Source organism: Aythya fuligula, chromosome 3, assembly GCF_009819795.1.
Source record: "Aythya fuligula isolate bAytFul2 chromosome 3, bAytFul2.pri, whole genome shotgun sequence".
In the NCBI taxonomy this organism is placed as follows: domain Eukaryota; kingdom Metazoa; phylum Chordata; class Aves; order Anseriformes; family Anatidae; genus Aythya; species Aythya fuligula.
Window position 1 is genome coordinate 82,001,960 of NC_045561.1, and position 144,179 is coordinate 82,146,138.

Genomic DNA, 144,179 nt, shown 5'->3' on the forward strand with positions numbered 1-144,179 from the left:
ATTACTAAATATTAAACCAAAGTTCTCTGTGTGTTCTCATGGTAAATCTGTAATTGTTTTTCAAAATTCATTTCAGGAATATTTAAAGGTCATTAACTGAGCTTTACAATTATATAACTCTGGCTGATCATCTGGTATAACTGATAATAAAAAGTTTGGAAGGGAAAATAATTTGAAGTGGTTTCACATGAACAGAGATTCTGTATGTATTATATTTATTTACACACAAAAATATGTATTCTCATGTACTTGCATGCATGTTTGAACAGTTCTTTTTACCGGGGGTTGCTTTTTGGATAATAGTACCTAATATAATAATTTGGATAATAATATCTAGCAGTTAAGTTTTTGTGGCACTTGAAGTATTTGTGCTGCTGGTTCAGGTGAGCTCTGCATTCAATTAGAGTCAGAACTGAGCACCAAATGTATGTACTCCTCTGAGCGCCCAGAGTGTTCGCTCCACTGAAGCACAGTTTAACTTGATTGATACACGGATTTTAAAGCAAATAAGGACTAATTTTTGCCTGTGGCAAAAGATCTTTGAAGTTTCATGCCTGCGCTGAGGCCAGATTAGTGAAGCGGCAGGACTGTGGCTAGGACTGTGACCCTGTTGTGCTTGGCAGGTTGTGATGAATGGGGGAATCTTTCTTAACCTTGTGGCCAAAACATTCCAGTATCACAGGTTAGGGAGGCAGGAGAGAAGGGAAGGGGGAGTCAAAAGATGCAGAAGCCTTGGCACATTCAGGCAGGAGACAAAGGACACTTGCTTGTTTGTTTGAAAAAGGGGCAAACATGCATTTCCATTGAATATGCCTGGAAAGGATATGGGAGAGAGTATATAGCAGATGCTCTGCAATATACTTTATTGTCATTTCTAACAGTTGACCTTGGTATATGAAATTTATCCTTTGCTGTTAATCTGTCTCCTGCTTTTGCTTTGAGTGTTTTCAGAGTTTAGAGAAGCTTGCTTGTTATATTCTCCTAAACAAAAGAGGTTTTCATTTAAGGCTTGAGATGTGTATAAAGCCATCCAAAATAAATTGGAGGAATGCCTTATTCCAAGTACTTGCCTGTTGGTGAATTTTAAATTTAATGTAATGAATATAAATATAAAGAGTATAAGCAAAGTTGTATGAATTTGAAAAAAATAAAATAAAAATTAAACACCAAAAAAAAAACCACAAAACAATTAATTGCTTCTGGAAAGCTGATCTTACTATTTCTATTTATAAAGCATTTATTTTTAAAGTAAAATACACATTTTAAAATAGCAGTATAATGAAAAATCTAAAAAATATTTCGGGTATGGTAGTGTAAAGTAGTATATAGTGGTATGAACCAGTCAAACTTTCAAACCTGAAAAATGAGGCAAAAATGGCTTATATATGAAGTGAAATATGATCTATCAAGGCATCTTGTGATTCTTTCTGTGGCATTTTAAGAGCTATATTACCTCTGATGTTGTCCCTGTTGACTAATAATGAAAAATATATTATTAGATTATGGCCTGAGATTTTTTTACATTCTTTATACTATAAATACAGCTATGCTGGCTAGTGTTAAGAACTATAGCATAAAGCAAAAGGAAAAGAAAGAATGGTTAGAGTTTTTAACATGCATTCTAATTGTGGCTGTTGTTGTTACTACTGTAAAAGCAAACACATTGCATTCCTCTTTATAAATAAAATTAAACATTTATTCTTCTGGATGTCATTTTAACTGTGATAGTTATAATATTTTTAGCAGGTGTTGTGTTGTAAATGTACCTGGAGTTCACTAGTTCATTAATATTTTAAAAATTAAATGTAAATTTTATATATATATATACACATGCCATATATATATATAAATGTAGTCTCACTAAACAGTACTTTTCTTCTATGTTACTTGCAAGAGTAGAGTAACTAGATGTACATTGCATGTATTATATTTTCTTATGCACTTATTAGAAATTCCTTTATCTGTAGTTTGCCTCACGTAAATTATTATTCTTGCTTCTCCACCCTTTAAAAAAAAGACTTGTTTTTAGCAGCATTTTCTTAAAGTGTTTTAGACAACGCTTTTATGGAAGTGTTCTAGAGACACTGGAAACTAACCAGAAACTAACTACATTCTGTTGCATGATACAAATGCATGTGAATATGTCTTTCGATTATGTCCACTTGTTTGTGAAATTTTATACTGCGGTGTTGTGTGTTACTTTATCTTTCTGCTAACAAATTATTTCTTCATGAGTTAGACAACATATGGACCATAAAGAACTGATTATCTTATTTTGACCAGCAAGTAGTTTGAGCTACAGAGAATTTTTTGCATTCATATTTTAATGGAAGTAGGTTCCACAGTCTTTGGTTATCTGATGTAGTTTATTAATGTTACAACAGCTGCTAGAAATTATTTCTACAATACTAAGCAAATTAGTGTCAGTAATGAGGAAGAACAGAAATGTATGGTACTGAAGAAAAAAGACAGCTGTTTACTGTATATGTACTGGAAGTTTACTTGGTAATTTTCAAGGTGGAATATGATGCCTAAAAGTTCTCTTCCATATTATTTTTTCCAGTCTTGAATCCACTTTTGTTTGTGATTTGTAATGTCGTCATCTGTATATATTCTAAGTACATCTTTTTAATTGGAATAGCTTCTGTGCATGGTACAGAAAATACTGGCATTGTACAATTAGCTGATGACTTTACCTTGGACTGTTTTCCTAGACCAAATTATCTATTTATGTTCAGATTCATAGATCCTGTTGAAAAGACAGATACTTACAACTGAATATCTCTGATCTAACACTAATAAGAATAGAATAGGAGGGCAGCTTTTGTTTTTATTTTTTGTTTGTTTGTTTATTATTTTTATTTGAATACTGTTTTAGCTTGGTCTCCATTTATCTCCCATCTTCCAGAATGCCTACAGGACACTGCTAGCTGATAATGGGTAGGCAGGTGCTGAGCTAAGATCGCGTTCATATTACCTGCTCATATTACCGTGATTGTCCTCCCTCCAACCTGTCTACTCACTCCGTCCACCTGTTGCTGTTTGGCATTAATTTAGCTCCCCTTCCCCCATCCTACAAAGGCATATTCACATGCTTACCTTCTTTATTCTAAATTGTTTCGCTGTGGATAATGAGCCTAACCATCATGTTCTTATTTAGACTTATGCTTAAATCTTTGTGGGTTTGCCCCAAGCTTTGACAACTCTAGTTCAGCAAATGCCCTTTGCTAAAGGACTTTATACAACATAGCCTCAATTAGCTATTTCTGTTACCCACAGAGCTGTTGAAATGAGAAGAAGGCACCAATGGTGCCTTGTGAATATAGGCAGGAGCATATAATTTCCTGCAATTAGTGCAGTTAGTCACTGCCTGTTGCATTCTTAAATCCTAGTACGTATACTCAACATAGAAATTTTCCTGCCTTTGAGGGTTGTGAAGGAGAGTAGTTAACAACTGTCATCCTTTCTGGCAAAAATATTCACCTTTCAGAGCAGGAATTTTTCCTTTTTTTTTTTTTTTTTTTCCTTTTTTTTTTTTTTTTTTTTTTTTCTGTCAAGAGTCTGGAGTGATCCTTTCCTGCAGCCTTAGTCAAGCCTCCTACTTCCTGAGCCTGACTACAGCAAAACTACCCAATGGCTAGTTACAAGATAATTTAATTCACGTTGATATTTTAGACCATTTACAGTCTGAGTTCAAGTCAGGATGTGAAAATGAGCTTTAACTGAAAAGTTAGATGATCTTTTTTGGTCTGTGAATAACAGTTACACCTTCCTGTCTTTCTGGTTCTCTGTCACATACAACACTATCTGCTCAAAATCGTTTTCTCTCCTGAGAGATGAGGAGGGATCCAGAATACAGAGAAGTGACTTGAGTCCTTTTTAATAAATGGATTAAAAATTGTAATGAAAAGCTGTGATTCATCACTAGTTTTTCTACTTTCCATGAGCACTTCTACATGGATCAGTACTTCTTCTGATTCTGTATGACATGTATGTACTGGGCTCATCACAAAACTTGTGTTGTACTGCCAGACACAGATAATATACTGATCCCCTACCTTTACATCTGGCTGTATTTGCCGTAACTATAGGACCCCAAAGCCTGGGATAAGACCAACTGTGAAGCAAAAGTTTATCTGAGCAGGACGAAAAGTGATAATGGTGAATGAGTGACTACACTCAAGATAGCTTTTATCTACCACATAGAACTGAGTCATTCAAGTCAACCTAGGAATGTCCTTTTTATCATTAATGAACAAAGTTGTTGTGTGGCCAATTCCATATATTACGCTTTTAGTGGACCCAAACTATTCAATGCCATTCTATCAGAGAGTGATTTGAGTCGTTGATTCATTTATTCTTAAATTGGCTAGATATTAATGAAGACTTTGATGCTAGAAAAGTAATTAGTGCAAAGTTCACATCACAGTATTGCAAACACACTAGGTCTGTCTTTTTTTCCTCTAAACTACATTCCCAGAACTTTCTGAATATAGTTCAAATCCACAATCCTTGTCTTTAGAGCCCCTTTAGCTTTGAGATGAAGAATGCAGATGATGTATATTCACCTCTAAAATAGAGTAGAGGGTGAAGCTGTTGGTGGTGTAGATGGATCTTCCTCAAGGCTCACCAAAGTTCAGGGAGTGGACCTCTCAGCAGAGCTAAGAAACTGAAGATTGTTGATCAAGACTAAGGCACATTTTTGGAAGCTCATCACCTTTAACCTTATCACATAACCATATGTATGTTAAAAATGCAAAACAAAACAAAAAACAAACCAAAAAAAGAGTACATGGTTGGAAGGACTTCTCTATTAAAAGAGGAAATTTTACATATATGTATTTCATCATCTGTGGTGAAGATGAATATTTAATGTGTGTGTGACCATGAAAGGCACATGGATAGCAGTGCTCCTAGGTAGAAGGACAAGGGCATTTTTTAAAATTTCCTCTAAATGAGGGATGGAAAAGTGATGCAAATTTTCTTTGATATTAGTGGGGGAAAGGTGTTATTTTACAGTGAGATAACAATCTCAGGAAAGAAATTGGCTGTTGTTACTTGGAAGGTCAGCATGCAGACTGTTGGGTGAGCTAAGAGAAAGCTGGACCCCAAAGAAGCATCAGCATCTTCAGAACAGGGAGGCCCCTTGTGGTAGAGGTACTTGTCTTGTGGTAGAGAAATCAGCATTAGCACTGGACACTGTATCACTGTTGATACAAGATGGTTTCCACATGAAAAGAAAACAGTGTGTTTTATTATGCTTTATGGCACAGTACTATGTGCCTTTAACAAAATAACTTGAAGTATTTGCATGATGTATTTGCAACATGGCCAAGTTAACACAGCCATAGGAACGTTAACTTTTGAACTTCCTGACTTTCATTGCTTTAAATTTCAGCTTCAAAGTTTACTTTTTTTTTTTTTTTCCTTTGCATTTTTTGGCCCTAGTTAGTTTTGAAAAGCAGGAGGAAAGAAAATAATTCAGTTTTTTTTTTGAGGGGGCACTGAATTTTATGCATATAACAGGAGATAACTTGTTATTCCTTTAAATATCGAATGATAACTCTAAAGCATTTTCAGTATGTTTCCTTACAATGTATCTGTGGAGCTGGGGAATCACAAGACTAAACGTAGACAGCAGTGAATAGCATGGCTCTTTTCCTGTATCTCACTGTGTTTCTCTGCTGAAAAAAGAGATCAATGATAGCTAAGAATATTTAGATTTAAAAAAGAATACACTTAAAACTAATTAAAAATGGTGGGATTATAGCAAGTCTGAGAGAGATCATGGGACCGTAACTGAAATAAAAACAGTAAGTGTTTTTCAGTATCTTCTAGCTGATTTCCACTTTGTAGATAGTGGGGAGGCACTGAAGTAGTACTTGGAGATTCAGCTGCACTGATGCATACTGCTGATTTGACAAGACAACAGCAGACCACAGACTTAACTTCATTTTTTAAAAAACAAACGGTCAAAAAAAAAAAGGGAGAGAGAGAGAGAAAGAGAGGGAGTGAAAGAAAGGGGAAAAAAAAGTGGGGTAAGAGAGTTTTCCAGTGGTAGTATGGTAGTACTTTAGTATTTCTTCCTGAACCTGACTTGGACGATAAATTAGTTTCTCCCTACTCCAGACTGGTGGAGCTTCCTTGCCTTTGCAACTGCTGAATGGGGAGCTAGCTCCTTTCTTTCTTTCTGGGAAAGAAGCCAACCCAATGGCCCATCCTCCCAGTAGGGCAGGGGAAAGTGTTCTGTAAGCTCTGAGCTATTAGGTAACTGATGCTGAAACAAAAAGTGCTATTGTGGTATGGCATTTTCCCTGACTGCTCCACCAGTTAAGGAAAGGTATATTTCCTTCTTTCATCTAATGCAAACAAACAAAAAGAAAAAATAAATATATATATTTTTTCCCCACAGTGTATTAGTAAAGGCATTTCCTTGCAAGAAGATAGTACTTTACAGAGTCCCATGACTTAAATTACAACTAGACCATCGCACCCTTTGATATTTTTGAAAGTGCACTTGTGCCAAAGACAATTTAAAATGTGTTTTAAAAATGTTTTCAGGTATATATATAAAAGAGGAAAAAAAAAAAAAAACAAACAAAAACACAAAAAAAAAACTGAAAGAAGCTTAGAACTCTGAACTGAGTGAACCCATTAATCAGTTTGCAAAAACAAACATGTATGAAACCCTTCCACTGGTAAGAAAGTACCAGGGAAGGAAAGTTTTGACCCTAAAGATAGCCTATGAATGAGAAAATTTAGGAGGTAAGGTTGTCTCAGATTTTATCAGTTTATGCCATGAATACATCTTAATTAGACCTTCTTCTGTAAAACTTCGCAAATACAAACCCAGTTTTATATTAGGTAAATCCTTCTGATGTAATTAGCACCAGGATTTGTGTCCGCCATAAGACTGTGAAATATTCCTGAAAGAAACAGTCATTATGGTCAGTAAGTAAGTATGAAAAAATATATTTACCTGGATTGATTAAATCCCTTGTTACTTCATTTCCTATGTACTGTGCACACCAGCAAAGGGCTCTAGTGTGGCAATAGTCATCGTTCCAGCCTGGTGCAAGAAGATCTATGGGAAATACAACACAGCATTGCAGCCTCTTGGCCTGTCAGGCTGGTTCCTGTCAAAGTTTCATTCTCATTATCATCTACAGTGGTCTATTCAGGAGATCTGAAATATTGGTGATTACAATGATAATTGGTGATTATAAGTGATTACAGAGTCATCTCAAAAAGTGGAAGTATTTAACAGATGCTCAACATGCTTTGTCAGTGATAATGCCTTCTTCAAATTAGTATAGACAATGTTCAGAGAAGCTGAGGCTATGAAGCACAAAAATTTACCAGGAGCCATCCCTCTTCATTACTGTAGTTAGTGTTGCAGACAAAGGATTTAATGGAAAACTTGAACAAACAAACAAAAAACAGAACTTTAATACTTAACTAAATTTAATCTAGTGAATTTCTTCAAATTTCTTCTTGAAGTTAAGTTGATTCTTATAGCAATTTTCCCTTCATTCTTCCATTGAAATTAGAGCTGTTATATTTTTAGCTCCACCGAGATACAATAAATCTACCTCAGGATGTGATTCAGATAAAATACAATGATGTACAGTTCTTCACTGTGGAAAAAAATAATGAAAAAAAAATCAATGTACAAAAATTGACAAAAGCATATGTGTCAAGATCTGTCACTCAGCAGTAGAATCAGTGTTTGAGTTTTTAACTAAGTCAGAAACCTAGTTAATACCTGATGGTAAGTAACTAAAGCATTGCATTAATTATTTATACTTTCATATAAATTTATATTGTAAAATTTTATTGTTATTAGTCTTAAGTAACTGAAACCCTGATGAGACTTAGAAGCGTAACATAACTGATTTACTGTGAAAAATTCAGTTGAGAATTTGGGATTATTTAGAATTATTTTCAGATATTTCTCTAAATGACTTCAGCATTTCTGTTTCTCCCTGGAGAATCTTCACTGAGATTTTCTCTTCATATGTATGCATAGCTATAGTATTATTTGAATTTGGCCATCAAAAGCCTGCTTAATTCTCAATAATATTTGTATATTTTCTTAAAATCAGTTTAAAAACATACACATGTATAGAATGCCTACAACTTGTTACTATACCTTAGCACTGTATCTTTAAGCTAGTCCTTGCCTTGTTTTTGCAGGCCAATAAATTATTAATTTATTTGTTTTATAGTAGTAATGAAGGGTGTCGTGATAGCAAAGGAAATCCTTGTTATACTAGGCATTGTACAGACAGTCTCTTTTATAAGGATTTTATCATCAAGATGGTTATAGAGCTGTATGTAAGGAGTGTTGAAGTCAGCACATAAAAAATATAAACTACTGTACTCTTCACTTGCACAGACATCCTGAGCTAAACTCTTTTCCTATATGTCCATTAAATATTCCCCTGAATTCCCCATCCTTCCCTGCTCATTCCACAGAGTTGGACCTCTCCCTTGCTGGTCAGTAGGAGCTGGTGAGCTTTCACACAACAGTAACTTACTGTAGGGAAGCATCTAGACAGTAGAAGTGCACTTGGTGTGCCCATGCTGCAGACCAATCAGAGGTGGCATTACCACAGACTGAACAAGCATGTAGATATGCTTTGAGATGTCTTTGCATCTGCAAAGTTTTTTTCCCTCTTCACTCTTGTCTCCTTGATATCACATCTTCCACAGCTCCACCTTGCAGAGCTACTTCATTCGGACCCAAAACATTGCAGGCTCCCCATGATCACCAATCTGGGAGGGGTGCTCAAGACCATATTTTATGTCGTAGGTGAGGGAGCTCAGCAGATTAATTGCCAGAATAATTTACTGCTGATGTTGCAAGATTTTTCAGCTGTGCTTACTGTAAGTGCTAGAAGGGATTTCTCACCTGTGTTGCATTATGAGTTTAATACTATGAGTGTGTGTGCGAGAACACCTCGCAGAGCAGGACCAGTTCATGGTTTAACATCTAGTGTAATGAGGTCCAATAAAATCATGTTAAAAGGATGTTAACGTTGCAAAGGAAAACATCAGAAGCAAGGAAATGCCAGAATTAATATGGCCTGTGGAAATCTAGTCTCTTATGCATTATGGTGTGGCTCTTATTACATGACACACTAGGCTTTCCAGGGGATATCTACTTTTTTTTCAGTGAATGCGTAGTTAGATTTTTCTTTTTATGTTCCTCAGTCTATACTTGTTAAACATGAAGCACCTAAATTACAGAATGACTATAAAATCATTCTTTGTCCTGTAGATATTTCTAAGATACATTCACCAAAGTTCTTCGGTGTTTAATAAATACGTCTCATTTTCATACTGCCATCACAGTATCAGACACTTAAAACAGTGTTTATGTTTGAAATCTGAAGAACCAAGGCAGAAATTAAGGCAGAAATTGTATAAAACATTGACTAAAGTTGTCACCAATTTGAGGCAAATTATACCATCATTTTTCTGGTTAAACATAACATTTGTGCACCATCTTGTAAGTTCAAAGTATAGTTTCCCAGCTTGGATCATTAATTAGACGTGCAGTGTAGATGGTGTACCAGAAATATACTGTTATTCTGTGTAGACTGGTAAATAAAGACTCTACTAGTGACTTTCACCGTGATTGCACAGGCTTGTCATTATGGTTTTTACTCCCAAATCTTATTAGAGGAGAGCAAGATGTGCTGTTCTGTCCTGCCCCAACAAGCCGTAGTACTCCTCCACTATCCACACCAATCCCTATGTTAGCCACTTTTTTTTTTCAGCTGGCTTCTGATCTCTGATTTTGCTACTTGCAGATCCTCTTCTTCTTTTGCATCACAGTTTCTGTCCCCTCTCCCTGTTAAGATTTTTCTCCTGTTCCTCCTCCCCATATTTGAGGCTACAGGATTTTTCTATTTGTTGACATTGCCCAGGTGTTTTCATGGAGGGACATTGAACTGACCAAGTAAAGGATAGTCCCCTTCCTGATGCCACAGGTGCTTCTGGCAGTCAAGAGAAGTAATTAATAATTCTTACTTGGCTCCAGCTTCTTTGAGACCAAGAGCATTCAGTACAGATAGGGTCTTCAAAAATTCAGGAGCCAGATTACAAGAGGACTCCACTAATGGTATGAAAACAGAGCTCTTAGAAGCTTATAAACCTAAAAAAATTTGGACACCCTTTCACAGAGATGATGATCCCTGGGTACCAGTACACCTTATACTCACCCACTTCCAGTTCTGGGATTCTGCCTTAGAATTTATGGGCACTAAAGCCATATGGGCACAACAGCATAGTTACATGACTCAAAATATGAACTCAATAGCGTGTTTTCTTAAAAAATTGGATTTAAGTATTTTTAGCTGAAACATTTCAAGCATTTTGTAGTAGGCAGACAGGGTAGGAGATTTCAACACTATTTTGTAAAATTCAAAAACAACTGAAACTGATATCTTACCACTCTAGTGAATGATTCTCAACAAGCATATAACTGAAATGGTGAGAAAACCTGTGTAAACAGAGGGGAGGGAAAAGGAAAACAGAGTAGGAGTAAAGAAAAAGGTTCTTTTTATAACATTTAACACATGTGAATGTAAATAATTGTGGTGTTAGTGAAAGTTAATTATTTTGAAAACAGTCAGCAAAGCAGATTAAGAGGAAAAACAGTGCAGCTGAAGACAAAGGAAATGATATTTAGTCTTTGATCATAAGTTTTCACAGTGATTTTCTGTTCACCTTCAAGGGTGGCATAATTTTATGAATAACAAAATATGTTTTGCTACTTGAGTAGCCCTAAAGTGAAATGGTGTTCATTCCATACAGCCACTTGAAAGAAAATCCCATGCCTGATCCTCCTTTAAGAAATAACATTTTTATTTATTAAGTCTTTTCTCTCAAAGAGAGACCCTAAAGATGCATAATGAAGTTTACATTCAGTCTCAAAGGAAAAGACAAGTATATACAGTGTGCTCATACTGCACGCTTCCTCAGACAATGATCACAAACTGCATACATACCAAGCTGAAAACTTGAAATATTCTTATTTTGCAAGTATTTTGTTTCATTGCAATATTCTTGAACATTTAGTACTCTTTTTTTGTTTGTTTGTTTTGTTTTTGTTTCTCCCTAGGGTTTGTTCCACCTCACAGGAGGTGAGTCTTTTTGATACAAGTGGACTGTGGCTTTTCTAATTTTTAAGATATAACGATATACATATATATATATATATTTTTTTTCATATGATCACCATGCAGGTAGTGCCCATGTTCACCGTGCAGGTAGTGCATAATCTTTCAGTCATCTCAATTTATTTGTTTAATGTTGGTCAAAACAAGAGGCAGTAGTTGTGTGAGCAGGGGTAGGACAACTTGTCTGTGACTACACAACTTCTGCATAACTTGGAGAAGTCCTTCTCTTCCCTGCCCAGGAATATCAGGGCTCTTAATGTGTTGTGTATGCCGGAAGTGCTCAAACAGCTTTAGTGTATGTTTGAATTATCTTTGGGCTTCTGTGGTAATTGCCCACCAAAGGACCTGCCATCACTTTGCACAATCAGGGTGTTAGGATGTTCTGGGTGACTGTCAGACTCTGCAAGCACTGGCTGAAGTGCGTGGTTGAACTCTCCTGACCTGGGGATTGAGATCTGAGCCCTGGTGCAAATATGACAAAGTGCTATTGGTGGGAACTGACAAAGGTAAATGCCTGTAAACTTAACAGCAAAGAGATGGCAAAAATAGCCCAGAAGTAATATATGTTAGAGACAAGGAAAAAGCTTAACTGGGGGTTTTACTGCATACATTAATTAGATGCATTTATATATTAAATTTTCTATGTAAAATTGAAACATTATTTTCTGGTCAAATCCCTCCATAACTTCTTGTTGAGAAAGTCTGCTTCTGAAAGTACACACCTGTCTCTTAAGGAAGGGCTCTTTCAAAATCAATTTCTTTGAATGATTTTGAATTACTGTTTTGAACAATTGGCTCTAGTGTTGACACTCAGTACACTAATCTGAGTGGGTATTTTTCTTGTTTGTACCTTAGCACAAATTGTGGGCATTTACTTGGTACTCAATCACGTGCTTATACCTCAATTTTTTTAATGTATTTCAAATCTAGTATCACTTAATAATGTAGTGAACAAAAAAAAATATGTAGCAATAATGTTTGTGTCTAAATATTTATGGAATAGACTTACATAGGCTTTCATTGTCCTTCAGGCTGAGTCTCTGCTCCATCACGTTTCCACAATATGCTGAAACTACAAAGTCCATGGAGTAGCACAATATGAACACTGAAGAAAAAATCCATGAGGCTGAAAATTAGTAGTGATGAAACTGATAATTGGATAGGCGGAAAATGGTTTTGTAGCAAAAATCAAGCAAGACAAAATATTTAGAAGATTCTTTGTGTTTTCTGCTTTTTTAATGTTTTGGTTGTTACTGTATAGCAATAAATACAGCTTTAAGTTCTTTTAAGTTTTAAGTTCTTTTCTTTGGGGAAACTTTCATTATTGCTACTGAAAACTGATTTCTATGAATAACCAAGCATGTAACTATGTTGTCTGTTGAATATCTAGAACTTAAATGAAGAACAATAATGACCACCCTTAACTCCATGCTTGACATCTTTGAGTGATATTGCATGGCATTCAGCCAAGGTTTTCAAAGAAAATACTTAGCATTAACCTAATCCTTTTTCATTTGGAGCTGGTGAATATTTGTAGTTTTGACTTCAACAAAATTGAGTTGGTCACAATCTTTTTTTTTTTTTTTTTTTTTTCAAAAATGCTTTTAAAGTAGCAAGAAGTTATAGGAAAATCTTTTGATGCAAGATAATCTCAAAAACTGTCATTGAGCACATGCTAACTGTAATCAGAATGTCCTTTGTATTGTGCAAGTCACATGAAGTGAATTTGAGTGACTATGAGTATTTCTAGATAGCTGTAAAATGGAATTTTGAAACCTCCTAGACAACCCTGGATTCTGCATTAGCACACAAGTGATCAGAATGCTTGTTTCTCTGCTGAAGGTATGAAAAGTTTAGGTTACCAGAAGGTACAGTTAAATTTTTTGCAGAAAATCCTGAAGATCCCAAAGAGATAGTTGGTCTGTAAGAGAACAGTTTTATATTGTTATTGGAAAGTAATGGATTTTTTTTTCACCCTTAATTGGCTAACAGCAATGTACTGGAAGTCAAACTACCGTTTATGTGATTATATATTGCAAATATGTGTGCAAATGCTCTATGTTGTGTTTTAAGTTCATTGATGCATTAGGAAAATACATTTAACATACAGTTAGCAGATTCACAAAATGAAAATTAGTGTATGAATTATTTAGCTAGCACTGCACTTTGCCCCAAAATCTAGTGTTTATTATTGTGAGCTTTAGCAGGAAACAGAAGCAGTATCAATAGGGAAAACATTTCTTTACTGAGCTGAGAACAGTATGTCTTTCTGGTTTCCAAGTGGGGAACCTGGTTCTTTGCTTTCTTTGTTCCCAGTTAGGCTACTCCCAAGCTATTTTAGCTGAACATTTTACATACTAATGGAGCCTAGGGAAGTGCAGTTGGCAGCCGTTCATGGGATAATAATGAAACACACTGTTTAGTACTGCATACTGCTGCTGTAAAATGCGGGAAGTATTTTATAGAGATCATGGTGAGCAGAGCTGCATCCACTTTAAGCAATGTGTGTGAACGGTAAGCTAGGAAGTTGTGTTTCAAGTGAGAGTAACTGTGGAAATCCTTTGCTTTTGCAGGTAAAGAAAACGTGTACAGAATCAGATGTGTCAGAGCCTCCGAACACCAGGTACGGTAACGAAAAGCAAGTGCTGACTGCCTGCAGCTTGGTGGTGCAGCATGATACAGAGCTGAGCGGCAGATACATAGCACTGTGTGCGAGAGACCTGCTTTGCAAAGAGTGAAGGACTAGGTTAATTTTAAGTGCTTTTTGCTCTAGAAGGTTTTCCCTCAGTTTGAGATGATGATTAGCATCACGATTGATAAGTATAAATTGTGCCATAATGCTGAATTATGATTCTCGATTTAAAAGAAAATCCTAAGAAATATCATAAAGAAATCTATGTAATCAAATTTCTTTTATTTTTTTCTTATTTTGTCCCTTTTCTGAGAAACCTGATGTTTACTAGTAATACAGTTTATTTTCTGTGTGGGCAGTTCTGTCTTAATTTGTGAAAATTTACCTTTATCAAAACTTTTTTTTTTTTTTTCACTTCCAAAAAGCATGGCACTGTGTTTATAAGTTAGGAAGAAGCCATGTATTCTTTAAAATGAAACTTTTCAGACACTGTCTTTTCTAATTTCATGTATATGGGGAACAGGAGATGCATTTAATTTCTATGTTTTGCACGTGGAGGTACAAGCATGTGTAATACCAAGCAGGTGAAGTAGCAATCATTTTAGGTTTGTGTATTTCTGTTAATTTGTAAACTGTTGAGCCACAGTGGGTGATTTTCTTAAGATTTGGTGGTTTGCAGTGCTTTTTGACTATCTTTGTCTTGCTTCTCTATAGAACTATTTAATTTTCACAAAAATTGCAATCATGCTAACATTGTGATTAAAACTCAGAAAAGCTAAGTAATTCAAGGTTTGCCAAATCCCATCCTCAGCTTTGTGTCACTGTTGCAGCAGCATCCTCTGGGAGCTGGGGGCCACATGTAATGTTAAAGTCCAATGTAGTATCTGTGGCTTGAGCTATGCAGTGCGCTGTCTGAGTTTCTTTGATTAGCTTCTCGAGTCCCTTATGAATACATCCTTGTCTTTCATTTAGTTCGGTAAGAGCTGAATGTATATAAGGGAATATAAAATTCAATGTTCTGATACGCTTCCAGTGAAATCAGTAGTAGTTTTGCATACTCTGGAGCATATTTTGTCCTTTGGTTCTCATTTAATAACTTATAAATGAAAAATGTATCTGCTGTCCAGCTGCTTTGGTTTAAATTTTGTTATAAAGATCAAGCTCTATCCAAGAACTTTGATGGCATCACAAATCTCCACTTATCACAATACTTGTGCATGGATGTAATTTTAAAGAAGACTGTTATATCTCTAACATTTAAAATTATGAAGAATCCATGGATGTTGTTTCATCAGACTATGAATTGCAACAAGCTTGAGGATCCAGGATATAGCATACTCTCATTATCTCTGCACATTGGGAAATTTCTTAAGAATTGTAATTAAATTCTTCATACCTGGTGTGAGGAACAGAAAACCTTTTTTCTACCAAGTGTAAGAGGGAAACTATGTTACCATGTTACAAATAGTCAAATTGGAGGAGAAATCAGGTAGTTTTTTTCTGTTTGTTTTTTAATGAGGAAAACCCAAAATACTTTTCATTTGGAGCTCCAAGGTCTCAGTTTGAGGATATATCAGAAACAGTCGAAATTAACGTTCCTGACCTGTGTGTGTAATGCTGTGTATACAGCCTGCAGCAAACATTTTTTGTCAGATCTCGATCCGCGGTGGGACTTGGGTCTTCCAAGGGAGTCTCTGACAGCCTTTGACTGCAGCAGCGCTAGGGGGCACCGCACAGCACATAACACTTGAAAGCCTGGAGCAAGGTAATACTTCTCTAAACAAGTCTTAAGTGAAAACATTGCACATAAAATGAAACATCAGCATAAAAATGAATGCTGGAGACACACAGCCTTACAGAATAGCTCCTGGCTTGGGACCTAAGGCCAATATCATTCATTTATTTAGCTAGCTTTATAGTGTGTTGGTTTTGGATTTGAAACTATTACAATAAATGCAGATGGAAAGTGTTTTTACAGTAGGGAAGTAATTAAACTGGGTGTGGGAACTATGTCAGGAGAATTCTTGGAGTGACATGTATGTATCAGCAGATTCTTTGTCTTGCTTGGCCTTGGTTCGTCTTTTAGAAAGAAACATTCGAACTGCAGATGTAACTAGTAAATTCCCTTCAGGAAAAAAAAAAGAAAAAAAAAAAACACCTATGAAGCATATCAAAAATGCTTCCTAGAAGTATCCAGTTATATAGACAATAAAAGTCAACTGTCACCAGTGTTGTTTTTTTAATACAAAAATGGTTATTATCTCCACAGATAAACTGCAGACACACACAGGTAACTGTGGTTAAGAACTGAAGTCATGGTGGGTAGGCATCCACGGCATTATAAACACACAAAAAGCCATGCATGGATCTTCTGTATCTCTGTCACAAATTGTAACTCACAAATTACTTCTACAAATTCTGTCTAGGTCTCTTGAGGGTTATTTTGCAAACCCCTTCCAAGCCCCTATGAGCTGTTTGTAAATACCTTTCTCAGATTGTTTACGCATTAATAAAATCAAATAAATAATCAAATTCACCCTGCATGTCTAAGTAGCTGTCTAGTTGGGCAAAATTATTATATCTTCCTGGAGCCAGAAAGGTTGGGACTTTCTGGCTATCATACTACAGGACTGACAAGACAGAAGCGACATGCATGGGTGACAACTCCATCACTCTGGCCATGTATAAAATTCACTAGTGAGATTAGGAAAAGTTCAGAGCCTATAAACACACATTGCTTTTAATTGTCTTACATACTAGGTATAAATGGTACTGATCCCCTAAATATGCTGACCATCTCCTACATTTTATTTAATATTATATAAGAAACACTGAAAACTAGTGCAATGCATGGAAGTTAACTTGTTTGCAGTTGTTATAGCTCCATTTTTACATAGATAATCAGAGAAGTGTTTTTAATATTAATAATCAAGTATTTTGTTGCCCTAAAACTTGTAAGCTACAATTACAGCCTCGTACCTCAAGATATTCCTATGAAAATGAGTTAAACACTAGAATATACGTGAAGTCCGGTAAAATGGTAAATACTGTGTCCCATTCTCCATTTCACTGTCAGCTACAACACATTGGTTTTGGCTATACAACCCAGGGCAGCATCTTTCTTTGTGACAACAGACTGCTTGATGAACATGTCACTGCTAGCCCAAAGTCCTTCCCTTCCCCTTTCTATCTCCCTTCTCCTTCCTACCAGTCCTGTCAGAAATTCTACTTTAAGATCAAGGTCACATTACAAACTGAGATCTGGCCAAAGATATCTAGTTTGCTGGGTTATAAAATCAAATAGAGAGGGGAGGAAGAGGAAGTCCCTGCAAAGGGAAAATTTATCAGTCATCTGCAGCTTCCTCTTAGTCCACTGATTATAGGGCTTTTTTGCCCTTCATAGAGGATAGAAGAATCTGCAGAGGAATTAATAAGATTTTTCTGACAGATGAGACAGTTCATTTTCTTCCTGGAGAAGTAGCTATTATGTAAGTACCAGTTAGACAAAGTTTGTTCCTATGTATTGCTGAAAAGCAAATTCACTAATGATGATTACTGGTGAATCACATCCACAGAGACACAGTTGCCAGATAAATAGGCTGTCCGAAAAAAACAGGATTTTTGCATGTTTAAAAAACGCCAATATTTCAAATTAATGTGGGTTTCAGTGAGGCTTTCAGCATAGATTGCAGCTGTTCTGGCCTTCATAGATGATTGCTGTTCTGGCCTTCCACACCCACCTTTTTAAAAGTGCACCACATTGTAAGATTTAAAAGATATGCATTCCTTTTTCTGTTCCTTCATCCTAAAAGTCTCTTTCAACCCCCCTGAATGAGAAATGGACTTTTATATTTTTTCATTGTTCGCATTTGGATACCTAGTTCTGTTTTTGTTTTGTGAAGATACAGTGCTAAGGATATAGCACATACATGTCCATAGACAATTACTGTTGTTAATGCATTAACAAGTAAATAGATGATATTGGATAACAGTAAGAGCTACCACAGTTTTCACATTGCATCCATGAGACAAAGGCTTCATTCCCCTGTAACTTGGGACAAACTGTACAAATACAGTTTTCATGATATTTGCTATACCAGAGCCATGCTAACACTGAGTGCATTACCTAAAAGGGTTTCCATGGGCATCAGTGCATTTAACGAAAGTAAAAAGGAAAATTATATGTATCTCCTACACCTTATTCTGGACAACCAGATCATCAAAAGTGTTTCATTTATAACAATTTGAGCTGTGTAAAACACAACCTGAAATTTTACTTACACTAATTTATCCAACAGAACCTTCACATTCTTAGTTCAGGTTTGATGGCTGATTGGAATTAAATAATCCAACCCAAACTATTCTATGATACCTTGCACTTATCTGTATTTATCAGGTCTAATAACTTCTCAACCCAAATACAAGAAGAACAGGTCATCTGATGGGTTCTGTGACAGAAGCTGTTGTGCCTTTCCCATGGTCATTTGAGCACACCCAATCATTTGTTTACCAGTTTGTAGGAGTGTGAGACCAGCAGTACCTTTCAATTTATTTGCAGCTCAGAAGATGAACAATAAATGTTTATTATTACATAGTGAAGAGGACCTTTATGCCAAGCAATAAAAGCTACCAACAGCTATGGAAATTGCCATTAATGTAACAGCAATTAAAACAGAAAAAAATATATATATTGGTTGTTCAGTAAGAAGGGAATGAGCTCAGACTCTCAAGTTTTCTGATCTGTTGTTTAGCTAAATGCGCTCCTACATTTAATTCTCATCTGTCTTAAAAGTTTTCATTAGAAGGTAGCGAATTGTTGTTTATGAGACAAATGTAGCTTATTTAAGCTAGAGGCTAACTGAAGCACTTTTCAGAGTCAGGAGCAGTGTAGCACCACTGTATCTCACACTTAATAATCTGTAGATCATGGTGACGTGATAAATGGGCTTCATCTGAGGAAATGAGATATTGGCATGACAGTTTAATTTAGACTCCTAAGGTCACATTCACCTCATAGTGAAGTAGATGTGTAGAAGATGCTTCTGAGATGCTATTTATTTGAACCACTTCTCTCTATGGACAATGTATTCCTCTTTTCCTGAGTATCCATGCAGACTCTACCAGCAATTACTTGCTCCACTGCTGATTTAGCATAAGACTAGCTAGATACACCAATGAAAGCATTTATTTGATTGTTCATATTCTGCTGTTCTGCAAAACAGTTCAGTTCCACAAGGGAATCCATGCAAAAAGAAAATTTTATTTAGCCAGAAAAAAAAAAAATGGCGCTTAATGCTTTGTTACTGGCTGCTAGTATTTCTTGGGTTTGGGGCAAACTATAAGGAGGAACAGATACAGCAACATGAATTTGCTAGGAAAAGGCAGAATAAATAAAGCTAAAATTGAAAGACTGCCACAAGTAATTTTAGGAATTGGAAGAAAAAAATTCAGTCAACAGGAGGTACAGTATGTGATTGTCAGAATATCACATTCATGTCAGTGAGTTCTCTATAGTTATAAACATTTCACCTAAGAGAAACATTTGGCAGGATCCAGCGCAGACTTCTCAGTTAAGACAGTGGCTGGCAAAAAATGTTTCACAATTTTCCAATTTTAAAATAACTACATTGTGGAATAAGATTTCTTATAAAGGCTGCATTCTGGGACACACAGGCATAACTTGCAGTCAAGAGAATGTTTTACACAAATCTGTTACTTATTAAAGGTTTGGTGCACATATTTAGTCTGCATGCCACTTCAGCAGTTTGAGTCAATCAAAGTAATACAGTTAGCAAGATGGCAGCGCAGATACACGTAATTGTAACATACAACATCCATGACCATCACACGGCACTTGCAACAAGTATGTTGTCTTGCTATGTGTGTTGTATGTTTTTCAGGCATGTAGTTTGCAGGCAGAACAAGTCTTTCCTATTTTTGGAGCAGTCTGTGTGGTGTCTCTTTGCCTGCTGTACCCTGATGTTCTCATGCGTTAACTTTAGAAATTTGGTCTTCTGATTACCCAGAGCCTACTGAAGCTGGTCACTGTCTGCCCGTTGGTTTTCATTGGCTCTGGACCAAGCCCCCAAAGAGTTCTAAAAATATATATGATATGTTTACAGAAATTGCAATAATCTATTTAGAGTACAAACACATGGTAACTGATGACATCACAGAGAAGTATTGGAATGGTTTATATTAACAGATCTCTGTGGTTTTAACAATAAAATTAATGTATTTTTGTATTTTTTATATTTTTCCTCTGTTATAAATTCCTGTGTGGTTTTGTTTTTTTGTCGTTGTTGTTGTAGTTGTTGTTGTTGCTAAAATCAGGCATAACATATTTTCTATTATATTACAAATAATTTCTTTGTGTGATGCCAAGCCAGATCATGTCAGTATCAAGACTTCCACTAACCTGAATCGGTTGTGGGTCAGACTTTGAAACAAGCAAAAGCAAGAAGAAAAAACAAGAAGTTTTGAACAGTTACTGGAAACTTATATAACCTCTAAAAAAAAAAAAAAAAAAAAAAAAAGACTAGGATAAACAAGATTTTGACAGAGGTGTTAGTAGAAGTAATAATTTGGAAATTGTTTAGTTACTCTTATGTGCAATTGCATAGAATTTTTGTCTAACACCACATATTATGAAGGTAAGTGCTTTCTAGTATGCATTTGTGCTACTAGAATGCAAGAACCAACCACTGCTAATAATTTTAAACCTATACAAAAAACTGAAAGAAAAATAGTACATCTGGAAATTAAAAAGTTCTCCAAGAAAGAAAGAAACACATTTTAATAGCTCTGAGTTTATTTTTATGTTGATTGGACTGTGTCTTATTAATGAGATAGAGTAAATAATGCAAAATACTGATCAACTACATGCTGGATTGTACTAATGTAAACTAGAAGTATTTATTTATTTTCTGTTCCCTTAAAAAGATGCTGTAATTCCTGCTCTCTAAAGTGTATTTTGAAAATAGTTAAAATCCCTTTGAATGCTGTCTAACTATCTATACTTCAGTGTTTCAAGAAATAGTTGCTATTTTCTATATATATGCACTGTATATGACCTTTGACCTTATGTCTTATATATCTTATCTATCTTAAGTACATGTCCTAAACATAAGACTGTTAAGCCATTTCACTTGGTAAAAATATTGCATATTTCTTGGAGTGGGGATCTCATCCAAGGTATCCTATAACCAGCAGACATAAATCAAGTCCCTTTTGCTATCCCATACTGATCTGTGTGAAAATTTTCTGCCATCTTGAGTAGTTAGTAGTTTACAGACTACTACTATATATGAATGATAACAATGACTCCCAGGATATTGCTGTGTCCACATCTCTGTGTCCACATCTCTTCTATGTGCCCTATAAGAGGCAACAAGTTTCCATGTGTGAATGTTTCTGGTTAATTGTGAGGAGGTCTACATGTAGAACGACCCCATGTAATTGTATAATTAATAGTTTTAATTGTGACTTCCAAAGTGCTTTGTGATTTCTGAGTCAGCTCCAGCAGCACAAGTTATTTAGCAGACCCCAGTCATGAAACCCCTTCACACATGCTGAGCTACTGTTGGATGGCTTTCTGCCATCCCAGACAGGGGGATTGTGAGTGCCCTTCAACTGAAATGCAAGCCGGTTCTCTGTGTGAGGGCTGGGAAAGGTTTGCAGAAATGAAGTTCTAAAGCTGTGTCAATGACTAAGTATTAATGGCGGTTAAGTATGAAGAAAACCTGCAACAACTAAACATGAAAAAGAACAGCTGAAGAAATGAAAAGATTGCAACAACATTTTCCAAAATTTCATATATAAGAAGTAGACACAAAAAACCTCACTCACAGTACTAACTTTTGACTGGGGATGGCAACCTATAAGCAGTACCTAAAAGCATATAAACAAATGTAATATGAATTTTATTATCAGAGTTTTTCAAGCACATTGAAATACTCAATATAATCTCTTAGTCATTACTGTAGAACAATGTGGTAGCAGCACAGGTACAACAGTGCACAGGGCAGCTCTCCCAATGCTATCTTCTCTCCCTTTTATACACGGGTGCTGTTGCAATGTAAGTTGGGCAACTCCAGCAGCTAATTCCATGAGAGAGAAATTATAATACATGTTTTACTGCCTTTACTACTGAATAAACAGGTGACACAATGTGATGTACATGGAGACGGCAGGAGTTAAAATTTAAGTCCATTTGCAAGGCTGTTGTCACTCTCCATCATCAGCTTTCTGTATCTGGAGGTGCAGGTGCACAGAGGGAGCAGGACTGAAGCAATCCCAGTGACTTAGTGTGCACCTGGTTGTTACTCATCTATTTTGGACTGAGCAGGTACCAGTGTGGGTGGTGGGCTAGTGTCCTCCCCACCTGCAAATGACACAATTTGCTTCTCTTAAATCATGGTGTGGATACTGGCAGCCCAACATACAGCCTGAGCTGTCACCAGCTGCATAGACTGGCATTTAAGTTCACTTTTCTGCCTGTTCTTCATGTTGTGTTATTAGCTCAGGCAGTGTGCGTTAGCTCACCACCAGGCGTTCTTGTTTGCCAGCCGTTCCGAGGTGACAGTCTGGCAGTCACTGGTAGGCTGAAATTAGTTTCTGTGTAAAGTGAGTATATTGCTGCTCTGCAAAACGAGGTGCTTTGTGCCCCGAGGTGAGGTCCAAGGGTTTGGCCTCTAAAAGTAAGAATTCATTACACTTCCCTTTCCCTCTCTGTTATCCCCCCACCCCTGCTCATTGTGACCAGTTTAGACTGAATTTGTTGATCTGCAAAGTCATAGTACTTTTTCATACAAAGTCTACTTGAATTTCAGAGAGTTGGAAAACAAGTACATATATTTCTGAGTTAAAGAATATATTAATCAGAACTGAATATTTTTGAGTCTTGGCATAGGGGAAATACTGGTTTTGAGTGAAAAAATATAAGCTGAGATTATGCCTGCAAGTGTGTTTACTTAAACCAATAGTTTTACAGATTTTTTTCCTAAAATTCAACTGGATTTCAAGACATAAAATGACAGTGTTGGTTCTTCAAGTTCAGCACATTTAATCACAATGAGAAGGGGCTCTCTTTCTTTCTTTCTTTCTTTCTCCATAGTCTATTTTTTGCTGTCATATCACATTACAGCAGCACACAGGAGAGCTAATTCAAATTCTGTTCCAGCTTCTTTGACCTCTTAGATAATCCAAATATATTTTACCAGTGGTGAGCCTGAATAATAAAAGTATTTGGTTCCACCTACTTTACATTTCAAATCCAGATGAATAAGCTCCTAGAAGAATGCAATATTAAAAAATTGTCCAGTTAGATCCAAATTCCCTATTCAGAGATTGTTACACGTTGCTGTTTAAAAGAACTGCTTTTTTTTTTTTTTCTCAAATATTTTCAGGTGTAATTCATTGGCTAGATATTTCACATGTTCAGATATATTTTAAATATCATCTGTCAATCTATGTGTACTGTAAGTACTTACACCATGCAGTTAGTATGTTGTGCTAGTATTTAGCACACTGAAAATCACCTCTTTGCCATCTTGCCAGACCCTGATCAGTCATTAGGAAAAAATAAAAAAAAAAAAAAAAAAAAAGGTAAGAAATGAGTAGAATGACCTGCAAAAAAATCATAGATAAAGACCACAACGAAATAAAGTAAATGCAAGTTTGCTTTCTGTTTTCTAACATCTGCATGTTATACACATGACTTGTATGCATGTTCAGAATGTTTTCCTTTTAATATTTCAGACTTGGTCTCATCTATTTATTTTAAGGTAGCCTAATTCCTGTGCTTCAGTTCTCTTTACAAAGAGTTTAGGCTGAGTACCAGTCATCATTGTCCCCCTCTGGGAACAGAAGTCAGAGGATCCAGATGACAAGGAGGGAAAAAGACTCCTCCATAAGCAGCATCTGGCCCTTTGGCAGATTTGTCAAGCACTTCTGCTAATGGGTTTGGATTTGCCCAGGGGTCTTTTATGTGGTTACATTGCAGATGGTCTGTCTGTTCTATCTTCTCCTTTTGAATGCTTTTATTTAAAAAAAATATATATAAAAAAAAAAAAGGAAAGAAAAGAAAGAAAGAAAAAACGTAAAAAAACTTTCATCTGATCCTTAGAATTTACACACTCCTTTCCAACTGATAAGATTCTTTATGAGTCTCATAAGATGCCTGTGCATACTCCTTTCTGTTAGAAATCTCAAAGCTTTCCATATATCCAAATGTGTGTCTTGAGTTTTGCTGGCAATTCTGGACTTAGTTCTCCAGTTTAGCTGCCAAGTGATATAATTTACTGTGATCTGAGTCTGTGTTTTTGTCAAATTTCTGTGGGATTTACTTTATGTCATTTGTAGAGCAGAGGTAAATTTACCTCCCCTTAAAGCATGAAATATTCTTGCCTTCTACTAGCCTTCCACCTTTGAAAAACTAAGTTCAAATCTGGATCTGGTTATAAGTGAAAATGAGTATGATGGTCTCAATCTAATTCATAGGGGATTCTTGTCTGCCATTTAAGAGAGGTCCAGGACTTCAGGAGCAATTCTTTGGGAAGGTATGTTGGCAGATCTATGGAAAAAAAGCATATACAGTGCCCCCAAAAAATAAAGTAATTTAATGGATTGGCTTTTTAACAGAATTATTTATTGTGCGACCTGAGCGAAGAAGAGGGCAGAAAGGGAATGCATCTTCTTTCCTGAATTTCATTTTCTTCCTATTTAAATTTACAACTGTATCTCTATGACTTTAATGTTTAAGATTTTGTATTTATTTTACTTGCTTTTCTTTGTAGAAGTAATTGGCAGGTGACTAGACATAAGATCACCTTTTATTCTTATGTTATTTCAGGGTTTTATCTTATTTTCCTTCTAATTATATGTATTAAATTCAATGGAAAAAAAATTGTGTTCTCAAATAATGTAGTGCTTTTCAAGTCTTTCTCAAAATAGTACTAAACATACTCATTCCCTTTAGGGTTTCATCATTATTATTCTATGTTTTACAACAGTAATATTTTAAAATTTACTGAGAAACAAAACATTCAGATTATAAAATGCAATCATGTTGTTATTAATGTCTCCTATTCATGTGCCTTGTATTGTTAATCTGGTCTTTAACCACTGGGCAATCTGTGCTAAGTGTGGTAACATTACAGTCTTAGCCCCAGGAAGTCTGCAGTGTAGATGTGCATGACCTTAAAAACCAAAAACACCAGAGTTTGTTTCATTATATCCTGTTTTTCCCTCAAACTTTGACAGAAGTGGGTATATTATGATTTTTAAAGGCAGGATGGAATGTCAGAAGTCATACTGAGGTCAAACCATTTGGTGTAAATTGGGCTTTTAGCAGACAGGGATATAAAGTACAGGCAAACCGGCAAACCTTTTACAGTTTGCATCAGACATGCTGTTTTTTGGTTCTGCAGGGGAGGGGGAAGGGTGAGGGAGGGAGAGGAGAGAGGAAGAGGGGAGGGCATGGGATATGGAGTAGCTGGAGCTGCTGCTGTGTCCTTGCCTCTGCCCTCTGTCTGCATGGACAGGCAGGTATCCCCTACTGCAGCTCACTTGTCAGAATCAGTCTGAGCTGAGACTGTAGGGTTCCCATTTTGCAGCTGTACCATTCTTACAGCTCCAGGGGACAATTCAGAAGGGATTATGCCCTAGAGTCTTCAGGTACATGTATTTATTGACTCCTAGAAAAATCACCTACTCCTATGGATGCCTACCTATGCAACTTGCTCTAGGGAACCTGCTTTGGCAGGAGAATTGGACCCAATGATCTCTGGAGGCCCCTTCCAATCCCTACAATTCTGTGATTCTATGATTGTGTAATTCTACCCAAATTAAAAAGGTACATAAAAACTGTGTATGCTCTTTAGATCTTAAATTATAAAGTTATAAAATGACTTAGAGAAAACAAATAGTGAAGCAAAATTAAATTTATTAATTCAATATCATTTGTAAAGGGCAACCAGCATGAGTATATTTATCAGGACGTAATATATCAGGACAAAATGAAAAGGGATGAGTGCAACGCATTCAATGTACGTTGCTATCCAGAATAGTTATCCATAGCTACACCTTATTACTTAATAGCAATGATTAAATGGTGAAGCAGTTAAAGCATCAGGCAGTCAGAAAGTTGCATATATTTATTTCATATTCTCAGCATATAATATTATTGTGACTGCAATTAGAGAAGAGAAATAATTGTTTTTGACACAAACTGTTTTAGAGCCAAACATAATGTGCTCCACATGAAGTAAGCTACAGAATTTTTGTCTTGGGAGCCAAGGTTCAGATCAGGTTTAACTTTTAAGGGGAACTTCACTGTTAAAAGTGAGACATGCTAATGTTTCCCATGTTAAGCTTGCTTGCCAGTAGCTGTCTGTATTTTATCTTTACCAAAAAAAAAAAAATAAGAGAGAAGATTCAGAATGTTTGCATTAAAATATAAAGTTTGAATTGAGCGTGAAAGTGACATGCTTTTGACAACTCTTAGTCAACAATCATAGCTCATTCTTTCTGGAGATGGATGGAGCTCTTGCAGGCCCCTGTACTGGTGGCTAATGAAATTACTTTGAAATCAGGTACAATGCTGCACACCTGAAAGACTTTCTTTCCCTTGGGCAATCCCAGACAAAGAACCATGCATTTCTATCACTAGTTTGAAATGTAACAGACCTTTCAATTCAGGGAGTCAGAGACACAACTCACCCTCTGCTGTCTTGTTATGAAAATGTGAGCTAATGTTTATATCTTGCAATCCAGGCTCCACTGAAGCCAACAACAAAATTCCCAGAAATTTTAACAGGCCTCTCATCCATGATTTCCCAATATTAGGCTTGCTTAAATATTGTTGTACATGAGTAAAATTGGCACTATTATTATGTTGCAATTAATAATGTAGATACATACCAGGAACTGATATCTGGACCCAGATGGTCGTCTCACTGTTCCAGTTAAAGTCATGCTGTTATGCAATGAAGGATGGTGCTGTGTGTTTTCCCTGAGATGTTTTGAAATTATATGCAGTGAGCTGGGTGACTTCAAAGGCCATTTCTAACAAAAGACAGATTTGCAACAGGCTAGTAGTTGGCAGAGCTAATCATCAGTTGTCTAAGTGCGCTTTACTCTGTATATGTAAGAAATGTCTTTGTTGCCCGAATTAGACTTAAAAGCACCCAAGAAAGACTGAACGAGATCCTCCAGTTGTTCAGGTGGTTGCCTGTTCCTCTGGGTCTGGTCACCTGCTGGAGATGCAGGAAAAGTCGAAGTTCCTCTGACCAGTTGTGCTACAGAAGTGGTGGTGTGGGAGAAAAGGCCGCAGGCTTGCTGGTTGTGTTAGCCATCTCCACAGAAGTGTTTGTTATTTGTTTATGACACAGATCATCATGTTGTAAGAACCACAGGGTCCATAAGCGCTGATCACATCTGGAAGTGATCAGAAGCGCAAAAGGGAGCTGCTGGGTGAACTACTCTTTGAAAATGTGTCCCTGTGATCCAAAGACCGGTATTTAGACCTTACGTATCTGTAAACTGGTAGTCTGTATTTCATGTAAGTTCAATATTTGACAGCTCCCTGTGGAACTGCAGTGTCATTATCACTTTTGATTTATTTAAATGCTCACATAATGACTTCAAAAACTACTTTAGTCACATTTTTTAATCAGTAGGTTAATCATGGGTTTAACCTCCTGTGTACCTTCCTGTATTTTCTGTTCACACTGGGACTAGAAGTCTGTAACCCAGCCTGTGGACTGTATGGCAAAGCTCATGGCAGGGTGTTAAAACATGTCCATGCATGAGCCAAGACTATGGCAAGGGAGCATTTGTGCCATGAAATTGTTAGGACTGTGCTAGGTATGTACCAGTGGGTCCAGAGTGGGACAGGTTGTATGCAGACCAAGAAAGTTTCTCTCTTTACCCTTCTCTCAGCTACTCCTCCTCAGGTAGCCGTAAGTCAGAGAACGGCCTCTGGTTCACTCTGACTACTGGTTGAGGTGACCTCTGCCTGGATCCTGGAGTTAGATTTTCTCCTACCATCTACCTTTTTCAAGGAGAAAATAGGAAATATCTGTTCAGATGCCACATTACCTCTTGACAGAGACTTCCTTCAGAGCCTGGAGTGAATACCCTGAACTAAAAATGTATCATAACAAACCTGTGCCCATCACACCCCACAAAAGAAATCTCAGAGTCTTGGAACCAGCTGTCCAGAAGGTATCAGTCAACGTAGCTTTTCTATTTTTGTGTGAGCATCAATTTATTGCATCACAATATAAGAGTTTCCCATATGAAGCTATCATCTGCCTTCATCAAATCAAACAAATCTCAGACTGCAGGCTGGGAAGGTGGAGTGGAGGGGAGCCACACAGGGAAAACTTTTCCTGTTATCTGACTTTTTAATGACAGTCTCCCTGTTTTTGTTAGTGTAGACCTGTGTTGTATAACGGAAGAAACCTCTTGAGCACAGAGAGGGTGAGCTGGAAGTTTATGCTGAAGTAAATAATTTAGTAAGGTGGATTTTTTAATTTTTAATTTAATTTTTTTTTTTTGTGCTACAGAGTTTTCTCAATTTTTATGTATTTATTTTAATACTTCTTGGCATTGGACAAATGGACACCATGCCCAATAGGAGAAAACAGAAGCATTTCCTATACATTATTTCATGCTTTATCCACAAGTGGAAATCAAAGTTAATTTTGCGTTTTCTATTAATTGTGTCAAGAAAATGTTGTTGATCCCCAGCAAAGACAGAGGGGAGTGAAAAAATAATTTGTGGCTAACTCAATTCCACCAGAATAGACAGTTTTCTGTGGTTTGCTGGAAACCACATTAAATGACATTAAAATGAAGTAAAATGTCCCAGTCAATCAAGAACCAGAGAAACCATAGTGTTTCTGACTCTCAAGCAAATAATAGTTTTCAGCAATTATGTAGCACAAAAATCTGAGCCTTCTAAACTCATTAGTATGTTTAGACATCACCAGAATAAATCTAACCTTTCCACCTTCAGTTTATTCCTCAAACACAGAAGAAGAAAGTGGTAGTTTTTCTTCTCCAGCAAAAGAAAACTTGAATTTGTAAGCAGTTGTTTTTTGTATTGTTTAGTCATATTTTTTTCACTAGATCCACTGAGAAGATATCCATATACTCCTTTTGGTAAAACAGTATCTTCTTATTACTATAGCAAAAGCCATATCCTAGATTAACAAAAGCTATGGCCTTTGGTGTTTGAAAACATGTTGAGAAAAGAAGGGAGCATGGATGTAATGAAGACAAAAAATACCTGACACCTGGCTGTAAGGAAGCACAGAGGATCCCAGAATGGCTCAGAGCCAAAAATGTAGGGTAAGAGCAGAATTGTGACTAGGGAATTGGGCAGGGGAGCTGGGGAAGAAGTGGCAGTGCTGTTAAAAGAAAAAATCTTTTTTCTCTAGCTGTAAATGTTGTCCAGAGGCATACTACAATGCTGGCCTTTGGCACTGAGCCTGTTTGCTCACAGTCTCATCCGAGCCCTCTGCACCAAGTATAGCCTAAGCACTGACATTGACTGCCTGGCAGACATCTCCTGTAAAGTAATACTGTCTACATGAGTGGGTTTGTTTTGTTTGTTGTTGTTGTTGTTTTTTCTCTTTCATTTCTTTTATTTATTTATTTATTTCTCCTAGAATTAGAGCTTAAATAGCCAAGAGAAAGAAAATAGGCATGAAAGAAAATTGAGATACAATCACAGCCAGTGCCACTTTATGCCCCAAAGGATCACCAAAGGAGTCCCATCCCCTGCGAGATAAGCAGTATGGTTAAGCAGATCTAAAAAGCTATAAAACTATAAAACAAAATTGAGTAGTTCTGATTTTTCTTCAGCTTAATGTTTCTTTGTACTAGAAGGATCCTCGTACTAAAAGGATCCTCTCTGCAGTGCCGTTACTGCAGTGCCTGGGTAGAGGTTATTTTATTGTGTGCTTGAACTCATGCAGTGGGCAAGTGCATGATAATATTCAATATGCAATGAATCATCCATGTTCATAAGAACTCTAGTACAGTCCTTATTGTACTGTTGCAATTCTATGAAGCTGAACCCCATGGTATTTTTATTATTTAACTAGGTGGTATTTATGGACATGGTAGAAATGCTAATGTTGTTCTTCTTCTTTTCGCTGAAAATTCCTACCTGTGATACCCTTTATCTGACATTAGTTGCAGATTGACAGAGGAGAAGTATTTTTCAGAATATCAATGTTGTGGCATTCATTTTCTTCTCCCTCTTATCTTTTTAATATGGAAGTTGAAATCCTAATTGCCAGACCATGAGAAATAGAAATTATATAGCTAGAATCCACCTTCCATCCCCAAATGGTTGCAAAAAGATTAGCACTTGTTTTCTGGATTGTTAAAAATAAAGAAATAAAAAAAAAAAAATGCAATGAAATAAAACTCTGAAGAGCATTTGCTGGTTATACATGTATTACTATAAAATGACATTTTTCACTGCTTCTTAGCACTGTATCAGACCACTTTACACATTAAGAAATGAGACTTTAAAGAGAGTGGAAAGGAGCTCTTGCTTGTGTCCGGCAGCATTATTTGTTTTTAATGCTCTGGCAGACTCCCAGAACTTGTATGCTTTTGTGAGATTGTGCCTAGAATAGCAAGAGATATGGTATTTTGGCCATCTCTTGAGCTTGAGAAGATACAAAGCAGGCTCTGATGAACCTGAGAAAACAAGAGAGACAGTCACCCCAGTGGAGCAAATTTTTCTCATCTGTTTTTCTGTTTTTTCCTTCCCTTTTACAGTGGCAAAAGTGCCATACACAAAGTAAAAGCACATGGAAAAGACAATATTAAACTTTATTTTAGTGTTAGTATAATACTTAGAAATGTTAAAATACAGAGTGAAAGGCTTGTAGGAACTAGCTCAGACTGAATGTGGAAGAGAGAGGTGCTTATGAGACATGTTCAGAACATGGCTGGAAGACCTGGAAAAAAAATCTGTGGGGAATAGAAATAACAACAGCTCACTTGTCTTCAAAACTGTATAGTTGGTCAGAGAGTTGAGCTGACAGCAGTAGGAAACAGATTTAGTCTGAACAGATCTGTTACTCAATATTTGTATTGCTTTATAAGTTAAAGTTAAATAAAGGGAAATTCCCTGTTTGTTTAATTTTAGAAGCTCCAAGGTAGCTGACATCTTAATTGGAGAAGGCTCCAGTTTTCTGTGAGAACATGTGGATATGTAAGAAATGGAGTTACAACAGGAGGGATGTAAGAAAAACAGGAAAACAACCCTTCTCCTCCTGCCCCCAACAGTGGGGTACATTTTGCTACAGTGAAATTTAGTAAAGGTTCTGCTAAAGAAAATTATGTAGAAATATTCCTTTGAAAGAATTTTGAAATAAAAAATACTTTTAAATGCCTTTTTTTCTGGTTAGTATAGAAACTAAATACAGTTATTTAATCTTAAATAGTCCTTTCAATTCACTTTTAGTTTGGATTTGTAAAATGCCCATTTAGGATGTAAAACACTTTTTTTTTCACATTAAAATATTTTTTCTTCAATAGCTCTTTGATAAATGTTTTCATACTTTCAAAGTTCTTAGTAGAAAACAGTTTGAATTATAGTAAAATATTTTGTATATTTTGCATTTGAAAAATTATGCCATTAAAAAAAATATCTAAATATGATCTACTTGTAGAATTCATGAATAATCAATTAAATTTTGAGTTGTGGAAGAACCCAACTCTTCCTACATGTTTATTATATTTTAATTGGAAATGCAAACAGATAACAGTGTTGTAACAACTCAGAATTTATAGAAATAGATTTTAATTCTGCCAAGGAAAAGCAGTGTACTAATGTATAGGTGATTGTAATGGGGGAAGGTGGAAAAGAGAGAGTTGAGAGTTTTAAAAACAGAACCCTAGAAGCAATGCCTGAACTTGTCAAAAAAACTGTACAGAAACTATACAGAAATGGAACTGTTAAATTGAGCAACCATAATTATCCATGCTGAAAGCTTCCTATGTTAGTTTAGGTTATGATGGTCAGCTGTACTCTTCAGCATAGCAGGATGCATCACAGGTTCTGTTTAGCAGCCATTGCAAAGACAGGTGGGAAAATTTATTTCCTTGGATGCTGTTCCCTAACCCCCTACTGAACACAGGTTAACCATTGAAAAGATGTCACTTGATGCCAAGGAACAAAATGTGCTCTAACATGGCAAGCCAGTATTCATACACAGATGCAAACAACTTTCATTTGTTGCGGTTGTCTGTGTTCAGGTTGGAGTTGAAGCCCACAGGGGTCTGTCTGGGAGGCTGTTCTGTGCAAATGGGATGGTTTAGAGACTTTTCCAGTAAGCCTCTGAAACGATCCGCTAAGCATGTGAAAATACCAATTTTCAAAGACTTAAAGCGTAGCCAAAGCAGAATAAAAGACAAATCCATCTTGCCAGATTTCAGGTTTTTGCTCAGAAGCTTGGAGTCATGTTAGCAGTCTTCAAACAAACAGATGAAGAATTTAAAACATCTTGCAAAAACACTTCCTTCCAAAATATATCTTTTTATACAATTTAATGTTTTACTTAATTACTCTGAAAAGTAGTTTGAGACAATTAAAGAGTGGAAAAGCTAAAGCTCAAGCAGTTAAATTCCTGGCAGAGAAAAAAAAAAATAAATATATATACAGTATGTTTTTTAAAGCAGCTCTAACAATGGCTTTTTTTTTTTTTTTTTTTAATTGAAACACACTGCCTCTTCTAAAAAAATAAATCTTTAATAAATAACTGCATAAACTTACAAGTATTAACTGGTCCTTCAGAGATCACTCTTTTTACTTTTTTTTTTCTTTTCTCTTTTTTAGTGCAGGAAAACACATACTGAACACAAACCTGCTTCTGATTAAGTTAGTGAAAGCAGGACTCTGATAAACATTTAGTTTGACAAAATGAATTCAAGATGTTGGAATTATTTCATCCATTTTATTAAACATTTTTCCTGAATCCTTCATTCAATGAAAATGTAAGATTTGAGTAGGTCTATTACATCTTCCCGAGAACTTTTTAGGCTAAAGGTAAACTAAATGCATCCAGAAAGGTGAATTGAATGACATCTGTTACACAGAAGGCAATGTGCACTTGATATAAATATATCACATAGAGATATATTAAAATAATCCCCTTACTTGTTCACACAGGGTAGAGCACCCAGGATAAGCATAAATGTATAGAAGTGGTTTTGTGAAGCTTTTTATCATTTTGGATATGCTTTTTTTTTATTTATTTTTTTCTTTTTCCTTAATAGACTGCAAGTGCAAGATTTATTTTACTCATCTAAATAAAAAGTGTATTTGTAAATATACTATTTTAAAAATATTATTTTAATACTAGTTTAAAAATATATTAAAATGTGTTATTTTTAAAATAGTGTTAATTAATGAACTTGCCCTGTGTAGACTTCTATCTGCCTTTTGCTAGATGCTGACTGTAGAAAACAACTATAAGACAGTATACTTTTCTGCATAAAAGGTTTCATACTGGTGTGGGACAAAAACTATTCCTTTTATAAAATTGGTGTATGTTCTTTGATAAGCAAATGAAAATTGGTGGACTTTGTTTTCTGATTAATAAAATCTGATTGATTTGAGTGTGAAGAGTGCTTATGATGGATAGTTCTTACGTACAGTATCTGGGTAAATCAATTATTTTGGTTATGAAATGTAGCTGAAACATTTAAATTTGTGGCTATGATAAATACCCACGTGGAAATAAATTATTGTAGTTTTCATGCTAAACAAGAAAAAAATACATGTGAACTTTTCAAGTTAGAACTACCCATTAGGTATCTCTGGGCTGATTGTACTTGAACAGGAAATCATGACACTTTAACTGCTAAGTGAGCACGTGGGGAGTATTAAACTGTATATGCAATGAAACACATTGTTTATTTTGTGTAGCATTCTCCTGCTCCCTTAAATACATACAAGATGGAAACTCACATACTTTTTTTAACCTTTAGCTGCTATCCTTGTACAGAAACTACTAAACAAAAACTGACGGAATAGTAAACCACTTGAGTTCATTTTATTTCATCTAACACTGATCACATTTCCAGTAGACAATAAATATAATGCATTGCTGACAGATGTGTGGAAATGTATATACAATTAGATGATGAAATTTGGGTCAAGGCAGTTCAAATCTCAGTTTATGCCTTTGCATTTCCGTGAGTATTGCAATAAAATTCCTACCTGCTGATGCATGACCTCCTGCAATATCAGCTTACCCTGGCTCATCCAGGCTGCTGTTGGGAAGACTGCCCTACCAATGGCATAGCAGTGCATCTCAGGCAGGATTCGAGCATTTATTGGCGTAAATGAGATCTTTTTGCCTGGTTTTGGACAAGACCTTGGTGCATTTTCCCAGCTGAGATGTAGTATTTCCTAAACTAGAAGATACTCAAGACACGAAAGCTCTAAACCTGGGCCCTGAACAGGCTAGAGAGGTGGGCCTGTACAAACCTCATGAAGTTCAACAAGGCCAAGTGCAAGGTCCTGTACCTGGACTGGAACAATCCCAAGCACAAATACAGCCTGGGCAGAGAATGGATTGAGAGTAGCCCTGAGGGTACTGGCAGATGAAAAGCTCAACATGAGCCAGCAATGTGCACTTGCAGCCCAGAAAGCCAACTGTATCCTGGGCTGCATCAAAAGCAACGTGGTCAGCAAGGTGAGGGAGGTGATTCTCCCCCTCTGTTCTGCTCTTGCGAGACCCATCTTGGAGTACTGTATTCAGCTCTGGGTTGATCCAAAGTCTGGAACACCTCTCCGGTGAAGACAGGCTGAGGGAGTTGGGTTGTTCAGACTGGAGAAGAAGAGAAGGCTCCAGGGAGACCTCATTGCAGCCATCCAGTACCTGAAGGGGGCCTACAGGAAAGCTGGGGGGGGACTCTTTGTCAGGGAGGGACTCTTTGTCAATAAATAATTAGGATGCTAGGTGTTGCATATGCAATTGGCCACTGCTCTTCCTGGCCATAATATAAAGATACAGGAGCAGTTGTGCTTATAAAAGTATCCCAACTGTTCTCTTTTTAGTCCTTTCAGTCTTCTACAATTCATTTGGTCTTTACAGCTGTGTAAGACAATCTTTCTGTTGGCCTTTGTAGTATACATATGGTAAATGGTTCTCCTATTGCAGATGGGCTGGCAACTTTGCTTATACATAGAAAAAAGGCTTCTTTGGGGAAAAAATCTGAGTAATTAATTTAGAATTGAAGCAAGGAAAAGGCAAGCACACACTGCAAATTATATTGCTATTACCAGTCTAACAAGAAACACTCCTTGTCTGCTTTGTCTGAGAAAGGCAGATCTGTTGTCACTGAATGAAAGCCATCCACAGTCCCACAGTACAACTCTGACACTGGAATCCATTGTGGTCTATATCTACATCATTGTTTTTATTGAAAGTTTTTGAGTCTCCTAGAAATGACTCAGAAGAAAAAATATCAAGTAACCTAGTAAGAATATATGCATTTTTAAGCATGAAGAAACTTTCAGATGTATGGAAAAGGCCTGTTCATTTATCCGTGTGTTCTGTTACTATGATTTAGTATGAATTCAGTGACTACTGCTGGTTGGAATACAGATAACGGGAGGCAGAAGTTCTTATTCTGATTTGCTCTGCAATGACTGACTTTTTACTTAATTTCTCTGTTTTCTTCTAAGAAATACATATGTACATACATTTATCCAGTTATCCATCTATCTATCCATTCATCCTTGCATATATGGAAGCATACATACATGTATATTTTATATATATATTATATATATATATATATGCACTGCCTCATGTGCATCTTATACAAGCTCTTTGAGCAGTTTTGTAAGCCTGTGTCTTTTACTTCATAATACTTGGAGGAAAAGTGGGTAATACTGATGTTGCTGTTCACAACAAACTGTTATCTACTTATCTACTTTCTTAGATTTAGTTAAAAAAAAAAAAAAAAAAAAAAAAAAACTCACAGGAACAGGAATGGATTTGTTAATCTAGCTACATTCCAAATTTTCCATGTAAAAATTATTTTTTACAAAAAAGTAAATTATTATAGGAAGTATATAGGAAGTATCACAATATATATAAATACCATCACCTTATTTAACAGGTCTATGGAAATGCAAGATCTAGCAAGTCCTCATAATCTTGTTGGGAGCAGCGATGCATCAGGTAGCTCCAAACTGGATAAACCTAATCTCAGTAGTACATCCGTTACAACAAATGGAACAGGAGGTAAGTGTAAAACATTTCTGGTGCAGAGAAAGTTTGGGCTAGCTTTTTTTCATATACATTTTTAATGTTATTTCAATGATGAGCGTAAACCCGTTTATAATCCCAGAAAGAAATATTTAAATATTCCAGTCATACCAGTGTAAATCTACTAATCCCTATTTCTCCAATTTCCACCAATTGAAATAAGAGGCATAACTATGCAAAGGTGAAATTAAGAAAATTGTTGTACAGTTGTACCAGATCTTAAAGGCTTGGTTATACCTGCTGGTAACTTGAAATATATTGCATTTTCTGCTTCATACTTCATTGTTAAACCATAATTTACTGTTATGCCCAAACTACACCCATGTAGATTTATTTGAAAACTCTCTTCAAAGAAGTGCATCAAAATTGACACTACTTAGGTAATTTTCTTTTATGATGAACATGCTAATTCCATTTCATGGAATGAATGTTTGTCATAAAGAGATTTTTACATTTACCTCAAAACTTACTGTTTATTATTGCTGTATCTATTACTGTAGACACAGCACTGCCGTGAAGATACAATACTGATGTTCCAATATTTTCAGATAATACATTCTTCCATATCTGAGATGGAGGAGTAGGAGGAAGGGTACCACATTCTGAGTTGGAGTTCCAGCCACATTACCATTCACGAGAGTGACACCATGGATACAAGTCCAGCTGGAGTTTCAGTCCTCTTTTTTGGAGCTAATACATGGCTGTAGTTTTAACAGCTGGCACCAAAAAGAGCTTTGTAGTTTGTTCTTTCTGGCTACAATGTAAAATATTTTATTTACTTCTCCCTATTTTAAATATATATTTATATATATATTTAAATCTCAGTAAAAAGTGAATATGCATATGAAGGGAATAGAGCCCTAAAAAAAAAAAAAAAAAAAAAAAAAAAAGGTGCTGAACCATTAAGGTTCAACCTATTTACTATTTTTAATAGAATCCATATTCCAGCTTAAATAGAAGGAAAAACTTCAAGCATACCATTAAAGAACAGTAATAAATATATGCCCCTATATTATACTTTCATAAATAGACTGTTTAAAATAATGCTCATAAAAACAATACAATGCAGTTAAAAGAATTGGCTCAAAGAGTAAAAACACGTACTTGCATTGAAGAATATTTATGTACACTGAACAGACATTCGGACAATGAACCATTATGCCATTCCTGTCCTCAGGAGACAACATGACAGTTTTAAATACTGCAGACTGGTTGCTGAGTTGCAGTACTCCCTCCTCTGCAACAAGTATGAGAGATCCTGGTACAGTGCATGTGTGTGGTGGTGTGTCTCTGTGACTGCTGTGTAACTTCTCTTGGTTTGCTCTGTTCTTTTGTTCTGTGGTTTGAACATTTCCATGTTGTTGTTTTTTCCACCCTTTCCCAAGAGGCTATTCCCACAGCCAGAAAACTGGAGGGAAGTTGCAATATATAGTTATCTTACCATACTTTGAAAGACATTCAAAGAGCAAGGAGAATTTTAGTAAGTTTAAAATTAGCTTAACTGCATAGATGCACCAAGAGCCTGGGAGAGCCTCGTGGGGTGAACATGCTGGGAGGGGCTAATTCTCAGCATTTCTGTAAGTCAGACCAACAGATTTTCCACTGAATGTGGAATGTAGCACTGATTGTGCTACTACATGTAACTTGCCACGTGTAACTCATAAACATTTGACCAAAATTTCCAAGATGTTGTTTTCATTTAGGAGTTTCCTCTCCCATGTGTTATTAATTGTTTTGAGATACAAGGATTAATAATAATTATATATGTATCATTGTCACAGTACATATGGGATTAATCACAGGTGTAAATGTTCATCACTGTGACTCTCTACAAGCCATTACACAGGTGCTTAAGCTGTGAGGGTTTGGACTAAATTTAGGAAGATCTTAAAAAATTTCCTTTTGAAAAAAACATATGAATAGATTGCCATTTGCAAGTCAGAGTTAACAATAAATAAAAGATAGATAAATAAATAGATAAATCAGACAAGCACAAAATAATATTTTACATTAGAATAAATGGTTCCGTGTGAATGTTCCTGCTGAATTTAGGTTTAAGGAATTTAAGTTTAAGGCTAATTTAGTCTGTCACCTCAGTTAACTATTCAGCATGTTGAGATAAATATAGAAGGTAATAATTTAAATAGTAATTAATAACAGTGGGGAAATGTAGTATGAAACTACTTGCATTATGGAGGGCACTTCAGCTTTGATATAAACTGAAATTAAATTTTCCAAAGGCAGTAACATGTTTAGATCTGTTCTTGAATATGTCCTGGTGAGCCCAATTTGTTCTGTACCTGTACTTTTTAATATATCTGTCATTATGGGATACTATGTATTTAAACTGTGTGGAATTTTGCATGTGCCATAACCTGTCCCTTCATGAGATGTGTATGCTACAGGTTTTCCCTGGCTGCCTTTATTCAGCTGCTTCCATGTGCTGCCATCTCCATCCTTGATCGCAGATGTTCTGCCCAAACTGTGCCCTATCTCCTGCCCTCCAGACCTGGCACAGCTCTAAGCTGAGCCTCAGCTTGCCAGGCAGCTGCCAGCCACCACAAGAGAAGTGCTGCATTTGGCTACTGTCCTCTGTACAACCTTCATAGCTCATTCGCTAAACAGGAAAAAAAAAAAAAAAAAAAAAAAAAAAAAAAAAAAGGAAGAAAATGAGCCTTTAGTCACACTTGTTTGTTCTAATATTACCTTCTATCTATTGCATGTGCTTGTCCATCTTTACACATAGTAGTAGCATCACCTGCCCCTAAAACTCTGTGTATGTTCTCAGTCTTTAACACAGAGAGGTTCTTTATTAAAAAAAAAAAAAAAAAAAAAAGAGGTTGGAAAAGTCAGAGTAAAAGTCATGTTGACCTGTTAAGTTTTTTCATCAAATAAAGAACTTATATTGTAGAAATTACTGACTGTTTGGAGTAGTAGTCAGAGTTACTTTAGAAGTAATTAAGTTTGGGAGAAATCCCTGCAGGGCTAAGTCCTGCTCTGAGTAGGGCCTGTTACTCATGGCAGCGTTCAGTCCAGTACTGAGTATCTCTGAGGGTGGAGGTGCCACAGACACTCTGGGCACTGTCCCAGGGCCTGACTACTCTCATGGAGAAGAATGTCTTACAACGAATTGTATTGTTCCCTTGTGTCTGTTGCCTCCACTGCATTCACAGGGCACATTCACAGATGTTCTTCATCTTCATTGCACTTTCCCATTAGGTAGCTGAAGTCTAGCAATTAGTTTTCCCTTCAGCCTTCTCTACTTAGGACTGAACAACCACAGCTTCTTCTGTCAGTCTTTGTACATGTTCCTCAGCCCTGACCATCATGGTAGCTCTACTCTGTTAGCATCTGCAGTCTTCACTGTTAGCAACACTCAATGCTTGAGAACACTTTTCACTTTATTTTTACTCTTTCAGTACTTAAAACAATAGACTTAATCCACACTCAAAAAAATAAATAAATGAAAATGAACACAACAGAATATTAAATTTATACTCTTTAAAGTATTCATTCACAATGATGGCTCAAACTCTTGATCTTTGCACTGTGTATAGAGCAGTTAACTCAGTAGTATTACAACCACATTGTACCTCACATGTCAGGAAACCTAAGGATGATTTTGTGTTTTGATTTGGTGTTGGCTTATGTTTTGATTTCAGCTGTAAAGTTTTTGTTTGTTTGTTTTGTATTTTTTTTTTGTTTGTTTGTTTTGTTTTTAGTTAGCACAGTGCTTTTTCACCCTCTTGTTTTAATGACATTCAACTTTAAGAAAAAAAAATTAGTCCAAATGTCAAGCTACACTGAGGAAAGACCTTGATGAATTCCTTACTGTGATAAAATCTGAATGTAACTAAGTAGAACTGTTTAAAATCAAGTGCACAAAAAATTGCTACAAGTATTTTTCAACAAAACACAGTGCCAATATGCTTTTTTTTTTTCTTTTTTCTTTTTTTTTTTCCCCCTCAAGTTATGTACATGAGAGGGTTTCTTTTGTTCTAGATCATTTTCTGCTGGACAGGGAGAGAAAAAGTTGGTGAATGTTTGTGCTGATGGAAGTCCACTGCAACTGGCATTAACCAGAAATAGACAAAACTGCAGTAAACACTTCGATTGAAGTGTTCAACTGAAGCTTTGGCTAAAGAAAATGGTTAGGTGCAAACTGAAGTTTTCTTCTGGATGCAATACTAAACATAGGTTTGTAGCTCAGTATGGGCAATATTGCAATACCTGCTTGAATAGAAAGAGTTAAAGGTGCTGAAAAGTAGGGTTTTTTTTCATGTAAGTAAATGTCTGCACTCTGAAGAGAAAAGAGACATGCAGCTTATAAAGTAACATGTGACCAAAGATCTTCAGAGGAGAAAATAAAAAACTTTTCCTTTGAGGTATAGGCAGACATCTGTATTTGGTAATCAGAAAGGCCTGAGATTCAGTGGAGTGATTGTTATTTTGTAGAAAATGACTCCTAAGCTTTTTCCTGCTATATATTTTATTGATTTTATTGATGACAATAAAGACCTTTCTCACTTAAATAGAGAAATGGGAACAGTTACAAACGACTTTATTTATTTTATGTAAACTTTGCCAGTTTTTGTTTTGCTTTGCTGTTTGTTTGTTATTTAAACTCCCCCATCCTCATTCTTGCCCATGAAGTCAAATGTGGGTGCAGTGATGTTGATGCCTTAGCTGACGTCCCTCAGAGGGGTCAGGTAGCTAGCTGGCAGAAAATGCTTTTGCTCAGGATATGTTACATCTGCTGAGGGGCTCAGCCAGCCTGGTTGAGGCCAGGCTTCTCCACAAACCCCAGGCTGTGTCTTTCCAGTTCCAGTGCCTGGCATATGACTGTGGCAGTGGCATGTACACTCATCGCCACTGCACTCTGCATGCCTGGGTTGTGATCAGTTCTGTGATCCATAAGCAGGCCCCTGATATATCTGATAAATGTGCACACATGCCTAACTGATCGTCACAAGACGACTGTGGTAACATGTTGGGGTTTTCCAATGTTAGTGTTTTTGATATTTGCCAGTCAAATATCTATTAAAAGTAGCAGCATATTCTGCACTGCTGTTTCTTACCACATCAGTCAGTGGTTCCCAAACTCTGTCACAAAAGTCCATGCTAAATGGTCTGTGTAGGTAACATATTAAACTATAAAATCTGGATTGCTGCTGTGGTGCCTTCAGATATGGTTTGGATAGTAGGATGGTAGGATGGTAAGACTGCATGATTGTCTGTAAGAAATATTTTGAGTTCATAGTGGATCCAAATGTTTGGTAACCTCTGAATTAGAAGCTGACGTGTTACAGCTGTCACTTGTATCCCACTGTAGTTCTTTTGCTTCTTTTCTATTAAACTTCACTCTTCTTTAATGGAAAATTTCTTGCTGGTGACCTAGCTCGAAATAAAGAAATAAATAAAATCCCACAGATACTGAAAAAGGTGAAGGAGAAGGCAGAATGCTGACACTGTGAAAGTAATTTGCTTCTATATGAGCATGAAACCATATTATTATTGTTTCACTCATCAGGCAAAACTATTTTTGTGATGTGCTATATCCCTTGACAGCTAATGTTTCCTTCCTCTCTGCTACTCTTAAGGAATTGTTGGAATCAATTAGATTTAGGTTGAAATCACCGCAGAAGATATTTCAGTTGCTAAAGCCAATAGATAGCCGAATGCACAGATAAAAAGCTATGTATGCATGGTCATTCAAAATGGTAGCAATGGTAGAGTGTCTCAGTGCTGTGGTAAAGCAAAGGTTGAAGCTGTTGCATCGCATACTTATTATATCTGGACTACCACTAGTGAGACAGGCATGAGGACTCCAGTATAAATTTAGAAGTAAAATGTCTACTTATTCTTCTATGTAGTGTCTCTTCTTGCAGTCAAAACAGAGCCCATGAACAGCAACGAAACAACAACCACAACTGGAGATGGATCGCTTGACACTTTTACTGGGTCAGGTAAAGCCATAATAAGATCACGTATCGCTATATGCACATTAATGTAGCATTTAATAACCTTCACTAATGAGCAATGCACTGCATGGAAGTGATCTTTTCAGAAGACACAAAAAGTAACATTTTAATACCAAATAACAATTCTATTTTTTTGTTTGTTTCTGTAGATATATTTTTTAAAAATATGCATTTTTCATGACCTATGATTGTAAAAAGCAGCTTTAATAATGACTTAGACCATTCCTGTATGTAAAAATCTTACAGTAATATTATAATAGCTTTTTAATATTATAATAGCTTTTTAAGCTGTAGCTTTTTTTCAGTGCTAGTCTTGTATGATTTTAGGAAGAAAAAAATATAGATTGCATTTGGAAAGGCTGTTCTAATTTGTAAAATTTTAAATCTTAAAGGTTATATTTCAGTGCTAACCTTTCTATATGTATGAATAATGTGTTATTTTAAACACTGACCAGATTTCCCTATTTTTCTTTTTCTCCATGTAAATATTTCAGTTTAAGTATTTTAAATATTTTGATATTAATTGTAAACTTCAGTTACTTCTTAAAAAATTAAGCCAGCAGCAACTTCTAAGTAGTTTCCTATAAATTACTAAAAGGTGATGGACTGTGAAAAAATAAAAATTAAAAAAAAACAACCCTGCCTTCTAATTATTAACAAAAAATAATATTAAAAATAACATTAGAAGGGAGAGAGGGGAGAATTGATTTCATGTCTGAAAATACCAATTCAGTGATGGCCTGACTGAAATTTCACTGAAACTAAGAATTGCCATGAAACTGGTTTTGGTAGACATAGGTAGTCACAGCCTACTTCAAATATTCTGGAAATCATGATGCTTCTGTATAATAAAATTGTTTTAAAAACTGAGCATATGTTTCTGGAATTGTTTTTAGGCATCAGTAAATGCAGATATACTCTGAAGTTTGTTAGTCAGAAAAGAATTGAAAACAAATTTTGTGCCTGAAATAAAGATCTTTGTGAGATGTAAAGTAGCATATACTTTTTCTGATTATTAAAAATGAAAAAAAAAAAGTTCTCATTATGAAAGATACAGTCAACTTAAAATCTAATAAGTTGCATTAAAAAAAATAGTCTTAGCTAAAAAAAGTTGGCTTTTTTTTTTTTTTTCTTCACTCTGATTATTGTTACTCTGTCCTAAGATTTTATTAGTAATGATTACAGGTTATAAAATGTCTGACTATATATGATTTTGGCATTGTTGATGAGATTTTTATCAGCCTGTTCCATGTATTTAAGACATCTGAGTTTTATCTCACATGTAAAGCATGTCTAAGGCAGCATTTGCAGGAAGGAAGTGCCAAAAATTGGAGTTCAAGTTCATGCTTAGGTACCTAAATAACAGCTTGATTTTTCAGGATGCCGCTCACCCCTTAGCTTCCACTGACAGGAAAAGAAGCATTGAGATCTTTGGAGATTTGAAAACAGTTGGTGCTGCCAAAAAAAGAAGTAACTTGGGCTTTACACAATCTTTTTTGTCCGTTAGCCACCTGCATATTCAAATGAAAAATGAGCCTGATTCTCTGTTTAAGCCACAAACTCCAGTATTAAATGAGTATGGTCATTCAAAGTGAGAAATTAGTAGTCTGCCTGTCAAAGTGATGTGCAGTCTTCATCATAAGAATGAGAGGCAGAGCTGCCTTCACAATGTACTGAGTCTTTCATAAGGAGTAAATCCATTACTTGCCTTTTACTGGTACTTGTAAACTGGGCAATATGATTCTATCAGTTTTGTGGCAGATGTCTTAAAAAAAAAAAAAAAAAAAAAAAAACTCACAGAAAAAGCATTTCTCTGACTTTTTAACCTAATTGGTGATTTGGGAAGTTTGACGTGTTTCTAAAGACAATAAATATTAATTAACTAGTACAAAGATGCCATTTGAGATGAACCAGCTGCAATTGAAAACAATGCATAACAATGCCCAGCACTTAACATTGTTTGCTTTTTCCTAAAAATCAGTAACACATATATGTTATTCCCAACCATGACAAAGTGATAATGCTAGTACTTTTCTGCAGTTTTCAAAGCACCTGTGAGCTCATTTCATGAGGATGCCTGGACATAAACCACTAGCCACTAGCAGGGATATCACTTTCTGTTTTAAACAAATATAGGTCAGAAGAATTCAAGCAACCATTGTTGAGAAGGGAAAGATTTAGGTATGTTATTAAACATTTTATGAAATAAAATTGCATAGTGGAAAGGCTCACTTGAGAGTCTGCCATGTAGAATTCTTCTCCTTCAAATATTCTACCCATTAAAATTGATTTCCATGGTCCAAGGGCAATAAAAACCCGTGACATGTCCTGGGGCTGAGCAGAAGGCTGAACAAGCTCTGTAGGGTATAAAGTAGCCAGCATTGTTCCTAATGACCATCTTTAACACAGAAAGTGATGATCAGATGTACCGTGCAAGGTATATGGCAGGAGAGACAGAAGAGGCTTCCCAGGTTGCTGATGAACCCTGATTTTTGATGGATAAACACTGCAGCTTTTTAAACTGCTGTCTTAGGCTTGTTCCTTCGGTGACATTCTGCAGTCAGAGGTGCCTCTAAGATAATCTTCATGGTCTTATGACTATGTCCAGTGCTAGGTTAATGGTTGGACCAGATGATCTTAGAGGTCTTTTCCAACCCAAATGATTCTATGAGACTATGAAAATAAACCTGCAAGTTGATACTGAATGTGCAAGCTTTGAATCTCACTTAAATAGCATAAACTGAATATACTAAATAAGAAACCTCACATCTCAAGAGTTAAGCTGAAAAATAAACCATGTAGATCTAATGAATTTAGAATGAGAGTTGGCATGATGGCTCTGTCCTGGCTGTGGTGTTTCAGCTCATGCTCAGAGCTCTGGTCTCCCCCTTCTGCAGAGTTACCCCCTGAGAAAAAAACAAAAAACATGCCTCAGCATAGGGTAGGAAGGTAGGGAGTCACACTGTGGACCCCTCTTCCTCTTCCTTTTTCTTCAGAATGGCAGTTGGTAATTAATATCCGTATACAATTTGAATCTTTGTGATCCTGTAGCAGACTCTTTTTGGTGTGGAGAGCTGCAGAACAATCTTAAGCTGAGCATTTTCATACTCTGAAAATTTGCTGCAGCTGCTATATTCTGAGTGAATTTCTTTTTGTATTTCAATTGCTTAGAATACTAGATTAATTTGGGAACTGTTCATCATTTTAATGGAGCTGACATAAACATTAGAAGTTCTTGTCAGCTTTTCTATTTACTATTTATGACACACACACACACACAAAAAGATATTTAAAAAAAATCTGAAGGCTCTAAAGGCAAGGTTAGGAAATGTCGCCACTGCATAACCTTCATTTGGTTCCCTTTTGTGTAGAAATTGTTATTCACTATTTAAATGAGGTCCTTTTAACCTATCCTCTTCACACAGAATTTTCCAGATGCTTAATGGAAAATACAAAATTCTAGCCTGTGTTAATTTACTGAACCCAACACATGCTATCAACATCGTTTATGGTTATTTCAGTTCTCCACATCCACCTTGGACAGTTGAGCTAACAGGGTAAATAGTAAGAGAGAGCTGTCAGCTTTTTGCCACCCTGTGAATCAACATTAGTTGGGATAGGGACATGTCCTCAGCATTGTATTGAGCCTCGGCTCTCTCAGGCTTGGAGCGCACCTCAGTGGGCCCACATACATCTCCTTTTTCTCCATAGCTATGTTGTTCCCTCTTTGTATTTTGTTCTGTTACATTCCTATCTCCTGAAAACCTTTGTCTTCATCTCAGCCAACCCTGGTCAGCAACATCTTTTGGCATCTGGTACATTCATTCCTCATCCCATCCTCAGACATCCAGCCCAAGGAGCTCTTCTCTTACACATCTGTCCTCAAGCCTCACTGCCATTTCTGAATCTCCACCTTCCACGTTTCCTTCCAGAGGTCACTTCTCCCCATGGATAGAGGGTGGAGATGCTGGAACCCTATGTGGCACAGATCAGCCAGAACTGCCACCTGTAGAGAAAGTGGGCCCAGTGAATAGAGTTTACCTGCCAACATCTGCATGCTGCTTTTACAGAGCATGTGCAAAATGGGACTTTTTTTCTTTTCAGAAGTATGCAGGTTGATGGATTTTCACTTGAGAAATAAAGGGTCTTATACCTGCCCAGAAAACCATTCCTTTATTAAAGTCAAGTAATGAAGTTTTAAAAATATTTGAGTTTTTCAGAGAATAGACAGATTTGTTTTTAATATAAAAAATAATATAATGTTGTCTACCCCCATTCCTATAAATGGCTATAGAAAATGACATGGCTATAAAAAGCATAGCAACCTACCTCCACCATCTCCTCCATTACCAGTCCTCTCTACCAGAAGAAAACTAGGGTGACAGCAGTAAAAGTTGTTTAAATCTGATAACTGACAAAATTACCAATCTGAGCTGTGAGATACAGCATTAGTCCACAGGCCCTACTCAGTCACAGTGTTCTCTTATTGTGGGTCTTGTACCCCGTGTTGTCTCATATTCTAAAATGTTCAAAAATAGATGTGAAAAGAAGAGAAAGAGTGAAAGGAAAAGACTTTGTTGAATGCTGCACAATTTGTTTTTGGGGCACGTGCCCCATTCTGTCTCCTTTCTACAGTCATTAGTGACATTAGGTAAACTGAAAAAAAATAAAATCCTAAATTCTTTGCTTGTCTGAATTTATGAAATAAGGTATATGCAGAAAGAATAAAAAAAGTAGGCAGGACAAGTTTTTTGCTGAAAAACATTAGTTTTTCATAACTGAAGTGGGATAAATGAACAGTCATTCATTTTTTGTAGTTTATACCAGCTTTAGTGGAATGGTAAATGTGCTTTAACCGAGATGATTAATTGAGTGATGTGTCATTCAGCAAACAATAGACGAAAAGCGGAGCAGTACAGTTAAAAAAGATCTGATAAGCCGGTAATGGATCATGAAACTTCATTGCCCTGAGAATCACCAAGGTCACTGTGTTAGCTATTGCTTGTCTTCAGAAAGGTCACAGTGATACAACAGGCAAGACTAATTACTCCTCAAGGGTTAAATAAATACCAGCATCCTTTAGGGTTTTATGGTCAGTTTATGTTGATATATACAGCTAAAGGTTCGTCTAAATCTGGGAAAAGCTTTCTGCACACCAAGTAGATCACTCTACCGATTAAGCTTAAACATTCTCAGAAAAGAATAACCAACAAAATTAAATTCAGCAGATTTCCATCACAGGCAAATACTTAATATCTTCTCAGTCAGCAACTCTTTTATGAAATCTGGTAGCACAAGTTCAAAAATAATATTCATTTTTTTATTTTCAAGTCATTCTCAACTGCGCGTTTTTTGTTAAAAAAAAAAAAAGAAGCTAATGGTTTTTCTTCTACTGTATTTCCTTTTAAGTCCTACACATTCTAAATGTGTTTAAACTAGCTTTAAAAATATGAAGTTCTGCATATGTTCAAAGCAATAGATCTCAAAGACATTAATTAGACCTGGATGTAGAAATATATCATGTTTCATAAAATAGTTAGGAACCTAAACCTATTTGTCACTTATATAATTCTGAAAGTTCATTTCTACTACCATTATGAACAACTCAGGAAGAGGGTACACTTTGAAGTACAACTATGATTGATTAGACTAAAGAAATTCCAGTGCTTCGTTGTGTACTACTTTAATCTTTTGAAAAGTGAATGAGCAGCAGATGGCCTAATAAAGACACTCTGTATGTTTGCCCAGTATGGATTTGGTCTGAAGGGATTGGTTCAACACTTTAGAGTACATATATTTGGAATACATCTGTCTTAGTCAAGACAGATGGCTAAAGGAAAGAGAAACTTCGAAACACTTGGAATTAATCCAATGTGAACACCGCTTTTGAATGAAATTTTAATGGGATATGACTATTGTTCTGTTAGCTTTCTTGGAAGAATGCAGCTGTTAATAGTATAGACATACATAATTCTAATGGCTACTGTACAGGGCTGTTTTTGAAATACAAATGTTGTTAGTGCCTGCGTTCTAATCAGCCTGTTGATAATGATGTTTATTTGGTTTCTAGTAGTCAGTTAGGCATCTCCCATCACCTAAGCAAGCTAAAATTGATCATACTCGTATAAAACATATTTTTACTATACAATATCAAAATTAAACTTGTTAATGTAGACTGTAGAACAATGAATGTTTGTTGTGTTTGTCAAATGTTTCAGTTTGTGTATTAAGATGTTATAGTTCAAGTGACATCTTTGTTGAAAAGCTGTTTCAATGAAATTTTCTGCTAATGTGGCTGTATTCGTATTTAGACTGTTTGGCTTAATGGTCTCATGATGTTTTTAACTGTCAAACTCTTTGTTTTCTGTTTTGCAGTAATAACAAGTAGTGGTTACAGCCCAAGATCGGCGCATCAATACTCACCACAGATATATCCCTCCAAGTTAGTGTCTGTACCTCTTCTAGTCTTGTATATGAAATTGACTTTGGTTGTAGGCAGGTCTGTGGTTTGCTGCAAACAAATATTCATCACCAGAAGAAAGAGAGAGAAAGTAAAATACTTAAGCTTCAGTACAGATTCTATTACAGTTCTATGTCCAATTTTTTTTTTTTTCTCACATGGCTGGGCTGCAGAGTAAGATCTTACTCTGTGCAGTACTGTACTGCCACACAAGAAATATCCTTGAATTTCTGCACAAAACAGAACGAAAAAAATGGAGTGTCAGTTTCCTACACATCGACATCTTAATATTGCTGGCATTAAATACAGACATATTTTGAAGACATTTTATATTTAGAAATTACAATTTCATGTGCAAGATGCGTACTTAAGGGTAACCCTTCCAGTACTGCCAAATTGCTCCAAACATTCCAGAGTTATGAACCACCCTTTCCTACTTTCCCCAAGATTGTAAGATCTAAAAATCAAATAAATTATATCAGATTAACTTTAATCTCTCTCTTTTTAAAATTATTTTGAAGCCAGTGGAGGATATTAAAACTAGAACCTTTCTTCCAATTTATTTTTAGTTATTATTTTTATTATTTATTTATTTATTGGGGAAACTCTGTCAATCATATAAATTGAGGAGTGAGAACATTATGGAAAGCACTGAGGATGTTTTATGAAATTGATGAAATTGACAACCTATAAAATTGCATGAGTGCTTTGCAAAAGGGTGCTGGATTTCAGTATGCCATACATTTTTTTCAGTGTATTCAATGCAACTTTGCAACTTTGCAACTATGCAACTTTGTTATTTGATACAGAGAAAACATTGAAACTATAGCTGATGACACTTTTTCAAATTTCTTTAACAAATTTCCATTCATTTCATGTTAATCAGTATTTACTGATAGAGAAAGTAGATGCCTAAACTAAAAACATTCCTCCTTATTCCACGTAAAAGTTTTGGCAGACTATATCAGATACCTTTGCCCAAATACATTGCACGATTTAATAGATTTTTTAATCTACTGTAATAATTTACTGGCATCTAAATTAATGCATAATCCTTTTCTGATAGCAATGGCTGCCAACTGTACTAAAATAATTAGAAAGAAAAAAAAAAGAATAAAGAAAAATAAATTAGAATCTGAAATTTAGTCATGGCTTTAATGGCCAGGTTTCAGTTAGCTTAATTCTGCAGAGTATGTTTATTCAACTCTTGGTCCATAAAATCTTATTTGACTTACAAAACAATCCAAGACAAATGTTTCTCTGTATGCTTTTGCAACTCTGGAGGGCAAAAATTTTAAACTTGATTTTGTTCAATCTCTCAATAAAGTCCCAGTATTTATAACTTAAAGCCATTTTTATTTTCATTCTACTTCCCTAGCCCATATTTTCCAACTGTTTAAAGCCCATCTGGTTACCAAAGCATTGCTGACAATAGTTTTCATGCTTCTCTAAATGGGCATGATCCACCTCCCATTGAAGCCAGAGATGTCTGCTAGGTGTCTGCTGAAGCAGAGCCATACATAGAAAACACAATGTAGTAGCTTTAATGTACTCCTCTGTATTTCCTTTATTCTTCCAGTCCCACTGTCCCTCCACTGAATTAAAGAAATGAGGGCCTTTCTCATATGAGCATGCTGATCTTGCCTCAAAAGTGTCAAATCCATACAAAACTGTTACAGCAGTGATACAGTGCACCTAGAGCTGAACACAAGAGCTTAAGAATTAAATTGTAGTGATGGGACAGCACAAAATACTCATAGTGCCCTGGAGAATGTGAGCCTGAATGTTTTTCAGTTTATTTCAGTGGGGGATGGAATAACTCCCATAAGAGGAAGAGTTGGCAGAATAATGAACTGCCTTTGGACATCTTTAAACCTTTTTCTTTACTTTATTGCTTGAATAAATATACAAAGTATTTGTTGCCACAGTAATGCTATTTTTCCTGATATTTAGGCCCTATCCACACATTCTTTCTACACCAGCAGCTCAAACAATGTCTGCCTATGCCGGACAAACCCAGTATTCAGGAATGCAGCAACCAGCGGTCTATACAGCCTACTCACAGACAGGACAGCCATACAGCCTACCTACTTACGGTATTTGACCTCTTATTACTTCTCTTTAAATAGAAGTAAGAGCAAAGAGTAAACATTTTTGCCTATTTATTATTATTATTATTATTTTTCCCCGCTGTAAGAAAATATTTTAAAGAATCAGTTGAAAATTAATTTCTTATACAGATTTGGGTGTAATGTTGCCAGGCATCAAGACAGAAAGTGGGCTCTCGCAGACGCAGTCACCACTGCAGAGTGGGTGCCTCAGTTACAGTCCAGGTTTTTCCACCCCACAGCCAGGCCAAACACCGTATTCATATCAGATGCCAGGTAAGTAGCCCTTGCTGTCATGCATCATCCTGCCCTGCTGCTGTCGATGGCCCGCTATTCCCTCATTTTTATATTTTCAATTCATTTTTGTGAACTCTATGTATATGTGTGTCATTGGCAGCAATTTTTACCACTAAAATATAAAGCCAGATTTTTTTTTCCAGTATTAACATGCATATATATTAATTTTGGTCATTTTCTAATCTAAATCATGACATGCAATGCAGTCCTCATTTGTAACTTAAGATTTTTGGGGGGTAAAATCACATGGTAGGACTGGAAGCACTAGTTGTATTTATTGGAGAACACAAGTCACTTTCCTTTTTCTCCATGTTTTTGAGTATTACATCATTAGATGCTTGTTTTAGAATTTCTCCTTAATTCATATCTATTCTTTCATTTATTATTTAATTTATAATTCATTTATTTCCCTTAGATCATTGATATATTCTTTTATCTGAATACAGTTGTAGTTTCTAATACAATGGCAATTTTTTTAAATATTGCATGTACAATATTAATCACCTGAATTATCTTGAAAACGGAAATGCCTCATTACAGGTCAGTTAAAAACAACCAGATCATTAAAATATTCTTAAAAAAAAAATAAAATTGTTTCATAAGTGAACATACACATAAGCATTGCAACTTATAAGGAAATAAAGGAAAAAGGGAATAACAATATCTGAACAGAGGTGAGACACTGTAAAATACTGAAAAATACTTTTGAGATTACTGTAGTGACTTATTGTCAATACTGTTCTTCAGTTGTGAGAAAAAGACTGTATGCCTGTATGCGTGGAAGTAGCATCGCATTTATTTTAAAGTCTCATTATAATGTTTTATTATTTAAATGGAAAATAAAAATTGTTTGCTCCTGTGGTCTGTCTATGTCTTAACATGAAAGTCTGTATTTAGAATTGTATTTTGATTCAAAAACAAGTTATTGCAACTAATCATAGTTTTAATTTTAGGTTCTAGTTTTACACCATCATCCACTATTTATGCAAACAATTCTGTTTCAAATTCTACAAACTTCAGTAGTTCACAACAGGTATGAATATCAACATTTTTCTTTGTGCATTATAAAAGTATTTCTGTAACTCTAATGATGGCGTGTTATTTAAGTTTATATTTTTTATGCTCAATGAGACTTACTGTGGTTCAGTGCTATTTTCTGTGGAAAACAATGAAAGTCCCAGTGGATGCCTAGTTTCATCTTTTGGCACCTAAATACTTCATCAATCTTCCCATAGTCTTCTAATAAATATTCTTAAACTAGAAAATGTAAAATAGAATCCAGCAACTTCTTGCATAAGTCATTTGATTGCATACAGAAATACTTTATGGAAAAATTGCTTGTCTACTCAGTTAACTGCATTTGCTGTTTTAGGATTATCCATCATACACAGCTTTTGGCCAAAACCAGTATGCACAGTATTACTCAGCATCAACATATGGTGCATATATGACCTCAAACAACACAGCTGATGTCACTTCTTCATCATCATCAACCTACCAGTTACAAGAATCTCTCCCTGGCCTGACTAGTCAACCAGGTACAGATCTACATTCAGGTGAAAACAAAATTTTAATCTTATCCTGTATTTGTATAAGGCCAAGATTTCCATGTCTACCCTGGTGATTTTTTACTGTTTGACATTTTAAGGTCATGCCTTTCAGGAAACTTTATTTATCATGTTATCATGCAAACCAACCAAAATAAGTTTTTTTATTTTTTTTTTTATTTTTTTTTTTTTTTAAGAAATCTGTGCAACTTGTTTGTAAGTTAAAAAAAAAAAAAAAAAAAAAAAAACCTTTGCAACTTGAGATTGTTATCTGTGGAAGGAGTAGACTGTAGACTGAAATTGTTGCAATGGTCTGTTAGGGATCTGTTAGTCTGTTAGTACCAAAAACAAATGTACAGTAACAAACCTTAAGTAAATTCTGAAATAAAAATTCAGTCAGGTCCCCAATGTAGTGTAACATTCTGGCGGTGTAACATTCTGGTATCTACCTACATATTCTGAAGGGTTACTGTAAATGATTTAAAACGCAATGTTTTTCTTCATTTAATTGTGCCCCAATCATACCAGCAAGTGTACATGTATTTTATTCAAAATATATACAAGCCAGACTTGCTAATTCACAAATTTAGGTGACTAAGAATAGAGCAATCAGTTATTAACAGAATTCTTTAAAACAAATGAATGGACAAAAAATTGAAGTAATTGAAACTCTGAAAAAGATAGCTCCAAAGAGAAATCAGGAGACTAAATTTGCCTGCCCAACTCTGCCCCCTTGTGCATATGAATTACTACACAGTATTTAGTTAAACGTCTGTTCTTAGGGCATCACCGTTGGATAATGACAGCTCCTCATTTTTTCTCATTACCATTATAACCCAGTTCACAGTCACTTATTTTCTCTGTTCTACATGTCATGAAAATGCAGATGTTAACCAAGGATTTTTTTTTCTACATTAGAGTTCCTGAACATCTCACCAATATATTTTCCCACATTTAACCTATATGGGACTAAGGTACATCAAGATAAAATTATGCCTTTGAAATGATGCATAGTACAGTTCAGAGTCTCAAACTTCTCTGTGGGCTGTCTTAGGAACTTGCAGCCACAGTGAATAAAGCCTGTTTTGGGGTGAATAAAGCCTGTTTTTTCATCCTTACTTTCCTATATTGTTTCTATTATTTCAGGAATTCCTTAAAATTCTATTTCAGTTTTATTTCATATTTATATCCTAAACAGCCTACTTAGAGCTGCATGTAGCATCTGTTAGGAAGGAGATAATTGCCAGCTGCCTGGCCCTGTGCAGTTAGAGCAATGTTGTAGAGACACTGGCTTCACATATATAGCATGGTTAAAGTCTGCCTTGCCCACAGGCTGTGACCATTTATGAATACACTAACAAACTGGGTTTTGGATTAGGGTCTGAAAAGGGAAAATGTGCTTTTCTCACAAAATCAACTCATTCTGTGAGTCTTCCTAATTCTCATCCTAACAACTGAACACTGATAAACATCATGGTAAAACTGCTGTGTTATAATAGTGTGTAGAAAGGAAGGGTAATACTGTGTAGAAGAGTATAGGCAAGGCCTCATACTTCATATAAGCTGCTTAAATTTACTGAAAACTTTGGAATGTTTAATTGCATGAGTTGATTTTTTTTCCTACTAGCTGTTTTCCACATACTGATCTTTAAATTGTGTATATATGTGCATGCATGTGCATATTTGTGGTATGGCATGGTATGGGGAGATCATAGAATCACAGAATGGTTTGAGTTGGAAAGGGCCTTAAAGACCACCTAGTTCCAACCCCCCTGCCATGGGCAGGGACACGAGATCAGGTTGCCCAAAGTCCCATCCAACTTGGTTTTAAACACTTCCAGGGATGGAGCATCTGCAACTTGTCTGGGCAATGCACATTCTCTTGGTTTTGATGAAACATAAAATGCCTCAAAGAGCAATTTTAGGAAGAAAAGTAAAGATGCAACTTAAAATCAATTGAAATTCCAACAGTTGGAGAACATTCATGATAGCAAAAGATCATATGTAATGTATTTTCAAAAGAGTGGAAAGAGTATTCACAATTGATTTTTTGATAATTGTGCATGTCTGGTGCACATTTTCTTGCTCCTTTTTTATTCTATGTTTTTATTTGAGAAAATCAGACAGCATTTTACCTTTGTCTCTACCTTGCATATCTGTTTCCTCAAAATGCTGTGTAGATATGTCTTAAAATTACCTTAGTATTGAATAACAAGATTGACAAAATAGGAATTGACAAAAGAAAATAATTTTACATTAAACAGATCTATTTTCTATCTGCTTAAACAGATAGAAAAAAATATTGAAGGCTGCACATCTATGAAATAATAAAGACTTTTCTTATTTGTGGGTTGTTTAAGCATATAAACTTGTTTTCCTTTTAAGTAGTTTGTGTATCTGAACTTACAAATCTGCCCACTCACTCCTTATTTCTGTGAAGTGCTGCACTGGTCATGAGACCCTCTATTGAGAGTGCAACACCCACTTTGAGAATACATGACATGCCTGTGCCCTTGTGTGTCACTGTAAAAATAAATTTGTATGTGTGAAATTCAGTTTGTTGGATATAGAAATCACTTCAGATAGATCATACTGCCGAGGTTCAGTACTCAACATGTTTGCTTGCTGTCTAACAGACCAGACCTTCATTGCTTGGTCCTAAAAGTTACTCCAATTAAAACATAAGATTAAACACAGTAAGGCACTTCATTCTTCTGCCATCTCTGCTAGCTGCTAATTCAGATTAGTCTCTAGTACTCTCCATAGACACAGAACTTCTTGTGATAAAAAGCCCCAACAGATCAAGATTTAAATATCTGTTACAATTTTATTTGTTGACCAAGTAAAGAAAATGAGATGCAAATTGAAATAGGCATTGCTCTCTCTACTACTCATAACAACTAATAACACATTATGGGTCTGGTCTTTGCTTCTAGTAAAGAAAGGGATTCTTGTCAAAAGCCCTGTGTTTTTGAGGAGCTTGTGGACTGTCAATAGACTGCTGGGGTCCAGAGACAGCCACTTGCACAGAAGTCTCACTGGCAGACAGGGAGAAGATTCAGTGCCCCCTGCTCCTGACAGTATTTGGTGAGAGGCTGCAACATGCTCATCTGGAACAGGATACAAACACACACAAGAAAGTCAGTGGTAGCTTTCCACCATTACACACATCAGAAGTTGTCTCACTGAGCATTTGTTCTGGCCCGTGCCCATAATTTTCTCCAACTTAAATGGCACAACTATGTTTTAACAGGGAGGAGAGGATGCTTGCATCAGACTACACACACTAACTACAGAACATTTTTGAAAAAAAAAAAATGTTCTGAATATGAACTACCTCTGTTTTTACCAGTTTTGGTGTAACTCCCTCACCTCTGGTTGGAGCTACTGCAAGGTCTCTGTGGCATGGAAGGCTTCATGCTGGACATGAACCTGTGTATGAATATGTGCACAAATATCTGTGATGAACTGGTCATTCTGTGTTCCAGTTTTAACATGTTCCTCTTGTTTTGTTGGAGTTTTGATGCTGCTCATAGTTCCAGTGACAGAAGGCTATGATATGTATTTATTAGGCATGTTATAAATATTGGAAAAACTAAAAAATTTCAAATATTAAAAATTATAAAAAATAAAAATTTCTGTCTAATGTGAGCTGCAGTAGGAAATCTTTATGAGGGTAAGGTTTTCAGTACTCTTTGGTACTAGAATTTCTCAGATTATTTTACTGAGCTGAATTTTTAATAAGTTTTCCTTTTATCAGTATTGACCTCATTTCTAAAACAAATTAAAGATAAGAAAATGCAGTTGCTTATTTAGCCTGCTGTTGGTAAAAAGCAAATCAAACAATTAAGCCTACAGTTGTTAAAAAAAAAAAATCACTACAGACTTATGCAGTTCTAAAATAGATGCATACCTTGCATTCAAGTAAGAGACAGCTGCTCATTCTGATTTAGAGATTAGTGTAATGAAATAAAGTTGGCTCTAAATATATAGGACTTACAACGTACAGTGATTAGTTACAGTACTGATTAATGGATAATTATGCAATCTCATACAGTGTTGGCCCAAGCAGAGGCCCGGGGCAACTGGTAATGGCTAATGCTAAATGAAACTTGAAGTTACTTACTTCAGTTGTTAGATACATTCAGAGAAGATTTAGAAAATAGGGTGTTGTTTTTTTATAAATATTTTATTTTTGGTAGATTGGAGTAAGCATGCTCATTGAAAACAGATGTTTTAATATATTACTGTAGATTACTGTAGAAATGAGCCTTAATCCTTTTGTAAAATGTTGGCATGTTATAAATATGATTTTTTTTTTTTTTGTGATAAGGATGTAAACATTCATATTCAGTTATTTAGTTTTTGATTCTGTTGCTGGGTTTTATTTTTGGATTCTTTTTCCATTCTGTCAGAGTAGCTGGGAAATTATAGTTTTGTACATACTTAAAACTTCTTTAGAAGTCAGTATCAGTTTTTGCTGTGCAAGGAATGTGATTCTGAAACATCTTTTAGTACATTCTTACATTTAGAAAAGTATATTTTGCTGTTCTACTTGCGGAGAAAGAACTAAGATAATGTAACCTTATCGATTGCTCCACAACCTGCAGTGTCCTTATTGACAACACCATTCTGGAAATAGAAATAATTTGTCAATAAGAGCTCTCTCCCCATTGTGTAGGGACAAAGTAAAAACACCATGAGAACATTATTCATTACATATTATTATTGCTGCCTAATTTCCCCATCATTTCTTTTCTGATAGGATTTTCAGCTGAAAGAGAAGAGAAAATACTACAGAATATATAAGATCAGGACAGACCTATCAAAAATAGCACCTGGAATAAATTCTCAAATTACAGTTCTAAATATCTCTTCTTAGCAGCTGCCTGAAAGTTTGGCTGTATTCTGCACAGCCAGAGACACACATTGGTTTTGCAACATTGAACTAGTCATCATCTAGTTTGAAAAGAAAATAGTAGTATCCTCTTCCAGGTGACAGTAGAATAATTAGAGTACTTTGTCACGAAGTGAGAGAGACAGATTTGATTTCCTCCTGTTTCATGGAGAATTTATCATCTTCCACTTGGATGTGCAGGTATATGGATTCTGAGTCATGAAAGCATATCTGTATTTATACTTATATATGTATACATATATATATATCAGTCATTCAGTCAAATAAACAAATGTGCCTCAGAGATGTCAACAGAACCTAGATATGTCCTTCTTCCAGGTAAATATTCTAACCAATATGCTCAGGATCTAACTTTCTTCATGTACTGCCCTGTCCTTAAATCTTGAATTCTTTCCCCATAATGTCTAGAGCTCCCATTCAGGAATGCAACATTATGGGCTTAAATTGTATTCTTCCAAGAAATGCAACAGTATTTTTTTTCCATACAAGATATATATATTCCAAGTGTATTTATTTTAATAATATTTCGTATGTGGTTCACTGTAAGGTATAAATAAATGATAGAAGAGATGAAGAATTTAACTGTGGTGTTACGTTACGCTCAGACTCTCAAAATTGTGTTCTATTTTTTCTTACTAGACTAGAATTGTTTTCTTTGTTGTGGAAAGAAAGAGGTGAATGACTCAGGGAAGACTGTAGAAACTTTCAATCATACAAGTTGGAAGGGACTTCTACTGGTCTTTTGGTCCAAACTGCTCATGGATGAGCCGATTTATGTCATATTGCTCAGGGTTCTCTCCAGTCAATTTTCAAGTATCTGCAAAGACGGAGAATTCATAGACTCTCTAGGCATCTGTCCCAGGGCCTGACCACTCTCACCTTTTTCTTGTTCTAACCAACAGGAATATCCTCTGCTGTGATTTCTATCTTTTGTTTCTTATCATTTCTCTCTACAGCTCCATCCCTCAGCCTTTCCTCCTATGTGCTCCAGCCCTTTAACTGTCGTGGTTACTCTCACTTGGACTAACTCCATCTTGTTAATCTGTCTCTGGTACCTGGAGACCCAGAACAAGGCTTTTTTTCAGACATGCTCTTGCAAGATCTGAACAGAGCAGAAAATCACTCTTCTTGATCTGCTGGCCACTTTCTCTGTTGCCTGGTGGAGTTTGGCAGTCTTAGCAATCCTCTTTGCTAAAAATGTGTGGTGTTCAGATTCCTATTCAAAATCAGATTAATCATAGCTAATTCTTTTGAAACATTTGTACCAGGTTTTTTTTTGTTGTTGTTTTGTTTTTTTCAGAAGTGGCATCATGAGCACTTCTAACAAATATTGCCAAACAAACAACAAAAAAGCCCAGAAAATCACAATTACATGCAACACGAGGAATCCCTTGAATCAAACTCTATAGATGTCAGGTCTATGCTGTACCCATTCCTTCACTGGTAAAGAAAATAAATAAATAAATACATAAAAAAAAAAATCTTTAATAGGCTAGATAATGAAAGAATATTTACGTAATTTAGCACTCATTAACTTCACCAAACTATATTTATTGCTAGCAGTTTTAAAGGGGCACTGAAAATACTGTATTATGAAGAAAAGGATCATTTCCGGTTATTGAGCTGCGGTGTAAAAATGGTCAAGTTACACACCATCCTTCCTGGAGGTACCTTCTTTGGTCTGTCTTACATAGCTGCTGTTGTGTGTGATCACCTCCAAAGCCATTTGTTACCAACAGAGGCAAAGCAGATTACATTTTAAAAGTCAGGGATATAAGCCTGAGCATTAAGAGCAACTATGACATACTAGATCAAAGGTCCTTCTAGATCAATGTCTTTTCTCTGGCAGCAGACAATGACCAGTACTTAGAAAAGGATGATCAGACTACAGCAAATATGACTTTCCACTTTTTCTGGTAATAAGTGGAATATTACATTTAAAATTGTGACTTTCCTCTGCCAATTCATGGGCAGAGTTAAAGTGGAAAAAAAAAACAAAACACCTCTACTAGAGGAGGGGATGGAGGAGGAGATGAAGCAGTCTTGGTATTTTGGTGTGTGTGGATGAGTACCGAAGGGTGTTCTGGTAAAACACAGGACTTGGAAATAAATCCAACTGAACTCCAAAAATGGGAAATAAACTGTTTTAACAAAAACGCACTTCATGTTTTGATAAGTCTGACTTTTAATAAGTATGACTTCTAAAATACATCTTCCTTGGATCTATCAATATTTTGCGTGTGCTCATGTATCTATGTGTAGGTCTGCACAAGCGTATGTATTATTTTTATCTCTCTCATATTCTACTAAGATTTATAACATTTTCTTTGTAAAGTCAAAAGTGTCTGTGGCATCTGCAGACTCTTTCTACACTGGAAAAACTGTGTATCATTCATTTTGTACAATTTATTTAAGCACATCTTGTGGCTGTGTTTGCATACAGGTCTGTCTAGCTGTGGAAAAAAAAGAAAAAAAAAGAAAAAAAAAAAAAGTTTATTACTTAAAAATCCAGCACTAATTTTGCTATGAATGGTTGACTTTACAGGGGAGTTTGACGCAGTACAGAGCCCCTCCACGCCAATCAAAGATCTTGATGAGAGAACATGTAGGAGTTCTGGGTCAAAGTCTCGGGGTAGAGGGCGGAAGAATAATCCATCACCCCCTCCGGACAGTGACTTGGAGGTATGCCTGCAGTAATTGATGAATGGTAATGTGGAAGTTTCTTCTGATGAAAAGTAAATTCTGAAAAGTACAGCTGTGGAAATAGCTTAAGGCACTTTAGAAAACATCATGAACTTGATGTCGCTAACTGAACACAACAGATATTAGCTGCTGTTTTAATATACATGTGTAATGAGACATTACAGTTCTGTATGACAAGGTAAGAAAAGTAAATGTGATTCAGCCTTCCACTTTTTAGCTCTGATTATGGATCATTTAGTTCTTCATACAATAGAACCGCAAAATTGTAAGACTTGTTTATTCAAAATAGTCAGAGTTTCTTTCAGCTTTTTGAATAGGAAATCTCAAATAGGTTTCTCAGTGTTACTACATTTATTTATGAATGCAGTGTAAATATGCAGGATCATTTGTCCATAGCCTTTCAAGTAGTTATGAACAGACCTGTCTTTATGTTTTAACTAATGTCAGTGGATTTCAGTGATGTAGCTGACATGAGTAAAGTTATGACAGTACTTAAGTGTAATATTGATGCCTTAGTGAAGAAATATACCTGCCTAATATATGCAGGGATGATTTAAAAAATGGATGAGCTCTTAACAATGGGGTAATTATAGTCTTAGTACTCCTTCATTAGCAGCATGCTAATGCAGGAGTATAATAATGCGGGAGAAGGAAGCTCAGCGCCTGCGTGTGTGTAACACTGGCATTGGAGGAATGTGCTGCTCACCTGTCTGCTGTGCCTCCTGCCACCATGAGACAGGTGTTCAGAGTGGTTAGCTCTGGCCAGCCATGCTGCCTATGCCTTCACTGACCACTTCTGGGTACAGCAGAAAACAGACCTTTGCTAGGACTTGGCTAATGATAGTCAATGCTGAGGTGACAGGATAGGCTGCAGTGCAAAGCACTGAATTCACATGCCATGTACATTGCTTTTATACGGTAACTGTTATTAATATACATATTTTTAATCCTAAAATAAGATTTAAATCCTGTATGACATTCTGTGTGGCAGGTAGTACTTCTGCCCAAGAATTGATTCTTGCTATGCAGGAGAAAAGAAGAACCTTGAGTCACTAAGACTTGTTATGTTACTAAGAGGAGTATGTGAGTTTATCATTACGATAACTATTGCATTTGACTCCCATCATGTTTCTGAAATCTGTGTTTAATTAATATTGTCTCCACTTTTTTTTTTTTTTTTTTCAGCGTGTATTTGTTTGGGATTTGGATGAAACAATCATAGTTTTTCATTCACTGCTTACAGGATCCTATGCACAAAAGTATGGCAAGGTATGTGATCCATGATTTCCGTGTTGATTCACTGTATCATAGCTGTCTGGCCTGTACACCTATGTGTTCATAATGGCTTCAGGGAAGGGAAGGTGTGTAGTAAACCCCATTTTCAGAAGGTTAACGTGAAAAAGTCAAGGAGAGAAAAGAGATGGACTGTAAGTACAAAATACAAAGCAGGACTGAAGCAGATGTTACAAATGAGGGAAGAGTTTATAGGAGAACAAGGACAAGGTTCCTGAGCTACATTGGAACAGTCATTCCAGGCAGACAATGGATTCAGTGGGCAAATGGAAATAACTGACTGTATTTGGAAGCATAGAGGAAAAAAGTAAGAAAACTGGAAGAAGAAATAAGAAAACTAGAATGATGGGTTTACAGGGAAACTGATGAATTAGGATGAGTAAGTAAGACAGACCTGTTTAAATGCTAGCTGCAGATGTTATTCTTTTACTCCCCAGCTTTTCCATTGCATCTTCGGTCCCACTGGCTGACTCTAGTCTGAGTAATGCTAGGGAGTGAATCCCTCTCCCCACCAGACAGTTGCACTCATTCTCTTTCCTGCAAGGAGATCCAAAAGGCATTCAGGTCACAGAGCAGTGAGTGGGAAAGCAACAGGAAGAGGGAGGGAAGAAAAGAGGGAGAGAAGGAGGGAGAGGAAAGGAGCCACAGCACACTGGATGGTAAGGTGGAGTTGCCCTGCTGAGTCAGCAGGGAGTCCTGCTGGTGGCAGGAGCAAGGGGGAGAAGGGGCTGGGGGAAAAAACATCATGTAGCAGTGGGAGTGGGCTGCCAAGAAGGACAGAAGTTAATCAAACAAAAACATTAGGGCAAATGTATGGAAGGGAGAAAAATGGACAGGAAGAATGTTGGTATGCATGCAAAAGGTTTACTAGGTGTTGTGCCATTTAAGAATAATTAATGCAAACTTATTTTTGCTTAAGAAAAACTTAAAACTTAGACAAGCAGAAGAACTGCTTGTTTATCATAAGTTTCCTGCCTCTTTATCTCAGCCAGAATCAGATGCTTAAGGGAAGCCTGTGAGAAAGTACATTAGAGAAAAGCTTTCCACACCCAAACTCCCCAGCCAATGGGTCAGAAATTTCCAAAGCCAGAACCTGCAGATTATAACTGCTGATGGGCCAGTCCTCTGTGTTTCAAGGCAGATATTTGTGGTTATAAAAAGAGAAAGGTAATAAAAAAACTCACAGGCCCAGACAAAAATCTGATTTTCTGGATTTCTAAGTGTAGTTATTCATGTCTTATACAAAATAGGCTTCATTATGTTTCAACTTAACAGTGCTGTATCATTTCAGTACTCTGTCAAAAACTTCTGCTGTTTTTCAAACACAGAAACAACAGCTACTTTGTCAGAACCATTTCTAATTTCTAATTAGCAAATCAAGAGAGAAACCTAGCTGAACATGAACATTTGTATAACTTTTGAGTATAGCCCACAGACTACCACGGAGCTTGCAGAATTGCCACAGTGATGCTGTCATTTCTTTCATCCGTGTTTGATTGTGCCCACAGGATGTTTCCATCTCATGCACCTCACATACTCTATTAGCAAAGTCTGAATCAACTATTACAAAGTTTTAAAAATCAGAGCAGATTTTTCTAACTCGCAAAAATTTATGGATAACTATAAACTGTCTTAAAGACAGCTACAGAAAAGTAATTCCTCTTGGATTCTTGCTTTTGTTATGAGTATAGATACTTGAAAAAGACCAGTGCCACTGGTCTTTAAGAACTCAGCTGTTACTATAAGTGATTCTCCATACAGAGATGTTAGAAACAGTAAAGGCATATTAACAGCCAGTAGTATTGTCAGCAGATAAAGTTGGCTTGTATAAACCAAAAATATCCCAAGGGCACATGAAATTAATGTATTTATACTGCTGAGATCAGCATCAGTAAACAAATGTCATGGACAATCATGAAGTAAAACGAGAGGAATTCTTAAGTAACTTTTTTTTTTTTTTTTTTTACTGATAAGCAACATCCATACAAATAGGGAAATGTGTTCATTTCCAGGGACTGTAATAGAAAATTAGTAGTTTTTTTGTTTCGTTTTGTTTTGTTTTGTTTTGTTTTTCTTTTACCCTACAGTAACTACCTTTAACATATTTATAGAGAACGTAATAAGGTACCACTTAAACTGGAATATGTGTATTGCTGACTGCAACAGTAGGATGGGGCAGTGCAAAAGGGAATACAAGCAGAGCTTATCATTAGTAGGCTTTAACTTTTGCATGTCATTGAAGTGTTGTCTAAACTTAAGATGGGATCTGTCTGAGCCTAAGTGCCTAAGAGGTTAGACATAAGAGAATGAAAAGATGGCACAGCTGCACCTCAGTCAGCTTCTGGCGCATGACCGCTCTAGCAGATGTAGCCCTTATCATTCCTGCATATGATCTCTATCTATAAACAAGGTCTTAATTCAAACCAAGGTTATGAGAATTGGATCACTATGAGGATAAATAGCCCATGAATAATGAAGTTCCTAGTGAGCACAGTGGTCTTTTGGAAATGTTGCAGGTGCTACTTTTTCCTAGAAAGCCTGTACAATGAAAAATTCTTAGGGTACTACAAAATAATAATGATACTAAATTATTTCTTTGTGATGTTTTTTTCTCTGAATAAAAAAATAAAAATAAAATTAAAGGTGTGTAATATTAATAGATGCTCAGTTGCACATGTGTATCTTTTCCATGTTTATTTTATATTACTATTGGGTTTAAATATTCTGTATTTAAATATTCTAAATGAGATTAGAGAGTCTTTAATGCGGGAAGGGAAGGAGTCTTTTTATACCAAGTGTGCTCACTTTGTACTTTAAAAAGGTGAAATGCTGTGTTTAGGACCAGTGCAAATACACAAACAAGCAAGGATATTTACCCTCTCCATTCTCTTATATCTCTTTCTTGATATGTGAACTTTCATTCTCCTTTTTCATTATGTCTTTACCTAATTTCTTCCAGTGAGCAAGGAAAAACAAAATATTAATAATAATAGTTTAAAAAAAATCTCACTTTTCTGTGCATTATAGAATGCATGGAGTGCAGTATGTGGGGTTGGCTGTCATGCTGTTATAGCTAGGGGGAGAGACCAGCAAATTGCTGCCTCTTACCTCAGCACCAGTAGAGCATAGCTTTGAACTCAACTGAAGCAGGAGATATTTGGCCAGAGGCGGATCAATGTATCACTTTAAAATATCAAGATATAAAGTGTATCCAGAGAATGATTCTGTGTCTTGCTGTTTTCTACCTGTTGGTGCTTCTGTCTGACTTTTGGTGTAGTGGTTATCTGATCACATTGGTCAGAATTAATATAAGGAGAGAATAAAAAATACCTTATACCTCTGTTAGGTTTCAGGGTAACTGTGCTGTTTCCCAGCATTGAAAGTACCTCTCATTGTTCACCTCATTTGCTCATCTGCCTCATACTTCATAAAATTAGTACATTTCTATTTTTAATTATTGATTGCAGTAGTAAATCATGAACATCATCATTTGAGCTGTTATATTATGACTTGTGTGGCTGATGATGTTTTTTGCAGCTGAGCACTAGTTGGCAGATACATTTTTCTACAATGATGAACTCTTAAGTAAGGATTTGTTGATGTGACAGGACGTGTTATATTTCATCATCTGTTAAAGTTTATGATGTACATTCTTATTCCCTGTGAACAGCATATTTTCTTTGTTCCATTATATTCCAGTTATTCTCAGTGATATAAGGCTGATTAAGTTGCATTTTTTCTACCTCAGAGCATTTATATTTCATTCATTTCTACCAGGTCAAACCAGAGGGCAAGGATGCACAGATAAATGTTGTGAGTTAAAGTGGAACTGGTAAAAACAAATAGTATGAAAGTCCCTCATACCCTTGGGAAGATGAGAATGTGATCTCCAAGTGCAAAAATCAAAACCAATCCACACTTCATGATCACATCCTGACATTTTTTATAGAATTGCAAATGCCAGGAAGTTGTCAGGGAGGCCATGTTAACCTTGTAGACTTCTCTTGAACAGGCTCCGAAGGTTTTTATTGCTCACATACTGCTTCTCTAGTCATTAAACAGAAAAACTTTGTCACTATTAGCACACATGTTGACACTCTCAAATTCACTCATGAACATGCTTTAGTTCGTCTATATTAATCATGTATCTCTCATGACTTCCAGTTGTGCTCTCCATTCACTCCCTCATTGTCTGAGACCTCTGAGTCCATTTTCCTACTGCCTTCTGGAGAGCACGGAACAGAAACTCCTTGTGGAGTACGTGAGTTGTCCTTCATCAGCCACCAGATATGGTTATTAAGAGATGTATTCTCTTTCTCCATTACCACTTATGTGAAACTCTCTGGGAACGAGTGTCCCCTATGAGATTGTGAGAGCTGAACTTAAATCTGGGATTCCTATGTAATGTAGGGAAGTGTCTTTAAGCTAAAAAATATTAGTATATAAGTTAAAAATTTCTACTTTTTTTTTTGTTGTTTTGTTTTTTTTTTTTTATTTTGTTCCAGGGGTCACTGCTGTTGTAAGTCTGTTCAGGACAGCCATCCATTGAAAATCTATTCTTATAACATTATTCATATATTTTGCTTGTTTGATTTCTTGCTTATGTTTAATGCTTCATGCATACAAATTCCTGTCAGAATAAATCTACCTGACTGCCTGTTTACCTACTTGTTATGTGAGGCTTTGTATAAAATTCTTTGCTATGTTTGTATTTTATTTTTCCAAGAAATTAAGTTATTTTTGAACATCTTGTGCTGAAAACTGACCTTCCAAAATAATATTAAATAGTTTTCTTCCAATAATGACCACTGAGCTTTTGGGGCTTCATTCAAGCCACTTTTCTCTTGGTCAAAACATATAAATATTGGTTGTCCCAGGATATTTTTACCTAGTCTCCCAGGAGGCATTCTAGTGGATGGACCAGTCTAGTAGAAAAGTCCAAAGGCAGACAGTCTGGCTCCAGATTAGTGCCTTCAAAATAATGTAACTAAAGTGGTATTTTGGTATACAGAAGTGCCATAGCTGGTCCTGTTTCCTTTGCATGCTAGTGATATCTGGCTAAAATCAGATGGCCCCTCTGAGGGCCAAAGAGTTTTGCTGGTTTATTCTGCAAATTATCTGGGTAAAACTTCCAGATTTGTTTTGTTTAGTTTCTTTATTATTATTATTATTATTATTATTAATAATAATAATAATAATAATAATTTCCTCTTTAGTATGTGCTTATGCAGAGTAGCACAAAACAACATTTTGGCAGAAGTTTAGTCTGCCTTTCATTTAATTTCTCAATTTGCTGTGCTTGAATCTATATCAGCTGCACATTTCTCTCTTTTCAACTCAGTTCTTTGTGCCACTTGAGTCAGTCTGCAACTCCTGCTTTGAGTTGAAAGACAGTAAAATAAAGATTGGGATGTTCCTCCACATTCTGCAAACACTTTAAAACCACAAGACACTGATAAATCTGCTTCCTCTGTTTATTTTTCTATGTGAAAGGATGGACTTACATGGCAAGAGCTGGAACTTGATGTCTAATTCTTGTTAAACAGTTGCAGTGCATGTTTGTTCAAATTTATTCAAGGAGGAATTGTTCCTGTCTTGAGATTTCAATTCCAGTGACTCTTCTTAGTAGAAGTTGTTACAGGGAGATCACAGACTGATTTCATGCTAAGCTGAAATGAAGTCTCTTCGTTTTATTTTATTTTACATATAGTACCTGGCAATACCCTACACATGCCTTTGTCAAAACAGGAATGTAGGAAATCTCATTTTAACAGTAATAAAGTCAGGCATAGTTGGTTACAAATGTTCTACTAATAAGAAAATAATAAAAGCTATGTCATATTTATATCTTTCAAGTATACTAGGCAAAGCAGGAAATTGTGATACATATTTGATAGTTTCTGTAAAAATAAATTGGATTATAATGGAATATGTTATAGCATATTTCCTCATTTCACTCCACTTCTTCCCAGGAAGGAGAAAAAAAGAGGCTGAGAATCAGAAGTTTAAGATTCCAGTCTTGGAAGCACTCCAGTGAGTAACTTTACTCACATAAATAATAATGAGTTACCACCTGTGCATAAAGCTATGCACATACCTTAGTGTTCATAGGACTGAGGCAAAAAAAAACATTGCAAAAACTCTTATATTGTATCTAAGGAGAAAAAAAAATCATAATTTACTGTGCACAGAAGAAACTGCAAGGGAAAGGAGAGAGGAACACGTGTATGCATGATGACATTTTGATAAAAGCATTATGGCTTGATGAGGAATCTCATGAGTCCAAAGTATTTTTATGATTTGTGTTCTAAGTATCTTACATGATTTTTTGCAAATCTGCTAACATGCGTTCTTTAATCATCCCTTTGGAAAACTGACCTTTACACTTGCTGCTGCCTTCACCCACATGGTTTTCAGATCCAGTGAACATGATTGCAGAAGATGTATGGGATGAAGTTACGTTACTAGGCACTGCCTTTGGTTTTTACTTCTAAAAGGTAGTCTAGACCAGTTCAAAGGCCAATATAGAAATATTTTCTTTCAGTGCCAGAGCATTGTATCTAACTTTGGATCATTACAATTTCTTACACGCTGTTCTCCTCTTCAAGTCTGACATTTTCATGAGCAAGGGTCAAAATATGTCTATGTTTCAGATTTTACCATTAGTTTTCTAAGTGCTTCAGGGCAGAAGCCATCTTTTAATCTGTCTTTGTGAAGCCCTAGAGTAGCAGATGTATGATCCTGATTGGGAAGCCTTTGATCCTAATACTAATGAATGATCATTTCAGGTTTTGAATGGGATGGTGTTTTTTTGGTTTTGTTTTGTTTTGTTTTCTTCTTCTTCTTCTTTTTTCTTTTTCTTTTTTCCAGATGGGAACATACTGGTAAACTTTTAGACTTGTAATATCAAGGTATTTAAAAAAAAAAAAAAAAGATTTCTAAAAACTCACAAGTGTCAATCACTTTAAATTATGAAATTTAGATTTTTGTTCTTGTTTTAATGAGAAGAGTATCATAACCACTTTTGAAAAATATTGTAGTATCTTAAGTGTAAAATGTTAGCTGAACCTCACAAGCTCAGGCAGATGATTAAGGCAGTGGAATAACTAGTTACCAGCTGTCAGGTAGTCATCAGAAACTGTCCATGTGTGCTCTTATCCTTAAAGAAACGTAAGATGATGTAATTTTTCTCAACGTCTTTCCTAGCAAGCCTAGCAAAATCAAATTAAACGCCTCACATTTGCTGCACAATAAAGGCTCTTAGACAAACGTTTCAAAACAGGAAATTTATTGTATCTTGCTGAGGTAGCATGATTTGATAAAATGAAAGCTGACCTACAAACAAACAGAAACATTTTGAATGAATCCCATCCAGGGACAGGAATCCTGTTTTTCAAAATAAGTGAAGAGATTATCTGTAACAAAATCAAATTTGCATATGCTTTCACATTACTGTAGAGTACCTAAAGAATTGTGCCATAGATTGTAAACATGCTTAAGAATACTTAGAAGAATGCTTGCAGGAACTTCGTAGAATACCTGCAATAAAACCATACATGAGATCCTGGGAATTCTCCTGTCTGCACAGGAGAACAGTACATATTTAGACTGGAAAGGACAAAGCACAGTGAGGATGCATATTGGAGCAGCAGAGTTTAGGGAAGAACTTATATAGACATAAGCAGAGGTAAGGCAGTGACAATTTATTTATTTGAAACTCAGTCTGGGGAAATGGACAAGGGTTCAGACTGCCTTTTGTACTTTTTTAAAACAGAAACATTAGAAATTGAAAAGGCCACATAAACCATACCTTCCTATGGTTATGATAATCCTATGCCTTCCTATGGGTAGGATAATCAGTTACAAAGAAATCATTGGTAGAGGTAAAATACCTTTCCTAATCCTGTTTATCATGGCTTTGTTGAGGACTTCTATGTATCCAAAAATTGTGAAGATAAGCTAAGAGGCCAGAAGAATTGTGTGGTGGACTGGGTATCACATGGAATAATTTTGTTCCAGCCTCTGCCACTAACAGTACATGGGCTCAGAAAAATCAGTTACAGCTTCTTGATTCTTTTTTCTTCTGCCCACAAATTGACAATCAAGATACTTACATATTTTTATAAAAGACTCAGGGATGAAAAATATAGTATATTTTTTATTTTAATAAATATATATTTTCTCTTTGGTATATTTAGTGGAAAGTACCCTGCCTGTTTACAGCCTTATTTATGCAGGTTTACACAGGGCCACCAGATTGTTCCTTTTGCCATAGTTTAGCCAGGTTACAAAAGTCTCAGCTTTCAAAAAAGATGATTCAACATACCCAGTTCCCCGAATGTTTTCACACAGGTTCAGCAAACTCTTCTTGTAGTGTTATACTAAAATAGCTTAATACTGAAAGGATTTTAGAGAAATTTGTTGCAGTGTTATTTTTCAAAATACTTTGTATATAACATTTTTTAAAGTCATGATGTAACTTAAAGGTATTTAAGTAGCTAACCTTGATTTCTGTTTTTTAAGGATCCACCAATGGCAGTGACTCTTGGACTACGAATGGAAGAAATGATTTTTAATCTTGCTGATACACACTTATTTTTTAATGATTTAGAGGTAAGAATCAAAGGAATATAAATGCTGTTATATCTGGGGTTTTGACACAGTGGTTTTGCTGTGCATTACTGTTTGTTATGTGTGATGCCATATGCCTTTCCAGACTTTGGATTTGTCATATGCTAATCAGAGAGGTGTTAGCCAGGTGGCGGTGAGTTTCTGTGGCACCAGACTCCTTCCATGAGATGTGTAATCTGCAAACTACACCTTCCTCTCCAGTAAAGATCTTTCTCCTATGGCCATCTTTTCAATGCCTATGGATTTAGATTTTTCTGCAGTGATTTCCAGGAGAGATGTAAGTGTCTCCCACTCTTTCTCCTGAAGTTCTCTACATTTGCTTTGAGGGGGTGGCATCATCTGATCTAAGAGACTGCACTATTATCTTCACACTCCTGAGTATCCTTTTGGCCACCCTTCTTGCTCAAAGATAGAATATTCTTCATTTATCTCAAAGACTGCAACATTAGTGAACTGTGACTGTGTCATCTCCAATGTTGTAGAAACTGAGGACACATCTCAATTTTCTTCTTATCATCAGTGTCCAAACCTTTCTATTAGAATATAGAAGCTTATGTGCAGGTCATCTTCTCCTCTTCTCTACCCCCTGAAGAATACTGTGAGTTTCAAGTGAAAGATTACAGACAGGAATGGCTCATTCTGGAAAATGCCAAAGTAGTCTATGGAATAAAAATTAAGGTTTATGGAATAATAAAGTCTCTATTTCCATATAAACTAACAAAGAGGCCTTTCTGAACTTAGTTAAGAAATTTCTGGATTTATTTATTCTTTTGTTAAAAAGACTAAAGAACTTGTAAGCATTGAAAAGAACAGTTATTTATAAATTTTGTGAATCTAAAGATTCAAAACACCATTTATACATCTGATTCAATTCCATACTTTTTTGGTTACCTTCCCAGTAATTTAATTTATAACCCTGTATTCCTTTCAGAGACTTTGAGTAAACCATGATCAATAACACAACTACTTCTTTGTTTGGGTTCTTCACTGTCCCATGCACTTGGGAGACACTCATCACCAGATTTCTGGAAGCATTACAGATAGAAGTTTGGTCAATCCAGACACTGTCTCTGCATATCAAATCCTGTTGGGTATCAAATCCTGTACTATCTAGCTTGTAGATTTTTTTCATCTTTTACTTATTTATTTCCCTTCCAGATAAAAGGGGAAAATCTGGAGAGAAGTTCCCATGCAAAATTTTAGATCTGGCAGGCTTTCAAATATCCAGAATGTAGTGTGTCACATCCTGACAATGTGGAGCCTCCTAGTTGCCCACGTTTTCTTCCTGAGGTAACCAGGAGACCACACGTTTTGTCACAACATACCCAGGGTGTGCCACTTGGCATCTGGTCAGAAAAGGGAGAGGCTTGTTCCTGGGGAGCAACCACTGGGGATCACTTGCCTGTGGGAAGCACGCAGACGGACAGCCAAAGGGACAACTGCCTGGGGAGTGGACCCATCGGCAGTGCTTCACAGACATTTCATTTCTCTCCAGAAGTCTTTATCTGCTAAAGTGGAATGTGGCAGCCTTACAGCTGTGTTTATTTATCTCTTTATTTATTTTGTGGAACAGACAGTGGATGAAAAACAGCTCTTAAATTGAACTGCAGACTTTTCAGACCTTCCCCTCACCTAAATCAGTTGTTGTCTTAGTCACAGTGGATCCCTGATTTCCCTCTGTGTACAGATATTTCTCCACTAACAGCAAGTGGAAGACTTTGAGGTTTTGTGTAAAATGCTAGAGAAAGGTCTTTGGTGAATGAATACAAAAAAAAAAAAAAAAAAAAAAAGAGAGAGAGAGAGATTTTTTCATTCACTGGGCTGTTGGTTTTTCTAGCGTGCACTTTTGTTCCTTTGTCAGCTGTGGGCAGTGGGAAAAGCACCATGCTGAAGCCCTTGTCGTGCCCTGCAGACCTTACTTGTTCTCAGCTCTTTTCATGTCAAGAAACTAGGATCTACTTCACCCTATACCTGCACTGTATTTCCTCTTTCCAGCAGCAGAAACATAAGACAGTAAAACCCTGGATATGCCTTCACCAGTCGGTGTTTTATTGCAGTCTAAGTGAGTCATCACTTGACAATGCAAGTGCATTCAGTGAAGGTTCTCTTTCTAGTGCCCTGTACCAGGGATAGATTCCAAATCAATTTTTCAAAGCATTGCTTAAATTTCTTTTTAGCAGACCTTTGCCCTTGCATGTTCAGATTTCATGTGACACCCAATGAACTTTAAGCCTTTCAGTAGCATGTGCCCAGATTTCTTCAAGCTTGTGCTGCATTCAAGAGGAAGAGTTCAGCAAAATGGATCTTTGACCTCTTTATATACTTTATTCTTGGTTATGGCCATTGAAGCTTCATTCCATTCTTTATTTATTTTATTTGTAGATCTCCAATTCAGCTTTCATAGGTGACTTTCAAATCTGAGTCATCATCTTTTGTATATTCTTCATAGAATGGTTTTAATATCCTGTGTAAAAATTCATACACCAGTTCATTCCAGAGCTTGAACATTACCCTGATAGTTTTCAGTTTTAGATAAATCAAGAAAATGTCCTTGGGGATGCTCTTTTAAAATTTCATGATCAGTTTGATTTGTTAGATTTGATTGCATTTCTATATGCAATTAGGTCTTTTCTAGCTTGGAATTCAGCTTTGTTTCAGAACTATTATAAGATTACCAAAATTCCAAGCTTTGTACTTTGAAGCATGGCATCTTGTGCCGAAGTACATAGATGCATCCTTTAATACGCAGATGATTAGCTCTGTCTGTTTAAACATGTTTGCAGAGCACATGCCCATTTCTAAGCACTAAATATTACAGTGGATCTACACGATGACCAAGTGATGAATCCTGAGAATTCCCCAGTTGCCCAGTTCTCTTTCTCTCTCTGCTTTCCTTCCTCCACCCTTCCACAGGAGGAGGGAGGTAGGCTATGATCTTGGTGATGATCTGCTGATAGTCATTGTCATCAAGACATGAGACCTTCAGTTCTCACTGGATATATGTTTTTCTTTTTTTTTTTTTTCAGTAGACAGATTATTGAGATTACTTATACTTTCTTCATCTCTCTTTTCTAGTGCTGAGCCATTAGGTCTCATACCTTCTGCCTTGCTTTCGTTTACATCCCACAATAAACCATGTCTCTGGATATGGCAATTGTAATGTACTAGTGAATTTATATTCCTTTGGATTCCTTTATATTTCAGTCACAGCATCTTCTAGGCTCCCCTTTTTTATCTTTCTGTCTAGGTTACAAGCACTGCATACCAGGGTTTAGTAATAACAACCAAGTTATTGGAAGTTATCACATACAAAAATAAAGTTTTCCTTCCTTTATGCAAATCTGTCTCACTACAATGACTGCTGATGCAGAAATTCCAATCTGTTGAGACATTCCCCACTGACCCAGTAACCCATGTCCTAATCAGCCAAGCTGCAGTTTTATTTCAGGCTAGGCTGTTCTCCAGCTATTTCATTCTCAGTGTATAAATTTTAGTTAGTTTGAGAAGTATCACTTGGGAGGGCAGTTGGTATTTTGCCATGAAAATAGGAGTCTGGTGCTCTAGAAAGTTCATGTGCCTAAACAATGTTTAGAGCTGGGACTAAGATCAGTAACAATAGCCAGAGTAAAGCATTCTGTTCTCAACCAGGTAAGGAATAGAAGGAATTTTTTGTTCTTATCTCAGTATTAATTTTAAGGCAGCTTTTAGAAATGTTGATAAAACATGCTATGCACACCCACAAAACAGTTTCTACAGTTTGCAAGCATGAATTTGGACATGAATCTTCCAACTCTATCATCAATGTAAGAAAAGTATATTTATTTCAAACAAACTGAATTACATTTCCATTTATATCATAATCGTATCATATTCTAAGGAAGGTTTTGTTTTGTTTTGTTCTGTTTTCTCATGAGAAATGGAAATGAGGGAGAAAAAATAGATATAAATAAGTCCTAAAACTTGGGAAGCAGGTCAAACTGTTTTTAACAGAAAATGAAGCAAATACATAAAAAGGGAGATTTCTGTATAATCTGAGAAAGCATAGTGTTGAATATTTTAAGGGTGATTTGTTGATTCTGCACTCTCAAATTTCAGTCTCTAAAACTTGCTGCAAAGAATTGACTGCTCTCAGATATAATTTAAATTGGTACTGCCTCAAGCAAAAGCCTGTTATTATACCTAGATTCCTATCCTGTACACTCAGTATTATGACATATATTTTTCTTTCTTAGTTTTGACTTTGCACTGACTTGTGACTTGAGTATAGGCAATACTGTAGCTGCTGTGAAAAGCATTTCACTTTAACATTGACAGAGATCTTTCCTTCCCTCCTCCCCTCAACTATTTGGTCTCTTTTACAAGCAATTCAGATTTAGTGTTGTGCCACCAGCTGATGAGAATTACCTCCAGTCTGCTTAAACTGCCTGCTTTTTCTTTTTCTTTTTCTTTTTCTTTTTCTTTTTCTTTTTCTTTTTCTTTTTCTTTTTCTTTTTCTTTTTCTTTTTCTTTTTCCTTTTCTTTTTCTTTTTATTTCTTTTTCCTTTTCCTTTTCCTTTTCCTCTTTCTTTTTTTTTTTTCTTCTTCTTTTTTTTTTCTTTTTTTTCACCCCAAGTAAAATGTAATCATTTTACTTGAAGTTGATGAAGTAAACAGGACAAAATAAAATGATGCGAAAAGTGGGGGACACATGAGTTTACTGTTGGTCAGCAAATGAGTATTGCCATATTGCTTAGGAGGTGAGCAATAGATCTTAGGGGAGAAGAGAAAGGGGAAAAAGGAGGAAGGTACAGGATGTTGTTGATTTGTATCCTTTCATATGGCTGAAAACTTAGCAACTTTATTTCAGGAACAAGAGGCAAACAATCATGTTTCCCTCTTCTTCTGTTGCTGAAGCCAATGAAAAAAATTGTTAGATAAAAAAGTAAAAGTGAACAGCTGAGCCTTTGCCACCCACTCATATTAAACTTAATTAAATTGTCAGTGGAACAGTTATCTGTAATTTTCAAGGCTGGAACGATATAGCTGAACAGCTTAACAAAACCCAAACAGCACAGGAAGTCCTTCTTATCCATGAAGACTTCTGTGTACTCTCCATTTAATTAGTACATGTTCAAATCCACAGGACCATTTTTTAAACTTCTAGAACTATCTCATGCTATGACCAGTTCCAGTGTAATCAGTCAAGGTGATTAGGAAACCAGATGCTCCTCAGATATTGCAAAATATCAAGGTAGAATTTTTTCCCAGTGGGACCTTTCATCTGATTTTTGAGCTTCTTTTCTACACTGGGTGGAGTCCAGTTGCTTTTTTTTTTTTTTTTATCTTGAGTATAAATAATAAATTAGGGTAAAGGAATGAATCTTTTATTTCAGCTGTCACTTCCCTTTTTCTTTCTCTTTTCATCTGCTATTTACATCCAAAAGCACCTTCTTTAAAATATTCTAAAGCTCAAGCTAATCTTCTTAGTCAAACCAAAAACTTCTATTTCTCCAGTGGGGAGAAGAATGATTCATTTCTCTTCCTTGAACGCAGGTCTTTCATGCTTTTCTTAATGTGTTAAGCTGAGCTCAATTTGGCCATTCATTCTTTTAGACTTGGTACATACTTTTTAATTATGATTGCTTGTATTAAAATGAAGTGTTATGTGTTTATTTTATACACAAATTGCTATTTTTTTTTAACTTCATGTGGATAAAAGTCTACTGATGTTTTCATTCAGTGAAAAGCAAACAAAGTTTTGGACAGAAATGGTAGTTGCTTGTGAGAAATATTGTTTGAAGTAGATGACTCAAATGACTATTTGAAGCATTAAACTGTTCATTTTGAAAGTGCAGCTTCGTTTTGTCTTATGGTGAGACTAAATTGGAAAACACTAGCTGAGGAGTTATTTGTATTTAAATATATCCTTGAACTTTTTCATAAAAAAAATAGGATTATGTTAATAACAGCTATTTTAAATGTTTTTTTTTTTTTTTTTTTTTAAATCACTTCCATACAGTAATGTAAAGTCTCTGAATACTGAATTTCCAGTGTGTCTTTGGGGTAGGTTATTGCTGCTAGCAACTACAGAAATTAGTAATACGATCCCTGCTTGTATTTACTGTTGCATGGTGGCTTGAGTTTTTTATTTATTTGTGCTTCTCCTGCATTTTCCTATCTTTCTCCTGTAACTTTTGTGCAGAAAATGATATTTAATAGCTACCCAATCAGAAACACAGACTGGGGGGGGGGGGGGGGGGGGTGTGGCGATCAGGTTTTCAATGTACCTCAGTTCTCGGGAATTACTTCCATCCCTTTTTAAACCAGGAAATAGTCAAGTTCTCCAGGACCACTTGATTATCTGCAATTTCCCAGCCACAATCATTTGGATAAATCAAGACAAGAATCTGATAAGCATCCAAACTCCGAGACACTCAACACAAATAACATGCCTTTTAAGGTTCATCATCACTAACTTTTAGGGAGCAGGGGAATAAGCTTACAGTGATTTTGGACTGTTGGTGTGCTACAGAGACTACAGGAGTGAATTGTAATTGTCCTTTTTTCAATTTAAATATATTTTTATGGAAAGTCACACTAAAATTACAGAGCACTTTTCTAAAGGCCTGTTTTAACTGATAATTTATACAGCATAGGAATTAAAGGTTGTATTGTTTTAAGGAAATTGATGGTGGCAAAAAGCTGTAAGTGTGCATACACTGCCATCTTCAGGTTTAGTTAGTGGCCTGCAACCATCATTTCTTCATCTGTATTGAGCATATGGTGAACACATTCTCCTTTAAAATAATTTATCATTTGATGTTTTTTTTTTTTTTCAATAGGAATGTGATCAAGTTCACATAGATGATGTTTCTTCTGATGATAATGGACAAGACCTAAGGTAAGATAGAGCATTTACTTTTTCTTTTTTATTTTTTTTTTCTTTAAAGATTAAATACATTAAGCATTTACAGGAGTACATTGTATTTATTTTTACTGTATTTTGGGTGTTTGCAGTACCTACAGTTTTGCAACTGATGGCTTCCATGCAGCTGCAAGTAGTGCAAACCTTTGTCTGCCAACAGGTGTAAGAGGAGGGGTTGACTGGATGAGGAAGCTGGCTTTCCGTTACAGAAGAGTAAAAGAGTTGTATAATACTTACAAGAACAACATAGGAGGTGAGTTTAACTGTCACAAACAATTTAGAATGCTGGTCGGGTTCAACTTCATGGCAATGAACTTTTGCCAAATGAAAGTGCCTTGCAAACCACAGAGTGAATAGAAAATTACTTGACTGGATCTTGAGCTATTGAAAGTCCCTGACTGTACGGACAGATCCAACATTGTGCTGTTGTGCAGGAGAACCAGAGATGGATAAGCAAGGCAGGCTTCCATTTTATTTGCACAGAGGTCCCTTTTATCCTTCAGATCTAGATTAGTTGTACCTACATCCTCCTGACTTACTTTTGGTAAAGAGACACTTATTCTACATCGAACAAGTTGTTACTCTAGGAAAGAGGTTGTGTAATTTCCACAGTACAAACTACTTCTGGATAGCCTTCTTTTACATCCTACAATTTCTTGAACCAGTTGGTAACAACATACTTGCTGCTTAATTCTCTGTTCTGCACCTGATAGTCTGTTTTCTCTAGTGGATGCAAAAAAACCTCTAACATTGCCATACCACTAGTCCCTTTTGTTAACTCTATAGCATATACAGTTAATTTTGTTTACAAGAAATCCAATTTCTTTTGGGACAGGAACTCTTCTCTTACTAGTTTCATTCATGTACTCACTCATGTCAGTGCCAGCAAGCCTTTAAAAAATCATATTCTAGAGAGTCCTGTGCAACTTGCAGAGGCCTCTTCTGAGGAAGGAAAGAAGGAAATAGGTCTACCTCAAGAAGTCCTAATCAATAGGACTACCTCAAGAAGAGACTGAGATAATAGGGAATATTTCTAAAGCCACAGTTGAGTATGAAACAAGGCCAATCCAACCAGGAAGCAATCGAAGTGAACACTCTCCCATTCTATGACATAGACTTTTTCAACTCAGATGAAATTTATTTCAGAACAACCTGAAACTCAAGGGAAATCTCACCTTCAGCAAAACTAGCTTGGTGTTCTTTTACTATTGCTTGCTCTTTCTCAGAAATGGGTAGCAGTCTATTAACATGGACAGTGAATTAGTCGTTAGCTTAATGATTTTCTAAATTACCTAAATCTGGCATATTTTTCTAAATTACCTAAATCTGGCATATGTATATTTTATGTTTAGTAGTTCAGAGTCTTTAAATGCCACAGGATAAAGCAACAGGAGCAATGGGTAGTAATAGTTGGACGGCTTTTAATTGTTCTGCCTTGCCCTTCATTTATGTCATGAATGGAGTTTTTATATATTAAGAATACTTGAATCATTAATATACATAGGTTTACTAAGTTTTTCTTATAGGATCTCCTAATGCATCCAAGATTGCAAAAATCCAAGATTGGTTTGAAAAATATGTACTTTTTGGAAGTACACTTTGAACATAGTCATGTATACTGAATATATGAAAATAATAGGATGATGTTTTTTCATATTGTGGTGAAATGTAAAATTGAAACAAATAGCAAAAATATATACATTCCAACAAATACAGAATTTAATTTTATTTATTTTCTTGCTTTTTTACATAAAAGGGCTCCTGGGACCTGCTAAAAGAGATGCATGGTTGCAATTAAGAGCAGAGATTGAAGCTCTGACAGACTCCTGGCTAACAAATGCACTTAAATCATTATCAATTATCAGCACAAGGTATGTATTGAGTCTACTATTAAAAATATATATATATATATATATTTTTTTTAGCTTTGGATATGCAATGTCTATTTCTGACATTTTAGGTTACAATGCACTAGTACTTTCAAAGAACAGTATAGGTCTAACATGACTTTTGAACAGGACATAGGAAAGATTCTACGGAAATTGATTTCATTTTCTGTGACTCCAGCATTACTAGTATGAAAAGTCTTTCAAAATGTGGTATATGCTCCTGTGTACATTGAAAGAGTATTTTAGAATTGTGAGCCAGCCTTTATTATCTTGCAGGCAACATCCTCTGAACTCCAGGTTTCTGTTCTGGGCTTCAATGTTCGTGCCTATTCACAGTGGTACCTAAATACTATATAAATCCCAGAACACAAAATCATTTTCTTTCAGTTGTTCCAAATTAATCAGTATGATTAAGCATATATAAAAGTTTTCAGAAGAATGAATATCTTTGTTTGATGCTACAACTGAGATAAAGTTCTGGGTTCCCAGTCATGAGACATAAAATCAATTGTTCTTCTGAAGTAATAAAGCTGTGAGCAATGCTGCTGATTACTCATTTAATATGTATTTCAATATTAATATGTATTTCATTAGAAATTCCCCCCCCCCTTAAAAATGGTTTAAAACTATAATGTAAGAGCAATGTTAAGCCATCTTGCCTTCTGAATAAGTCTGGGAAAAAGCAATCAGCATTAAATTAAAAGAGCAAACATGAAAAGATGCTGAAAATGACTTTAAATGTAATTACTTTTGCAATAAGCTTCTCAGCCATTCTTTATTTTTTTAACAGTCTTAAGCACCTCAATAAAAAAAAAAAAGTTAAACAATTTTTTTTTAACAAAAAAATGTTGTTAAAATTGTGTACACTACCATATGTAGCTCTGCATTTCTTTCCAAATTGCTAATCTTCAGAAAAACACTGTATAGTAATGATCAGTTGAGCTTTCGAAGATGAATTTCATGAAGAGTTATCACTTGCTCGGTTAAATAATAGTCTTTTATCTTGTCTCAAAGAATTGTACAGTTATAAATCTTCAGAAGATATACCCATGAGGCAGCTAAACATTACCTACATGTTACTGACAGGAAGCTGAGATACATTAACACAGAAATAGCACCCTGTGGTCTTGCTTGGAGCTTTTGGAAGGACCGGGATCAAAAGTTACAACTAGTGGCTCTCAGCTCCATGTTCACATCACAGTCGTACTGTTTTTGTGTCTGCAATGGCCTGGCCTTCAGTTTTCTGTTGTGTAAAAGCTAACTCAGCTTCTCCATTCAACTTTTCAACCACTCCATTCAATGTTATCTTCTCTCCCTTTTCTCAGAAATACTCTTATTCTTGAAACATGAAGAAAGTGATGTCAGTGTGCAGAAATGTATACTGGCCATTTATTTTCCCTCAAGACAGGAGTAACAAATGGTATTTCTTCTTTCTCCTAACACTTCAGTTTGGCTGGTAGCTAGTGCCAAGTAATCACCAGCAGGAAAATGATGCTTTGAAGTCATTGGGACGTCTATTCTCAGAGGCAGTTAGTGATCTTATATGTCTATTTCAATGGACTCATCTTCAAGGACCTGGTTTTCATAAATCAGCATGGAATACTTCCTGCAATCATGCCAGCATAAGTCTTAAAGGATTTTGCCAAAATGTTTATGTATATTTTTCTGGAAGTGATGCTGCTGAATAGCAAAACCCTGTGAGTGAAAGTAAATGTAGAGGAATCTTGAAATATGCTCTACAGCTGGTTCACCTCATCAGCATTTGGGTAATGATTTTAAACTATTCAAATTTAAATTATTTCTCTCTTTTTAGGAGTAACTGTGTAAATGTGTTGGTAACAACAACCCAGCTTATCCCAGCACTTGCAAAAGTCTTGTTATACAGCTTAGGAGGAGCTTTTCCTATTGAAAATATTTACAGTGCAACCAAAATAGGTAAGAAAATTATTCTTTTATCTATTCTGACTACACTGCATTATCAATAATTCTTTGTCTGTATTGAAATGGATTCAAAACAACTTACTCTTACATTGTTATTTAAAACATGCATGTTTAGAGTTGTTTATGTCAGTAATAATCCAAATTCAGCTTCCTTTCGGTATTCCCAAAGGCATAAAGTTTCCAATACTGAATAAAAGCCTCAGAAACTCCTAATTCAGGTACAGAGAATATAAAACGTGCAGAAAAGAATTAAGAAAATTGTTTTGTTGTTTCAAATCTAAACACAAGGGGGTTTTGTTTGTTTGCTTGTTTGTTTGTTTGTTTTAAATAGTCTCTGCTCTGACCCTCAACTCTACTTAAGCTAGTACACAGCTTCACAAGCTTACCTGCAATCATAGTATATCACTGAGGGTAATGAAAACTGGTACCAAAAGAAGCTGGGCTGATGGATGCCACAAGGGCATGTCCTCATCCTATTGCTAGCATACAACAGAACAGGCTTGTGTACAGTTTGGAAATTCATGGCATTTGGAAATCAGATCCCAAATTGTCTTGTAGCATAAGAAAAGTTACCATTCTTGTGAGATATGACACAGCCTACAATGACGGATAATTTTGGCAGGTTTTGTGATTTACGATTTATTAATGTAAGAATGCTTAATTTCAATACCTGTGATATCTTGTCTAACAAGGAGATTGACACTTCATTTACAAAAGTATTACAATTCATCTCCTTAATGATTTTCACAAGTGAAAAAGCTTGTGAAAAGAAGTTAAAAACTAAAAATATAAAATATATTCTAGCAGTGTCAGGAAAATCAATTATCTCCATTACCTGTTAATTAGCTTTAGCTCATCCCTTGACACAGAAATGCCTTGAATCCTTTAAAAAAAGTCAAGGCACAAAGTAGCCTCAAAACAACATAACATTGAACAGCCTCTGGAATTAATGTCATCTGTCATACAGCCTGTATATGTTGGCTTCAGTTATTGAGATTGCACTCAGGTCAAAGGAAGGAGCATTATGAAATCGCACCAACATTGTGCCAAAGGGGGTAGAGAGTGAAGTATAGTCTTTGGAGGCTCTGTGGAAGGAGTCCTGCACCATGATTTCCTTCCTAACAGCAGTGTGGCTAGAGTTACATCCACATCAGGAACACGCATACTCTTTTGAGTACAAGATCTACTTTTCATCTCAGTGAACTCTGCACTATGCTGAGCACAGGAAAAAAACTGTAGTTTTTGCTTGCACATAATGAAATCTCATCCTCGTTCAACAGTTAATATGTGCAACAGTTTTTGTAATCATAACCCTCTTCCAGCTGAAAAAAAAAAAAAAAAAAAAGGCAAGAGAAGAGCACTATGAATCATAGATCTAGAACTAAGGAGCTTGTGAGAAGAAACTGAAAAGCCTGGGTATGTGAAGGGGTTTAGGGTATGTGAAGAGGACATACTAACAAAGCAGGTATGAAACTATTGCAAAGAGGAAAGAAAGAATCTTTCTCCACTCTGATGGGAGGTATGACAATAAGTGATGATTTAATTGCATGTGTAGGTTGCAAATCAAAGAGAAATTTCCTAATGGAAAAGTTAATTAAATATGGAGATTGCTTGTGGAAACAGTGAAATTATCATATCTGAACAGTTTAATTATCAATAGCATAAGCATTTAGTGATAAAACTGAAGCTTAGGAAGATGGGTAGATGACTTTGCAGTTTGTTGTTACTGGGATAGCCTGCTTGTTTTCACTATCCTCTAAAGAGCCAGATACTTCATGGAATTTCTCCCAGGAACCTGTTGTCTTATTTTATTTTCTGTGTCCATTGTTCTCCAAACACATTTTCCATTGTTCCATGATGCATTTTTGCAGATACGTTAAAATTAAAATTGTAGCTGTCCTTGAAATATTATTACTACAATAATAGGGAAACATTTAAATTCATTTATTCTTTCACTAACCTATTCATTTTCACAATGCTTCTAATTTCTTCATCTTACTTAGTGGCTTCCCTGTAACTCTTAATAGATTTAGGTTATCTGAATCAGCTTAGAATCACTAAGGGAACTAATTCCTTCTCAGCAGTCTCAGCTCTAAGTCCAAGGCTGGAAACTATAAAAAAGTAGTAGTAGTAGCAATGTCTTACCACTACAATAATCCTTTGTAGAGTGTCATGATAACTTGCTTGATAACTTGAACAAGTAGTGCATTGTTTTTCAGGCAAAGAGAGCTGTTTTGAGCGTATAGTGTCCAGATTTGGCACTAACATAACTTATGTTGGATTGGAGATGGCCGAGATGAGGAGCATGCAGCTAATCAGGTAACTTCACTCTGAACTCTTATCTCATTTATCTTCCAGGAAAAGAAAGTTGCTTTGAACGAATAATGCAAAGGTTTGGCAGAAAAGTAGTGTATGTTGTAATTGGGGATGGTGTAGAAGAAGAACAGGCAGCAAAAAAGGTAACCTGTCTCCTGAAATGTTGGTGTGATACATAGCTACTAATGCAAGCCTTTCTGTTTGCATTTCTGTCAGTGTTGCACAATGGGCAGAATGACAAATAATTTCAGTCTACAGGTGCAAGGCAACAAGAGCATGATGAGATCAGCACTTATAGTAAAATGACCCATTTGGATTCTAGCATTTGCTTCATTTCAGTTTGGAATGAAAAAAATGCAAAATTATTTAAAAACAGACCGCCCCCAAAAAATGATTGGGTCAAAAATGTCTGACTATTTCAAGCAAATTACAGATAAAAAGAAGACAGCAGGGGTTTGACATGAAGGTTGGGTGCTTATTTTCACTGTTTTAAAGCAGTGAAAACAGATGGTTTCAAGAGAAATGTTACAGAGAATGTGGAAACCATTAAAAGAATTGTGAAGATTTTTTGTTAACATTAACAAAAGTATGTAGTTAGCTGAGAAAATATGATGAATTAATAGTTTTTAGAAGCAAACATTAATAGTTTGCTTCATTTGCATCAAGAAAGACACATCTGTAAAGGAAAAAGAAAACAGCATACTGATTGTGCACACAAATCTGTGTTTCATAAAATTATAAAAAAAAATTAAATCTGGAAGGATTGTTTCCTCATCTTACAAGCAAAGTCTAATCTTCACCAGATAAGTTTTCATGTTCAAAAAGATGAAAATGGTAATAATTTGAACTGTATTTCATAGTATGGGCCCTGAAAATGTTCAGAAAAGTGAAAATTTTTGCCTCAGGACATCCTGCACAGGGCAGTTTACATAAATATCTTTGTCCTAGCAGCAGTAAAATTAAGCGTATTTTTAGTAGTAAAGTTTTTACAATGTAATTAGAATTAAAAGAAAATGAAAATATTTTGAAATGCTCATTCCAAATGGTTCCCTTGATATAGTTACAGTACTGGTGATGGGTCTTTCATAGTTTGTGCTAAACTAAGTGGTTGGATTGTGTACTTTCCAGTTTTGGCATGCTTTTTTTCTTAGTGTTGGCTGTATTGCATGAATAGATACAGAATTCAGAGGGACGGATGCCCATTACAAATAGATCTGAACAGAACTTGAACTGAACAGAACTGAACAGAACTTGAAAGTATAATTTTTATTGTAGCCTGAAAAATTGCTGAAAGAATAGTGCATATACCTGCACTATACACTGATGCTTTTGTAACACACTATCTTCTTTTAGAAACTGAAATATGCTATTTTCCCCCCCCCCCTTTTTTTTTCTCCTATAAGGATAAAACTGTAATTTAACTCTGTTTTAAAGTGTTGTGTGTGAACCCTCATTTAATGAAAGTCCCTATAACTTCATCAGATGAGCTTGCAAAGTATAACAAGTGGAGCAGAAACCGTTAATGCTCCTTTGTATGGGTTTCCATGATAAAATATAGCAAATAGCCCTTCATAACTAATGGGCTCTTTCCAAGACACTATTAGAAAGACTGTCTAATTATTTACTTCCAGTTGAACTATTAACATCAGATCTATTTTGGCCTGATTTTTGTTCAGTACCTTACTAGCAAAAAATCAATCCTAAAACACAGTGGTGTAAAATCCATGGTGGTAATCTGACTAGACTTGTTATCAGACAACCACCCTCTGTCATAGCATTCATTGTTCCTGACCTTTTTCCCCCCTCTGATAAACACAGCACAACATGCCTTTCTGGAGGATATCCAGTCATTCGGACCTCTTGGCTCTCCATCAAGCACTGGAACTAGAGTATTTGTAACTGTGTTCTAAAGTTGGCGATCCTTTTTATATATATATATATTTCAAGTACACTGAAATTTATGTGTGATTCAGTGCCTCTGGCTTTACACATATGAATTGTCTTAAGAAGGGAAGAAATATTTGGAATTAAAAATTCCAAATTGAAGAATTCAGATTGCTGAATGGAGTTAAAACATTAGTGCTACGTAAGGAAGCTCTATGGTCTTATATATGCAACGTTTTTAAATGAATTAAAACTGTGGAGGTTGCTGGTACACACCAAATGAGCCCTGACAGGAGTGAACAAAGGACTCAAACTGGCAAAGCACCAACACGCGTTTTCCAACCGACAAGGTGGTGTTCAACAACATTCCTCAAAATGGGATATATTCTCAGCACTGAGGTTTGAACCAGACTTTAGCCTACCTAACCCAGAAAATCTGAATTGGAATGCACTCAGACTGTATAATGACAATCCTGTCTAGACCTGTAATTTGTGTAAATTATTGATGAAAATAATTTACTGTGACTTTATTAGCAGCTGATTTTGGAAGTGGATGCAATTTTTCTTTCTTTTTTGGGGGGACAGGGGAGGGAGAGGGTTATATAATATTGTCTCTTTTATAAGTTTGGCAAACAGAATGTGCATAATGATGTGTTGTGCCTTAAAGAAAAGACTGTGTTTGTGTGTTATAATGTAATTTTGGTTAAAAACTATGTAGATAAACAAAAAAACAAAACAACAAAAAAAAAGATTTTGTGATAATTTTTGACATGACCAAATTTGAAATTCAAAAGAAATCAAAGAGCAGGGCTGCACCAAAGCATTTTTGTTGCAGTAAGAAAAAAAAAATAAAGGAAAGTTTGTGTTTTTATTTGGATTCTCAGTAATTCCATTGATTGTTTGAGGAAAGTTAAGAGTATGTTGGGAGGTTGATATTGGGGACCGCTACCTTGAAAGCTAAAAAAAAAAAAAAGTGTTTAACACCTTCAGCATCAGTTCTTGAGTCTCTGATGAGAGCGCTAAGAGCCATATTCGTGAATTACCTTAGTCTGCTGAAAGCCATACAGTGAGTACATCTGCTGTGTATGAAAGAACAAATTCCCACCCAGCAGAAAAAGGTACCTAGAGATCACTGTGGCATTACCAGAGCGTGAAATGCGGTATTTAAGCACAGATAAGGGTATAAAACACGAGTTCTTTAGAAAGAAAAAAAAATCCCAAAGAATCTCTTACCAGTCAGATGCATAAATTATTCTACATTTAGCATATTCAGGATCAACACAGGCTGCTGGAATTGCTGGCATTATGACATTGACCCTTTCAGGAGCACAGTCTAGCTTGGTAAATATAACAGCATTTTGGTGGCTTTTCCATTGTGTTCCACGTAAATTTGTCTTCTGTCTTGGGTCAACATGATTTCTTCACCTATTTTTGATTACACAAGAGTAATTCTGTGATTCTGTGATTACACAGAAGCAACCCTAAGAGTCTTTGAATCCAGAAATTTCAATAGCATGTCAGATATATGAACAGCAGATAAGGAAGGGATTTTTAATGAAGAATATTGAGAAATATATTACCGTTAATTTTATTCATTTCTATTAATAATTATGGTCCACATGGTGATAATTACCTTGCAAGTTGTGAACATGCTGCCTTTCAGCTTTGGAAAATGAGCAAGCTCTGTATTTGACACAAGGGTCCCCTAGCATCCTTACATGCAGCTTGAGCACTCTGAAGAAACTACAAGTGGTTCATCTCTCATTGCAGAAGAAGGAACTGATTTTTGGTGTATATCACTGTACATCTAGATGCCTAAGGTTTCCTGTGCTAATGAGTGTGCAAGAGATGTTAAATGCAAACTCCAGAATGCTTACACAAACACAGTAGTCAGCACTGAGATGTTCTTCCATCTATGTGCTGTGAAGCACGTGCTGTGAAGCCAGCATATGTCTAGTCATCAGGTATTAAACAAATTTCATCTTTGTTGATTGCATGAAACTTATTTGGTAGGAGAAAGCCTAAAGCCATTAAAGGCCAATGCAAAACTCCTTTATAATTTCATAAAAATGGAATTCTTTGCTGCTTTGGAATTTGATATACAAGTCACCAGACAATGAACTAATGATTTATTATCACTGGAAAGTATGAAACCATCAGATGAGACTAGCGACATATAAAATCATTATACACTAGCTACTTGGGTGATAGATTTGTGTGTCCAACAAGTAAAAATGCCAAATACCTTCTTTAAATATATAGTATTTGCCTATTCAAATTTGGCCTAAAAGTACATTTTCATAAACCTGTGGTACCAGCTTTTCATAGTCTTTCAGGTGAGGAAAAAATGGGTTTCTACTGGAATAGGAAAAATTTTCAACAAAAAGCCCCGCTCAAGTTCCAGCATCAGAACATTGCATGAGAATCTCTGCATAAAAGTTTTTGTTTTAAAAAATAAAATAAAAAGTAATAATTGGTATGGTGAAGTAGCTTATATTTATTTTCCTTTTTCTTTTCTTTTCTTTTTTTTTTTACAAGTGATAGTGTTATTTAAATGCATGAAGCAATTTTATTTCTTAAGTTTTGTTTTGTTTTGTTTCAGTTTTTCAGTGTTCTTTTCCAAATCAGAAGTAAAACAAACAATAACCAGCAACAATTATTAGTTCTTATAAAAGGTTTGCAGTAGAGTTATGTTTCAACTCTCCATGGCAGGTACGGCTCAATTATATACCGGACTTTCAGAGAGGGAGATAGAGGCAAAAGGAGGGAAATTTTTCAGAACAAGACAAAGTTCTGATTTTAATTTGGATTCTGTGTCTTAATGTAGGAGAAGTATAAAGATGAAAAATCCACAAAAATGCACCAAAAAAAATCAAAGATTTTATCTCAAAAAAACCTTCATAATCTTAAAATTCTAAAGCAAAATTTCAGAATACAAATACTCTCTTCCTATGCAAAATTTGTTATATATATCTTTGAATGAAACTATGTTTTGTAAGACTGCCTTGTAGAAAGAACTTACTCTGATAATAATAATATACTGCATGAACTATACAGAGGAGAAAATAACCAAGGCAGAGTTGTAGTCATGTGAGACTGTTTCAGATGGGCCTGAGTAGATTAAACTGAAGGTTGGTCATTTTGACATTGAGTGCATTTTAATTCAACAGCATATTCATTGGAAACTGCCTTCCATTCATCCTCTCCTGAATAACCAAGATTGAGCACAATGTCATGTTTGCAAGTATTTTGTGCAAATGAAGTATAGGATATAATGACTTTTGCTGATTAGCAGTTTTCAGTCAGTACAGAACTTGAATGTTCATTAGGCATTTGAATAGTCAGCTTGCAGAATACAAACACAGTGGGATCGCAGTCACAAAGTATTAACATAATAGATATATAACTCCATGCAGTTCAGTATATCAGTAAAAGAGGAAGCAAAAGCTAAAAATGATTTTTCTTTTTAGATGCCTATGGAGATAGTGAACAAAGGTATAGGTGGCAGCTAGCTCCCAGAACTGATTTCACTAGAAGCAGCAGTGTTTACATCCACAGTAGATGCAGAGTATATTCCAGTGCAAGCACCAACAATAGAGATGCCAACCCAAAATCCTGTATACAAGCACACATAATATCAGAGCAGGTGAAGTCCCACAGCCAATCAGAACTGCAGAGTTTATGAGAAACATGGACTTGGCACGCAATAGCAAGTCTAGAGTTTAGCTGTGAGGGTGTATCCAGATCCCGGGTTTTGGTTCAAAAGTCATCTCTACGAGAGTGATACCATGCATATGCTTTAAATGAATATGGTATTTAGTATCTCTGAAGAGGAGCTGAAGTGACATGAGCCAAATCCCAGCAAAAGCAGCATTTTTGAGATATAATTGAAGGCAAGGGTCTCTGTCATGTATTAGAAGACTATAGTTTATTAGGGCCTACATAATTTAAGAAAATGTAAATTAAAATTAAAAGCTTGTAAAATGATGTACATCTTTACTATTTCTCAATAAACACACTTGGAAATGTTATTTTCTGCACTATATTATGTTGTAAGATGTTTAGTTTGTGGTTGAAATCCTCAGTACATGATACCTCTTATGGGAACTGAATGTGACTTTGAACTCTTAAGTATGTCCATGATATCTCAGTGATCCATGTAAGGAACAACTCCATGACCTTGTGGTCTGGTAAAGACTGGCTTCTCTGTGTGCTGTTTGCAAGGTGCAGCCTTTGTGGGGAACTGAATTTTCCTTACCAAGACCAGTAGATGTTTTGTTCCAGATTGCAGCCTGAGAGACAATGTGGTTTTTTTTTTTTTTTTTTTTTTTTTTTTTTTTTTTTGTGATAGCCTGGGGACAAAATACAGTACCAGTGTGAAAGCCTAGACATATAACACATTAATTTAAATTCACTTACCAAGTCACTTACTAGTGCTATGCTAATATCCTTCTTATGGACCACTACTTCCAAAGCATGGGCTGTATGGGAGATGGACTGAGCTACTGAGGAGCAAGTGGGCATTCCAGTCAAAGCTGAGCTTCGTGAAACTTTGTATGTGTCCTTTGAGAGTGGTGCTTCATGTCAGGTGCTGGCCTTGGCTTGCAGGATGCAGTGCCGCTGCAGTCTGCTTGCACAGGCTTTAAGGCAGTCACTTCAAAAGCAGGGCTGCAAGATTATCAGCATGCATAGATGTGACATTACAGTCTTGGAAACATCGCAAGTGGCAGATCCTCAGTAACCACAGTTCTTCAACCACAAGAGGCAGACCACAAACAGATTTTTTTTTCCCAGGAGTTAGATTAAAGCATTTCTGTTACACAGACAACTGTTTCTGTGTAAAGATTCCCAAGTGATGACAAAGACACTGTTTTCTCTGATAAACTGTTCCTTTGTTTAATTTTAATGGCTATGCTCTCTCAGTGTCTATTAGTAGACAGGGTAAAAAGTTATGTGTTATTTGCAACATTATATAGATGACTGTGGCTATCTGGACATGGCACAATACGGAAAATGCTTATTGACAAATAAAAACCTTATAAAAATGTGCATATTTTCAAGTGAATTAAAAATATGTAATAAATTTCTTCATGTTTACTGGTTACACTGGAATGTAATATGCATCTGTGGGTACGTGGTACCTTTGCCTTCAACTCCAATTTCAGGAACCAAGAGGAAGATACATCAAAAATAGAGTGGACAAAACATTAATAAGACCCATCTACTGAGCAGACTGATACACTGTTAACAGTAGATTTAACATTTCATCTCTCAGATGGGTTTAGATGTAACTCTGGAGAAGAGAAATAAATATTCAGTACCACTTTAGAAGACTGAGTGACTAAAAATTGTGGGAGATTTCAGAACTTTTCCCTTTTAAACATCAGGATTAAAAAATATATAGATATTTGGGGCTTCAACATTAACGTTTCTGTCTAGATTATAGCACAGCATTAGCCTCATTTCTCATTGTTCTGAAACTCATTGTTCTCCATGACTGTAAATAGGTCCCTGCACATGATAATTTGCAGCACTGAACCAAAGTAAAAATATTATACTGAGAAAAAGTATGGATGGAGAAATAACTTTTCCTCATTTGGGCGCAGAATATTCCTTACAGTGAATAATGTAATAGGTATCCATTACCTATAGTGAATCTCCAAGGAAAAGTAAGCACAAATTCAGATTGGAATTATTTGCTATATGTTCTTTCCATTGTTTGCTGATGCATATTATTGCTAGGGCATGCACATTTACAGATTACTTGTTTGATCCTTTTTCTCTTTTCCAAACAAATAATGGATACTGAAACATTTTGCAAGTGTTTATAAATTTGAGGGATTTTTTTCAGTTGCCAAAAGCCCAGTCAGTAGGAGAAATTATGACACTCAAAACATCTCAATAGTTTATTTTTGTCTGTTATTTTCTCTACAAGTTTCAAGACTTGATTTTCCAAAGATTGAGGCTCTGGCATGAAACCACCAATGAAAATGAAGAGGGATTTTTTTATTTGGTTGGGAAGAACACAGAGAAAGCACCAGCAAGTTTCACAGTTTATTATTATTAGTATTAATGTTGGATGAGCAAAGAAAATCCTTTGTCAAACAAAGCACCATTTCTCAAACTTCGCAGATGAGTTAGTCATCAAACATCCATCTAAATTAGAACTTTGCATATGCACTTCAATAAACATGAAGCAAGATTGCAGAGGAGTGTGAAGGACATGGATTTTAAGTGAACTAGGAGTCAGGTTGAGAATAGATTTAATTAGACTTGCTTTTTCTGCTGTGTTCTCAGTGTCTGGGGAAAATGAAGTACAGCAGAGGAGCAGCAAAAGGAAAATGATTCATTTATGTTTTTGAGGTTACTATACAACCTCCCATGCACCAGGAAGCACATACTTTTTCTACTATATATATTAAAAAAAAAAAAAAAAAAAAGAGAGATATTGGAAAATATTAGAATTTTTTGACTCATTGAAACCAAAAATGTGTGCACATACCAACACTGATGAATGGAACATTTCCAGTCCTGTGTAGAGAAAGAGTGAATCAACAGCATACTGGATCAGACACAGAAAAAGTATGAACCATTACAGGAGCCTGGTGACTGTGGATTTCAGATGGGATATCAAGCCTCTGATGTTTTTTCCATCTCCTAATATACTTAAATCTTATCTGGGTTAGTATCTTCTTGGTTTCCAGTCTTCTGACTCATAAAGGTTTGGTCCCAATAGTGAACAGGAATGTTTCTGAAAACAGGGGAAAAAAAATATTTTTTTTTTTAAGAAAAAAAAAAAAAAAAAAAAAGAAAAAGAAGAGAAGAGAAGAGAAGAGAAGAGAAGAGAAGAGAAGAGAAGAGAAGAGAAGAGAATAGAAGAGAAGAGAAGAGAAGAGAAGAGAAGAGAAGAGAAGAGAAGAGAAGAGAAGAGAAGAGAAGAGAAGAGAAGAGAAGAGAAGAGAAGAGAAGAGAAGAGAAGAGAAGAGAAGAGAAGAGAAGAGAAGAGAGAAGAGGGGAAGGGAAGGGGAAGGGAAGGGAAGGGAAGGGAAGGGAAGGGAAGGGAAGGGAAGGGAAGGGAAGGGAAGGGAAGGGAAGGGAAGGGAAGGGAAGGGAAGGGAAGGGAAGGGAAGGGAAGGGAAGGGAAGGGAAGGGAAGGGAAGGGAAGGGAAGGGAAGGGAAGGGAAGGGAAGGAAAGGAAAGGAAAAGGAAAGGAAAGGAAAGGAAAGGAAAGGAAAGGAAAGGAAAGGAAAGGAAAGGAAAGGAAAGGAAAGGAAAGGAAAGGAAAGGAAAGGAAAGGAAAGGAAAGGAAAGGAAAGGAAAGGAAAGGAAAGGAAAGGAAAGGTGAGGAAAAAGGAAAGGAAAGGTGAGGAAAAAGGAAGAGAAAAAGAATTCAAAATAAATAATAGATAGATAGATAGATAGATAGATAGATAGATAGATAGATAAATCTCTTTTCCCAGCTCTAAAGCCAGAACGCCTATTGTGAAGGCTTTTGGAAATAGAAAACCTCCCAGGCAGTATTTAACTACTGAGAAGCTATGGTGAGCTGTTTGGTTGCCTGCAGAGTGGGAACAGGCTCATAAGACATGGGAAGATACCAGCAAGAAAGAGCATTTTTGCCTGTGCATTGTGGGGATCTCTCCTGTTTCACAGGAAAGACTTATTTGTGTTCTTTGTGCTCTGTACCCACACCCACACAGCAGCACTGCTCCTCCGGCTGTCTACAAACTCTAGTCCATGGGTTTTCATCTGTTTGCTGCCTTGTTTCTCTGTTTTCACACCTCTCTGTTACCACATTGCTCATACCATAGCTGCTCTTTGCTGTCGGTGAGTGTGTTAGGATCCCAAATAGCCTTGAAAGTGTAGCAGCTCCTTACAGCTTTCACAGAGAAAAGAAAGAGGCTCCCAGTGGTCTTATGCCACTTGGGCTACCAAGGTGAGACCCCACAGCTCTGATTCCAGGCCTGTTTGGGATACTGGGGCTATAGGAGAGAGGAGCATGCATAGGACTAGCTGTAGGCAGCATCTTAGCCAGACATGCTGCTCTCCCTTTGATAGGCAGGGCTGCCAACACTTCTCTCTGCCACTCTGCTTACATCCAGTACAACTTGTAGGTCTTTTGCAAGAGCAGACCAACAGGAGATGCCATATACTTTCGCAGAGCCCCCAGGAAGCAAGGTGAGCGGAGTTGTCTTTCCAGGGTGGGAACAGAAGCACAGAAGTGACCTTATGGGGTTTGTGGAAGAAGCACATGGAATAGATGTGTCTCCTTGTCAGTGGAGCTGAGGGCTGGTGTGTGGAGAATAGCTAGCTGGGTTAACGTGAGGACAGCACGTTCAGTATTGTGGGCCTTCAGCCACCAAGCAACATGAAGCACCTCTTCCTTCCTCCTCCTCCTTCTCTGACTTTGGTGTTCCCTCTGCTGTTTTTCACTCTCATCTGTTCCCTTCTGTTCTGTCTGTGCCATATTCCTGCCCCATGCTGTCCCTGAGGTGCCCATGCATGGTTGAGGGTCCCAGCCCTCACCTCACAGAGGCCCTGAAGTCCCCTGCCACCACCATAGACACCCACACCCAAATCAGGAGGGCACAGGAGGGATTATCTCCCTTGGTAGCTGAGTTGTTTGCTTTGTGCAACCCAAGGGGGGGGTCACCACAATTCACAATCACATGACATCTGCTGCACACAGAGATTTAAATAAATTAATTCTCCAGGAAATAGTTAATTGCTATGGTGAAACCTTAGTAACAATCAGGTGCAGTTGATTTAATCCCTTGCTATTGCAACACACTAATGGGCTATAAAGATTATTTTAATTCATATATATATGTATATATTTCTCCTGGAATAAACAATTTATCCAGTGGGAATAGGCAGTGGTGAATGGGGGCCGAAACTGATATCTTCTGAGAATTTTTTTAGCAACAAACAAATATTCTCTTTCACTCATGCCGATTGCTGTCCTGTTGGTGACAGACGTGTATTACCCTGTGAAACTTGCTTCAGCATGAAAGCTGTTGCTTCTGGTGGCAAAATCACTCCTCTTCCTGTGTGGCCTTCTCTGTGCCTTCTCCTGCTGTCTCCATTCAGTCCTGGTCTGTCCCCCTCGGACTGTGCTTTGAGTACAGAACTGGACATACTCGTCCAGCTGCAAGCCTAGTCCTTCCACACAACTCATTCCTCCTGGCAAGAGCTGAGATAGCAACAATCAAATGCCTTTTCCTTCCTCATCTATCCACAGGGTTTAGCAGGTGTATTCTGGAGGTACATGATCCCCTCGCCATTATTCAGGAGCCCTGCTGAGGGAAGGCAAGGTCCTTGCAGGTTGTCCCTGTTGCCCTCACCAGCATGTTGATGAGCAATGTCACGCATCTCCTTGCTAAGACAATTTGGTATCTCCCTGCCCCATCAGCCCTCCTTGCTTTTTTTTCTCCTCCAGGTAGACTGTCAGTGAATACCGCTGCCACATGGCTGTGAAGCATCAGTGGGAGATCTCTGCCTTTGTCTCACCAGCATGTCCTCATGAGCTTTCTATAATGCTGTCTTTACAAGAGTGAATCAGCTCCAAATGCTATCTTTCTCACACAAAAAACTTTTAGTGTTTGGTGTTAAGGGACAAACCATGACTGGCACATGTGTTACACTTCTTCAGTCTATGCAAAGGAATATTTACCAGAAAATCTTAATGACATCTGTGGCTAGCAGTCACTCATACTTAAAGAAATACAAGTTAAAAAATAAAAAGGGGGAGACAGGGAGAGACGGGGGGAGACTGTGGGGTGAGGAAGGAATAGAGCCAAATGCAGGGGATGGCTGCTCAGCTCAAACAGCACATCTACACTGATTTATGAAATGCAATCCTATTCTCAACAATTACCACAGGCCACTGCACTTGAGAGATGATAGAGGTAAGGTAATTACCAAAGTTTAACTTCTCCTGTTACTCACTGGGAACTAAAACAAGTTTGTTTGTTTGTTTGTTTTTTTATCACAAGCAAGTTTGTGCTCAAAATCAATCTGCCTGGTTGCCAAGCCAGAGTCCACGTAGCTGCCTGGCCCCCATGGCAGGTTGGGAGTGGGGAGAGACAACCTTGCCCAGGTCCCTTCTCAAGGTGGGCACCCATCCTGCTCACCCAACCTCTCATCTTGCCACCACCCCAGTTCCTTTTTTCATTACAGATCTGCTTTTAAATCCTCCTTAGACAAAGCTGGCTCTAGCGGGGTCCTAGCAGGGAAGAACCTATTCACAAGTCTTCAAGAAGTCAAGAACCTCTCAGCCCAAGTGGTATTCCTAAAATCCAAGCAGTTGCCAGTGTTTTTATTTTTTTTTTTCCCTTTGCCTAAATGTTCAAGTGAGTTTTCTTCTCTGGTTATACTGCAGTTTCTTAAAAGCAGTTTATTTGTAATGGAAAGTCTGACTCAACCTTCACTCTAATCACAGGAAAAACACAACCGTAAAATGAAACAACAAATCATTTCTCTGACAGTAATGAGGCACTATGCTTAGACATTTATCTATCCTTTTACAGGGCAGTAATTTTATGGTTGAAAAGTCTTGTTTTTAAACTTCGTGTCCAGCAAGAAACTGCCAAACCCTGGCCAAAATCGCCTCGTTTAGCAGGTGATAACATTGTACATAATTAATGCACTCATTTTTGTTCTTAAAAACTAGTAAATGCAGCTTATTTGAATTTCCTCCTGAAAAATGAATTATTAGCTACAAAACAGAGAACCTGAGCCAACTCTTTCAAGTACATTGTATCCCATATTTTCCTCATATTCTAACTGTTTTCCACCAGTATCACCTGGATGAGTCTTCCCTCTCTACAGGAAAATTCAAAGTGGGTTACAAGTTTCTCCTGTCCCTTTTAGTCTTCCATATGTTGTCATGATAAAGGTTTCTTTCCTTCACCTCCAAATAAAGCACAGAGAGGCTGCCACTTGCTTGCTGAAAATGTCTTTAAATTCATCAGCTCTCCCAGACCTAATAAAGTGACATGTGTACAATGTTAAAGGAAATCAGGTGTTTTAATGTTAAATGAAAAAACAAACAAACAAACAAACAAACAAACAAACAAAAAAACATATTTATGTAATGTTATAATAATACCGTTTGCCTGGTGTTTCTCAGTCTATTCATCACACAGCAATCTCCCCACAAGATGCTGTGGAGTCCGTGTGCTGGAATGCCATGCAATAATGAGCCCAAATTCAACATAAATAACATATCGTGGTGGCTGCCCCCCTTGCTGCTGGCAGCCAAAGCAGTGGGGGCACAGGTAGGGAAAGGCATGTGGCAGCATGGAGCTAAGGAAACGCTTGGGATCCTTCCTTTGAAGGACAGTAATCTGTCCTATCCTGGGCAGCCAGTCCCTCAAGATGCTGTCAAGGATCCACCTCAAGTTATAGCTGTGTGGGAACCCCAGTCTTTCCCTTCCTCTTCACCATGAGTCGTCCTCATCCTCTCTGCCTTCCCTCCTCAAACCCTCACCCCCATTTTGCCCACTAAAACTTGGCCTCTGCCCCCTCATTAATTTCTGTGTAGAATGCCCCTTGCATCTCCTGTGTACGTCATGTGTAAGCAGGGAAGATGCTGCTTTGTGGATCCTGGAGCAGCACGGAGAAACACTCTGTGCTGCTGGCACCAGGCTGCATGGAGTGGAAAGAGAAACTTGCTGCCATGCTGTGTTCTTGGATGTAACACAGGCATCTACATGCAGAGGCATCCACAACACAGGCAGAGGCAGTGATGCCCCTGCATCTATGGGGTTTTGTAATCACCTAATCTAGACAGTAAATCCAGTGATTAGGTGCACATTCCTTTGTGAAAAGTGAGGAGGATTCAGTCATTACAGTGGATGAAAGCAGAGACCCTTCTGTAAGCCACACCTGAGAATAGTGAAAGCCATGTTGGAAGTTGTCCTGTGTAATTTATTGGAGGTTTGTACAGTTGATTTCTGTAGAGTTTGGGTTTTATTGAGGGTTTCTAAACACTCTGAATGGTGATGCATATCCCAGAGTATGGTTTACATGTGGTTTCTCAAGACGGCTCCTACCTCACTGCAGCTGTGCTGAACACCCCCATTCTGAATGGCAAGAGAAGTATTTTATTTACCTCTTACACGTCGCTTGTTCCCACACTCTGCAATACACCATCAGCCATCACTCACATCATGTTCAGAGAGGCCTGCTTAGAGGTGTTAACAACATGGACCTTCTCATGGTTCATTTACTTACTGCTGGGTCCCAGCAGAAAAGATCAGTCAGAGTAGGCAGCTAGAGTCTTAATGATTGGTATTTAATGATCGGAAGTTTTCCTTTCTTTTCTTTCCCTTTGTATCAAATTACCTGAAAATGGAAATCCTCCAGTCTTCCCAACAAGCCAAAGCCCTTCAAGGGATTCCCACCCTGAGTGATGTGATGCTGAGCAAGCCCAGGAAGAGTGCTTTTAAGAGAGCCACAGCTTGCTAGCTTGCTTCTTTTCCTACTGTGTGGAAAGGTGCTATTATTTTGTTCTAACACATAGGTCATTGAAGCATTAAGTGATTTATGCACAGCATGGCTGGACATGAATCACAAATCCCAGACTAACCTCATCTCCCTGCCTGCACGTGCTGTTAAATCAAATGCCTATTCTTCTCTGGCCAAGCCCCCAAACAGCTTCTTACTTCCTCAATGAACTTCTCTATTCTGCTCTGTGGGAAGAAGGTGGTGTGCATCTATAATGAAAGCAGGCTGTTTTTAAGGAGTTGCTGAAAAAGTCTTTACTGGTTTTCCATCTGGCAATTCAGCCATTTTCATAGATGTTGGTAGAATTATATATATCTTTAATTGGCAGCTCTCTCCTTCTCCTGCTGAACCGCCATCACACTCTACTCTGTGGTTTTTATGTTAGAGCAGAAAACATCCAGAGAACATGTGGCTCCTTACTTCCCTCAGCTGGCTGTCGTTGCTGAAGGCTAATCTCAACCTCCCATGTACCTCCACATGTACGTCCACAGCTGACCTCTTGCACCTATAGATGCCAGTTCCTGCATAGAGGCACTCACACTGACAGCTAGGGTTAATGAAGCTTATCTCTGCTGCAAAGATTCTGCAATGGTGATAGATGTAGTGACATAACAGCAGTGATTTCTTTGCTGATGCAATAACACTACAGAATAAAACATCTGGCTATAGAAAGCATCCATTGGACCCTATAACAACAGATCTTTTTAAATGTTTTTAAGAGGATGAGGGGTGTAAAGAAGTGGTTAACATTGCTAAAGTATATTTCTGAACTAAAAGAGGGTAACCTCTTTATCTCTAACAATCCTTGATTTCAACAGTGAGATGTATCACAAGGAAATCCTTTTTTCTTTCCCTTTAAATTTTCTTTCTTAACTGTCACAGTAGTAAGTCACAATCAGTCTCCATGACACATTTTATATGGAGAAGGCAACAATTTCACTGTTTTATCTTCAAAGATTTCAGGAAAGTGTAATGAGGAGAAAAAGACAGAACTCTTTTCTCACTGTTGGGATTTATTAGAATAGTCAGGAACAAAACAATCGTGTTGATATTTGCTTTGTTAAAAACAAGACCGAATAATAGAGCATGTAGGACTCTGGAATCTGATGCTAGCTGACAACTTCTTTCCTATTTCTCCATCGTTGTACTCAACCAAGGTTCCTCAAAAGTTTTCAGTGTGTACATTACTTCCCAAATGCAAAGCCTTTCTTCTGGTCCAGCTTACATTTGATCACACTTGTCCCCATTCACAGCAGATCTGTGCTATGTAGCATTAATGCCTGGTTTGGAAAAGTCATGCTCAGTTATGTATTTTTGGCTTCTTCAGGGTACTAAGGATGACCAAATAAAATAAAAGAAGACTGTTTTTTTTTGTGTGTGTGTGTGTGTTTGTGTGTGTGTGTGTGGTTTTTTTTTTGTTTGTTTTTTTTGTTTTGTTTTGTTTTGTTTTGTTTGTTTTCCTACAGATGTGAGCAGGTGGTTGGAGAACCATCAGCAGTCCCAAAACTCTGGGAATGTCCATTCTCATCTGTTAACCATTCAGCAGGAGCCCACTTACCTACTTGCAGTCATTTCTTCAGAAAAACAGATCTCCCCTGGAAAAGACTTTCTGTTTTTGTTTCTTTAAAAACCGTTAGCTCATTATATCGTTTGTCCATTGAGAAAGCCATCTCCCAATGTGGGACAAAGCCTAGTAACAAGAAAATTGAAAGGTTCAGTGAATAAAACCCAGGTCCATATGTTCTGAGACCTGTACTCCCTCACTAGCTTTCTGTGGTCAGCTCCAGCTTTTGTTCAAAGGAGGAAGTCTCCTGCTTTGAGACTCCATTGATGCTTTCACAAGTGTGAGTCGTTTCAGTCTTTCTTCCAAAGTTTTTCAGGAGAACCTAAGTTCTCCTTAGATGCCATGTGTTTTATGAAAAGACATACTAGGCCAACTGTCCATCAAGTACAGCCTCCTGACTCTGACAGGGACCATCACCAGATAGTTCCAGAAAAAAAGAAAAAAAAAAAAAAAAAAAAAAAAAAAGCTTTCAGGAAAGATGTAGAGGCTGTACCCCAACTTGAAAAGGTTTCTTCCAGCAGTCTTTCAGCAGCTACTGGTTTAATAAAGCAGACTGGCGACTAGTATAAATAACTACCTGCACTTACAGAATTGATGGTATTTTTATTTGCCTTGTAAAAATCTAGTCTTTTCTGAAATCAGCCATGATCTTTCCCTCAAAGCTTTACTTGGCAGTCAAAATTACAAGTCAGCTATAACTGTTTTGAAAATGTATCTCTGTTATGAATTTGTTCTCTCAGTTTTATTGGTATTGCCTACACAATATTATAGGGGAAAAATGTGGAATATAGGAAAAGTAAAATAACAACAATTATTGTCTACTTCTGCCAAATGGGCATGGCGTGTCATAAAAGGTTGGTAGTACTTAACACTAACACTGCAACTTTTTCTGGTGTCTTCTTACTCACACCTTTCAATAAGTTAATTACCTTATATACTCTGTAGTGCATGGCTTTGCATTCAGCAAAGATGCCTGGAATAGATGAAGCAACATTTAGATATTTCTCTTTTTCACCTGTTGTTGATGGAAAATCTCTGTTCATTCATTATTTTTATTCTTTACTTTTATTCTGACACAGTCTCCAGTTTTTTTTTTTTTTTTTTTTTTTACATTTGTGCATTCAAAAAATTATCTTTTTTCCTACTTAAATTCTAATCAAACACTTGAGCTATTTCAGGATTATTGTTTTCCTTTTAAAAACAGTTCTAACAGTTTCTCTCATTTCGTGTTTGTGTTATGTGCTTCCAGTCAATAGAGGACACTGGATCCAGTGATTTTGACAGAATTTCAGCTGACTATGGCCCTTACACTTGATGTTTGAGGCACACCAGGGGATAACCTTTTCTCAATGGTTGAGCACGTGTGGAGGTTGAGGGATTAAAAAAACATTATGCATTGGTATTATCCCACCTTTGGGACTAGTCGAACATCTCCTTAGGATGTGGCAATAATGTCTTGGAGGTCATCTGAAGAGAAGATTACACTGCATGGCCCATTTACTGAGAGAGATTACACTGCATGGCCCATTTACTAAGAGGTAGTGAGGGTCTGAGAGTAGTACTCAAGAAAATCTCCTGGAATTGCTGTATCCAAAGCCAATGATCATCCAATAAACTGAGATCACACATGTGTATCATTACAGAAGTGTCAGCTCCATAGCATACTATCTACAGTTAAGTTTTCTTGGAGTTGTATAAGCAGTCTTGTGATTTGCTTGAGAGATGAGGGGAGACATGTGCACTGTAACATTTGGCCTCAGCCGGAAGACGATGACTTCAGTGGTGGCAGACAATCCAATAAGTACATTTGTTGTTACAGTACGCCTCTCAGCCAGGGAAACGCTTCTGCTGTAAGCCAAATTTATGTCTCAGATGAATCACATAATTTATCAGCAAAGCAGACCAGACCTATTGTTGCCTATAGAAGTGAAAGAAAGAGCCTTCAGAGATGACAGGAGCGTGGTCCAAAGAGTTTGTGCTGCAGTGTGTGGGGCTTTTCCAGCTCTCAGCATGTTGGAAAAGGTGGAGATAAATGGTTAGATTGGGATCTCTGTAACTTTATCACCCCGTGCTTAACAAGACAATGAGCTGGCCATAGATATGTTCCCAGGAGACATTCCATAAGATCTCTGGAGCCATGACTGGATTTTCAAAGAAGCCAGAAAAAAATACAGTATTTTCACTGAATGAGTTTCCTTTCTGTTGATGTTACAGCATACTGAGACAGGATAATTCAGATATCCGCACTTTCCTTCACTTAAAAAAAGAAACAGCATTCCCCATGCTCTTCTTTGTAGAGAGGCTTAATAGCAAAACAAGTTGCCAGCAACCTTAAGCAAGCTGTGGTCCTTCTCTTATATGCCTGTTTCAGTGTCACAAATATTCTGTATTGGTTTATTCTAGAAAAAACAAGTGATACAGAGCTGGTGGGCCAATCTCATAGGTACCTGATACCCTTAAATTCCTTGGAACCCAGCCATTTAAATAGTAAGCTTAGTCACAGTATTCACATTATTCACAGTAGTTGTCGGTCTCTAAAAGACTTTGCCAGTGCTATTACATCTTTCAACATACTTCGGTTCAATTGATGGAGAGCATCTGCTATGCTGAGGAGAGATGTGAGGCTAGATATATTCATTTCTTTTCTGAAAAATAGGGTACTACTGAATGCCTCTCTTCTCTAAAGAGAGGAGACTAACTGTAGTCTATCTGTGTTATTTATTCTAACTACAGTGACTTCTGTAAGTCTTTCCTGCTACACAGCATCTCAGTAAAACTGGTGGAAAGAACATCAAACTGAAATGGACTGCAGTGTTGCAATATCAAATTGTCCAGTTTATTCTAGGAGCTAACTTAAACTTACTGGTAATAGAAGAAACCTACATGTTCAGAAACGTATGATACAATTTGTGTACTTAGGAGCTAACAAGCTTTTCTACAATTCCCTCCATGGAAGACATCCATAGAAGTTTGGGATGATATCCATTGATCCTTTTGGCTACACTCCTATTCAGCCCCTGACACAAAGAGCAAGCAGGTTACAGCTTTTCATTTTGGAATTAGAATTGATTTAAATAATACAATGTTTTGGCAAAAGACTTTGTGAAATACTTGGTATCTCAAGTATTGAGATACCTCTGAGATAAAATAAAACGAAATAAAATAAAAAAACCTGGAAGCACCTATTGACTTTCTGGGCAGACTAATCTCAGATGGAGACATATTACTAATGTTGTTCAGAAAATTCTCTTTCTCAAATCTGTGGAAGAGTCATGAAATATTTTGGAAGAGAAAAGGAATGGACAAAAAAAAAAAAAAAAAAAAGATAAATGCAGAGATAAACTCTCTGCTTTTGAAAAATAATTCCAGGTAGAAAGAAAAACTTTGCAGAGACTTCATTTTTTTTATTATTTTCTATTATTTGTTTGCAGGAGGAGAGACAGAAATTAAACATTTTGGTTTAAGAATTATTTTCTAGCTCTTTTACTGAAAATAATTATTATAATAATAATTATTTATAATAATATAATAATAATAATAATAATAATAATAATAATAATAATAATAATAATAATAATAATAATAAGAGACTGCCACAAATGACTTTTATCTCCCAGTCCCACAGCCAGTGTGACTTGGAGGGGTGCCAAGGCTGGGACAAATCATTTCACCATGGAAGCCTCTGGGCAAGACCAAGGCAGGGCTTCCTTCTTCCCCCTCCTTCACTGCAAGGCTGAGGACCCTTCTGCCATCACCCTGGACCATCCTCAGGACCAGGAGTAGGCAAGGGAGGAAAAGCGTTTTGAGGCTGGCTGAGGAACAAGAGAAGCTAAGGGCAAAAAGAAGCTGGGAAGCATGGCCCCTCCTCAGTGACAAACCGGACTAGGTGCACAAAGAGCCCTGGGCATGAAATTGGTCTGGAAGAAGCACAGCACAGAGCTGGGACATGCCAGGGCATGAGATCTGTGTAGCTGTTACTGCAGCAGCACTGGGGGAACAAACTGCTCCTGAGCCACTCTGCTCCTGGGAGGCTGCTGGAAGGCAGTTGCCTTCTCCAGCTGTGGTCTTGTGTTGAGATGAATGCCAGCCTCCCTTTCTGCCTCACGCTGAAACTCCCTGGGAAAGCAGGTATTATTTCTCCTACTGGCCAGCCTCTGAAAGCAGAGATAAACCATTACAGGTCACAGATTGTTGTGGTTTAGCCCCGTCAGGCAGCTCAGCACCACCTGGCCACTCACTCGCTCTCCCCAGGTGGGAAAGGTAAAAGTACAAGAACTCATGGGTTGAGATAAGGACAGTTCACCAGGTAAAGCAAAAGCTGGGTGTGCAAGCACAGCAAACCAAGAAATGCACTAACTACTTCCCATCAGCAGGCAGGTGTCAGCCACCTCCAGGACAGCAGGGGTCGTCACATGATGACTTGACATGATGACAAGGAACACAAATGCCATCAACCCAACATCCCACTTCCTCCTTCTTTCCCCCAGCTGAGCATGGTGCCACAAGGTGTGGGACATCCCTTTGGGCAGCCTGGGCCAGCTGTCCTGGCCGTGTCCCCTTCCAGCTCCTGGGCACCCCCAATCTCCTTGCTGGCCAGGCAGCACCAGGAGCAGGAGAGGCCTCAGCTCTGTGTGAGCACTGCTCTGCAGCGACTGAAACATGCCTCTGGTATCGCTGCTATTTTCACCACAAATCCAAACCACGTCCTTGTGTGAGCCTCTATAAGGAAAATTAACTCCATCCCAGCCAAAATCATGACACAGGTAAATATTGATGTGATTGTTCTTGCCTACACTGTTGAAACCTGTGAATACTTGCAGTATGCTTATCTGTCCAGATTTCCCCTTTTCTCATACAGAGACATCCCAAGAGATATTGCTGTGATTGCTGAAACTGTGATTCTAATTACCTGAAATCTGGAAAGGTTTGGATGTGAATGTGAAAGTTCTGCATCTTAAACTTACCTCTGGTTGTATGCAGTATTCACAACCTGTTGAATTTGGTCTGCCAAATTTTGGTCTGTTTTCCTCAGGCAGCTCTGCCTGTGTGTGCACCTACCTTGCACCAGCTTCTTTTCCCCTGCAGCGATGCCCCTGCCTTCAGCTCACCGGCTGAAGGAGATTTCAAGAGCTCTCAGCTTTGGTCTGACCATTATAGGATTGCAGCCACCACATATACCTGGGGGATGCCTGTGTCACCCGCATAGAGTTAAGGAGGGCTCACCTGAGCGGATTTTAAAGAGGCTATAGCATCATCTTCTTCTCCAAAGCGCCCCCAATATGTGCTGGAAATCGGCAGAAAGTCGCACACCTTTCCGTGAAGCTGGGGAGATCACTGCCGTCAACCAGAGCTGCTGCTCCCACGCCGAGCAGCTCCGGGGGCCGGCAATTCCCAGCCGAAGCAGCAGGGGTCATCCCACCCTTGAGCTCCACCTGGAAAGCGCTGCTCGGCACTATAGGGACACCAGCACCTCTCTCCTTCTCCCCTGCCTTCCGACTGCCCGCGATAAACCTGGACTGCAAATACGGTTGTGTTTAGACAGGGAAGTGGTGGGAATTTTGTCTGAGTAAAGACAGGAGGATCTGTCCCGGTGGAAAGGCTTTTGAGTGGTTTACAGTATTTGCCTGTAATTGTACACATTCCATGAACAAATCACGTCCACTCATTTATTATCCACACTAAACAACGCCGTAGGTCTGGTACACAGGTGTGTCACTCACCCTGCTTCAGACTAGAGACATCCGCAGTGGAATGTAATTTTTCCACCCAGAGATTAGTCATGTTAATGCAACGTCAGAGGTGACCAGTATGGGGAGACGGGGAGAAAAAGGAATATGGGAGAAAAATAAGCTGAACAAAATGTTCACAGAAACTTGGAATAAAATTACCCAGAACAGGTGCTTGCTTTCTACCATGACATGTGCAAAACTGTGATGGGATTTTGTTCTAAATAATAATTCTTATTTAAAATGTAAGTAATTCTCTAGCCTCTGATAGTTTGATCAAAATGACATGGAAATCAATGGGAGCTTTCCCTGGGCTATGTCATGTCACATGTGTCAACTGAACATATATCATGTCATATGTGTCAACTGAATTTATTTGTCACAGGAGTAGCAATGAGAAATAGATTGTTTAAGGCTAGAATACGTAGGGCTTTGCTTCTGGTTAAAGCAGGTTACACATCTAACACATCTGCACTATCTGTCAACTACCATGCTAAATGCAAAGTGTTTGAGGCCCAGAACCCCACAGGAGCAGAGGTGCAAATTTAGAGGAAGGTAAAGACTGCACACACGCACATACATGTGTGTGTGCCACTATTCTATGGCTGAGGATTTCACTTCGTACTTGAGTAGGCTGGACTGATGTGCCATGGGCTGAGCCCTAAAGCCCAAACATACCCAACAGAAAGTTAAACCCTTCCTTCCCGACCTTCCACTATGCTTTATAAGGATGCCTTTACCTCTTCAAGTGCATCATTTTATTTCACAGTGAATAGCTAGAAAGAGATCCTCAGTTCCTAATGTGCATTAACACATGAGCTTTGCTCAGCCTTAACATTTATTTGCTGCAACAGGCTCTGATGCCTCAGTCCATGCCTGTTCAGCACTTATACAGATAATGTAGCCTGAAACCTTTAATGGATGCCTAAGATTACACCATATCGGCACTCACTCCCTGGCTTGTCTGAAAATTTTTCATCATCTTGGCCAAGAGTTTCCATTCTCTTTAGCCCCCAGAAACATCAGGCAACCCCTGTACAATTTATTGCAGTTTATAGGTTCTCCACATAGATGTCATTTCCAAAATATTCATTTAAAAAATTAGTCATTTACAATAAATGTTACATTTTTACAAGAAAACTCAGTGATTATTTATTAAACATCTGGATTTTTTCAGCACCACTTCATAATGGGGATGAGCCTGAACTGGAACACCTGATCTAAGCCCTATTGTGACTCTTGGAGAAATTCAGATCCAAGTTCTTGAGGGCTGGGACTGTCTTTGTTTCAAGTCTTCTACCGCACTGAACACATTGTTGGCACTTAACAAATAAACAATAGTAATCCAAATCTGGACCAGAAATTAATGGCTGGGGTGTATCTGTACTTCATAAAAAAATGTATACATCTTCCACTTTACCCATACTCCATCAAATGCAATGCCTTCTTTCTTCTGTAACCATGAAAGACTGGGATTCAGCAGCCTCCAGCCCATCACTTGTGGGGCAGTGAGGAAAACCCACCGTTCTACGTGGTCATAAACCAGAGGTGTGAACACAAGAGCTATAGAGCAGTGATAACTAAAACTAAGATAGCAATTGCCACAAAGCCCACCTGGGCTAGGGTCTGCCTGGGGTGGGTCACATATGGGTACACCTAGGAGGGAAGAAATTATCTGCATGACTTTACATGAACCTTGAACCTGGGGTTTAGGACACCTCTTCGAAATGTTCAGATTAGTAAACTAAAAAAAAAAAAAAAAGACTGGAAAGCATCTCACATTGTGCTCACATCTCTCAGGAAAGGAAAATGCCCATCCTTAACAGAGACAGGCCCAAATGCAGCAGTGCAGTAGCATTTATTGTAATGTGTATTGCTTTAGTCCAAAAGCCATAGTATATTTTCCTTAGCATCTGTTTTGGGATATTTTTGCTTCACAGTGGAAATGAAGAACCAGTGAAGACTTCTGGCAGTTTGCAGAGAACAGAAGGAGAGAACATAGATGGAAAAGCGCTCCAGCAGAGGTGGAGTAATGGCAACTGATATGCAAGGGGAAGTCATAGGAAACAATGCAATCTAACTTGTTCCAGCTGCCTGAGCAATCACAGGGACAGTGCCAGATGTAATATAGCTCTGGTTAGCATGAACAGAAATGTGGGATAGTCTCCAAAAACAAGGACAGGGAGAAGAGAAGAAGCAGCTTGTTTGTGAATAAAAGACTAAATTATTTGGTTGCTAAAATACACGCAAAAGAGGTATCCCCTCCCTTAGCCCCATGTGGAAATCACATTTAATCTGGGGAAAAGACAAAAGGAAAAAAAATTAGTTTGTGGTTGTGCTGAATTCGTATGATAAACACTGGAGGCTGTGCTGAATGGTGAGGAGATCTTGGGGAGTGTTATTTTGGTTGTGCAGCAATTCAGTCCAACATTTTAACAAACTACTGCTGCTCTGTTTGAGAAATTAAATTTTTTAATGTGAATCAACTGGGACGATTCACAACAGGACAGCAGCTCTGAGAATCTCTGTTAGGTGTATAGTACGTTGTTGGTCAGTTCCTCCCATGATTACACTGTAGGTTGGAGGGCCTGAGTTACAATGGGACTAACTACCTAAGGTACTCTGAACCCAATCTATATGGCTACAACTAACCTTATTCTGAACTGTCTTGTACTGATATTTAACCTAGCCCCATCTCAGATCACTTTATGATAGATTCAGCCATGCCCCTGACTGTTAACTGTTCCCCCAGGCCATATAGATGATGAAGGAAACCCAGAAAGATCACATAGATCAGATTGTTTTGTTCATTCCATTACCTGCCCACAACTGTTCCCTGTTCCAGGAGAATGTGGGACAATGCACAAAGCAGTCAGGACAGGCAGCATTTTAAGTGCTTCTCCAAAGGTGTTTTGCAAAAGAGCCCTCCTGTAAGGAAGGATCATTCTTCCTTAGCTTCCAGCACACATTAAGAAATACCTAGAAGATGTCTTTCCTTTTTAACTTGCTTCTGTTGTCCTCATGGAAGGAGGATCCAGCTGTCCAATTTGCTTGAAAAAACAAGCCAATCTGTATAATACAGTCTGAAGGAAAGGATGCTGTGTGGGCTCCACTAAATTCTAAAGCAACTTGGCAATGTTTGATTATTGGTCATTATTGAAGTGAACAAGTAGCAGGAGGTGGGAAGCATTATTCCCATTTTGCAGAAATAAATGAAAACATGGGGAATTCAGACCATTTACTTACTCTGGAGTTTTGGTGCAGCTCCGTTCTTCCTCTGACAGAGAAGTCACAGCTCTGAGGAGGGCAGCAGGCACTGCACTAATGTGAGCCAGCCATTCATTACCATTCTCAGTTAGGAAAAGGAGGCTTTGGAAAAAGGTAAAGGAAAAAAAAAAAAAAAAAAAAAGCTGAAAAGCATAGTTAGTCCTTCAACCTAACAACAAAATGGGCTGCAACAGCAAAATCTCTACTCCATTTGCAGTTTCTGAGAACTGCTGTGGTTGTCTTTCCTGCAAATATGATCAATTATCATACAGTTGTTAACATTTATAGATGTTGCCTCATAATGCAGATGGGACTGTTCCTTCCCCCACAGCCACAGTCTACTTGAGGGATAAAAGCTGCTGCTTTCCTACAATCAGAATTCCATCAGTCTTACGAGTATCAGATCTGCGTTGAGCTCTTGTCACAGAAATGCTTTACATTTATCACCTGGCATGTGCCACCTTTGTGCCCTTTTTCCCAGGGACACCACTTCTGTGGAAATATTAATAAATGACAAATTGCATTTGTGTAATCTTATGAAATGTTTTGACTACTAAAGTTGTTCCATAGCAGTTCATTAAAGGACACATAAAGTATTTAAGTTTACATTTATAAAAAGATCAGGAATGCTATGGCTGATAGCTTTCTTTCTATTGAGCATCTGTTTCCTATTTTTTTTAACGGCTTACAGCAGTGGTTGGCCAGTTCTGTACTAATAGTTGATCTTAACTGGATCAAAACATTGTAATTTCTTAGCAAAGGTTAGAGAGTGTCCTTCTAACACAGCTTCCTATGGCTGCAACCAGCAATGTCTGTGCATCAACATCTGGTTTCAAAATATTAAAAATGATAAACACTTCCAGATACAATCCATCTGGCCTCCCAAAATTCTACATCTGCATAATTTTGCTTTCCTTTTAAAAACCAAACACAGCCTTAGTTTGGCCCTGCTATACTGCTGAAGAATCCTCTCCTTCTAAGTGTGGGGCAAAGCCCATGGTCAAGTTTTGTTGGAAGTGACTACCTCCATCTGGCCAACTGTTGTGTCTAATGTTGGCATTATTAGTAACTGATAAGCAGAAATTCTTCACCTTGTTAACGTATGTTATCTGATTAAATCAAAAGGGAGGCTGCAATGAAGAAATCATGATGCACTGAACAAGCAGTGAAGTTTGCAGTGCTGGCTGCTAGCGGGGTTTTGAAAGCTGTTTGCTCACCACCCACCTGTATCATTTCAGTCACCTCAAAGACAGCATCAAGCCTGCAGGATTCCTGCCCAGTGCATGATTCATTGCTTCGCTCCAATATCTCAGGCTTTCTTGAGAGGCATATGCCTTGGCTGTAATACTCTGCAGACAGGTCTGCAACACTGCAAGGGGCAGAGCACTGGAAGGAGGATCACCCCTCTCCCTTTTGGCCAGAGATACTTCCTGTGAGATGCTGCTGCAGCTGTGGCTAAACAACACCGGACTACTTCCTCTGGCCTCTTTCCCCTTCCTTTTCATTTTCCATGCCAATTTAAGGAGCTCTGTACTGTGGAGTCCCTGACTGCTTTACCCAGATGGGAAGATGATTTGTCTTTCATACGCACAAAGCAATAACAAGACGTTCTTACACAGATAACTGCATGCAGAGTATGAAATGTCACTGATATCATTCACTTTTAATTAATGTTGCTATGTAGTGTTCAACATTATATATATATAAGGAATAGCGAAATTAATAATAATTTATGGTGGAATTAATAACAACTTAAGGAAATTAATGGAGGTGTGGGAGATAAGTATTCAATGTTCAGTCAAAGTCAGAAGTTCATCTTATCATTTTTTGTCCCTCAGTGGTCTAATTTGCCATGGAAGAGTATTTTTCCCTTAGCTTTTAAAAACTGAAAAGGTTCCAGCAAGCTCTGAAAACTGGACAATGAACAGGCCTTTCAACCCCAGCTGGAGTGCTCCAGCCTAAAGCTGAAGAGGTAATCAAGATGGGAATTAATGCTTCTTTCACTCTTCCAAGATTTTACTGGCTCCAATGAGAGCATCTTTATGCTAAAAGCAGGAACAGATGGCATCCTTCAGACCCAGAGAATGTCTCAAAGAAGTCACTGCAAGATCAATACCTTGACTCAGCTCTCAGTTCAGAGATACCTGGTATCCCCAGGTCTGTTGCAAAATACCCCATCAATCAAAAATATACCAAGGATCATGACCACATCCTGCATGGAATGGTTGATAATGGCAGCAATGAGTATGTGAGCCACACAGATAATAATAAGAGTTACAGATATTCGTTTCATTATGGAAAAAAAAAAAATCCAGTCTAAACTTTTAATTCCATAGGCATGCTCATTAGATGGACATATCTAAATTCAGCTTTAGACCAACTTCCCTGCTTAGACCAGAGACAGCAAACACCACCTGAACACTGTACCTAATCTCTCACAACTGATGTGGCTGTTGTTAATATTTCCTGTATTTATGATGGCTTGCCAGGTGCTGAGGAATGAAAGCACAATTAGACCTTACAGAAACCTGAGTAAAGCAAAGATCTATGATGGCACTAGTTATATAAGCTGCTGTTGTTGTCTCTTACATGTGGCTCATCTGGTGGTATGTGTCACATGCATCGGCCAGAAGGTGTCTTAATAAGTTAGGGAATGACAAATCAATGCCAAGAAAATGTAGCAAACTACTAGCAGTCAGCATCAAACAGCCTCCCATTCACCCACAGCAGCCACTAGAAATCCAAGGCAGAGAAAGCAACTCTTTCCTTTCTTGACCGAGATGTGAGGCAGCTCCTTTTTCAAAGTTCACAACTGACATTTTCTTCATATTTCTTCCATGTTTTAAAAGAAATCTGAGCAAAGCTTACTTTCATTCTGTGAGCTGTGATAGAAAGTCAAAATATAGTTTGTTCATTGGTAAAAGAAATGAGGAAAACACAACTGTTGTTCTGCATTTCTTAAAGACCATGAACAGACAAAGTCACGTAAGACAAACAACTCAACAGTATCCCTTTCCCCAAAGGATCTTAATTAATTTGATCATTTGATAACCACACAATTTGATAATTTGCTAACCATTTATCATTCTCAGGTGGCAAGTAACAACATCATATGAATCACAACCAACAAGTTTTTAAATTTTAGGCTTCAAAGTCTTTCTTTCTTTCCTCCCCTTTTCTACTTTTATCTCCCCCAACTTATTTCATCTTCCCTTTTCTCAGAAAGAAAATTTTTCTCCATTACAAAGTCAAAAGTTTTACTGTGATAAGGGCAAATGGCTAGACAGAGGTGGTCATCATCCTTTTGTTTCCCATCATCAGTGTTTCAACTGAATAAAAAGAGCTCTGTAGCTTAATTTGTTTAAAATTGTCTGTAAAGAAAATCAGAACCAAATTATGCTTTCTGTTTTCTTAGAAGGAGGGATTAGATAACCATATGCTCTTAGCCTGGGAGTGCTGCTTCTAAACACCTGCTATCCTGTGCCATTCCTGCTGCCTGGAGGTGCATAGGGCACCACTGCCTCTGGAGTGGCTGGGCAGCCATTTCGGTGCAATGGAAACTTTTTATTCTGTGGGCACAAGGGTTTGACATGGAGTGAGATGGCTGCTGTCAGCCCTGCCAGGAAAGGGATGCTAAGAGTCCCTAAAAGGTAGACAATAACAGCTGAAAAGGGACAAGGCTGAGAGGCTACTCAGGGTACAGGACTGAAAAGAAACTAGAATGTTAATTTTATCTTTGGCTTGAGGGTGCAGGGTCTGTTTTCTCAGGCAGAGAGCAAAGTTTTCACCCTCTAATTCCTGAGAAATAACATTGCAGCAGTGAAGCAATTCTTGACCTTGCTTTAAAATACTGTTGTTCATCGGAAAGAAAGGATTTAGAGGAGGCATTTGGGGAATCCTAATACTTTTATCTGTTTTAAAAGATAGGCAAAAATTTGAAGAAAGAAAATAATAACAATAACAATAACAATAACAATAATAGATAAAATTGAATAATGTAGTCTTACTGCTAAAATCTGCCTTACAAATAACCTGAAGTATTTGGTACCATCTCAGCTAAACATGATCGACCTGCACAGAGGTGTATGCCCTGTGTTGAGACAGAAAGAGTACTGCCTTGAGGTATAGAATTTCTATCAATTTTGCCTATGTAGACACTCAGATAAAACTGAATTCATTACAGATTAAATTTGGCCACCTTTGTGGTGATGATTTTTTCTGGTGAATACATTTGCTACCATCTTTATTCAATGAGAAAGGGACATAAGAACAATATTAGATATATTATTTGATAGTGAATAAATAATGACATAGCATGTTTGATTATTGGAAACAGAAGTCTGACAATTATTCACTGAATCAGGACAGTGAAACTTTTGTGTGTAAGAATAAATGTTTTTATTCCATGAGAATAAATGCTATTAGCACAGCTTAAATACTTTAAAGTAAGGTGTAAATAACTGCAAAATTTGATGTAGCAAACAAACTAAGAAAAAAAGTCTCAGCAAATAGTTTGTTTTTTCTAGGCAACTCAAAAAAAGCAAAAGAACCCAAATAGTCGATATGTAGTTACTTATTCTCTAAAAGTTTTTGTTTGTTTGTTTGTTTGTTTATATTATACAGAAATAGTTGAAACAGAATCTAGTTTTGTTTCTGCTAAGACTAATATTAATAGCATGATTTCCATAGTAAGGAAGAAAATCTATTTTGCCAGAGAAATGCTGTAAGAACTTAACCATTCTCTGACATGTAGATAACATTATCATTTATGGTCCTATCAGATAACTTTGTTTTAGTATGAACTTCTTATTGCTTTGGAAGATTTTCTTTGGTCTGACCTCAAGATCTCTGAAGACTGATAGACTAAAACTATTTCAAATAAGTCTGTCTGAAAATACAAGCAAGCCTGAGAAAATTATGCCTGCTTCAAATTTGTCTGCTCAAGTGTCCAGGTTACCACAAATCAAATTTAAATTGTGAAGAAGGATTTAGAAAATAAATAAATTGCCTCTTTAGTTGTAATTTCCAAAGTCTGCTTTCACTCACCTTATTCAATAACTAAAGGCTGAGAAGCAGGATAACATTAATACTTATCAGAAGAAAACAAACAAAACAAATATATATATATTAATTTTTTTTCAACATAAAGCTCAGAGGAACAGGCTATATATGCAAATATACAATCCAATTGCTGGGAGATTTCATGGTTGCTCCTGGATATGAATGCTCAAACCAATTATTAATAAGGACTAAGTGCCTTAGTCATTCAACAATGCACTTAATTACGTTCTTCCATTTCCATTTATTTAGTAACAGATTTCTGTCCATTCCATTTGTATTACATGCTCCCTAAATTGTACAAGTTCAGTCTCGTAATAAAGGAATGTACTTCCTCCTCTGGGTACATATGTAAGCTCTTAGGGATCATTTACACTTGAAATTAGTTTGGCACAAACACAGGTAGAAAACTAAACACAAAAACTATTTCTGTGTAATTCCACATGTAGATATTAATATTGCACAGCAAAATTGTTCACCTGTGGGATTGTCCGGGAATGTTGATCCAAAACTGCTGCTCCAGAAAAACTATTTAGGTGTAATACCACATTTGGGAAAGTCCTTCTGATCCATATTCTAGTCATATGAACCAGAAAAGGAACCAAGACAGTCAGAAGAACTTGTGATGCACATCAGCTAGGCTGGCAGAAAATCATTAACACAGATACCGAAAGTCAGGCAAGTCTTGGTGCTCTGATTCCAAGGGGTTTCATTTATTTTTGCAGATTTACTGCAGTGAGCAGTAATGAGATCGGAACTATGATTCCCTGAAATCATCTGTGCCATTACCACCTCACTTGCTACCTCTTTTTGAGGCAGACAAGGTAAAATGCTTGTAGCTTACACGCAGGAATGATATTGGCCATTATATTAAAGTAATCAAGGATATATTTTAATCTCACGTTTAGAGGCAATTACTTAGAGAGATGAAGAAGGAACTTGCTCACAAAACTCAACTCAACTAGTGTCAGTTGAATATCATCTTGTCCAGAGGGCTTCTCCTTCCTTCATCTGAAAAACTGGGAACTGACCTTGTCCAAAGACAGAACTGATTTAGGTTGGCTTTCTGTTGTGTGAAAAGGATTGTTGAGATTTTATACTGGTGAATCTCAATCATATGCTCATAGTCAGCCCTTGAGATAAATAAATACTCCCTTCTAGCCTTAACCAATGTGAAAATATGTGGCTCTCAAAATGCTCCTTTCTTACATGGATTCCAGAGGACAATGTGTTGCACGATGCCTTTTTCCACTCAGCCATTCCAAAGTGCTAACCACTGAGAAGTCCTGCAGAGTTGCAGGATTGTGACAATTGTGGAGAAACAAACATTGAATTGAATGTGTTACTAGACCAAGAACTAAGCTCAAAGACAAAAAAACTCTTTGTAAAAACATAAAATCTGGAACCAAGCTGGCTGGTGAAGTTTTAAAATACTGGCTGCAAATCAAACACAAGAAAGGTATTGGTGAAGGCCATGTCACACACAAAGAAGAACGCAGTTTTGGAAACTTCTTTAGACTGTGAAAACAAATCAAGCTTCATTTAGTCAAAATATCTTCACAACTAGACAGAGTTCTGCTTTGTTTTTGCAATTTAAATGTAAGCAGAGGACAAATGAAGCTCTATTTTTACTTTTTATACAAAAAGACTATATTTTCCTAAAGCCTGCCCCAACTACATTGCTTGTTAACACCCTTTACAATTAGCATCCCGTCTTAAAAATAACAAAAGTATCCAATTATATTCACATGGTCACTCTTGCTTGCGATGCTACTTGCTCCTGAAAAGAACAGAACAGAATGATAGACTTACAAAACTAAGAGTTATATAATAAATTGACATTAACCTGTGAAGGGTTAATTCATCATTACCTTAAATTCTCCTGATCACATGCTCACAGCAGCTATTGTTGCTTCTTTTTTTTTTTTTCTTGCTGAGTGCTTGCCTTGACTAAGTTTGCGACACAACTTTAATTCTCAATGAGGTGACTCTAGGATTATCACGTAGGTAAATACATGCCTCAAAATGTCATCTTTACTCTCCATTAAGTAAGAGTGAAACAAAATGTTTGAATGGAAAGTTTAATAACAAAAGACATTTATGATGTTTACTTAAATTTTCTGGACCATTAAGTCTAAATGACATGAGTTATTGGATGCTATATCTGGCCAAAAAATCTTTTTGACCAGTCTAAGTTTTACTACATGCTGAGCTGCCAGCATCCCTGTTGGAAAAAAAAATTAAAAAAAAAAAAAATATATATATATATATAAAAATCTGTTGTCAAATCCTAGTTTTCTCAGTGAAATCTGGATTCAGAACAGCCATTCATGCCAGAAAGTACCTTTTGAAGTTTACATTAACATGGATATTTATTTATTTTCCCTCTGTAACAATGACAGTGGTTGAGATAAACTGTTTAATTCTAAATAGAAAACACATCTGCTGTTTCTGCATTGTTTGTGGTTGCTGGAGGGGTGACAATTTAAACCAAGTAGCACACATGACATTTTAAGTGAGATGTTGTATGAGTATTTGCAGCTGCTGTACTTTCCTATTTTCCCCTTGCTGGACGGCACTGCTTCATTGCAGGGCCTGTGAACCTTCTCATCCCCAGCACGTCTCTGAAATGAAAGCTCATACATATACGTAGACACATGCATGAATACATGTATACATGCAATATTTTTGATGCAGTTTTTATTTCTTTAGAGCTAAAGGACATTTCCTACACTGGCATGGATGTCCATGGCCAGGACTGTCAGAGACTTTGCAGACTTTGCAGGGGATGAGCACAGCATCTGGATGCCTAGCAACCATCTTAGAGCTCCTGCAGCAACCTTCAGTTGAGCTCTGACATGCTTGTGTTGGCCTTTATGATCCACACGGAATATAGTGTGTCTGAAGCAGCCTGGGGCTGCTGATCCTTTGGCACTGGGGAGCTTTGCAACCTGTCCCAATCTGGCCCTGCTCACTACTGCAACATCCACGTTATCTCAAGGCTGCCGGACAGTGTTAGACAAACAGAAAGCTCTGCGGGGCTGGGCTGAACAAGGTAGCAGGAGGTTGGAAATGCAGGCCCCAAGACAGCAGTGGGAGCTGAATCATGGAGGCAAGCATCCTGCTCTGCCCCTGGAGGCTGTAGCGTTGTCTATCCTCTGCCCTGAGTATGTGCTGGCAGAGGAACAGAATTCATTCCTGCCCAGGGGATTCAGGAGTATAACCTTTATTTGCAAATGAATGGAGTACTGCAGAGCTGAGACCTCTTTTAGGGTTAAATCAACTATTTTTGGATCCTTAGTTTCCTTAACTCTGGTGTGTTTACCGCTCCTTAAGGTATATAAAACCATGGGTTTTGACAGTGCAGTAGTGCAATCCACTAACCATAAAAAACAGCATGGGCTGATGTTTGACTCCTGTATTATGGCTGGAGAGACCAAAAAGCTCCAGAGAGGTGCTAAAATCCCCTGAGCTGTCATCTCAACCAGGGCTAGGCCCACGAGCTCCTGGCACAGCTCCACAGCATTTCTGGTGATTTTTTCCTTTTCAGTTTGAAGAAAGGTATCAGTATTTTGTTTTGCTGTAGCCTGCTAGAGAATAAGCTTCCTCTTTCCCTTCTTGAAAAATCACTAAAATCCCTCTTTGGTGTGAAGGAAAAGTGATGAATCTTTCTTCACCATTTTGGGATGTGGTTCCTCCTCTCATCTCAGCAAAGCGAGGGTTTCTCTTTGGAGTTTGTGCGATGACTTTGAGGGAAACAAATTATTTCCCTTGGGAGGGACCAGATTATAACCAATTGTAAATACTAAAAAAAAAAATAAAAAAAAAAATCCCAGGGAGGAACCTCGGTCATCTTTCTCTACAGTCCTCTTTGTGTCATACAAACTGAACTTTGTCCTGCACTACTAGCATGCCCAGTGCAGTTTTCAGAAACCCAGCATTAATGCACACAGCCAAGTGCAAGTTTAATACAAATGTGCTGTCTCTTCCCCCAGTTACAGTGGTGAGAAATCGCTTGTGTTTTAAAGGGTTTGGGGGAGGGGGGGAGGAGGGAAATCAGTTCCCAGGTTGGGCCTGGCTATGGCCATGCAGTCTCAGGGCTGATCCATATCCAAGGCCAGGCCCACGCACGTACTCTACATCAAGCACTGGGGCTGCATGGGCCGGCAGACCTTCATGGGGTCACGGCGTGTTTGGGTTTGTTCGTAGCTCTGGCCCCAACACAGCAGCTGCTGAGGCTGGGGACAAAGTTTTCGCTCAGTTCAGGGAATCACTGAGCTGCCAAAGAAACCATGTAGCAACTATTCAGCAGATGAACTCCAATAATGCCACGGTACTTGGGTGGCCATATTTACACTGGGCTAGCCAGGAATGTCAGGATTTCAGCATTCACAAAAAATGCACTTCTGGCACAAGCTGTCTCTGTCATTTCAGCTGCACTCCTCAGTCTCAAATGATCCATATTGTTAGGGGAGACTCAGTGTTTGGACTAATATGTGCTTCCCCACTCTGTAGGTTTTGGGAGCAAGGAAATGCACCCATCCCAGACATTTTCCTCCACAGATCTGTGGCTGCTTTCCTCTAAGTAAGCAATGGCAAACATGCAATGGGGGAGAGATACAACTGATCTCATGCAATCTGTCACAGCACAGCATCTCCTGAGCACAGGCTTTTTATCCTTGGATCTATCCCATCTCTGTCTGCACAGACATATTTCAAGGATTTGTCACAGGTCACATCTGCCAGCAATCATGTGGAAGAAACATACAAAAAGAGCAATGCGCATTAGCTCCACTCTCTTCCTCTACAGCCCTCCTGTGCTCCTGACAAATGGACAAACTCCCATGCTGAAGATCATCAGCCTAATTCCCCACTGCAAAGAAGCAAATGGGAAGCTACTGTGAGCTTCAGTTGAATTTGTCCACTGAGAGTGGGCAAGAAGGAGGTGAGGAGTCAAGGCAGAGCAAAATACCTACCCCAAAACTTCAGCCCCACGAAAGGCCTCTGGGCCCTTCAGTGGGCAAAGGCCACCTAGTGCCTGGAGTTCCCCTGAAAACTGTTTTACCATTCAAAAATATTATCTAGGAAAATATTAGGGGATTTTTACACTTGAGGATTCTTGGGCATCTGGCAGGTCAGTGGAAACAGATCTGTGCTCTGCCCTACCTAACTGCTATATGCACCACAGCATGGGGCCTCCTTGGCAATGCACAAGCAGATCAGCTGCACCAGTCCTCCCTGTGACTCCATGTGGTATGCTGCTCACGACAATATCAGTCTAATTGCACATGAGGTATACAGCTCATTTGCATTTAAGCTAAAAGCCCTAGATTTAGTGCATATTTGCGATCTGCCTGCAGATCAGAGCTCTCCTGGGAAAGACAAGTTCTTCTGCATATGGTTTCTCAGTCAGGAAATCCCAGGTGGGAATGTAGGAATATGGATGAAATGGACAAATAAAGATACCTCTGTGAATTGAAAGGTGAGTGCCGTCAGCCTTTCAAAAACAAGTGTAGATGAATATTATTGTGGATCTTACAGTCTCAGTGACCTATCCAGTTTAATTATGGTCCTGGGACTGCTTTTCCAGAATTAGTTTGCTTTTCAGTGTTGTCCATACACTAGCACCATGGGGAAAAATTATCAAGGAAGTTTTCTATAAGAAATACATGCATATATAAAATCCTGCTTTAAAGGGTTGAGAAACCTAAATATCAGAATAATAACAGAGTATCAAAATCAAGCAAATCCAGATTAGAATTAGTCCATGTAACAGTCAATGTAAAAGAACTTCTACTGTCAGATAATACCAGCTCCATAAAATGGTATTGATGTTTGCTTTGATCTGAAGAAATCTCTCACTGCAAGTTTTTCTAAAGTATTAGAAGACCGGGTAGAATCTTCTCCTATATATGATCAACAAAATACCAAAAACAGCTGGTGCTGACACAAACATATTTTGAAACCTGGATGTGTAACACATCTTTCTTCAGGCAAGGCAGTGGGCCAGGTGTTTAAGACTGAGGATGTGCCAAAGTGCTTGGAGCTGAAATGGGAGCAAGATCGGTGAAAAATTCAATCTGTGTGCAGTACTTCAATGTCTTTTACAGGTTTTCCATAGTTGTTTTGTTTTTTTTTGATCTGGCTAACTCAGTACAGTGGAGAAGCTTGCACAACTTCCACTGAATACTTTCCTCTAAAGAAGGAAGAGTATTGTGAAGGAAGCTCCAAAATTTATTGAAAGATTCATACCAAGACATTATTTTCTATTAGATGTTCTGTAAATATATGATGAACAGGAAATATTTTATAAAAAAAAAATAAGAAATATATATATATAAAAAAAGTCCCTCAGAAAGAGACTGATCCCAGACTTATTCAAGTTAGTGGAAAGTTTACCAGACATTTCCAGTGAAATTTAGGCCTCATCCATCTCATGAGGACTCAGTCCTGAACTACTACAGATAATTCACTAAACACTGTAGAAATGAGGAATGACAAATGCAAATCAAGGAGATTTATGCACTGTTTGGTATCAGGATTACAAGTCTTTATTCTTGAAATAGGATATGGTGAATGAAGACTGATTGATTCAAGTCAAATGTGTTCACTAATAGCCAGTCTAGGTGTACTCAGCAATAAAAGTCACAAGTCAGACACTCAGCTGATAATTGACAACACAACTTGTAATTTGCGTTGTTTGCCTGTTTGAGGTGGCTTTTTCCTAAACTCATTTGGAATAGTATATTTAAAGAGCTGGTGCACAGATGTTAAAAATCGGACAGAAGCTCATCACACACATCAGAAAATCCTTTAAAAATAATTTCCCAGAGTATTCAGTGGCTGCACAAACTACCCATCCCCACAGGCCTGTTCACCTGCACAGTTCAAGTTGCTTTAAGCAGAACTGTACCATTAGTAACACATGTGATATGTGAAGTTGGAAAACCTTGAAACATTTGAACTGCTATTAAATCTCTGGTAGCGTTTAGATTAAAACTCCTTTGAGGCATGGAAAGTCTTCTGTATTTAAGCAGTGCCTAGAAAAGCTTGGGAGGGAGTGAAGACTGAGGTTATGATGACTTCTCTAGGTCTATTTCAGTGAGAATTTCTATTTCTGTTGTTCCTACATCTAATGAGGGTGAGTCAGACTATTCAAAAAAAAAAAAAAAAAAAAAAAAAAAAGCCTAGGAACAAAATTGGTTATCCGTAGTCTTTTTCCATATATAGGTAGGATACTAAAATAACCAAAATTTTACAAATTCCTCTGAGTAAAGATGTATCAAATAGAGTGGCTGCACAGCACCAGGATTAGCCACAGGACCTTCCTCCACATGCTATTCTTCTTTTTCTTTCTTTATTTTTTTTCCTTTTCCCAGGGTCCTGTAAGTCTGGTGATAAGCCATAAGCAACCTCTTTGCCACAATGCCAGCTAGTTCAGACACAGCCTTCGTACATCTTTATGCTTCTGCTCTGGGGTAAACAGATTTCATGTTAGACTGTGGCCATTGTCCTAGGTAGCCCACACAAGATCCAGGAAAGCTCTTCACCTTTCACACTTGGCCTCCCCAGTTTGGTATTGTGAAAGTGGGTCACTGCTCTTTGTTACAGGCAGTAGAAAAAGTGGTTGCAGCCCAGCTTCATGAAGTTCTCCATACGTGCTGCTTGTGTCACATGAAGAAAAGCATTGCTGAAGGGGTGCAGCAGTCATTTCCATAACCAAATTAATGCAAAATCCAGGAATGCAATAGAGTAAGCAGCGCTCCTGGGTATTTCAGCTTAATAGAGAGATCTCCCAGAATTTCCCCAACCCATATCCAATAAATCTGAACCTCTTCTCACCCCAGCACCTCTTCCTTTGGAGTGTCTTTTTCTGTGGCAGCAGTGTGGAAATACACTCCTCATAGTCACATCTGTTAGAATAACATAATAGTGATTTCATAATTGTTGCAGAAGTGGTAATCCCCTCTCTCACAGATGATGAAATGTCTGAGTGGTACTAAATGACTGGAGGGATTACAGCGTTCAAGAAGTTTGAGAACCTCAGGTTCTCCAAAGCCTTTTAGCTTTGCCTATTCCTGCCTCTATTCATTTTGCGTGGTGTCTTTTGAGCTTGGCTTCTGAAATGGCTAGATGAGTTACTAAGGTGGAATTCATGGATGGTTGCAGTGTCCTTTGATCAGATTATCACCAGACCTGTTATCTTGTCCCTTGTTCTGATTTTTTATAGGACAGAGTTATATTACACAGAATGTAGAGTCAGCAAGACTTGGAAGATTTATGCAATTGTTCAGATGTTATTTGCATGGATATGTACGCAGTAGGTTAGATACAAGCTCCACGATCCTGATGATTTAAGAGATGATGACTCCAGAGTATGGAGTCATCCACAACCCACCTTTTTTGCCTGAGCTGAATTATGTCACAGCAATAACATTAAAACTCCTTTGCACGAAGGAATTTTCTCTGGAAACTACAGCAATTTTATTCTACAATATAAATTTCCAGTCAATGGAAGACATTTACTTCTGTATGGATGCAGCTGCCAGAAAGAAACAATGATACATGAAGGTACAGGAAAAGATTTTTAAAACCTAACAGAACATGCCCAGGAAATACCGATCAATTCATATAGTAACTGATCATCTTTACTTTTAAAAAGCCAAACTAACAGCTGTGCATTGTCTCTTCTTCCAGAAACGAGTCCGGATCCCTTTTGACCTGGTGTTATGCTATTCATTTCTATTGTAGACTTTGGCAGTTTGTTTCATACTTTTAATTATGCTCTTTGAGCAATGAAAGTCATCCCAAATAGTTTACAGCTCGTGCCTCATCTGCAATATGTAACATCTTTCTTTGCAATTAGCAACAAGTCACACAACATTTTATTTGAAATAACCCATTCCTTTTTTGGTATATATTTTACTGTACTTTTTGCAAACCCTTATCCCTTTTAGCTTCAGTAGAACTTCAGTCTCCATTGACTTGAACCCAATACAGCTATTTATTCCACAGCTCCTAGATTTTTAAGGCTTGAAAAAGCAATTGCATTGTCTAGCCTGAGTTCCTGTACAATAAATGTCATTAACATCATCTAGCTACTGCAGTCTGGAGACAAATATATTGCCTGTTTAACATTCATATTCTTCTATTGTTACTATTCTATATAGTTAATATTAAATGTATCACTCATAATTGCATTCCACAGTGTCTTATTCCCTATACATGCTAGTAAATGACTCTATAAGGTATTAGGCAACGAAGAATCAGACTAAAATGGTCAAATGGATGCCATTTTTCCTGATCAGTTTTAATATATCCCTATGCATAGTGATTTCATTATCTCTTGTTTCAGGTTTCAGTAGTGTTTTACTGCAATGTGTACGTATTTTTCTGGAATAGAAGATGAAATAGCTACATAATAAATATTATTATCATACTGTCTGTGTAGTTTGGAAGGGATCTTGCTAAACCTCATTTTTGATTAAAAATAAAAAGGCTTTTAGATGGAGATTATTTTTCTGCTTCTTTGGGTAACCAAATTGCTATTTAAAGATTAAAATATTCACTGTCAGATGGCAGAAAACATATGAAAGATACATTTACTGAGGGTGAAAAAAGGGGGGTTCAAAAATGGGGCAAAAGATATATAGGCATTGCTTCTGGGGAGGTGTTTCATGTCTCTCATCTGAAACCTTGCACTGTGAACAGCATTTACAACAGTGGCAGCTTCAGATTCTTGGTCTGACATTGCAGACTTCACATGAAATTTCAGAATAGCTTTTTTGAAAAGCTATTTTAGTGTGAGATATCTTTTTCTAAAAACACAGAGACAGTTCATGTCGAACACTGAATTAAAATACAGGAATGATCACTCCCTCTCCTGTATCTAGATCACAGTTGTCATGTTTCCAGCTTGAGTTAAAGGAACAAGCTAGAGGAAAACACTCAAAAACAGATCATTGTAGAACTGAATATTTTTGCAACATTTTCAATAGTATTAGAACACAAAGCAGTCTTCATCCTCCTCTATCTTCATTCCCAGGTTCTATGACCCATATTGGCCAAAAAAAATGAGTGCTCAGATATCTGTTGAAATCTGAGTTTGATTGTAAAAGCTTCTTCAATTTTAAATTGTTTTCAGCATTTGAGAAAAAGTTTTCCAGCAAGCTGGAACTTGGGAGTTTTTTCTCCAGCACAATATGACAAACAGAAAAACAGCACAAAAAGCTGCTTAAAACTGCAAGAGAAGTAAATATACCATTACAGCTGAGGGATCCAGAGGGCTCAGTAGAGTATGATCAAGTGAGCATATTGCACAATCTATTTTCTGTATCTTAAAGACATGCTTGTCCTAATTTATTTAGGAACTTAAGTAAATAGACAACATCTTTGGTATTGATTAAGGCATAAAAATCCTTTCAACTCCCTCCAAAGTCTTAGAAATCTCATGAGGAGAGTCTTAGTCACGTAGTATACATGTATTTTATTCCCAGAGAAAGCATCAAATACAACGTAAGCCCATATAAAGATTATGTAGAATGACCACTTTGCAATCCCATTATTTTTCGTCTTTTCTTGTATTTATATGAACCTGTCCCCCCAAACTTATCATATGATTAAAAGACAAATGTAAAGAATTATACAGCATTAAATGATTATAGACTGACTCTTGCCCTCTATCCTACTTGTTGTAAGCTCTGTTATGCAACTGAGTGTAGTGACATAAATAGGATATAGGCCGTTTTTATCTTTTTGGAAGAAGTTATAGTGTATTTAAAAGATTTTTGGTATGTGTGTTACTTTATCATCATTATAAAAACAACTTGGATGTGGGCTCTGGGGGAAATTTACAGTCTCTCCATGACACAATTAAATTACAAATGTCTCATTAGAGACTGCCAGTTTACCTCAGATAATGACTCTAAAACATTCATCTCAAAGCTCATTTCCAGACTGTTTTTCTTTTGAACTTGTTGTACTTGAGTATTGTACTAACGTTTATGAATATATTTTCAAGGGGCAGTGTCCTTTAGGGCACACCATAAAATACTAGCATACTTGGAGTAAAAGTTGGTAAGAGTCCAGAGAACAGAATGGGGAGAAAGCCTGCAGAAGGGAAAGACACAACTAAACAAAACAGCTAAAGCACAGTTATAAATACTTTTATCAAACATGATCAGAGAATAAATTTTGAATATACAGATACTTTACCCATTGCAAGCTACAATTAAAATAAAATTTCAGATGATGAAACAAGTGCACCAGCAGAGTATATTTACTGTGATTCACTCAAAATAGGTTTGCCACCAGCTATTTCTGCTACTGATCAAGTTTTACAAAGTAGCCCTTTGGTGAATACTTTCTTATATTTTGGCTTTATGCCCATGTCACCAGTTACACACTTGATTATTAAAAGAGTAATTAAGTACTAATTAATTTAAAATTAAGTCTAGATGATTTTTAAACTTCCCTTCCAACCCAAACCATTCTATGATTCCATAATATTCTGCCTTTCATGGATTCCAAGAAATGGATGAATTCAATTAATTTATCCATAGTATTAAATAAATAAATAAGAAAAAAAAAATCCATTCTTCTTCATCTTAAACATACTTTTTACAAAAATTAATCTTGTTTGCAATGAATGGATTACTGCTACAATGGATTAATGCTACATAAAAGTACCCTAATTAAATTTAGTTCTCTTTAATCACTACATTGGTGAGAGAAGACACTGGTAATCCTGAGCTCCTTTTCTTTCATGAGTGTATCTGAAGAGAACACAGCATATAATTTATGCAGAAAGGAAGAAAGTGGTTCTAACTTCTGCAGTTCACCTGACAAGTCGACAAGGCTCTTTATATTCTGTCTAAAGCCTCTGCCCTCTTCCTCCTGATATCAAAAAATTGAGACCAGTAACAATAAATTAAAGCTGCACACACAGACCTGAAAGTGTTTCCTCTATTAACTCCCAGTAGGAAAACCTAATAGTCAACAAGGTTCTAAAAGAGTCTTCTTCCTCAGCCTTTCAAACAAGTGATTCCCAATGGTCAAGAGACCATTTTTGTAGTGGTCTCTTGAGACGTACAAACAGAAGAGTGTTTGGCTCTTCTCTTGCTTCTGACTTTCTCTCTTGAAATGAATTATATATTAATTTGGAAGAATTAGTTGTAGCAAGATCTATGTCATTATGCATTTCTTGAAACACTGATGAATGTGAGGAATAATTATTGTTAAAAAACTTCCAGGTCACATAGAGCTGTTAAGGGTATAAAGTCTCAATTTTGTTTGAAATTTTCCCTGAGTCCCTACACTCTTCATAACTAACAGACAGGAAATTTTAGCAAAATACCCTACTGTCATCTCCAGATACCAGTTATTGTCTGAAGAAGGATTAACTGTGGCTGTGAAAGAACAGATATTGATTTTGCAGTGACCTGTGACCTCTATTTTTCATCCATCCTTTCTATTTCCAGGAACACTAAACACAACAGGACACAAACATTCAACCAGTGTGCAATGAGAGAGTGTCAGCATTGCTTAAACTTAACCAGAGTGCATAGATATGAAAAAAGGAACTCAGAATAAAGATATTTGTGAGTGGGAAAATGGTTTATGAATAGCTAATATGCAGCACTCCGCTCTGAGGCAATATCCACTAACTGTTCATTTCTGGTGCACTTGAGACAACATGGCTGTGGTGAAAAACTGACACATGCAATCTTTACAAATCCCAGAAACAGGCAGACACACAGAAAGAAATAGAAGGTATTGCAGTCTCTGACTTTTCTGTGAGCCTGACTTATGAATGCTGGAAATCAGCAGTACAGTATTAATATCTCTTAACAAAAATATAGCTTTTTCTCCCCTTCCTTATATTTCCCTAGGAGATTGCATGTGCTGTATCAGATTGTGGCTAGAAGTGACAAAGATGATATAGCAGGAGGCTTTATTAAGGAAGTTAGGAATGTTTTAAAGTACAAACTAGGCCAAAAAGGCATTTAAAATATCCCAAAAGCAAGCCCTTTGGATGTTTCAGAACAGATACTCCAACAAGCTCAGTATCTAACATCTCCTTCTTAGGCACTTAACAGCAAGGCTGGGCTTTCAAGAGTACTAAGTTCCATGAGCCAACCACTCTGATTAGACCAGCCCTGTAGGGCTTTGATTTTTCAGCCTTGTTTTTTAGTTTGTTTGTTTGTTTGTTTTTGTTTTTCCCTATATCTTGATATCTCAGGGAAATTTTTTCCTCTTTTGTTTCATTTTAAAAATCTGTGTTTCCTGGAAGTCTGGCAAGTCTCACACTGTAATAGTACATAGACAACATCCCTTGCAGTTCGGGTCTTTCACTGTAAAGAAAAATTAGCTGAGATGAGGTTTACCTGTGCTACCCACTGCAGTCTGATTACCTGAATATCATCCTTAAGAATTCAGATGCATAAAAAAAAAATAATAAAAAAAAAAATCATAAGTATAGGAAAGATTTATATGACTATAAGTGAAACTATTCTTCTGGAATGAATATGATCTTAAAGTTTAGAAATCCTCGGGCTATTCTCTAAACAAAGATGTGGGAAACTATTGCTGTTTATATTAAATATTCCCATGTGGATCTTTTGGTCCTTGTGGAATATGAATGGCAATCTCTTGTAAAATCCCTACTGAAGCTGTCAACACTTTTTATATGAGGCATCCCAGACAGAGAGGAGTGAAGCATGCATGTGGGTGGGTCATACCTGTTTCCTTAGGAAGTGCTCACCCCTCTGGTGGCCAATAGGTTTTCTGAGGCTACCCAGATATCAGAGCAAAGTCAGTAAAGGGAGAATGATTAGTCATGAGGGAGGACGTAATTCCCTATTACTCTTCCCTATTACCAGCTTTGCAAATCAGCCTTCAGCAGAACTATTCCTGGTTTAGAGTAGAGGAATTTGAGACTAAAAGAATGATCCTATGTAACAGAGTTGGTTCCCACTCTAACAAACCCCAACTCATACAGTCAACTCACATACTCATTAGGTTCTGCCTTGAACATTTCAATTTGTTGCCTTCATGAGCACCTGACTCAGAAACTATCTTCTACCTTGAAATCTGAATTAATTCTTGAACTGTTCATAACCATTTCTCCTAGTGCCAATATTCTCTGTTCGTTTAAATTTCTCCTCTTCCTGGTATTTCTTCCTCTGTTCTTCCTTATTGTACTTGTGGAAACTAACCATGTCTTTTCTCAGAATTCATTGCATTGCTAAACAATGCTAGCTTTTCTGGTCTTTTCTTCTAAGACAGAAGCCCCAGTGAGCATGTTGATTTGCTTGTTGAATGGGTTCTTAGACCATGAGGTCTTCTCTGTTCTTATCCCCATGTATGTGTTTGGTCCCACATAATCAAAAAAAAAAAAAAAAAAAGCATGTGTTCAAAGAATACCAGAGAATCTACTGCCATTACCTTGGAGAAGGTCAGAAGGTCAGTCCCTACAAGAAATTCTTCAACCAAAATATTTCAACTGATAAACAGCAAGCTTACATTCTCATGGTCAAGACCCCATTACAATTTCAACAGTATTTTTTCCTTCTTCTATTATTTCCAGATGATGGGATCTGACTTTATTGCTTGTAGCACTTATACAATTAAGTGAGAGGTGAATCAGGGCCAGGTTGTTTGCCAAAAAACAAGTAAAACCCAAACACTTCATGTCACTGTTTATTTTTGCACTTTTCTTGAAGAAATCTCTAGGTCAGCTACCCCAAACTTCGGCTTCAGGATGCCTTGGAATAGGCTCTTGCTTAAGCTACCTTTTTATACCTTTTTGAATAATTTCTCGAAGGGTGATTGTAGCCCAAAATATACTTACCACTGAGAATTTAAACAAAAATCAAGATTAAAAAGTCCTCTGTTTTTTCTGTATATGCAGAAATGAAACAGTAATTATACAATGCATATCTGCTCATTATAACTGAGATATTAATTTTATGTTACACCTACACAAAGAAAAAATATTATTTGATAGATCTAAAATGAAAATGTTGCTCCCTTGAAATTAACAGCAAAATTCCTGCTGAGTTTAATAAGCTAAGATTTCTTCCACAGAGTCTGATTTACTACTTCTCTGGATGAGTTGTATGCAATGGTAACTCTACTGAAATCACTGGAATTCCCTTGGTATTGAAGAAGTGAAATTAAAAATCAGACAATCATTGTAGTTTTTACTGGAATAAAAATATTTCAGTTGAGTGATAAATGTTTAGGTAAATATCAATTGTCTGAGATGTTCAAGACTGGCTTTTTAGACAGTTGCATACTGCTATAAAAGCCAAATATAAATACATATCATGTATTCATACCATTTTTATAAAATTGGAATCTTGCATAGACAAAACAGGGAAATTGCAGACTTACATCATTGCTAAATGAGTTTCTCTTTAAAAACTGCTCAATGTTTTTTAGAACAAGAGCCAAATTCTGCCCCTTGATATACACATGCAAATTCCATTAAAGTAGCTGGAACTGCGCATTCATACTTGTGGGAATGATTTGGCTGTTTAAAGGCAGTTCTGAGAGCATTGACTGCTAGGGCTGCTAAGAATTTTCCAGTGGAAAAAAATATATATTATTTTTGGTCAAAACCTGTTGATTTGTCAAAACTAAACATTTCCGTACAAACATATACGGCATGTTTGGCAGTGATCACATTTCTGGTCAAGGATAAAGAGAAAGCAAATGTCCATAGTACAGCCAACAAGCAGTTATGCCAGATAGAGGGCTAACGTTCATTCATGCTTTCCCAGAAGTACTCCTTTCTCTCACGTCCATGATGAATCCCTTGACCAGGATGAGTCGTCATCCGTCTCCCTCACTTGGAGCTATTTCATGCAGTTCTAGAAATTCTGTATTAATTGTGAAAGAGACTGCCTAATCATCACTTCCACATCTGGTAGCTTTGTATTCTTGACAGGAAAAGGAATAACTTGAGCCTCTCCTCCCTTCCAGGGGATTGTTCTTTTAACAGGCACTTTTGTTCCTGAATGAACAGGGCTTAAACACCCCCAGCCGCAAAAGGATTATGTCCATCTTAGAGTACTGGGAAAATTCTCTACTGGTCAGAAATGATAATGAGATGGAACATTTGTACATTCCACCCACTTCTCTGAAAATACTTGTATTTCTTAATATAAGTTATATTTCTTAATTTTGGTTTTACTTTGGAAATCTATATTTTTGTCTATACCAATAACTTTTGATATATTTGCTTCCCACTTGCAGCATTTCAGAAACAAAGCTAATACTTCATTAAGCACTCATTTTTCAGGGTACTTGGGGATACAAACTAAGAGACAAACTTTTTTCATGCATACGTGCTAGACCAACAGCCAGAGAGACACCGTGCTCCTAGTGCACTGTTTACCACAGCAGCTGATAACAGGCGGAGGGATGAGGCAGAAAGAGGGGAATTTAACACTAATAGTACATATTATGGATGGCTTATCTGGCTGGCCTCTGGAAGACAGTATGACAGAATAAAGCACAACTTGTCAGAAGTGTGGTCATTAGGTTGAGATCTAAGTCCATCACCATGTCAGGGAGCAAGACTAAAACAATTCTGATGTGCCAGTCCTGCTCTGTTATTTCTGTTGGAAAGGTAAGCATTTCTTGCTCCCTCCCCACAACACTCCAGTGGAAGCCCCCTCCAGGGAAATGCAGCAGAAGCTGTTATGAGATGTGATTATCATTATATGTTCCAATACTTTTTTGGAGTGAGACATAGAGGTGCAATCAAGTTTGTCTCCCACTTCCCAGTTCTGTCAGCTCAGAAAGGAAGTCTCAGACTCTGTGAACAGCTTGGCTGGCAAACAGAGGGACAAGGCTTACTAGATGAACAAACATAATGTTAGTTTTTTCCACAGGCTGAATTTCACTCTGTCATTTAAATGTAGCACTGTTGACTTCTGCCCACCTTTAGACTCACTCCTTAGATGTTTTTTGACAAATCCTTACTGTTGTGAATGAAATCCAAATGAAACCTTTTTTCCTCTTTTTTGTTCAAAACTTTTTGATTGCTCTGGAATGATGGAGCTGCTTTTCTATAGTTTGAAGTTGTTTGAAGTTACTTAGTTCATTGCCTTTTCTTTCTTTCCTTCTTTCTTTCCTTCTTTCTTTCTTTCTTTCTTTCTTTTTCTTTTCTTTCTTTCTTTCTTTCTTTCTTTCTTCTTTCTTTTCTTTCTTTTCCTTTCTTTCTTTCTTTTCCTTCTTCTCTTTCTTTCTTTCTTCTTTCTTTCTTCTTTCTTTCTTCTTTCTTCTTTCTTTCTTTCTTTTTCTTTTTCTTTCTTTCTTTTTTCTTTTTCTTCTTTCTTTTCTTTCTTTCTTCTTTCTTTCTTTCTTTTTCTTTCTTTCTTTCTTTTTTTTCTTTTTTTCTTTCTTTCTTTCTTTCTTTCTTCTTTCTTTCCTTCCTTCCTTCCTTCCTTCCTTCTTCCTCCTTCCTTCCTTCCTTCCTTCCTTCCTTCCTTCCTTCCTTCCTATTTCCCTATTTCTTTGTTATTCCTTTTTAGTTTTAACACTTCACTTCTAACTGCAGTCCAGAGCCTTTAGGAAATGCTTTCCCTTCAGCTGGGCCTCTTTCTATCTTATCAAATAATATTAGCTTGCACTCCATTTATACCACATATAGCCTTAGAAACTCTCATAGCTTTTAACCTGTCATGTAGATTAAGACCTCATTAAATTTCATACTACCTTCAGCATGATCATGTTACCTAAAGTAAAGATTTTGAAACAACATAATCAGCACTGATACAGAATAAAAGCAGAGGGATATTCATCATATGGCTGCTAGTGGCTTCAATTGCTAGGAAGACAGTTTGCTGTTGGTTCAGTTTGATCTTTGTTGCTGTATGTGGCATTTCTGGACTAAGCTAATTGATTGGTATGTTTCTGAATTTGAATGAACACATCCATGCTAATAGATAAAACACTGGTATTTGAAAATCAGTAAAGTGTGTGCATGTGTACGTATATGAATATGTATACATGCATATTTATTAATATTTATAAACGTGAATAGATACAGGAATAAAATTCCCTTATATTTTTCTGGCACTTCTTACATGTTTGCAGAAAAAGCTGTTTAGAGAGGAATAACTGAAACCAAATAGAGGAATATACTCTGCTGAGGTTTCAGTGTTTGCAGTGTGGTAACAGCTATAGGCAATTATTTCTGAAGGCTGTTTTTGTGTGTGTGTGTGTGTGTGTATGAGCACAGTATGAGCAGAGATTGAAAGTTCAGCCCTGCCACAGCAACTTTACAGATGAAGCATATTAAAAAAGAGAAAGAGCAGTGACCTAGTTTTATTAATAAGGAACAAAATACAAAATGACTTGTTCTCAGTCATCTAGGAGATGATCCTCCTATCATTTCTATGAGGTGATTCACTCCTATCACAGCAAATACCTTTGCTACCAGTCCAGTCTTTAAACTTTACTGTACTGATGTTTCTGGTCCCGTCACAGATATAGAAAATCCTGAGAAAGATACAAAAAGAGAGATCTCAGTCTCATACAGCTCAATTCCCTTGAGGATATGAGCACCTCATACCAGTTCTGTGTTTGCCCTAACAACAAGACACTTAAGTGCAAGTCTGCAGTCCACTGCTGACGGGGAACAGAGGCAGAGAATGGGCAGGAGCTGCCCACAGCAGCTGGGGAGTGCAGGAGTTGAATTCAAGTTTCCTGAGGTTTGACCTGGAGGTCTAACATTTGGTTCACCGTTTCTCCTCTGGGTGCTTAGCTAATCATCCAGAAGTCCTTATCAGGGCACTATGGACCTCCCTACAGGAGAGCACTGATTAACAATCACTTCGATGCATTTCTCCACTTAATTTTTTTCCTCTTTTTAAATGACTCTTGCTCTTCCAAAGGATTAGGCAACATAACAATATCATTATCATTTGCCTCTTGAAAGCATCTTGTTAGGTTGGCTTTTTTCTTTTCTTTACTTTTTTCTCTCTTTTTTTTTTTCTCTCTTTTTTTTTTTTCCCTCTCTTTTATTTATTTATTTATTTTTTGAGAAAGAAATAAAGGTGGAAGAAGAGCAAGACAGCTCTCTCCAAGTAGTTGGTGTAATTTCCTCCTGGGACAGACTGCTCCTCTTGACCTGCCCCCTCCCAGCCACAGCTCCTTCCCTGTGGAAGGCCTCCGAACCTGGCAGGATGAAGCTCTCCCCTGGCTGAGCCCAGATAGCCACTCGGAGGGCTTCCCTGTGTCACGTCCATTGTAAACTCCACCATGCTTTTCCTGTGTCTGCACAACATCTCAGCTCATTAGGAAGACATGAGATAGCAGAAGGCCCGATATGGTGCGCTGCAGATCCCCAAGCCCAGGAGATCCTCCTTCCCCTACCACACATGCATGGACCCTTCACTTTAACCCAGCTTTGCCTTTTGTCTGAAGGGGAGAGACTATTTATGAGGAGTCATACAAAATAAACATGAAGAGTTCACCATAAAATATGACAACCACTTTAAATAATGTTGACTTAATTAAACTTTAAACTTTATTTATATATTTATGGCTGTAGTGTGAGCTCTTCTCGGATGTTTACTTCAGTGAAAAATCCATCATGTGAGGGCCTTGAAAGGAATTAATCCCCTTACCCCTGGCACAGAACTCAGCTCCAACAATTCAGATCTAAATATTTAGTGATGGATGATACATGTTTATAGAACAGAGGGCAGCATGACATTTAAATGGGATCCGGGGTTGCTATAGTGAGCGTACATTGTTGAAAAGAAACGGGAAGCTGAAGCCATGCCAATTATCGGAAGCCGATAAGTCAGCCCTTTTTGCCTGACTTTTTCCCTTCCATCTATCCCTTCTGGGTTTTTGAAGGCTTCTTCACAGAGTATTATGAGCAATTTTCAGAAGGAAAAGTTCTGCTGACTCTTGTACATTTGGTAGTGCATCCCATGGTTAAACTAATAGCCTCGTTGGGTGTCAGCCAAAGGTTACAGGCCTCTCAAAATATTCTTGGAAAAAAAAAGAGTTATCACTGAACTGAAGTTTCTCATTAGTAACCCTGTGTTGTCTAATCTGTGAAATTACATGATTAACTCTTTTGCAGAGACAGCTTCAGCCAGAGTTTGCAATCCCACAGGAAGTTATTAAAGTATCACCAAGATAATTTCCTCGCTTTGTACTTGGCCCTTAGGGTAAAGGAAATACATCATTAGATGAGTACTTTATAAAAAAGCTATAGATCACTAACAATTATTAAATGGCTGTCAAGAATGATTATTATTTTAAAAGTTGAGGACTGTGCAATTTGAAAAACAATAAAAAACCTTGAAAGAAATTACTTCCTTTGTTTTTGTATAGAAATTAGAAACATGCCTTCTCCCCCATTCTCTTTGAAGTGATTATTGGAATATAATCTTCCTCTGTACACAGCCATCTTACCTTCAACTATTCTTTTTGCATCTCTAAAAATACTCTTAAGGAAAGCAGCCACTTGTTATTAGGAGGAAATTCCTCAGTGGCCTAGAGGACAACAGGACCTCTTTACACGTGCTGACAATGACACTCAGTGCATGAGCTGTGAACCCCTGATGCTTCAAGTCACTGAAGCAGAGGTGGTGGTCCTTGCTTTTGGTGAAAGTTGAACTCAGGAATATCTGGGACGCAGAACATCCTCCAGTCACGTATTTTAGCTGAAGTCACTCACAGATGTTTTCCATGATTTGTTTGCACTGGTTTTTGGCTTCCTTATGAGCTCCTCCCCAGATCGTTGGGTGGTTTAGCTTGCATCTTTTAGGAGAAAGGGTGACAGGAACTTTAGTAGCTTTCCCAGCTAGGCTTTTTTCCCCTTTTTAAATTTTCTTTGTTTTGTTTTCAACTGTTAGTGAAGTTGTGTTTAGAAGATGTTGTGTTTAGCCTGCCAGGCTGTGAGTATGATCCAGTGACAATATTGTCCAGCAGGGATTGTGGTGGGACATCCAGTTGAATCATGTGAAAGTCACAAGAGGTTTAGACAGAGGTAAAGCTCATGGAAGCATGAAGCAGCGAGGACTCTTCTGGTTCTCAAATTATATCTAGCCAAACAATTCCGTATTATGGGTGTCAGCTATAAAGCCAACAGGAAACAGCTGGAATTTTCAAAATATAGTAAGACTGTTCCTCCTCACACCCAGAAAAGGAAGACTGTTACCAGACACCTGGAAGAAAATTTATTCACGTTTCTGCAAGAATGTCAGATCTTTCAACCAAGCTGATTTTAGGAATTAACCACACATCCTCACAGCTCAGCTTTTGCGATTTCATCTCATTATGGTGCCTCAATATAACTAATGTACCCATGCAGTATAACCTAGGAGTTAAGAAACAGTGCCTTGAATGAGAAGAGCTGAAGTCTAGTCTCAGCTGCATAGATGTGCTACCAGGTCAAGTGATTTGATCTTTCTAGGCGACATTACTTCTTCCTCTAATAAATTCTTCCTGACCTTATATAAGCCATAATCTTCTAGGACAAAAGTCAGTGGACTGTATAATGCAATATGTGTTTATACATTTTTCAATATAAGTGCAGTTTCAGTTGCTCACTTACCTTTTTTGTGTCTGTATCACTTTCACTGGCCTAAAATGGTATCCTCCTAAGTGTTTGGAATAGAATTCCCTCCAATCTGCTCATTCTATTATTTTGAAAGAAATCTGAGAATGGTCTGGATTAATCTTTAATCCTTTTACTGATTAACCTAAGATCTACATGTCTCGCACTTTTCAAAAGTTTAAGTAGGGGAGGAGATTTTCTCTAAATTGCTGTATACATATGATAATATTCTTCTTATTCCAGTTCTAGTTTCTAAAAATAAAATGACTGGAAGTCATTCTAAAGTGGAGATAGGGTAACTCATCCTCCTTAATTTTCCATGATCTGCAAGTGATTAATTAATTTTTACTCTGTTTTGTAGTAAAGAAAAAGAACTCAGGTAAAATTTTCTCTAGTGTTTGTTAACCAATTAAAAAAGAGATGACATTTTCTTCAGAAATTCTTCAGGACACAAAAGATTCTGGAATGTATTCAGACTTGTGGTGCTTAATAAACGCAACCTAAATCTTTTTGAGGCTTGTTTATTATCAGTGTGAGACGTGAATTTCAATATGAAGATGGAAAATACTTGAAGATTTATAGGGAAGAAGAACACTGAATGATCTGCAAAAGGTATCTCAGGGAAACAAAACTATTCCCAAATAAGAACAACTTTAGTTGTCCTTACAGGTATCCATACTTCCATGGGAAAACTTTCAGGGGTCTTTAATTGTAAATCATTGAAGAAAAAAAAAAATGCATATGACACATGCATATCCGCAGAATGGAAAGAATTACTTAAAAAAAAAAAAAAAAAAAAAAAAAAAGCAGCTATGAATGTCAATACAAAGTCTCTGGCTCACATGTATCAGTTTGAGTTGGAATTTTATAACATAGATCTCTGATTTTGTAGAAGATAATTAAATACACACGTCAGAGCTGATCAGAAAAAACATATCAATGCGATTCTAATTTGAAGGATGAATGCAGCATGCGATTTTCTTCTTGCAGTTTTTCATTCTCAGGGGGTTTTATTATCTCTAACTGAAGTTGATGGTAAAATACTAATTTATACAATTAGAGAGATCAGCAAATGTATATGAGAGAATCAATGTAATCAGGGTTCCAGTTCCTTCAGAACTCTTAGACATCATCACACATAATGGGTTCGTACCTCATTTTAACATTCATTTCTGATGTGCAACTGATACTCCAAGAGGTACAGGAGCGTGCCTTTGCTTTTACTGCAGATAAACCTTTTTACCTTTATATCTGTGGGAGTAGTTGTTTGTTTTCGTTTCAAACCAGTTTGTTGCAGATGAGAACTGTGTTCTTTTCTGCAGTATTGACTCATTTTTCTTCTTGTACTACTGATTTTCCTTATTTATATCATCCAAGAAAGATCTCTTTACAGATAGAAAATATAACGTCAGCATCTGATCAAAGTTACAAGTTAAATTACTACATTTCTTTTTTTCAGAAGTCTTGTGTAACCATCTTTTCCTTAATACGTCCCTATTAGCTTTAAATTTCTTTCACTGGTCCGCATTCTGTCTAATTTGAGAGATGTTGGCCCTGGCTATTCTTGTCCTAAATGAATTTTTATCATGCAGCAAAGGATTGTGCTCTGTATGTATGCTTGGCATTTGCAAAACATGATAATATCTCTGTTTTCATCTGCTGGGAAGAAGGAGGAAAGCTCTCTTGCATCAGGGATGGATGTTTCCAAGAGCATCTCTTTTCCTACCACTGAGTGGCTGTTTCGCATCACTAGAGGCAGCAGGAATGCAGCAGATCCCAGCTTAGGGTGAATTCTATATTCTATATAGAATAATTCTATATTAGGTTTATTCTTATAGATGAACAAGGTAGGAGTGGTAGGAGTAGAAGAGGTAGGAGTAGGTAGGATAGTATGAGTGGAAGAGTGGAGGGCCTTTCATGTTTGCTAGCAAGCATTCTGCATTTTCTAATGCCATGATTTGAAAGAGATGGATGAAGATTAAAAGAAATAATAGCTAGAACGAATGTGAAAAAAAAATAAAAACCAACCCTTCACTGAGTACTTGTTTTACACTTTTTGTCTTTACAGGTTATGTGCTTTTTAAAGCAAAAGTGTTGGGTTGCTTCAGCCTTGACTGCAAATCAGAAAAAGATTCCTGCGAAGCATTATCCCTGCTTTTATTCATATTTGTAATATTCTTACACTTCAAATGTGGGGAAATCCATTATTCATAATACTGTATTTTAGTTGGTAGAGCACCAGGACTCACAGATTATTAGTGATAGTTGATGAAATGAACTTTTGCTAAAGTTCAGGGTCTTGCATTATATAAAATTGAATTTCTAAAATCAGTGCCTTATGATGTCTTCCCAGTACAAATATTTTACGTCACAATTAAGCACTTGGACAAAAGTCTGGAAGAAGGGGGAGAGAGAAAGGGGAGGGGATATGTGGTTAAAGGCAGGCCTCAGCAGGACAACTTAAAAATATGACTATGATTTCTCAATAGCTGTACTGACTTTCCGGTTTACATGAATTTGCAAAGTATTTTCTTTGGGTCAGATCTTACTTGTCTTGCTCACATAAGTATTCTTATTGACTACTCCTGAGAATAAGCAACCCAAATTTTGCTTACTCTTTCTGTTTAGCTAACTCCCTGAGGACCAATTCAAATAAACTAGAGTCCTATGTCTCTGTATCAGTTAACAGGCTGTGATTTATACTAATATGCACATTAGCAAAATTTTTTTTCAAGGGAAAATACTTATCTTCCTTGGTCCTCTCAGAATGAAAACAAGAAAAGAAGAAAGTTTTTTCTGCCTTCAGAGTGGAAACCCTGTTATCCACAGGCCTGGCCAATCCACATGCTGTGATTAGCCCAGCTCTAAACAGATGCTGCTTCTGTAGTTCCTGCCATTTTTGCTGCTGTGATTTAGTTTGGAGTTTAATAGGTATACTTTTTATGCTTTTTTATTTCCTTTTGCTTGGAATGTTTCATTTTCAGTGAAAAAGCCAACAGTAGTCTATCTGAAGCCTAAATTTTTATGCTGACAGCCACAAAGCTGCCACGAATTGAGATTTTGCAAATCCCAGCAATGCTACAGCCTCACAGTGTACAAAACAGCTATCACTCTGCATTTATACCTGAATCTGAATATGTACCTGTATGTGCACCAGTACCTGTACTGACAAAGCTCTTTTCATACCTCTGTATGCTCTATTTTGCAATTAATTTCAGTTTCAGATATTTCAGACTATACAGTTGAATCTATTGGGGTAAGAGAAGAATTTGTTAGGACATAATGTATAGTCTTCATTGCAAATAGAAGCAAGCATAATGGATGAGTTAGAGTGAATGACTGAAGAAAGCTATGGGTACAACAGGGAGCTGGGCTGAGATTCCTGGCATGTAGGTGCTATTTCTACTGCTTCTGGCAGCCTCCTTGGGGGACACTGGGTGAGCGGCTTCCCCACATTGATTTAAATATTACTGTGCATGGCAGCTTGGATTATCTCCTACTATACAATCCTAAGCAGGGTCATGAACACCCAACTTCCAGGACAGATTGTAAGTGATGTTATGATGTATCACTTTTTTTTTTTTTTTTTTTTGTTTTTTCCCCCAATGCAATGTTCAGTGCTTTCAAGCCCTTTGCTAGAAACTGTTTCTTTTGTTTCTTACTAATTCTTTTTTTTCCCTACAACTTTTTTTTGTTTTTTTTTTTTTTTTTTTTTTTTTTTTTCCTCCATGGAAATATAAAAACTCATTAATGAGAACTTTTCTTCTTTAAGTAGGTATGATGTACTGGTGTAAGACATAGTTTGTATTCAATGATATTCATCACTACCTGCAATTAGATTTGACCGAGGACTTGATCTTTACTTGAAAGTGTTGCCTTGCCCTTTCCTTCCTTGCTAGCCAGTATGTCTGCTGCAGACAAGTCTGCATCTGGAAAGAAGGCATCTTTCCTTGGGTGGTAGGAAGTTTCTCCTGACGTCACATGAGCAGCCACATGGACATTGTCAGAATCCACAAAAATTTGTCCTGCAAAAGAAATCAGTTCAGCCCCCAAACTTTTGCCTGGGGAGCTTGGGGAAAAATAGTTTTCCGTCTATAAACAGAAAGTTTGACCTGCTCATCTTAGCCAGCTTGTATAAACAGATCAGTTCATCAGGGAGGTGATGCAGGTTTCAGTAGGAAAGGGGGCACCCTCTGCACGTGTGAGACAGATCCTGGCTTGTTTGCCCTGCCTCCCCTCTCAGCACACAACAAAGCCTTTGGGATGCCTCCTCTGTCAGGTCACCTAATGCATGGTGCATGGTGCGAGGAGAGAAAAGGGGAATCGTTTGCACTGTGTCTCTGGATCAGTAGGCACCAACAGACTAATGGCAGGGTGGGGAATAACCTCAGGGTACTTGGCTTTCAGCACACTCAGAGGAAGAAATGGTCACAGACGATGGAAGAGGGGAGTACCTGTTGCCAAATGGCTGTGATTACAGTGGTGGCAAACGTTCCAGGGAAACAGAGCCTCAGTTCTGTTTTATCAGGATCCTTTGTAAATGCTATTAAGAAGTATTTTTCAACAATCTCATTTTTTATTAGCCGTTTTGTGCCCATTATAGTTTTCTAGTTGCTAGTTTGTTATGGCTGTAACATAAATAAAGTTCTAAACAATGTCTCATTTGAGAAATTGCAGAGCTGGGCATACCATTTAGACACAGATAAAAGCGATGTAAAGGGCTTTCTTTGTAATGGGTCTATTTTATATTTAATAGAACTGTCATATAACCTATACTAGCATTTAAAATGCAGTTTCTAGGCTATAAAATAAACACCATTTCTAATATTGCTGTTGGCTTTCACCTATGGGACGCAGTTCATTAAAAGCTCTCTAAGGTATTTACGTGGGATTGCCATATGATTTACAATCCAAGAGCCACCCCAGGCAACAAATGTGTTTCTCCCCCACCTTAGGAACCCAGTTCTTCAAAAATATTAATGAATCCTGCAGGATCACTCAGCCAGGAGGCACTCATATGATCAGTGGTGCCTGTGCTGGTGGGGACTGGCACACCTTTTAGAGCAGGAGCTCTTCTAGGTACAAATGCCTCCCTCAGGAAGACTATGCCTGGGAACTACTTTTGCATTCTTTAAGGATGTTTATGAGACAAGTGTCACCACAAAAAGACCTGTCTCAGGTCTCTGTGGGAGGTAAGGCAGGGCTGCCTGTGCTGGATTTAGGGATTAGCTTGTTTGCTTATCTGAGCTGTGCTGAACCACCCACTGGAGATGCCCACATCTCTCCATTCGCTATAGAAATAGGCGTCCAAGTGAGGTGCTGAGAATAAGGTGGAAGCACCTGAACACAAGTTCTGCATTACTATGTGAAGATATGAGACAGCTCGAGGACGTTTGCCTCTGACATGGTGCTAAATTTCATCCCAGGTTGAGATACACTTTTCATACTGTACTCGTCACTCAACAACATTTGGCTTCCTCCCTAAAGCAGTAGGATGCTTAGATCCTCTTGTACCTTACTGTCCTTCTGAGACAGACCAAGAGCATGTAGTTCCTTCTCTCTGAACTGCCATTAATAAAATCTCCTCAAGTCTTCTGGGTGAAGAAACATGAGGAAGAAGAGAAGCCATCTGCACACCGCTCTGCGGAGTGCCCTGACCAATCCCCCCATGGCACGCACTGACACAATGCTGCTCGTCACTGCCCAGCAGCAGGCAAGCACCTACACTGAGACAATCCTGGAAGCTAATGTCCCCTGTGGAAACAGCCTGCCTGCTTGCTGGCCTTAGGGCAGCATTGCTGTTATAGAGGTGATGCTCTGTGCCTCCCCTGAAGTTTCTGAGATCTCTGGCTCTGGCTCCTCAAAGCTTTGTTGGACTTTAACTGGCTGTACTGTTATTTCCATGCCTCTAGCTGATTATTATTTTGTTAATGGAGCAAAAATACGGCAGACATTTCTGAGCCAGGAGCTGTGGGGGGGGGAAGAATATATTTTTTTTTATTTTTTTTTTTTATGTTGGCAGCCTCTTTTCCAAATGCCCTGCGCTTTCCAGGAGGCACCTTGAGACTTGGCAGGGATGGATCCTTTGTGCTGGTCAAGTGTCTACCACTTTCTCTTTTGATTCAAATCTAACAGATTATATTGCTTTGAAAATCAGACTGAGAGCAATGAATTAAGGTTTGATTTAATAGCTAAAATTTTCTATGAATCCATTCTCACTAAGTATTCTGGATCTCTTCACAAAGCCATGGATGCACCAAAACAGTTCCACACAGACAGCTGACACAAGCAGCTTGCCCAGTAGTACTAGGACGGACCTTGCCCTGCAATGATGCTCCATGGTCTGTTGTGACTTTAGCTTGCATGTGGGATCCAGCTGGTATGCTGTGTCTGGACCTCAACATCGCAGGAAGACTGGGGAAGCTCTTGGAAAAGTAGCCTGTGACTCAGACAGAAATTTCATTGAGATGTGGGGAACTGTCTGAGGCAGTGCACAAGGATTATTTAAGCAACAAAAGTGGGAAGAGAAAGGAAGGTCTGAGAGATCTGGACAGGGCAAGCATGCAGAATAAAACTGAGAAGAGGAATCAGATATGTACTGGAGAAATGAGAGGGTCTAGCAGAAGAGAAGCAGCAGAGGAGAGGACTTCAGAGGCTGAGGTGGAACCCAAGCATCCAAGACTTACTGTTCTACTGCCTTAAATAAGTATTTCTGAACCACTTGCAGGGCATTTGTCTCACCCTCGTCTGATAGTGGTTCACAAGGAAAGAAAGGGCAACAAGTTCTGTTTGTCCTCTGTTAACACAACAGCTAAGTACACACAGAGACAGTAGTCTCCGAAACCAAGCGCATACAATGTCAAACTCTATTGGTCTCAATGTGGTATTTCAGGGGTTTTGTAATGTTAATTAGGAATGCCTACCTACTTGAACTTTATAAAAAGCTATAAAAAAGCTTGTAAACTTGTTATGGTATCAAGCAGTGAAAAGTAGGAAATATGTTACAAGTAAGCTGACTTGTGAAAATTGAGGTAGGTTCCCTTATGCTTGTACCTTGTAACAGGTTGTGAGACAAGTGTTAGCATTTTAGCAGGGCTTTCTGAATAAATGAGGATGGTGGGGAATGCTATGTATATGTGCATATGGGTGTGCAACTGTGTCTGTTAATCTTCATGCAAGTCAATTACCACATCATCCTGTAACTTGGCTTTTTTTCAGCTGAGTTTAACTGGGGGACACCACCCCAAGTACTAGCCTCACACATGTTTTGTGACAGCATGGGCCCTGCCCAGCAAAGAGGTATCTCCTCTTGTCCTCACTCAGCTCACCAGATAGCAGGGGAGTCTCACAGACCACTGCCACCCCAAATTCCCTGGCCCCAGCAAAATCATTAGTCCATCTGTCAAGGTCAGCCCTCTGGTGTAGATAAAAAGTCACCAAGAAACAGCTCCAGTGCTGCATGATGAATGAGAACATTACCCACTATGTGCCTGCTTCATGTGTTGTAAAAACCAGTGGAAGCTGGCTGTGCAAATCTTCTGTATTTACATTAACAGAAATGACAAGTTTGGTTCAAACAGCTGAAATGAGGGCTCCAGGTGTGGCTTCTGCACTAGCTTTGTGCACAGAGGTGCTTGAGGAGGCACTGCAGTTCTGCCTACAGTTGAACTGAGCAATTCCAGCCAGAGGAATTGTGCTGTGACCAAATAACAACAACAACAAAAATATCAAAAATTAAGACTCACCCTGGGCCCTGAGGATGAGTGGGAACTCCTGATTTTCATCCTCTGGGGCAGCAGTTCCCTGTCAGTTAGGTCCTGTCACTGAACAGGAACATTGCAAAAATAATTGAATATTCATGGAATAATAAACAATCAAATCAATAAACAGTTCGGTTAAACAGCTTGCAAAGGAAGCCCTTAGTGGAGATACATCATTATCTTTCCATAACAGTCTTCAGTGTATTCAGACGTGGAGATAAATAGTAAAAAGCCCACTTCACTTAACCTTAGACACTTCACAGCAGCCCATATGTTAGGATCCAGGCAGTTCTCAGCTCCCTTTAAAGTAGGTGATGATCTTAAGTGGCTAGAATCACCCTTTGGAGATATGTTTCTCCTCTGTCTACAGGAGGAGCCCATGCTGGCCATCCTCACCAGGCAACTCTCTGAGTGCCCAAAGTGGGTGGGATGAGATCAGGATGGAGGGGCTGATATCCAGGTTCTTCTCGTGTGGCACAGCTGTATGGGAAAAGCCTGGGGAGTGGTGCTGTTAAAGGCTACCGAGCACCAGGGAGGCCAAAAGGGTTTCCAACAATGGTCTCCATCCTACTATTTAACCTTTTTATCTCGGGAAACATCTTCCAATGCCATCTCGTTACAAGTAGTATTTATGTTTCAGAAGTTCCTGAAGCCTTCAGCTCTGTTGTGCCAAGCATTGAACAGACGTGTGAACTATTTTCCATCACAGATGATTGCATATAATGCTGAAGCTGTATTTGGATTATTTTTTTTCATCATAAATTGCCTAATTTTTACTGTATCATGTCCCATGCAGACCCAAGAAAGTTAATTGTCGGTATCTTTCCAAAATCAGGCTACTTTCCCTTAAGGATTGTATATGCCAGGAAGAGAAGCATGTGCCAGGTTTTTGGTGTATCCTGAAGTCACATTGAAGTTAATGTACCATTAAGAGCCTTGCACAAGAGCTCTAACACAGGGCTGCCTGGCAACCAGGAGAAATCGTGCGGAGGCCAGGGAGCTGTAATGACTTCCTTATGACCCATCCCCAAACTGAGTGGAGCTCTGGCACAGCAGAGATTCTGGCCTATAACATGTAAATAAATAACAAATGGGAAAGTCAGTGCAAAACTGAGATGAATGAAGTGGTTCACACAGCATGGCTATAGTTTTACACTGTCTCCAGGCTATGGAAGGCAAGCCATCATACTTTGGTTCAAGTCCTCAAAATAATTTTTAGTGCCATAGAGGGTGACCTTTTTATTTATTTATTTATTTTAATGAAAGCCCATGTTCTGGAGCTGCCTCTTTAAGATATAAAGAGAGCTAACAAGGATAGTACTTTACAACAAAAACATTTGTAAGCTTTCCTTAGTACACAGATAATGTAGTTTGGGACAGAAATATGGATAAAATTCATTTTAAATTGATAGGTTAATCTTTAAATTGATTAATAGAGTTCAGAAGAGCCTGCACTTCATATTTTCTAAAACCTACATGAAAGACCATTTTTTATCTAAAGGGATCAGGAAAACAATTGCCAGCGGGACTAAATCAACATTTATAAATGGGGCTCTTTCTAAGCAATTAGAAAACAAAGTTGGTAGCTTGTTCAATGGGTTGAATGAATTGCATGATGTATTGAAAAATTAAGTTCTCAAAATAAGGCCTAGAGCTACAGTGCTTAATTTTAGCCAATAATGGACAAACTAAG

General features: G+C 37.3%; 1 protein-coding gene across 1 annotated transcript; it reads left to right on the forward strand.

Annotated features, from left to right (window-relative positions):
• Nucleotides 1-13,604: 13,604 nt before the first annotated feature.
• On the forward strand, nt 13,605-85,582 carry EYA4 (EYA transcriptional coactivator and phosphatase 4). The gene is given in 19 exon segments (XM_032185448.1): nt 13,605-13,662; nt 13,763-13,812; nt 35,989-36,113; nt 42,011-42,103; nt 48,494-48,560; nt 50,532-50,674; nt 50,840-50,962; nt 51,937-52,016; nt 52,356-52,521; nt 59,994-60,130; nt 61,337-61,420; nt 69,968-70,057; nt 76,897-76,955; nt 77,072-77,232; nt 78,736-78,850; nt 80,682-80,803; nt 83,029-83,085; nt 83,088-83,128; nt 84,944-85,582. Coding segments are annotated over 19 exon segments (1,797 nt in total). The 5' UTR covers nt 13,605-13,659; the 3' UTR covers nt 85,025-85,582.
• The last annotated feature ends 58,597 nt before the right edge of the window (nt 85,583-144,179 follow it).